This window comes from Salvia splendens, chromosome 6 (assembly GCF_004379255.2).
Source record: "Salvia splendens isolate huo1 chromosome 6, SspV2, whole genome shotgun sequence".
Lineage (NCBI taxonomy): Eukaryota > Viridiplantae > Streptophyta > Magnoliopsida > Lamiales > Lamiaceae > Salvia > Salvia splendens.
In genome coordinates, this window is record NC_056037.1 from 7297085 (window position 1) to 7401189 (window position 104105).

Below are 104105 nucleotides of genomic sequence, written 5' to 3' on the forward strand. Positions count from 1 at the left end.
GAGATCGGCGTACCCAGTCCCCGAACTCTAAATTTCTCCTCAGAAATGAATGATGACGGACTGAGAGCCGAACTAGATCTGGCCGAAGAAAGAAGAGAATTGGCCTGCATAAAAGCAGCCAAGTACAAGGAGCAAGTAGCCCGGTATTATAACCAAAGGGTGAAAAAGCTGCAATTTCAAGTGGGAGATCTCGTCTTGAGAAACAACGAAGTAAGCCGAGCAGAAAAGCTGGGCAAACTCGAACCCACATGGGAAGGTCCATATCGGGTGTCAGAAGTCCTCGGCAAAGGGTCTTACAAATTGACTCACATGTCAGGAGAACAAGTACCCCGAACATGGCACATTTCCAACCTCAAGAAGTTCCATTTGTAAGAGACAGTCCGGTCAGTCAGTCTTGTGTCTAGTTCGGTCCTAGAGGTATGTGCTTTCTTTGTGCTTGTTCGTCCTTTTTTGTCTATGTGCGTTTGGTTTGTCTATGTGCGTTTGGTTTGTCTATGTGCGTTTTGTCTGTCTATGTGCGTGTCGTCTCTTACAAATGTTACTGAGGTATCTTGTTCTTTAAAGGCTGATCCCCTTCTTAGAACATATATAAGCCAACGATTGTGAGTCCAAGCTTCTAAGGAGGATACAAGACCACAATTCAGCTTAAGAAACAAGCAGTTCGTCTGAAACGAACTGCAACAAAGGGAAAGTCCGATCCACGCGATAAAACTCGCCGAATTAGGACAAGGGAAAGTCCGATCCACGCGATAAAACTCGCCGAATTAGGACAAGGGAAAGTCCGATCCACGCGATAAAACTCGCCGAATTAGGACACAAGCTTAGTCCGGTCAAAGAAATTTACTTCATAAGACCAAAGACGAGTCCGGTCAAAGAAGTTTACTTCATAAGACCAAAGACGAGTCCGGTCAAAGAAGTTTATTTCATAAGACCGAGGACCAAGTCCGGTCAAAGAAGTTTACTTCATAAAACCAAAGACGAGTCCGGTCAAAGAAGCTTACTTCATAAGACCGAGGACGAGTCCGGTCAAAGAACTTTACTTCATAAGACCGAGGACGAGCACGATGAAATTTTTTCGCCGAGCTGTAAATACGCAGTGTTAGAAGCGAAATAAAAATTTCATTTATCAGAATGCCGAAGTGACTCGCTTCGCCGAAGTGATTCACTTCGCTTTTCGGGGGGGGTAGTGATGGGGTACGTACTAAACATTACCAAAGAGTTCGGCCCCAGCCTACAGCTATCAGTTCGGCATTACCAAAGAGTTCGGCCCCAGCCTACAGCTCGGTAAAAGCCGACCAATCAAGCTCTACTCTCAGATCGGCAAAAGCTGCTCGGCAATAGTTCAGCAGTTCGGTCTCAGTATTCGACCGAACTGGGAGATAGTCAACTCATGCAGGATAGTGGACCAAACAGAGAGATAGTGGACTCATGCAGGATCTCATGCAGGATAGTGGACCAGACAAAGAGATAGTGGACCCATGCAGGATCTCCATGACCTCCACGACATCCACAACCATCATTAGTGGTGATGCAAGCCACGATCTTAGTTCAATGTATAAATAGAACTTAGATCAGATAGACAGAGGTCAAGTTCTCTAGAGATCAAATATCAGATAGCAAGTCTGTATTGTAAGCTGTAAACCAGATCAAGCAATACAACTCTGCCCTCCTTTCTTCCCGTGGACGTAGATTTACCTCAGTAAATCGAACCACGTAAATCTCTGTGTCGTGATCTATATTTACCAGCATTCATCACCATCAAAAACTCGCCCGATCCATCATAAAGATTGTTAGGTGCAGATTGCACCATGTCGACCACAACATCCCACTTACCATATTCATTTGGCTGTCGTTCTTCCAAGTCTTGGCCTTCCTCCTCTCTCTCTCTCTCATCCTTTTTTTGTGTTCATAGAAACAACGTATGTATGTATCTGTATGTATATTTATTATACAACTTTGTACCGAATGAAGAGACTACACTTCAAGTTTTTAAGCTCTTTATATGTGTTTGAAAAAATATGCATTTGAATAATACTATATAAATTGTAAAAGGGATATTGGTCCCTAAAATTATAAATTTTGGTCAAATTTTGGTATTTCCCACGAACTTTGAAATTGGTCTTAAAAATCACAAACTTTACATTTTGTTTGCTATTTCCCATGGCAGCCCAAATAAGATATTTTTAGAAAAAATCTTATTATACGTGGCCAACCGTAAAATGTTTATGATATTTTATATTACTTTTTAAGTTTGTGACAAATAGGATAAAATGCTACGTAGAAAATCACGTTGATTTAGTAGTATCAAGTAGGATAAAATATGCATGAAAGTTGGTTGGTTATGGTGCTTGACATGCCATGAGAAATAACAAATAAAATGTAAAGTTTGTGAATTTTTTAGACCAATTTCAAAATTCGTGGGAAATACCAAAATTTGACCAAAGTTCATGGTTTAGAGACCAATATCCCATTGTAAAAAGAAGCTTCAATAAGTACAAATTCCCAATAAAGGTTTTCAATCTCAATTTATTTTTCGTAATTTTATATGCAATAATCAATATTCAAAAATAGCCCTAGTATGTTTCATCTCCGCCTTCAATTTTATTTCTCCAACACACATTTTCTCTACATAAATACGTTACAATTAAATTATACGAAAAGACTGAATATGCGGTCCCATTATAAATAGGAAGTTGTTTCATAAAAGGGAACTTTTCACACAAAAATCTAATCAATTTTATTTGTCTCCTACCACTTTACACACGATTCACAACCTTTTGAATTTACACACATATGACGTGATGAAAAAGTTACTACTATTACACTAAAATATTTTATTAGATGTTACATTTATAAAGCCTTCAATATACTTAGTCAAACGTCCCCTACAAAAAAAACTTATCTTTTAGAGACATAAAAATTGAGACGTAATTATTAACGTTAGGAAAATTTTTAAAATAACCATAATTTAAGATGCAAAATAAAGCGTCCCTAAGTGTATGGTAAATTATATTAATCTTTTGATTTTTTAGGACGCTTTTATTTGCGTCCCCTAATTTTCGTTGGACACTAACAATAAGGACACTTTAGGAAGCGTTGGTGGCATAATTGGACACACAAATTAGCATCCTTAATGGTATTAAAAAGCGTCTTTATCCGATTTTTTTTGTTGTATTGATCCTTTTAAAAAATAATTATGAGATACAATTGTTTTAAAATTAAAATTAAATTACTAAATCTTTAAAAAATATAAAAGCAAAACATTTAACCAAATTTTAATCAATCTGTGCATAATAAAAAAATTTACAACTAGATCCAACTGTAATAACGGCAATGGTATCTTGTCCATGTCTACGTGGGTGCCTACACCTATAAAGTAACTCCCACTCACTCTCTCATGTGATTGAGACGATGACTCCATGTGATATGCCCACACCCAATACGACAATCCCATTCCAACTGTTTATATACCAACACAATATATTTTCAACATTCTTCTCTAACTTTTTAATTGTTTATACTGAATAATTCGTTGAAATTAATAATTCACTGCAGTCTCAATGTTAGGCATGACCCCACACGCGATATTTTCCCAGCAATAATAATTTCTGCCATCAATTCGTAATAATAATTCTTTTTACAATGATATGGGTTGATGACTAGATTGGGGGACATTTAGTCGGCAATTCACGCAAAATTCACTTTTAACGTAACCATACCAATTAGGCTAATCCACTCATTATCATATCAATTGTATATAGTATGATGTAAATATACGATCTTGTATCCCTTAGTTTGTAGTAGTCTTGTAAATTTATCATTTCCATATACATTATATATATGGTGTTTATAACATCATTTGGGTGAAATAATTGAAGTGCAAAAAATAAATTAAAGATGAATAAGAGAAGCTGGCCTCTAAAAGCACCAAATACCATAAATCCCTAGTATTTTCATTTTGACATTAAAGTGGGATAAACACAAATTTAATTGATAGTATACTAATTAGTGTTTGTGTAAAACGTCGTGTGTCGAGTTGCATGTTACATTTGTGGACAAGAGTAATCAACCAATCATGGGTTGTGGGGCAACTCAATGATATGAAATAAATTAATTAGTTTTTGAAATCTTTGGTTGGAACCCTAGATAAATCAAAGCATAGGGGTCATATTAATTTTTATGGGGCCAAACCTTTTTTTGCTCTTATGTCGCTGTCGGAAGGTTGAAGAAAAATCACTTAGCAATTATCTTAATTAATAGTATAATGCGAGCATGTGAGGTATTTCTACAGAGGTAGCACTTTTAGTTATAAATGGGCAATGCAGCAATGTAACCGGCCGACATAACCGCTGTTTTCTTTCGTTTATATATTTGATAAATCACACAATTATGAAAAGCAATAAAAAAAATTAATTTCATAATAGTAGTATATATATTTTTACGGGATATTTCTTTATAGAATTTCTGATAAGATTATGGTGCATATATATCTTATCTGTTTGTAAATAATACTCCAGGAAATACAAGTAATAGTTAGAGGAAAGTACCTACCCCAGGTGAACATCGTTTTATAACTAGTCATTTTGACTTACTCGACCTCCTTTGATTCAAAATTCATGCCAACAATTTATCTTCGTGTATAATTGATTATCATATTTAGGTTATTGAAAAGGTAAATTGAATCTTTTCCAAAACTATTCATTTTTATCGCCTAGATCATTTTAGAAATTCAAAACACACTTCATTATAATATTAAAGTTATTTCACTATAAGAGCATCCGCATGCGGTGCTCTTGTCGACGGCAAGAGCACGTCCGTGCTCGCCGTTGCGCTCTTGCCGTTGGTACGGTGGTGCTCTTGCCCAAGAGCACCACCGTGCCGACGGCAAAAGCACGAGCAGTCGACGTGGCATGTTCTGATTGGCCGTGGTTTCTTTTTTTTATGTTTTAAATTTGAAAAAATCTGAAATTTTCAGATTTAATAAAAATAAATATATTTTCCCAGTTCCCAATAATATATATCCGTTTTTTCCACACTTATAATTTATTTTTTCATTATTTTTACCCAAAATTCACACTTTCATCTAAAAATACCCTCATTTCAACACAAAAAATCACACTACACCAAACAACTCTCTCAAACTCAAGTTTTAAGATTTTAATTATGTAATTTTTGTTTTTTTCAATTTTAATTTTGTAATTTTAATTTTTTAGTAACTTGTAATAGTGTTTCGGGTATTTTGAATTCATTTTAATATTGTGGAAATATTTTTAGTAATTGAAGTATTTAAATTGAATAATAGAATGATAGGACCCTTGAACATGCTTTTGCGGAAGAGCATGGTGCTTGACATGCCATGAGAAATAACAAATAAAATGTAAAGTTTGTGAATTTTTTAGACCAATTTCAAAATTCGTGGGAAATACCAAAATTTGACCAAAGTTCATGGTTTAGAGACCAATATCCCATTGTAAAAAGAAGCTTCAATAAGTACAAATTCCCAATAAAGGTTTTCAATCTCAATTTATTTTTCGTAATTTTATATGCAATAATCAATATTCAAAAATAGCCCTAGTATGTTTCATCTCCGCCTTCAATTTTATTTCTCCAACACACATTTTCTCTACATAAATACGTTACAATTAAATTATACGAAAAGACTGAATATGCGGTCCCATTATAAATAGGAAGTTGTTTCATAAAAGGGAACTTTTCACACAAAAATCTAATCAATTTTATTTGTCTCCTACCACTTTACACACGATTCACAACCTTTTGAATTTACACACATATGACGTGATGAAAAAGTTACTACTATTACACTAAAATATTTTATTAGATGTTACATTTATAAAGCCTTCAATATACTTAGTCAAACGTCCCCTACAAAAAAAACTTATCTTTTAGAGACATAAAAATTGAGACGTAATTATTAACGTTAGGAAAATTTTTAAAATAACCATAATTTAAGATGCAAAATAAAGCGTCCCTAAGTGTATGGTAAATTATATTAATCTTTTGATTTTTTAGGACGCTTTTATTTGCGTCCCCTAATTTTCGTTGGACACTAACAATAAGGACACTTTAGGAAGCGTTGGTGGCATAATTGGACACACAAATTAGCATCCTTAATGGTATTAAAAAGCGTCTTTATCCGATTTTTTTTGTTGTATTGATCCTTTTAAAAAATAATTATGAGATACAATTGTTTTAAAATTAAAATTAAATTACTAAATCTTTAAAAAATATAAAAGCAAAACATTTAACCAAATTTTAATCAATCTGTGCATAATAAAAAAATTTACAACTAGATCCAACTGTAATAACGGCAATGGTATCTTGTCCATGTCTACGTGGGTGCCTACACCTATAAAGTAACTCCCACTCACTCTCTCATGTGATTGAGACGATGACTCCATGTGATATGCCCACACCCAATACGACAATCCCATTCCAACTGTTTATATACCAACACAATATATTTTCAACATTCTTCTCTAACTTTTTAATTGTTTATACTGAATAATTCGTTGAAATTAATAATTCACTGCAGTCTCAATGTTAGGCATGACCCCACACGCGATATTTTCCCAGCAATAATAATTTCTGCCATCAATTCGTAATAATAATTCTTTTTACAATGATATGGGTTGATGACTAGATTGGGGGACATTTAGTCGGCAATTCACGCAAAATTCACTTTTAACGTAACCATACCAATTAGGCTAATCCACTCATTATCATATCAATTGTATATAGTATGATGTAAATATACGATCTTGTATCCCTTAGTTTGTAGTAGTCTTGTAAATTTATCATTTCCATATACATTATATATATGGTGTTTATAACATCATTTGGGTGAAATAATTGAAGTGCAAAAAATAAATTAAAGATGAATAAGAGAAGCTGGCCTCTAAAAGCACCAAATACCATAAATCCCTAGTATTTTCATTTTGACATTAAAGTGGGATAAACACAAATTTAATTGATAGTATACTAATTAGTGTTTGTGTAAAACGTCGTGTGTCGAGTTGCATGTTACATTTGTGGACAAGAGTAATCAACCAATCATGGGTTGTGGGGCAACTCAATGATATGAAATAAATTAATTAGTTTTTGAAATCTTTGGTTGGAACCCTAGATAAATCAAAGCATAGGGGTCATATTAATTTTTATGGGGCCAAACCTTTTTTTGCTCTTATGTCGCTGTCGGAAGGTTGAAGAAAAATCACTTAGCAATTATCTTAATTAATAGTATAATGCGAGCATGTGAGGTATTTCTACAGAGGTAGCACTTTTAGTTATAAATGGGCAATGCAGCAATGTAACCGGCCGACATAACCGCTGTTTTCTTTCGTTTATATATTTGATAAATCACACAATTATGAAAAGCAATAAAAAAAATTAATTTCATAATAGTAGTATATATATTTTTACGGGATATTTCTTTATAGAATTTCTGATAAGATTATGGTGCATATATATCTTATCTGTTTGTAAATAATACTCCAGGAAATACAAGTAATAGTTAGAGGAAAGTACCTACCCCAGGTGAACATCGTTTTATAACTAGTCATTTTGACTTACTCGACCTCCTTTGATTCAAAATTCATGCCAACAATTTATCTTCGTGTATAATTGATTATCATATTTAGGTTATTGAAAAGGTAAATTGAATCTTTTCCAAAACTATTCATTTTTATCGCCTAGATCATTTTAGAAATTCAAAATACACTTCATTATAATATTAAAGTTATTTCACTATAAGAGCATCCGCATGCGGTGCTCTTGTCGACGGCAAGAGCACGTCCGTGCTCGCCGTTGCTCTCTTGCCGTTGGTACGGTGGTGCTCTTGCCCAAGAGCACCACCGTGCCGACGGCAAAAGCACGAGCAGTCAACATGGCATGTTCTGATTGGCCGTGGTTTCTTTTTTTTATGTTTTAAATTTGAAAAAATCTGAAAATTTCAGATTTAATAAAAATAAATATATTTTCCCAGTTCCCAATAATATATATCCGTTTTTTCCACACTTATAATTTATTTTTTCATTATTTTTACCCAAAATTCACACTTTCATCTAAAAATACCCTCATTTCAACACAAAAAATCACACTACACCAAACAACTCTCTCAAACTCAAGTTTTAAGATTTTAATTATGTAATTTTTGTTTTTTTCAATTTTAATTTTGTAATTTTAATTTTTTAGTAACTTGTAATAGTGTTTCGGGTATTTTGAATTCATTTTAATATTGTGGAAATATTTTTAGTAATTGAAGTATTTAAATTGAATAATAGAATGATAGGACCCTTGAACATGCTTTTGCGGAAGAGCATGGATGTAGATGTTGTGCTCTTACGGAAGAATAGGAAATTAAAACTTAATAAAGGTGGGTCTGAGCCCACGTCTGTGCTCTTGAGCATGGATGTGGATGCTCCAATATTAAATTAAAGTTGTCATAATATTAAATGTACCTCATCATAATACAAGTATATTAATCTCGTGATAATTAAGGGAGGTTGTCATTAGTTTTACAATATTACAAATTTTGAGAACACACTTCATCATCATTGAATTTACTTCATCATAACATTAGATTTACGTCATTATAAATTTGAATTTACTTTATATGAAAATATGCATCTAAATCACATATATTGAATTTTAGAGGAATTTATCATTTTTTTAACATGCTTGTCTCACATTGTTGAATTTTCTTTTAAATGGGTGAGTAATGATTCCTCATTTACCACGTGACTCCAACCTCACAACATATTGAATTATTAACATTGAGTTGTAAAGATACTGAGTATTCAAAACCATATGTTTATCTTATTAGGTGTACTTTACTTGTTTACTCCCCGTCCCGCAATAAGAGTCTTATTTAATTATGCCACGGATTTTAAGAAATGCAAAGAAAAATAGATATAATTAGTTAGTAGAATATGAGTCTCATTTCTATACTACATCTGTTTTTTTAAAAATAAGGAGGTTTGAAACGGCCCGGATTTTAATGCACAATTTGGTAAAGTAAGAAAGAGGGGGAGAAAAATTGGTAAAGTAAGAGAGAGAAAAAAAAGTAATGGAATTAATGTTAGTGGATCACGAGGTCTACTTTAAGTTGTTAATTGTAGTGGTATAAGTGGTAAATAAATTGATGTATAGAGGTGTAAAGATTTCCTAAAATAGAAAGTTTGAATGTTGCTATTTTTAAAGAACATACTAAAATGAAAAGAGTTGCTATTTTTAAAAAATGGAGGGAGTATATTACTAATTCTATAATAAAATGTGAGTAAAATAAGTTGGTAGAATATGGAGTCTATTTACCATTTATGATAAAAATAAATAGGACTCTTATTGTAGGATTGACCAAAATGGCAAAATAGGACTCTGTGTGGGACGGAGGGGGTAATGATCATTTCCAGATTTGTAAAATCAACAATAAACACATGATTTCTGAATTAAATCGTGCTCAACTGCAACTAGTAATTTTCTCTTGTAAGACAAGAAGGCACAATTTATGAGCGGATCATGAAGCGAATTCATACGAATAAAATATTGTTTTAGGATCATTTAACACAAAAATACATTTTAGTAACAATTGATGGAGTCACACATCGAACAGCACGTAAAATCAGTAGTGATGTAAAAATTGATATACTAAAGATGATTTTATATAAATTGAATTGGTAATCCAAGATGGAGGCAGCAATGTTCAACAAGCAGCACATATTCTTCAAGTATTCCAGTCACCGCGATACTATCCAAATATAGTATCATCGACACATTCTCACAAGAAGCAGAAGATAACGACATATTGATGTGTTCGAGTGAAACCTGGCTACAGATACATCATACATTACTCTGCTTGTAGAGCTTGGTGTCGAGCACTTGTTTTCCACACATCGCACACACTCCTACAATGCCAAAAAAAAATCCAAAATTTGAATAAATTTAAACTCTTTGCAGGCAATTCTTTCATCAAATTAGCATGTCATTGAACAAATGGAAGAAACTGATATACCTTTACTGTACGCGCATGTATGGCAATACTTTCCATTCTGGTGAACTTGCTGCTTGCATATGGTACACTTTGATTGTCCATAAGGCGCCCATCTGCAAACAACCGATATCACGCAACTCAAGGGGAGTAGGAAAATAATACAACTAAGTCGATTGTAAATTATGCACAGCAATTATCACAACATATAAAATATAGAACATGTTTCTTCTTATTATCCCGAATTAATTAGTCATGAAACCATTTGTCTGAAAATAGAAACTTGATTTTGCAATTAGTATGTTTAGTGTCTCAAAACTGATGAGCAAATCCAACATCCAACAATGTCCACCATGCAAAGCGTATTCAATATCCAAAACAAATTGACTTCAAGACAATAACACCGAATGTAAGAGAATTACAAAAAAAAATGTGTCTGTTATTTAAGGATTAATGATATAGAAGATTAACTATTTTTATCTTCATTGTCAGAATTTATCTAATCCTACCCCTTTCAATGATGAATCAAATCGACTCAGCTCAAATTGTAGAAATTTATCAAGGGCCACTAGTGCATTACTCCTACTATTTTTATTAATCTATGCTAATCCCTAATAGAAAATGCCCCCTATGGTTTGTATACCATACCACTAGAACAGGTTGTTACTAGCAGCAAGAAATACCCAATTACGTACCTTACTGTAGCACCATGAACATTAATCAAGCACGGATTTTTGGGGAAGAAAAGTGATGACAATATAGCTATTCAATAATTCTCACAGGAGAATATGGAAACAGAGCTGAATTCAATAAACAAGCCCTACAAATAAAGTTGCAAACTGAACAAGCATTCCAATTCATTTTGAAAAACAAATTATTCACAATGCGTCTTACTAGAAATTCAGATCAAACTACGCCTACCAGAGAGAGCTACCCAGACTCATTCAGCTCAAAACATTGAAACAAAATTTTCCACCATCTCCAATAAAAATGAGCGTAATTTCGAATCTATAAATAAATGAAGGATATATAAATTCAAGCAAATTGACTTAATGAACTTAGGAATCTGCAAAAAGAAAAAAACTTCAAGAAAGGGAACCTATTTTTCTTGGAGAGGAGCTTGTTCTCGTTGATCTTACGGCCGCCGCCTTCGGTGGTGTTGTGGGCCCCGTCCTTCCACTTGTCGGGCACGATCACCTTCCCTAGCTTCTTCTCGCCTGCATATGGATAGATAGACAGATACATTCAAATGCATAGACGTAAAAACCCCCAATTCGGAGAAAACCCTAACAAAATTTCAAAATCGTCACATACGATGATTGTTATAAGATAAATTAGAAAAGGATAGAGAAGGAGCTCACACTTTTCGCAGACCATAGCGCGGTTGGATCGTTTTTCCTGTTGCCGGAAGCAATCAAATTTCAATTCGGGAGAGAATTTTGTTTTTTTTCCTTCAATTAGGGAAGTAAATTAAATTAATATGGAGTATGTTATGTCGATCTAAAATGGCAGAAGAGAAAAAGAAGAGATTTAATTCAATTGACTTATATACCCTTCAGTAAATGAGTGGCATCAACAACAGCCCGAATAGAAATTAATTATGCAAAATAGGTTAAAAAACGATACACATGGTCATCAACAAGCCCACTAAGACTTGTAAAATAAACTGTAAACCACACAAGATCTAGCTATTTACAAAAGGCCCAATGTATCTACACATGATGGAAGTTTCTATCAAATTCTGAGAATATACAAATGATAAATTAGAACAGAAGATTTAATAATTAATAACAACAATGACAGTTAAGGCGACAGATTTAGGCTCTGGTACCTTGGCCGTGGCAAATTTATTGAAAAAATATAGCAATATCATATAGAAATATAAAAAAAAATTAATAATGTGACATTGAAAAAAAAAGTTAAAACATTAGTGTACCAGAAATGACATTACAATTAGAGTATCCGCAATAGCGGTCGTCCGTCGCGGACGTCCGCTATTGCAGCGGAAGAGGCGGACGTGGACGTCCCTTGCGGACGAGAGGTCTTCCGCGGGTTTCAGCGGCCGTCCGTCGTGACGTCCGCTATTGCAGTGACACGACGGACGTCCCAAATTTGTTTTTTTTAAAAAAAACTTTATATATACTACTCGTTGCAAACTCTATATATACGATTTTTTATAAAACTCTAACGCATGACCCACATTCGGCTAGCGGCAAACTATACAGATTCAAGGCATAACATGTACTTTGTTTGAATCGTTTTTTGGTTTGTGATGGTTTTTTTTTGGTGAATTATGTATTTTTTAATTTAAATATGTAAGTTTTTTTTAAATAAAATGGTTGCATTTTTTCCATATCCGTGTCGAAATTTTAATTCTGTGAAATTGCATATTTGTGACTTTGTGAATTTTGATTATTGTGGATGTCCGCCGGGATGTCCTTAGGGATGTCCGCTATTGTGGAGTGGGATGTCCTTATGACGTGCCAGTGCTGTGAGATGTTCTTATGACGTTGCAGGAGGTGTTTTGGGATGTCCGCCGAGACATCCGTCCCTATTGTAGCGGACGTCCGCTATTGCATCAAATGAGGCGGACGCGGATGCCTCCGACGGACGAGAGGTCGTCCGTCGGTTTCAGCGGACGTCCCATTTTTCTGATTTTTTTAAAACTCTATATATACGGCTCGTTGCACTTCGTTTCATTCGCACCACTTGTATTGACGAGTTTCTATCTCTCTACTTTAATTTCTTTTGAAGATAAATGGAGCACGACAGTGATTCTTCCGCCATGAGCGAGTCACAAAAGCAGACGTTCCCCGTTGGAGGTGGGGGAAACGCCGGCGGAACTACAGGGATGCCCGGGATGATGCCTCAAATGTCGGTGATGATGGACGGGTACTATAATATGTACCCTTGGGCGGGTGGAACGGTGCCCTAAATGCCGAGGTTGAGTAGAGGAATGGTGCTCCAAATGCAGGGGGTGAGTGGAGGGATGGTGCACCAAATGGCGGGGATGGTTCCCCAAATACCGGGGATGATGCCGGGTATGGTGATGCTCGGGATGGTGCAGGCGGGTAGCAGAGTGGGGCTCTCTCAATCACCTGGGGACAACGTGTATCGCCCCTACATAGATTTATTATGTAGTGACAGTACTCAACCGGAGACTTAGTTCACCAGTAATGAGACTTTCTCTTTGGAGGAGCTGGGTTATCTCCGGTCAGGGATACCACCAGCGGCAGAGGGACGGGGCAAGGGCAAGGGCAAGGGCACTAGTCAGTCCTCGCGTGTCCTCATCAACGAGGGTGGGGCGGGGAACGAGGGAGAGGAGGAGGCCGACGAGGGAAAGAGGACCGTCTGGAGCGAGGCGGAGTGCGTCGCGCTGGCAAAGGCCTGGGCGAGTATAGTCGAGGATCCCTACATCGGGTTTAACTAGACTATCGACAGGATGGGGTGGCGCATTAGCCAGAGCTACATCAAATTCAACCCGCCAGGTGGGAAGCCTCACGGTGGAGAGTAATGCCGGAAACAGTGAGAGCGGCTGAGGAGACAACTCACCTAATTTACCGGTATCTACGAAAACAAAGTCCGTACGACAACCAACGGCATGTCCATGGAGGACGTGAAGAGTTTGTCCATGAACCAGTTCATCGAAAAGAAGAAGAAGTTCGGCGCCTTCAAATACTGGGATGTCTATCTTATGCTGCAAGATTTCGCCAAGTTTCGTGCGGGTGTTGAAGCTGGCTGGCCGAAGCGGACGAAGCTCAACTCCTCCGGCGAGAACAGCAGCAGTGCCGGTTCCCACGACCTCCCCGAAGCCGCCGCAGATGTTCCGACCCCTCCATCGTTTTCCCGCCGCCGTCGCCCGGTTGGGCAAAAGACCGCGATGCTGCGGGCGGCTAGGAGAAGCACCAGCGGGTCCCACGAGGTCTAATCGGCAGCTCCAGCTGCAGGTCCTACCGAGGACAGTGTCGAACTCACCCATCTCGCCCGCATGCAGCATAATCATGTTTTGCTAGAGACCATTGAAAAGAGGCATGCGTCAACTGACCCCTTATACAAGGAGATGTTGAAGGGGGTCATCGACAGTATGAGGCACGAATTGGGTCAACCACCCCTGCACGGGATTGACGGCGGTGACAGCGGGTCTGGCCAAGGGGACGACGAGCAGTGAGTCGGGGGTCGCGTGTGTTGAAGTTTGAAGATGTTTTTTTAACTATGTATTTTTTTAAAAGTGTAGTTTTTTTTAATTATGTATATTTTTTTAATAAAATTGTTGCATTTTCCCCATATTCGTGTAGAAATTTTAATTCCGTAAAATTGCATATTTGTAAATTTGTGAATTTTAATTATTGGGATATCCGTCGGGGTGTCCTTGGGGATGTCCGCTATTGTGGAATGAGATGTCCTTATGACGTGGCAGTGCTGTGGGATGTCCTTATGACGTAGCAGGATGTATTTTGGGATTTCCGTCGGGATATCCGTCCCTATTGTGGATGCTCTTAGAGCATCAACAATGGCGGAGGTCGGACCAGCCTGCCGGACGTCCGCCCATTAGGCGTGCGGGAAGCGGACGCAGACGTCGCTTGTGGACATCGCAGATCCGCGGCTTTCCGACGACGTCCGTCGTTGCGGTGCCACGACGGACGTCCCGATTTTAAAATTTTTTTAACTATGTATTTTTTTTAACGACGAGGAGTGAGACGGAGGCCGCATTTGTCGAAGCTTGGGGTTGTTTTTTTTAACTATGTATTTTTTTAAAAATAATTATGTATGTTTTTTTAAATAAAGTGGTTGCGTTTTCTCCATATTCGTGTCAAATTTTAATTCCGTAAATTGTTTATTTTGATGAATTTGTGAATTTTTATTATTGTGGATGTCCGTCGGAATGTCTTTGGGGATGTCCGTCAATGTGAAGTGGGATGTCCTTATGACGTGGCAGTGCAATGAGAGGTCTGAGAAGAGGTTTTTGAGAAGTCAACTAAAAACGATTATCTGATGTGGCCTGGGGCCATTGGTGCCACCACCTGTACCTGAATCCTAGTCAGCTTTCTGCCCAAAGTCCAACAACACTCAAAAGTCCTCGCAAGTGTCCGCTTGTTTCAAACCCCACTCTCCTCCGCCGCTCGCCGTCGCAATGGCGATCTCGCCGACCACATTCGCCGTCGCAGCTCTCCTCGTCATCACCCACCTATCCCTTCTCACAACCCCCGCCACATCCCTCTCCTCCGACTCCCTCCTTACAGAGCTATCCGACCTCCAATCGCAATCCCCCACCGGCGTCATCCGCCTCTCCGATTCCCTCCTCCGCCGCATCGTCTCCCTGCCCACCCCCCGCCCATTCCACTCCCTAATCTTTTTCGACGCGCACCATCTCCACTCTAAACCCGAGCTTTCGCTCCCAACACTCAAATCCGAATTCGGCCTCGTTTCCGCCTCTTTCCAATCGAATAACCCTAATTCCAAATCGAAACTCTTCTTCTTCGAAATCGAATTCCAGGAGTCTCAATCATCCTTCTCCCTTTTCGGCGTCAACTCTCTCCCTCACATCTGCCTCATCCCGCCCACCGCCTCCGATGTGAAGACGGAATCTATTCAAATGGACGCCGCCGATTACTCGAGATTGGGCGATTCGATGGCCGAATTCATCGAATCAAGAGCTAAATTCACCGTTGGGCCGCTCAATCGCCCTCCAGTTGTTTCGAAGAAACAGATCGCATTCATAATCGCTGTAATCCTGATCTGGACTCCGTTCTTCCTGAAGAAATTGATCGCTGGGAACACAATTTTCCACGATAAGAACATATGGATGGCGGGGGCGGTTTTCGTCTACTTCTTCAGCGTTTCGGGGGCGATGTTTAACATAATTAGGAAAATGCCGATGTTTATTGCGGATAGGCAGGATCCATCGAAGCTGGTGTTCTTCTACCAGGGGTCAGGGATGCAGCTGGGGGCCGAGGGATTCTCAATTGGCTTCCTGTACACGATCGTGGGGCTGCTGCTGGCTTTTGTGACTCATGTATTGGTGAGGGTGAAGAACAAGACTGTGCAGAGAGTTGTGATGCTTTTCGTGCTGTTCGTATCGTTCTGGGCCGTGAAGAAGGTGATTTTCTTGGATAATTGGAAGACTGGGTATGGCATTCACGGCTACATGCCCACGAGCTGGCAGTGATCTTCTCTGGCTTTTGGTAAGAAATTAATGCTGCCTGAATGTGTAGGATGTATTCATCGGTTGTTGCACTTTCAGCTTTTGATTGAATATGCAATGCTGAATATTTTTGTAAAAGTGACTCCCTTACTGATTGCTTTTCAATTAGTAATTACTTACTACAATTTGAACTTTCCACTCTTGGAATGCAATTATCTTCTTGTGTCTGTTTCTCTTTGGTGTGCATTTTGTGTTTGCACGTATGTTGTGAAATGAAGGAAATAAATGTAATGAATATGATTTGTTATGTTGGGTAAATAGATCATTTCTTTGCTAGGCTCTCACTTCATGCTAAAGAGGGATGGCAATTTGAATCTTCATGGTTTCTTGTTAAGCAATGTAATCACACATGTCTTATTGATTTCTTTGACCCTAGGAAACTGTAATATTTTTTCATTGGCTTAGTTAATCTGTCAATGATATACCAAAATGAATCAACTGTGGGCTTATACTTGTACCGTGAGTAAGGCTCATTCTTAAGTTGTAGGGTTATCGTAAGCAGATATCATCAGTAGGACTGGTAATCAAGTTTCTAGAAATACAATATTGTTGCCTTATTCATCTGTACTAGTCCAGGATTGGTATGTTATCCTTTGTTATTCTGCAGTGACATACACATATATCGATTCTTTCTGAGTTTTCTCAGTTCACTAAAACCAAGTGCCACCGTGATAGCAATACAAAGAGTTGATGACTACAAATACACCGAATTTGTTCAAGAAGACATACTACAATATGGTTCATAGTTGCTCTTGTATGCCTGTTTTATTTAGCTAAAACATTCTGTGTTCCTGAGGCTCTTTTACTGAGCAATGACACAAATATCATACTCGGATAAACAAAGAGTTCCTTTTTCTCAATATGAGGCTATGGGTCTAGTAGTAGTGACTCATATTTCTTCCCTCTATCTTTTTAGCTCAACGCACTGATCTGATCTATTGACACTTGAACTTTTATGTTTGTTATGCATGAAGCTGCATGATTGATTATATGCTTCATGTAGTGACGGAGCTATTTCATATTTCAATGTGCTCAAGAAGACATTCCACTTGAAAATAATTTATACTAACATCCACCACATTACACTCAGCTCATAAAAATGCATTTAAGCTTATTTAATTAGATTCGGAATGTTATGAACTTCGAATTCACACCTTTTGGCAACTTAATTCAAACATACAAAAAGAGAAATTTTCTAAGCAATCTGTTTTTTTCATAATCAAACAAACCAACCGACCAACCAAAGCAAACGTTGTCTGCAACCTGTGTGGAGGCTAACTTGACTAAATTTTGAAGTTATAACTATATCAATGTTTTTTTGTTAAGTGTTAGTACAAAATTGATTTTATTATGATATTTTTGTATATATTTAGTTTTGGCCATTGTTTTATTCCTTCAAATTCACCCCACCATTTTTTTGGGAGAATTTAGTGGTTTCCCACCATCTCTTGTCTCTTGTTCTCTTCCCTCAACCTCCAAAAATATTCCCACAGCCACCAAACACAATTCGCGTTGGATTACTTCTCCGACAACGCCACCGACCCCATTCCTATATTTCCTCAAAATCATCCCACCTTTTCATGATTTTCTTCTTTCGACGCCGAAGTTAATTCTTTCACTAATCACCTCACCATATCCTCGAATTATCTCGACTCATTGAAGAAAGAAGCCCCTTTTATTAAATTATTAATATTAATTATTTCGTTGCATGCATATACTAATACTCTTATTTACACCAACATTGTTTGAAGATATGGGACCTGCAGAATGATAGGAGAAGTTGCATCTCTCCTAATTCTCCTTCCCCCAGTCTCATTTAAGGTTAAATTCATTTTATTCCTTTCTATTATCTTCTTGATTAATTTATTAAAAATATTATGCATGCAATGTTCCATTACCTTAATCCATGTTGCGATATAAGAAGTAGTACCTCCTTAATTGATGCTTTCCTTGATCATAAAAGGAAACAAGAAAAATAAAATGTTACTATTTGATTGTGGTTGCTTTGGAATTAGGCAAAGGAGGAACCTAAACCCTTTTCACAAATTGGGTGGTGCTTCAATATCTTATAGTGCACGCCAATTTCTTTCTGATCCGTACGGCTTCTCAAATGGGAACAAAAATGAAGGGGATATATAAAGGATTCAAATACGGCCTCACTCAAATGTTTGGTAATTTAAATATTAGATCATCTTGATTTGATTTTTAGGAAGAAAATGAGTGGTTTTTTTGTTGCAGTGAAGGAGCCAGAATTGGAAATTGGGGGCCCCACTGATGTGAAGCATGTTGCACATATTGGGACGGATGGCTCCTCCGGAAATGCACCCTCTTGGGTAAATATACTATATTCATTGATGAGTATTGTTTTATTTAGATATGCATATGGAAATGTCACGGATTTGATCTTGATTTTATAGATGAATGAGTACAAGACGGGGAGTGATTTTGCAGCAACATCCCTTGGTAATTCTGCCTCCGGTTCGGGCTCAGCCGGCACGTCTCCCTGGTCATCTCGAGGTGCATCTTTATCCATTTCTTTCATCTATGGTTTGTCTTTTTTCCACGGACGGATGTCAAATTCATGGTTTGTTATAAACAGAACTTGGTGAATCCCAATCGGGTGAAACCTCGACGGAGGTTGCTGGCGCGAAGAAGAAGGAGAGGAGGAAGAAGCCGAGATCGAGTAACTCTTCTCAATCCAACAACGGCTCTTGTTCATCAAGGCCTTCAAGGCAAGGAAAGCCAAAAACCAAATTCATTGAAGACAATGCTACAAACATCCAAGTTGTATAATAAAATCATCTAATTAAACTTGTGAATTTCTTCCATTTTATCCACTTCTTGATGCCTTTTTCTATGTTGTAGAGTTAATTATGATTTGAGGGAGGGGCTATCTATCTATCTATCTATATTGTGTATTACTCTGCTGGAGAAACACCAAGGGGTTATAAAAAATCAAATTGATATACGAGAAAATAAATTTGTTGCTTCTTCTTTCAACTTGCTTCTATCTTCGGAATTGGGAGGAGGACGGCCTTTCTCATGATTTGTTAACCTTGTTATATTTGTTGATGAATAATTGTGCTGATTTGAAATTTTTTTTTATCTTAACAAGCAATATGCTATATTAGCATTTGCAATTTTGTACTTATAGTTCCAGCTTTACGGTATTTTAATTTGATTTAAATAAAAATTGATTTACTAAAAGTAAATGGATTAAACTTATAGTACTCCATTTTTAAATAGTAATGCAAGTTCAAATTCTGATAAACTGTGTCGTGTAGAAGCCCTAATAGAAAAATATGTACTCAAACAAGAATTTCGGTCATTTTTTCTTGTTTAGATTTTCCAAATGATATGTTTGTTAGTCTGAGGTGTGATCCGTTACTAACTTTTCTTAAATTACTAACTTGCTAACTCATCAATATAGTTTATTAAAAATGTTAACATAACCTTAAGTTATACATTATGTTCACATTAATATTTAAATGTAAACACAAAATATCAACATATATTTGTGTTGACATTTTTAATACACTACGTTGATGAGTTAGTAAGTTAGCAATTTAAGAAAAGTTAGCATTTTAACGCATCCCTTATCTTATAATGGATAAATAATTAATTATTACAGTATAATTACTTTTCAACAAACATTTATATTACTATGTTGTAGTATATAAAAATGAGATTAACTATAATTTTTTATTTCACATAATTAAACAATTTCTTTAAATTGATAGCAAATCAAAATGAAATTATAAATAACAATTATAGGGAGACTTTTTATGCTCTCGGGACAAAATTGTCAGTATTTTTACAATTCAAATTGTTAAACGTGAATTTTTTAAATTCGGATATGTAATTGGTGCAAATCTCATTTTAAGGACTAATTATAAAGTTCCTTCAAAATTAATCGAGGTCCAATATCCTAACAGAAGAGATTAAAGAGTTGGATAGAAATAGAATGCGAAAAGGAGTCTTTTGTTTACTCGAATTCTGGTTGATGGTGGAGTCAATGCCCGAACCAATAACCCTTGCAGATTAATGATAATAAATCATGCTAGTTCGACGTCTTCATTAATCGCCAAGGATCAATTTGAGGTGCGTTCTTGACTTCTTCCCTTCTACCTCTTTCATCATTTTGTAAACAAATATCCTTGCTTCCACAAGGCACCGATTGCTTCTGCTTCAGACCTAGAATAGCAGTTTGTGAGAAACTATTGGCATACAAGTGAAGGTATTCGATGAAATGCTTGGAAGAAAGATAATTGTTGATTAGGCGCAAGGTGTTCGATGAATTGCTTCACCAAAAATCCATTGCTGGTTAGGTAAAATGAGACAATATTACTATCATTACTACTGTATCTTAATCATGCATTGAATTTTGTAATGTGTGTGCGTATATTTATATATGTATCATCGAGAATTTACCAGCGACGTTTTTGGTCACGCAGCATCGTTTAGTACTGCGCCTTTGATCCTTTCAACCGTGCATTTGATAAGGCTGTTGACGGTTGCGACGGAGCCCAGAGAGAGCTTGGCGGTGGGGACGGAATCGACCAATATCTGGAAGGCGACGGTGAGCAGGGATCCGACCTCACTGATTCCCCTCGTTTGGTCGCTGTCTCCATCGGGTAGTATGGCAAATCCCGATGGCAAGAGGGCCACGTAGTCAGGATCTCCACCGCTCAAGACCACATTCATGGCCATGATGTCCACGGGAGCATAGATAACGTAGGAGCCAGTGGCATCGCTGCAGCTCTCCTGCAGTATCAGCATATTGCTCTGGCTCGAGTTGGGACTCTGCATTCACATTTTCGATGGTTAGAGGTTTGGTTTGGTAACGTGCAAACCACAAGAAACTTTGATAACTTACGTTAACACGGAGTAGAGACACGGAGTTTCCTTGATCACGGCCATTAGCTATGTGTGCCATTTCTTGAACAAGGCCACCATTTGAGAGAATGTCCCACTTTGACAGAAGGATAAGAGATATTTTTAGCTTATTGTTAAAAAAATTATCTTTAAATGTTGAAGAAATTATTATCTACCTCATTTCTTGAATTCTCATTGCGCAGGAAATCGAAGACTTGATTTGGGGGGACGGGGAGCCAGAATGAGGTTGCAGCGCTGAGCACGATCCCAGGAGGTCTCCCAGGATCATCCATGCTCTTCCTACTCATCACTCTCACATCATCGGCCCCACTCCCGGAAAGCATGGTCCATGTGTGTGCAGTTGAGGCACCCACACCGGTGCAAAAGCTCATCACCATCCTCTCAGCAAGCTTCAGCATGCTCTTTCTACCCTTGGGAGAAGATATGACTACACCACATAGGTAACACAGATAGTTTAACTATAAAACTCAACACATTTTATTAAGTATTGAAACTTGGAACGTGCAATAACCCTATTTCTCCTACAGTTCATAACTGTGAAGCTTCTTAGTCGTGAATTGAACCTATTTTACGCCTACCATTCACAACCAGAAGCTTCTTAGTCATGAATTTAAAGCAACATTGATATGTATACCTCCTACATCTCCAGATGAAATGTTAGTTGCCATTACGCTCGCCAGTCTCCCACATTGCCTGTCTAGTGTTGCCACCCATCGCCGGGCTCCAAATGCAAGGCCGGAATTCACTAATTGTTTGTAGATATTATGCACAGCTCTATCATCAACCTCTACATGTTCAACCCATGTCACCTTGAAAAGTGGTGGAAAACAAATCTTGTTAGGAAGCTCAAACTGAACCTCAAGAAATAAATCTGGTGTTGGAATGAATTCTCATACCTTGGAGTAGCCGTTGGGCATTTCTTGAATCAAACAACCAGATGGCCTTCGCCTGCATTTTGATATGGTCGCAGGTCTGAGGTTGTCCAAAGAGACATCAACCACTGCCAAAGTTCCATCGCCGTGTTGTTTGCAGTATCTCACAAAGTAAACCTCTCGAGTTGGGACCAATGGAGAAGGGACTTGGAACTCCGCAGTCATCTGAAATCATAAACAAGATAGGATTTCTAAAATTGTTTTTATGTAATTTTGGAAATAATTTGCCACAGATCTCAAATTATCTTACCACTTGCAGAGCTCCGTTGTAGTTCCCTGCAACGCCCGTGGACAACACCTCGAGAGTCGTTGCTCTGGAAACAATACTTGAAAACACACTGGACCACTGATTCTGTAAATAACAAATCAGATCTATTCATATCATTCACGATTTCAAAAGCATTATGCAATTATCAGTCTGCAAGGGCAAGATAATTGTCCTACTGTGTCCATGAGGATCTCGACGAGGTTGATGTGGTTCATGATCACCACACCCGACTCTCTTGAAGCTTCGGATCTCAATCCCAACGGCTTCGGGCCAATCCCTCGTGGGAAAGTCTTCATGTACTCATCTTCACTCAACACTTCACCCAAGCCATCACTGTTGGGAACCCAAAGTGGCTCCCCAGTTTGAGCCATTCTGATGAGTTCCTCCATGGCTGCAACTGCTAGCTCGATGATCATCGGCTTGTCAGCTTCAGACGGCCCGGGTATGGACCTGAGAAGATCAGAAGCTCCAAAAATTTCCCCAGATGCTCCAGATAAGAGCTGAGGGTATGATAGCATTGACTTTCCTACATACTTTGCAGCTATCCCAGAAATCCTATCAATCTGTGATGAGAAATCAAATTAATGCCGCAATCCACCAACTTCTAGTTACAATTTTGTTGATTGCATCTGCATTAAGCATCTCTACTTAGACATTATACCAGCCCTAACATTAATGCCTGCCCCCACATTCTCCAACACAAGCTTTTAATTCAACGTCCTTGTTTGAGCGAACACATTTCACCATGAAATTAAACCACAAACATTAATTCCTACCCTCCAACAGTGGATTTTAATTCAACATTAACTCCTTGAGCAAACACACAATTCAACCAGAAAACCACGAACGAGAATGGTAGCTCAATCGTATTCTTTAGCTTTTAATACAACATTAATTCCTTGAGCAAACGCATTTAAAAGAAAAACTCACCTCTTCCCTCAAGCGTGCATTCTCAATCCTCAGGTGCTGCTCGTCGAACGACATCTCCCCTACGGAGGCTGGGCCACCGCAGTTGGGGCAGGCGACGCTGCCAAGAGCCTCCTTATACCTAATATTCTCCGCCCGGAGCTTCTCATTCTCGTCTCTCAGCTGCGTGTTCTCATTTCTCTCGTGTTGAGACTGTGTTTAATTCATCCCATTCAGCCTCACTTATATGCATATACATGTAGAAGGAGAGAGAGAGAGAGAGAGAGAGAGAGAGAGAGAGAGAGAGAGAGAGAGAGAGAGAGAGATAATTAATTACCTTCATCTGGGTTCGCTTGTTTTGAAACCAAAACTTAACTTGCAAAGGCACTAACCCTAATCGACGTCCGAGTTCCTTCCTCTGTTTATCATCGGGATGAGGGCACTCCTTGAAAAACCTAGTAGCATATATTCATATAAAATGAAGCACTTAAAAATCAAACATATTGTGAATTTTTGAAGCCGTAAGAAATGCATACGATTCCATTTCTTGGATCTGATGCTGGGTGTGGCGGTGATACGGCTTCTTCTTGGGGCGGTCGTTGGGATCCTGATCGTCGCCTGATGGAGCCTCCATGTTGTCGGTGCCTGACTTGCTCTCGTAGTCCTCATTTTCATGGGGTTTACTCCCCATTTCCAGTAGATGGTGGTGGCTCTCGAACATATTGGGTTGGAACATCTTCGAAAATCCTATTTCATGAGTAAAACAAATGGTTGACCTCTTGAGAATTTATGAGAGTGAAGTGGTGAGTTGACAGGGAAAATTAAATGGTTTTTGTTTATAATTATGTATGTGTAAAATAAATAAATGCTCCGATTTAATTACCAACGTAATAAGGGAAAATTAATTACCAGCCTAAAAAGGAAAGATGTGTTTCAACTTTGAAGTGTGGATCTTCAACCTTGTTGTGCTTATCATCAGCAGCTGCGCATCTTCAACCTAAAAAAGAAAGCTTTGTTCTGATCTCTTTGCTCTCTATGGATATCTATATGGGCGAAGAAAGTCAATTGAGGTTGATTTGGCATCAAATTAGTAGGATTTTTCTGTCAGTTTCGAGATTGAAATAAAAACAAAGTGATGGTTGGTTGGTTGATTAGTAGGCGACAACTGAGTAAACATTGACTTTCGTTTTTGGGGTTTCTAACAAGATTCTCTAAACACTAAATTGAAATAAAATAAATCGATGGAAGGAAGAGAGTTCAGAAATGGGAAATTGAGTAGACTTACTTACTCTTTGTGCAAGGGTTGATTTCTGTTAGAAGCAAGAACTAGGTTAAGCGGTGGGAAGAAAAGAAAGCGAGAGAAAAAAGGTTATGCATATGAATTTGAAGGAGTAGGTATATGTTAAGGTTTTTTATTGATGGTGGTGCCTTTCTTGTGAATAGAATTTAAGAAGAATAGTTGGGATTGAAGAGGATGAGAGAGAAGGGATCGGACGATGGAGAAAAGATGAGAGAGAGGGAAACAGGTGGAGGAAGATATGGCAGTGAAGAAGTTATTGCAGAACGTATTGAGAAGGTGATGGCATTAATGGCGGGTAGAGAGAGATGTTTTTAATGCTGATGAGAGAGAGAAAGTCCTGAGGTTTGAATAATGAGTGAAACGACTTACTATACCATTTTAACATCTTACTTCATCACTCAGTAAAAATTTTCTTTTATTTCTTACGTAGTGTGAAGAGGAGATGCAATTTATATGTATGCTGATCTTTATATCTATTGATTTTTAAAAATGGAAAAGAATACTAACATTTTATTAAGTGAACCAGCTACGCACATAAGAATTCTATGATCTATTAATACCACTCATTATCAAATTGTGATAGCACATGTATATATATATATATATTCCTGATGTATTGAGACAATTCTTGATAATTGAGCGATCCTTAATTTCTTGAATTTTTGGCACTAGGGTTTCCTCAATAGTATACTATTATAGTATAGTATATTTGTTGTAGGCACCTTAAAAATTAAAAAATATACATATAACGTCTGCATTTACTCAATATCTCTAAAATTATCTTTACTTTCACCAAAATCTTCCCAACATCGGGAGATCAAATTTTGCTATATGGGAAAAATCGTATGCACCATGTGAGAATACGTAAAAAAAATTGTACCACGTGAAAGATTGTAGAAATGAATAGCATTATCAACTTTAAATATCTAAATATTCAAAGTTTATGAATTTAAATTCTCTGGATTCAATAAAAAGATTTGTAGTGCATACTTAATTTGTATTTGTGTAATAGGTTATTAATTAGAAGTGTGTGTGTCTATATATAAGTGTGTGACACAATAACAAGGTTGGAGAAACCCTAATTAATTGGTATGGCCCGCCATTATCGATAGCTTTCGGTTTGAAGGACTCATGCACTTATAGTTGATGGTGTTTTCATATGTGTACAAATACATGTCAGATTATTAATTTTTCTGTTTTCACTCTCTTGATGTAAGGTCAGTTTAGCAATTAAGAAAGAGCATAAAATGTGATGTATAAGCACACAGAGTTTAAAATTCTTATACTCCATCCATCCTATAAAAATAGACATGTTTTCCATTTTTGTTTGTCCCATAAAAATAATCTATTTCTATTTTTGGTAATTTTTCTCTCTAATGGAATGAGTCACATTCTCCGCTAATAATACTCCAAACACTTATTTTTTCTATCGCTCATGCTAACTCTAGAGTGTTATGTTTATGAGACAAAGGGAGTATTTAATTTACATGTTAATGGAGTATTAATTTAGTATTTTGAATATGTGCGGGTCAAACCCATCCAATTCAGTTTTTAAGTACGTCAGTCATTTTTTATCATGACAATAATCACTTTTGACATAGTAACTTTTATGTACAATAGCAATAACTTTGGCCTATATAGTATATACTATCATAAATCTTGTTTTAGAAAAGAAACCTGTCAGTGATGCAATGAACCACAGTAACTAACTAGGCATTTTGTTTTAAAGACATTGTGCCTACAAATGACACAGTATAGAAACTTGAAAGTTTTTCATAAATAGGTGAGTAGATAGTTTATCAAATCAAATATGATAGTACAATCTAACTAGAAATATTAAAAGACGTAAAATGCAATTCTTTTGAAAGGTCAATTTGGGAGCTGGATGATTGATTCCATACAATTAGTCTATATATATGACTAAAATATCATGTGAGTGCTACTTAGTTATCTTGTAAAATTAATTAAAAAAAATCGAATTCGAAACACATGGAGTATAATTCTCCAAAGCTAAGATTAATTGATTAATTTATAAGAGACAGTAAAAAAATCCAATTTTTACAATAAGAAAATAAGGAAATTTGAAAAAAAAAATGGTGAAGAAATTGTGCCTAATCGCGGTTGTTCTTCAAGAAGAAACATAGATATTCAACTATAGTTATTTATGTTTTGTTTGTGGTACCACTCTTTCTACAAACAATGATCCATCCATCCATCATCAGCACACATACAATTTATTAGATAAATAGTGCGTGTGAGACCATTAAAGCAAATTACGTATCAACAAAAAGGTTAATATTGGGCTTGTCTGTCCTGATTCAATAGCTGAGATAGGCTTCATCTTCGTGATGATATCTGCTTCTACAAAATGACGGCCATATATAATAAAAGGATATATAAACAAGTTTAGGAAAATTATCAATACTACAAAAATTGATCTCAATATAAAATCCAGACTAAATTTTAACCATGAGATTTAATAATCTACTTGTCAATAATTAAACCAAAATACAAAGGGTCATTATAAAACAGTTTCAGGTCATATTATAACATTCGGGCTTGATGTCATGTTAAGATCATTTTAGGTCATCCTTATTATAATGACCTACAAATGAACTAACAATGACCTAAAAATAACCTTTGTATACTTGATTCTGCATTTTTGTATTAAGAATAAGTTTTACATATATCAAAAACCAACAAGTTTATATTTTCGTAATAATCGATGTAGCATCTAAAAATGAAATATGGCTATTTATTCCTTTATCTAACTCCTGGATTATTCATATAATTTGGGCTTGAATTTTATTGGGCTGAAGTTTTTCACATTTTTTTAATGGAGTACTATTTTGAAGCAAATTTATCAAGCCAACAAACAAACTACCACGAAAAACAATATAGTAGTACTTCCTTAGTCCCAAAAAATGTAGGTTACTTTTGTCATTTGGTTAATCCCATAAAAATAGACATTTGTGAATCACAATTACCATTAAACCACTGACATCAAGTATATCATGCGTCCACACCTGATTTCCCTCATTTTATTACTCCCCCGTCCCACTTAAGATGATACGTTTTCCTTTTTATTTATCCCAACTAAGATGACACATTTCCTTTTTTGGAAACTTTCTCTCTCCAATTAATACACTCAACCACTTTTTCTCACTCCTATTAATATATTCATCTTTCTTTCTCTCTCTATTTTAATATCTACACCCACCTTTTCTCTCTTCAATTAAACACTTTAACAGAAGGAGTACATTTAAAAATGATTGCAAACTCAAAAAGAGTAGGCTAGATTAATGCAGATGAGAATAACAATCAAGAGTACTGATACGAGAAAGCAATTAATAAATCTACATGAAAGCTATAATTTTCATACTAGAAAGTTCATCTCGATGATGAGAGAACAAGTTTAATCTAATGTGTTACCTTTCCATGAAATGCAACTAAATCCTACTGAGATAAATCTGAGAGAAACAAATTTACTCGCTTATTTACATTCTCACCTCAAACCAACAATCATGTTCATGCTGCCACAAACTATTGGTAAGAAGACACAAGTTCAATATAATGTTCAGTTGTAAGAAGACACGAGTTGCTGTTGCTCTCTGATCAGCTCTCACATCTGCATTTTCCCCTAAATCAGTCAGCAGCGGTGCTCAATGTATCACTGGAATGCTCAGAAAATTATCATCTCTCTCTTGTGGCTCCTTAAGTAGCTTGACCTCCATTGACAAAGTAGTATAGATTGAATCTTGAATATAAACCGTATTGGAGAAGAGAATGGGACACGCGCAAATACAACCAAAAACCTACTTATTGCAACAAAACCATAATCCTCCTCAGTTTCTCAGATACAGAAAGTAACATACATTTTCACCATTAACAAGTCTACATCAGAAGAAAAAGCTAGAGATAATACAATGGTGTCATAGTTATGTATAGAGGAGAAATCAGAAAAGATCTTTGAAAGAAAATCCCCAAAATAATAATTATCCTGAGTGTTAAAGCTGAAAGTGTGAAATATATGTATTATCCATAATCCAGAATTTCTCAATACAGAAAGAGATATACATCTTCATCAGAGAGAAAGAAAGAAAGAAAGAAAGAAAGAAAGAAAGAGAAGATGACATTGTGGCAGTAATTATTTATGGAAGAACATCCTCAAAAACAATACTGAAAGTGTGCATTGATGAACAAATCTGTAAGCGCATCAAAAGGGGGGGGGGGGAAGGAAACAATTGGTAACCTAAAATCCGGATAGAAATTCGGTTGTGTATCCATTACCATGGAGTATTATAAACAGCAAATGCATTGAAGATGTGAACATACCATGGTTGCAGAACATCAAACATACCGCAATAATTTGAATATGAGATTAACAAGAGCGGCATATGTTATGAACAACTCAAAACTGAAAACTAAGTTGTACTACTTACTACATATTGGGAGAGATTAGAAAAAAGTGAAAAAAAGAGACTTACAGAGCTTTGAACAGTGGGAAGAGTGTTGCAGAGTTCGTGAAGACTGCGTGTGCTCATTTTTCATTTTTGTATTTTCAGGTGGTCTCTGACTTTATCTTTTCTTTTCTAATGCGAATTATTTTGATTACCACAGCATTACATGTGCTACAAGCTACCAATAAAGTCAACCCACTTCATATTTATGTCGGTGTCGATCAGTTTAAGCATCCTTAAGGCCATTCACAACGCTGTTCCTATACCGTTCCTAAACCGTTCCTTAAACTACTATTTACGGGCCCCACTATACTTTTTTACTCAATTTCTTAACTAAGGAACGGAACCTGCAACCCTCCGTTCCTTAACCCCTCCGTTCCTTAACTGTTCCTTAAATTACTATTCATTCAATTTCATTTTTTATTTTTATTTCCAACTCAATTCAATTAAAAAAACACACTTTAATAAAAAACACACAACATTAAAACAAAGTTACAACTTAAACTTAAAAAAAATAAAAAGCACACAATTAAAATCCTAAAAAAATAAAATTACACAATTTTAATAATTTCATCCACCAAAGTTTGCCCAAATGTGCTCAATTAGATCATGTTGGAGTTGGGTGTGAGCACCAGAGTCGCGTGTCCTTGCACGAATAGATAACCGTTCTTGTATAGACGGATGCGCTCCACTTCGAGGCGGACTACTTGCGGTTGAGCTTCCGGGGGATTCGGGGCCGAACCAATTTCCCGCCTCGGGTCCTTCGTCTTGGACAATCATGTTGTGCAAGATTATGCACGTATACATGATGTCGACCATGTTCTCCATGAACCACGTACGAGCCGGGGCTTTGATGATGTTGAAGCGCGCTTGGAGAACCCCGAACGCCCTCTCCACATCCTTGCGAGCAGCCTCCTGCTTCTGCGCAAAAAGAGCCTGCTTTGGGTTAGCAGACCCACTGCACGTCTTCACGAAGGTAGGCCACTTCGGGTAGATGCCATCGGCGAGATAGTACCCCATTTTATAAAGCCGGTTGTTAGCGACGAAGTTGATGGCCGGCGCTTTACCATCCAAAACTTCAGTCAAGAGGTCGGACTGGTGGAGCACGTTTACGTCGTTGTTCGACCCGGGGACCCCGAAGTACGCGTACCAGATCCAAAGGCGGTAGTCGGCAACGGCCTCGAGTATAACGGTTGGGTGGGTGCCTTTGTGGCCACTCGTGTAGGACCCCTTCCACGCCACCGAGCAATTCTTCCATTGTCAGTGCATGCAATCGGCGCTGCCGAGCATCCCGGGGAATCCGTGCACTGTTTCGTGAAGGTTGAGCAGGAACTGACAATCGGTCGTGCTTGGCCTCCAGAGAAATTCGTCAGTGAAGGCTGCCCGGACGCCTTTGCAAAATTTGAGCAAACACATTCGCCCAGTGCTGTCTCCGATGTGGAGGTATTCGTCGAACATGTCGGCCGTTTGTCCAGTCGCAAGCTGGCGGATTGCTGCAGTACATTTCTGCAGCGTCGTGTGGCTGGGACGGCCGACCGCATCGAGCCCTTCCTAGAAGAACTCTTCCCGGGCTGCCAAAGTATTCGCGATGTGGAGAAATAACGGTTTTCCCATGTTGAAACGGCGACGGAAGCACGTATCTCCCCAAACCGGGTTATCGCAGAAGTAGTCGTGTACTAACCTTGCGGCGGCTTCCTCCCGGTTACGATGGATGTACGTACGGGAGCGTCGTTGGGGCGGCGCGGCTTCTTCCGCCTCCCGTCGTCGATCTTCTTCAAGTGATTGTTCCAATATTAGACGCATTTGTTCAAAAGGATCCATTAATTTGATTAAATTTGGGAGAAGAAAAACAGAGTTGATTTGAGATGAAAATTGGGATGGAAATAGAGAGGATTTGAGAGGAATAGATGTGTGTTTGTGAGTGAAATGAATATGAAATAGGAGTATTTATAGAGTAAATAAATTATAAAAAAATAAAAAAAATTACAAAACGGCTAAAAAAAACGGTAACAATACCGTTGCAAAAAAAAAAAAAAAATTCGAATTTTTTTTTAAAAAATGAATTATTGCGTCACGTGACGAAACCCACTCGCGGAGCAGCGAGTGGGCGTCACGCGTCGAATGGGAGGCCGCCACATCGCCTCGGCCCGCGGCACAACCGGCGCGTGGCGGAACGTGTTGTGCCGCTGGCCGCGGCAACGACACCCGGCACGGCATGGGCACGGTTTGGCGACGACACGGCGGCTGCAACGCGTGCCGCCGCGGAACCGTTCCTCCGGAACGGCCTAGGCACCGCAACGACACAGCGTTGCGGGTGCTCTAATTAGCAATATCTATTAGATAATTTTACAGGAATATAACTCGTAGAAAAATTAGAATAGCGGGGGAGCTTTGCAATCAAATGAGCAAGTTGCGTTTTGAAATCTCAAAGTTACATGGTTGAAGTTGAGAGCAATGGCATATTTGGGTCGACCTTCTTTACTGTGCCCTACCTCTGAATCCATCATTTGTTGAGAGATATCAAGCAAGCAAGCAAGAACATGATAAGGATAAAGAACAAGGGGCCACGCCAGGAAAAACAGAATAACTATGGGAGTCTTGTAGAGGTGGATCAAATGAAAGATGGATTGGATCAAGATGATCATGCAAGGGAACTTCAAACATGCTATGGGCATGTGACCACAACCCCTAAACGTAGGGGTTGTTGATTGAGGATAGGTTTCGTGCAATACATGGAGTTTGTGATCCAATATCCTTATCCAATGAAGATTTGAAAGAGTAGGTTGCTTGTTACTTTTTTCTGTAATTTAATTACGTTAAGTCTATTAGATTTCTTTTTTCGAATCATACTACGTTAAGACTAAGAGAGTTAAACAACATATAAACAGCATAAGCCCATAGATAATTCTATTTAAGATCCGTGGTTGATTGATTTGAGGATTAGTAAGGGAAACACTCTGCCCGCTTTCCACCTTCAACCTGCCCTTTTGACAAGGAAGTGCCTTAATTGGAGCAATTTACACTTTTTGAGTAAACTCAAAGAAGCTTAAATAAAAGCTTTTGTTGAAATTCCGTAAATATTAATTAGTATCTATTTTTATAGCTGAACCAAGGAAAGTAAGAGATACATCCATAGCTAACTTGACCAATGATATGAGAAGGAACCTGTTCATGGATGTGGGTTGGTGTTGCCATCTGACCACGTGACATTCCATTGATGCTGAAGGCTACCATCGACGAGCACTGAACATTCTGCTGTGGCCATAATTTGTGTAGCAATAGGGCGGATCCGGACAAAGGATTGATCAACATCGGCGCTATCGTATGGAATGTCAATGGACTTAGCCTGCTCCTTCTAACTCAGTACTCAAGTTATACTGCAAGAATAGCCAGGTAAGGTAAACTAGAAGATAACTAAACTATGACTATTATAGAAACATTTGGATTTCATAACATTGTTTACCTCCACCATGGTGATCCAGCCTCGTAAGTATGCTCCCCGTCGTCCCACGAAATGTGGCATGCTTGAAGAGCAATGGCAACAGTAGGTTCCTTTCCGTGGTGTGCAATCCATTCTTCAACAGCTGTGGCTTTGGCATCGTCACTGGAGTACTCTTTCTTGTTCGGGCCAAAAGGGTTAAGCCCGCGGTATTCAGCTTCAGAAATCACAGCCGGCATGTACATTGTGTCACCCACTAGAGGGGCACCACAAGCAGCCAATTGTGCTCGAATCTGCAGTTATGATGCTTTCTGGTCAAGTAATTCAAACTATTATTGTTAAGATAAAGAGTTGATGTTGCTGATGTCAATCTGTGTACCCTTATCTAAATCATTAAGAAAAGGAAAAGTAAAACTCATGGACTTCGAAAAAGCCAAGTCAATTAGTGGCCATGATTTTCGTTGGGGGCGTGGGTTGCTTTGAGTGATACGAAGAATAGATAAAAATACTTCAAGCTAACCCACCGAATACTTTGATCAAGTAATCAATTTTGAACTTGTTTGACCATCTTGTCCTTCAAATACTCAATCATATTTTTATCAATCTAATATATTACGAAAAGTAAAACAGCGAGAGAAAATTCGTAAATCCTCTTGTTAACTCAAACTGACTATTGTGATGCCCCTTATTTCAGCTGCATTACTCAAACGGTAAAACACGATAAGCTACAGGAGGTCATATTCAGCAACTTATCCAAACAACAAGCAGAAATAATAATTACAAAAACTCATGGTGTTGTTACAAAATTATTAGGAAAAGGCAGCACATATCATTGCTCAAAACAAATCAAGTACCTGGTGCGTCCGACCTGTCAAGAGGTTGATTTTGCACTCATATGCAAAATCTCTATTTGGCCATCCACAAACTTCGATTTTGTTTTGTTCTTCAATTATATCATTTGGCCAAGGAACCTTCTTGCACTCTAAGACCTCAAGTTGACACAAAGGCCAATCGCTGATGAAATCTGCATGAACCAAAGTATAGTCTTTGTTTATACTTTATACAAATGAAAGACATGTTCTCTGTGCCAACTGCCAACGAAAATCATAGCGTTTATAATTCAATTATAGTGCTTCATAGTGGAATATAAGGGCTCTAACTCTAACAATGGACGTACAATGATCAATTTGGACAAAAATGATATTGAGTACCTTCAGATACAAGTCGCGGTGCAATATTGACTGGGCGCATATAGTGTGTAAGTATTCCAACTGGTACAGGAGCAGCAGCAAGTGCTAGATAGAGCTTCTTAACCTTTTTATCCTGAGAAGCATTTACACAGTTTTGGTTATTATGTATAGTTTCTAATTCCAAATATTGTATAGAACATTAGCAGCCACAAGCTAATGGAACCCCAAAACCAATGTAGAAACAAAGCCATGGCCCTACTCAGAGAACACCCTAGATCTATTTCTAATATTTTTGCTTGTAAATGGAAGGTATTAGTCAGATCAAGGATTTTTCAAGAAGGTATGCTAGTAATGATGATTTGGAGAAACAAAATTGAAAAGTATGCAAAACAATGGCATCTAAACAACAGACTTTTCTATTCTTAAATGTAACTTAATCTGTAGATTGCCATTTCAGAAAAAGAAAATATATCACTAACCCGAATTTTTCCATGAAAAACTGAGCAATATTCCTTTGTTCTTGCTAACACTATACTGTAATGTAGAAATAGACAGTCAGCGTGCTCCCTGAGCTATACATGAATATAATATACTACAATACAATATAATACTATATTCACTCACCAGCCCTCGGTGCAATTATCAATCTGGTGGGTAGTCTTCAACGTATCGTCCAGTCCTAAGGCACGAGTAGTAAATGTTGCACAAGTTTCTTCAATATTGTTTGAGGTTCCTCCAACCTGTGATAAAACAACACAGGATAAGCATCTTAAGCAAGATCAGACTATCTGAAACAATACCTTATCTCATCCTCAATGATACTTACATTCAAAATGAAAATAAAAATAAAGGCAGTAAAGATGACTATATGTTCTCATTAGATGGAGAAATTGTGGAAAAGGAAGAATTGAAGATGGGAACAAAAATCAACATGAGAGGTTGACAGGAAGAGATCACAGTGGAATAGTTATAAAGGCAAACATTCAGCAGGTGATTGATTTATTAAGAGAATAAGGCTTTTGCAATTGAAAGAATTATGAAACACAGTAAAAAAATGATGCAACAAATATTTATATGAGAAAAATCTAAATGATTGGGGAATCCTCAGTCATAAAAATTAATAAGAATTGGTCTTTATTTGCCAAAGTTTGAGATTTTCAAATGCATATAGATTCATGATTTATTGTGTAATAAACACTTATTAAAAGAAGGGGCTGAACAAGATCCCGCCTTGGTTGATCATCAGAGAGTAGAATATCAACTACATACTGATGTACCGGCTGGTTTATCCAAGACCACATAGCTTTCATTCACAGCAATAATTCGAGATCTCCAGTCAATCTCGTAGCATCTGATCACAAAGATATCAGGATTACCAGGTCATAGTGGATCAACTTAAGGAACAAACAATATATAACCAAATTAATACCTTGGAAAACGTCTTGGATGTACATAAACCCGTAAGTAAGTTCCAGATTCGACAAACTCATCCGTGCAAGTTATGCGAAAAGTTTTTTGCGCTTCTCGTATGGTCTTCCCTTTGATAGATGATCTATTTCTTAGAAGTGATGGATCTGTAAATTTCTTGAAAGCTTTTATTTGCTCATGTGTAGCAGTTCGAGGGGGGACCGGGCATACAAGAGCGTAAAATACAGCACCAAAGTGAATCAGGTCTGAAACAAATCTTGAAACATGGAACAGAAAACTCAACCTCATTTACACATTTAACTTTGAAGATCTCATACCACATGTTAAACCTTAAGGAAAAAATAATGAAGGAGCAACAGAACTTACAGGGGTGGAATATCCAGAGCTTTACTAATGTACTCAAGAACAGGGCTTCCTTCTAAAACAACCAAGTGTTCTACCCTTGGAGGTCCATTCTGTGACGGACAGGGAAGAAGGCGCTCGTAAGGAGGATAGCTGAGGGAAACTCATTAGGCACGCATTTTGAAAAAAAATAAGTAGATGAATTGGAGAGCCAGATAAAAGCAAGCATTATATTGCAGGAAAATAAGTGTCATATCCCTGTGGGATTGTAAAAAACTTCACCATACATTGCAATTTGATCCAGACCAATTTCAATGCGATCTCTAGCTTTCATCAAATTTGACGTTAATTCAATGTGATATCTATTTACAAGAAAATACATGGCAAGGCAAAGATTATTATAAATATTTTGTTGGTAAAATGACTTTTTGCCATATATCTATAGGAGCCACTTATAATTATGTTTCCACTAAACAGTCCTGTAGCATACATAAGAAACAGGACCGGTGCTCGAATGTCACCTGGAAACTTGGAAATCTTACAAGATTACATATTTTTTTATCCCAACTGAGATTAGGAATACCTACTTAGACTTTTAGTATTGAGAACTGAAAAGCACATAAGAATATAATTTTAAAAATCTCTTCAAAACAGGGTAAGAAGTTAGAATGTGGGAGTTAACAGCTACGGGCTATAAGTGAGGTTCTAGAAATGCAGTCTTAAAGTTGTTAACCGGGATGTCTCATATTATATGATAATCCATGCTAAGCAGACATGTAAACATGGGATAGAGGTCTTCAGTAAATGAAATCATTGCTAACTGCAGTTTCAGTTTCAGGTGTCAATATTGGTGCCAATCCAGGTGACTAACAATATCATATCTGCTGGTCTTGACTATTTAAAGGATGTAAAAGGAAGAGATGAATAAATATCCCCGCCATCACAACCAAAATGTATCTAATTCACTATAACATATGTAACCACCCAAGCAAACACTATTAATTGAACATTACAGTGATTACACTCACTACTCACCACACCGTCTACGCATACAATGTTACAAATCATTCCTTGTAGAATAAACTAAATCCAACTGAGAAGTTTTATTTTATGCAGATAAAATCTCCCTTGTCTCTAAAACTATTTAGATAATTTGAAAGCATTACTCCAATTTATCCCCTTAAATTCTCTACAAGTCCTGTCAACTTTATCGTGTTGGCAAACAAAACACATATGAAACAAACACGAATCGTGCAATCGGTGAAATTCTCAGCATATAGGAAAAGTAAGAAAGCAGAAAAGTGTTGAGTACCTATTATTGCAAGTAGGAAATGAAAATTTCGTACTAGTATCAGGAGGCGCGGTTGATCTGCAGCTCAAGTTCCTCTTGAATACATTGCAGCTGTAGTGTTTATGAATATGTATGAAAGAAGGGTGCGTCCGAGAGAGGCTGGTAGGAGAAAGGATGGTGCCGCCAAGGATTGATGAGAAGTACGCCATTGCGGCGACTGTCAGGGTGGCTTATTCGACGGATTAAACTGCGATTTAATGCGGCAGTTTTAAAAGTGAAGTAATCGAGCGGTGTTCGTAGGTGATGGCAGGATAAGCATTCTTTCTTTCCTATCATACATATTCCATTGTTTACTGTGATCGTTAAGCTCTCAGCTGAATTGCTAAATTGACAAAATATTTTTTAATAATAGTATCTTTATAAAAATAAATATAGTACTCCACTAGTACTATTTCTTTAAAACTAGTGAATCGATAATAGAAGATATTTTTTGTATATTTTTGTTTAAATTGAAGAAATGTGGAGTAATATCCTTTAAAACTGAAGGCATAATACATGCTCATGTTAGATTTAGAAAGAAAAGATAAATATGTATCCCTTATTTTGATTAATTATACATTAATTCTCGTTTTATTTCAAAAGTTGTCTATTTCTATAGGACAAAAGGAGTATTACATTTTGACTTTTTTTTGTCGTATTTTGTTCATGATATGTCCAAATTTCGGGTGAGCTTGTGCACGAGTATCTGTAGTTGTAGGCAAGGGTCTTGGTGGTCATGAAAAAGCGTCCCCCCCTCCCCAACAACCATGAACGCCACTATCAATAAAAAAAATTTTATGATTTAAACACCTCTGGCTCTGGCCTCTCCCTCCAAATAACAAATTTAAACATCCACATTTGGAGTTCATGTCGACAATTATTTCACATATCACAATAAATTCTAACCAAAACAAAACAAAAGGAAAAAATACCGAATCAATCACATCTATTAATTCGGTTAGAAAAATCAATTAAGCTCAATTCTGGTTACGCAGACTAACTTTTAGAATTTCAATTGCAGTTGAAATGAATTTTCTTCACATGTACTAATGGAATGCCAATGGACTTAGCCTGCTCCTCCTAACTCAATACTCATTTATACAAAGATTCTTGAATGCAAGAATAGTCAAGTGAGGTGAACTAGAAGATAACTAAACTCTGACTACTATAGCAACATTTGTATGTGTACTGTTGTTTACCTCCACCATGGTGATCCAGCCTCATAAGTATGCTCCCCGTCGTCCCACGAAATGTGGCATGCTTGTAGACCAATGGCGACAGTAGGTTCCTTTCCGTGGTGTGCAATCCATTCTTCAACAGCTGTGGCTTTGGCGTCATCATTAGAGTACTCTTTCTTGTTCGTGCCAAACGGATTCAGCCCGGGGTATTCAGCCTCAGAAATCACAGCTGGCATGTACATTGTGTCACCCACTAGAGGGGCACCACGGGCAGCCAATTGTGCTCGAATCTGCAGTTATGATGTTTTCGGGTCAAGTAATTCAAACTCTAATGTTGCTATTGTCAATCTGTGTACCCTTCTCCAACCCTTATCTAAAGCATTGCGAAAAAGAAAGTAAAACTCATGGACTTAAAAAAAGCTCAACCAATTAGCAGCAATGATTTACTTTTGGGTGGCGTTTGCTTTGAGTGATACAATAAATAGATGTAAATAATTCAAGCTAACCCACTGTTTACTATGATGAATTCATTAACTTTGAACTTGTTTGGCCAGCTTTTCTTCAAATCTATCTTATTATGAAAAGTAAACAGAAAGGGAAAATTTGTAAATCCTCTAGTTAACTCAAACTGACAAGTGTGATAACCCTAATTTAAGCAGCATTAAATGTAAAACACAATAAGCTACCGGAGGTCCTATTCAGCAACTTATCCAAACAACAAGCACAAATAATAATTAGAAAAACTCATGATGTTCTTACAAATTTTTCAGGAAAAGGCAGAACATTATAGCTCAAAACAAATCAGAGTGCAAATCAGTACCTGGTGCGTCCGACCGGTCAAGAGGTTGATTTTGCACTCATAAGCAAAATCTCTAGTCGGCCATCCACAAACATCGATTTTATTTTGTTCTTCAATTATATCATTTGGCCAAGGAACCTTCTTGCACTCTAAGACCTCAAGTTGGCACAAAGGCCAACGACTGATAAAATCTGCATGAATCACAGTGTAGTCTTTGTTTATACATATGAAAGACATTCTCGGTGCCAACAAAAATAATAGTATTGTTTACGATTCAATTATTGTGCTTCATAGTGGAATATAAGGGTTCTAACTCCACGTCTCCAACAACGGAAGCATAATAGATATAATTTTGCATAAAAACGACATTGAGTACCTTCAGATACAAGTCGGGGCGCAATATTGACTGGACGCATATAGTGTGTAAGTATTCCAACTGGTACAGGAGCAGCAGCAAGTGCAAGATAGAGCTTCTTAACCTTTTTATCCTGAGAAGCATACACAGTTCTAGTTATCATGTATAGCCTAGATTCATTTCTAATATTAATGCTGGTAAATGGGAGGTATTAGTCAGACCAAGGATTTTTCAAGAAGGTGTACAAGTAATGATGATTTGGAGAAACAAAATTGAAAAGTATGTAACACCAAAGACATCTAAACAACAGAATTTTCTATTATTAAAAGTAACTTAATCACCTGTTCAGAATGATAGTCCTCCTACTTTAGCAAGAAAAACACAATCTATCACTAACCCGTATTTTGCCATGAAAAACTGAGCAGTATTCCTTTATTCTTGCCAACACTACACTGTGAGGTAGAAATAGACAATCAGCAGTGTGCCCCTGGAGCTATACATCACAATCATATGCATGAATATATTCACTCACCAGCCTTCAGTGCAATTATCAATCTGGTGGGTAGTCTTCAACGGATCGTCCAGTCCTAAGGCACGAGTGGTAAATGTTGCACAAGTTTCTTCAATATTGTCTGTGGTTCCTCCAACCTGTGATAAAACAACACGGGCTAAGCATATTAAGCAAGATCAGACTAACTGAAACAATACGTTATCCTCAGTGATACTTACATTCAACATGAAAATAAAAAATAAAGGCGCAAAACATGACTATATGTTCTCATCAGATGGTGAAAATTTGTGAAAAGGAAAGAATAGCTTCACCACCTTATGGGCATTGATCGTTTATGATATCGAATTACGAAGCATCAAAATGTTATATAAAACATTTGCACCAAAATCTGGATAGTTTTGTTATTTTTAATTGTAATCCTAGCAGATGTTCTCATCAAATTAGGTTCTTCCACAATAATATCAGGGAACGGTCAGAGAACTATTGCAGATGAAAACATTGCAATGAGTAATCGACATTAAGAAAAATATAAGCTGGAATTATTATATTGGACTAGATTGCAGCATGTTCATCAGAAGAATAAGTCCCTCAAGTTTTAAAAGGGTGCTAGCATTGAAGACTAGAAAAATACATGAGAGATCGAACAGGAAGAAATCACACGGTGGCATAGTTATAAAGGAAAACATTGAGCAGGTGATTGGTTTAGAGTTTTGGAGAATAAGGAATTTCGCAATTGAAAAATGGTGTAACAAAAAAATGATGCAACAAATATTTATGTGAGCAAAAATCAAAATGATTAGGGAACCCTCAGTGATTGAGAGTTGATCTTTATTTGCAAAGGTTTGAACGTTATACTGAAATTGCAAAATCAAAATACATATAGCTTCAAGATTTATTTTGTAATAAACGCTTATAAATAAAGAAGGGGGAAGGGGCTGAACAAGCTCCCGCCCTGGTTGATCATCAGAGAGTAGAAGGTCAATTACATACTGATGTACCGGCTGGTTTGTCCAACACCACATAGCTTTCAGTCACAGCAATAATTCGAGATCTCCAGTCTATCTCGTAACATCTGATCAGAAAGATATCCGGATTACCAAGTTATAATGGATCAAGATCAACTTAAGGAACAAATAATATATAACCAAATGAATACCTTGGAAAGCGTTTTGGATGTACATGCACCCGTAAGTAAGTTCCAGACTCGACAAACTCATCTGTGCGAGTTATGCGAAAAGTTTTTTGTGCTTCTCGAATGGTCTTCCCTTTAATAGATGATCTATTTCTTAGAAGTGATGGATCTGTAAATTTCTTGAAATCTTTTATTTGCTCAGGTGTAGCAGTTCGAGGGGGGTCCGGGCATACAAGAGCATAAAATACAGCACCAAAGTGAATCAGGTCTGCAACAAATCTTGAAACATGGAACAAAAAACTCAACTTCATTTACACATTTAACTTTGAAGATCTCATACCAGTACCACATGTTAAACCTTAAAACATGATGAAGGGGCAACAGAACTTACAGGGGTGGAATATCTAGAGCTTTACTAATGTACTCAAGAACTGGGCCTCCTTCTAAAACAACCATGTGTTCTACCCTTGGAGGTCCATTCTGAGATGGACAGGGAAGGAGGCGCTCATAAGGAGGATAGCTGAGAAAAAAACTCATTAGCCACGCATTTGAAAAAAAAAGTAAATGAATTGGAGTGAGATAAAAGCAAGTATTGTATGGCACGAAAATAAGTGGGATCACAAATAACTGTTCCATCCATTGCCATTTGATCTAGATCAATTTTGCAATATCTCATTTTCAACAAATTAGAAGTTAATTTAATGTGATATCTATTCACAAGAAAATACAGGGTAAGGCAAAGATGATTATAAACATTTTGTTGATAAAATGACTATTTGCCACTATATCTACCGGAAGCCACTGCCACTTATAATTATGTTTCTATTAAACAGTCATGTAGAAGACAGAAGCAACAGGACCAGTGCTCGAATGTCACCTAGAAACTTGGAAATCTTACAAGATTAGATATTTTATTATCCCAACTGATATCAGGAATAGCTACTTATACATTATAATATAAAGACATCTCAGACTTTTAGTATTGAGAAGTGAAAAGAACACGAGAAAATAATTCTAAGAAGCTCTTCAAAAAAGGCTGAGAAGTTAGAATGTGGGAGTTAACAACTACGGCCTTGAGTGAGGTTAGAGAGATGCAGTCGGAAGATTTTTAACCGGGATGTCTCATATGATATGACAATCCATGCATGTAAACATGGGATAGACCGATAGAGGTCTTCAGACTTCAGTAAACGAAATCATATCGTTACTTACTGCGTCAAAATTGGTGTGAATGGAGACCAACAATATCACTACTTACTACACCGTCTAGGCGTCTTACGCATACAAATCATTCCGTGCAGAATAAACTAATTCAAACTGATAAGTTTTATTTATGCAGCCGAAATCTCCCTTATCGCTAAAATTATTTTGATAATGTAAGAGCAATACCCCAATCTATTCCTAGAAAATCTCTACATGTCCTATCAACTATATCGTTTTGGAAAACAAAACACATACTACGAAACAAACACGAATTTTGCAATCGGTAAACTTCTCAGCATTTGGCAAAAGTAAGAGAGCAGAAAACAGTTGAGTACCTATTATCGCAAGTAGGAATTGAAATTTTCGTACTAGTCTCAGCAGGCGCGGTTGATCTGCAGCTAAAGTTCCTCTTGAATACATTGCAGCTGTGGTGTTTGTGAATATGTTTGAAAGAGAGGTGCGAGGAGGTTAACGTCCGAGCGAGGCTGGTAGGAGAAAAGATGGTTCGGCTGAAACTAGAGGCGTATACAAGTGTGGCGACCGCGGAGCCGCCGATAATTGATGAGAAGGATACGGCGGCGCCGACCGCCATCGCGGCGACTGTCCGGATGGCTTAGTGGTAATATCTCGACGGATGAGGCTGCAATTTTATGCGGCAGTTTTTGAAGTGAATTAATCGAGCGGTGTAGTCATTTAATTAGCTAAATGATCATAATGTGGCCTGCCATAAAGAGTTAATTTAGTCTATTTACATGTATAAAAAAATTAGAATTACCGATATAAACTTATATGTGTGTGAATGGACTTGTGAGTTGATACTTATCTTTGAATTCCATTACGTAAAACACATTAATATAATTATATAACGAATTACTGTATACGTTGAGCAACAATCAAGAAATGACAGTAGTAATAAGTTGAGCAAAAACTACGAAAGAGCAACACTAACATGTTGAGCAACATATAATGAAGATGATATAAAAGTAAAATCAAGTAGTATTAAACCAAAAATTTGAAAAAAAATCAATTTTTTTGTTATTTAATTAATTTGTGGCTGGTCATAACGTGGCCGCATAGCTTTATTCTTTATAAAAATGGAGTACTAGTCATGAACACAAATTTTGCACAATGTATTCCATCTATAAAAGTAGTCATTTCTATTTTAAAAAGAAGTATGGTCTATAAGTTACTCCCTCCGTCCCGCTTTAGGAATCTCGGTTGGGATAAACTAATAAAAAATACCTACAAAGTAAGTAAAAAGTGTTTAAAGTAGGTCCCAACATCCACTACAACATTTATTTATTACACGCTCAATTAAAAGTGGGTCCCAACATCCACTACAACATTTATTTATTATACGCTCAAACACTTTTCTTAAACACATGTATCCGACTCAACCGAAACTCCTAAGGCGGGAAGGAGGGAGTATATCTCAATATACATTTAAAGTGAAATATTTATATTATTCATGTTGGGAGAGTTGGGAACAACTGAACAACTTACTAAGTTGAGCGACTACTTTGCAAATAAGGAAGAGAAAGGGGTTTAAGGTGTTGAAGAAGAATCAGCTCACTTGATCAGTTTGAGCTGAAACCGTAAGCCATGGAGAGTATATATACATCTCTGATTCAATTCCTTGAGTTAGTTAATCGGTTAGGGTTGATTTTACACTTTCTTTGTGAGATTATCATATTCTTCAAGATCATCCGAGAGCAAGAGAGATTGTGATAGTTTGAGTGTGAATTGATTGTATTCTTCCTCTATAAATCTCATCTTGAGAGTCAGTGAATAAAAGATGCTCATCTTCTCCGTGGATGTAGGCTTTACAGCCGAACCACATAATCCTTTGTGCGTTCTGTTTTCAGCTCTTAGATTTCGTTTATTCAATTTGTATTTGAATCGCCATTGCAATTACAATTCACGATATTATAGTAGTAATTATTTTATTTTTTGAAGAAACAACGTTGGATCGATTAAAAGTATCCAACGATACAATCCGGAATAAAAAGACCAAAACATAAAGGGAGGATACATAAATGAGTTACGGGCTAAAATATGTGCTAACATGTTGTTTGAACGACAAACCCAAGCAACTACCACATCAGGTCTCTGTAGTAGTAATTGTTGACATTCCGATATGACGGCTCCGTATTCGGACCAATCGGGTGATGTGTTCATAATGGAGAAGACTACCCCTTGTGCATCTGTGTATATAATACATGGCCCAAGACAGTGTTGAGAAACATACTGAAGTAGTAATTATTTTATTAAAATCCATACCTTAGAGTATAACCGGAGAGATTAAAACTAGCGTCATTCACAATGTGTCTTATTTTTGTGGACGGATGGAGTATTATATAATTGTTGGGGTGTGAAATATGATGGTTTACCTATTTTTGTTTATGAAAATCTTAAGAAGATTTAAATATTTGATTCACACACCATTTCAACTCCAATCTTAGTCTAAACATCATTTCTATCTCGATTCGCGACTTTAAGAAGGGAATACGCACATTAGTGAGTCGAAAAACATGATATAGGTGCATAAAACTTATATGTGGAAAATATGGATATTCAATTCACATTAATGTCAATTATTCCATAAGGGGGGTGTCTAATTGGATATCTGGTATCGTGTATTATCCGAATCTATACATATATAAAAGTTGAGTTTTGTGGGCATTTTGGGAATTTAAAATTTTGGTTTGGGATAATAATGTGCCATTATAAATATTTAAATGAAATTATAATGTGTACGGTTTTTATTGTTGTTATTTAGCTTTACTGACATTATCATTAGATTAGCCGGCAGTTTTTAAAAAAAACGCCATATTGATATTTAGCCATATCATTTAATTAGGAATATTTGAATTGTCGTTACTTTTTATAAATGATAAATATGGCTACTATTTGCAAATAAGTACTATAAATATAATTATCATCACTTTAAATCTTACATTAAATATTTGTTCATATAGCAGGCTACTTATATTCCCGATATTGAAATTTTATTCAAAGATATAAATAAATTACTTTTACGTTTAGATAAGTTAAAAAAATATCTTAATTATATATTATAAAGTAATTAATAGCCAAAATTTGAAAATGGAAACTTTCACGGATAAGGGCAGCCAAGGGTCCTTTATCCCACCACTCCATTTTCATACTACTTTTATTAGTCAATTATTTGAAAATTAAATAGTTGCGCATTGATCACCTTTTGTTATTGCTAATTGCATTGATCAACGTTACCTTTGCCAATTAATTTCTTCATACGTTCCCAGGCTTTCTACTTCCTACACAATCGAACCATTAATTTCTTTTATGGCTAGCAATTTTTTTCTCCATAAATTTTCTCACTTATTGAATCATCACGCATCATAAAACAATTTCCCTCTCATGACTACAAATGTAAAAAAAAATGGCTTTCTCCACCTCCAGAACTGTAACACCCACCATAATTTATAGTAAAAATATATTTTTGACCGCAATTCCTAAATAAGTATCATATTTATATTGAGATATATGTATATATAGATTAACACGTGCAAGAAGTTTCTACATCATTTACAACCATAGTAGAATTCACATATAACAGGCTTCCACCAAATATTCTGCAGTCCATATATATAAAAGTATAAGTAGCACAAAAGCACATTCATGAGTATCCCAAAAGCAAAAACAGCTACTCGACAGAATGCAGTGTTGATGAGGAAACAAAAGAAGTGTCAACAAAAGTCCTCGATCATCCTAACCTGTAACATATTCAATTATTTAGACCCAATTATAATATAAGAATTTAATTATAAAATAAAAATATAAATATAACAAATACAGTCATTAGTTCTTTTATTTTATATTTATTTAATCATCATTGATCTCATAAGTTACTTATTTAATTCGATTCAATTAGATGTATAATTTAGCAACCTATTTATCTCAGCCTCAACCATTCCCACATTTAATCTAGATCGATTTCGGTTTCAATTCAACACACAGATACCACTTTAATAATAACCTCATCCCACGTGCTTGGCGACATCCGGTTGCACAAACTATAATTTATCTTTCGTGATCATAACATGTACTATTTCCACCGCGTGTGGACCGATCGAAATCATTTATCGCCTGGCCTTATAACTCATGGGGCAGTTCATCATAACATGTCATGAATCGCCTGGCCGTATAGCCCCATGAGTAAACGTTGTGTTACAACACATATCATTGCCACCGCGCTTGGCCCGATCGAATAGCTTACAACGGGGTGCACTTATATAAACTATACCTCCTGGCCGTATAGCTCATGGGGCAGATCACCACAACATTTTCCGAACCGCCTGGCCTTATGGCCCCATGAGTAAAATAGTGCACAATTTATATCTTTGCCACCGCATGTTACCCGATCGAGTAATCAATTCGCAATTCCCGTTGTAGTTTGGCAACCCCATGTGACATCAACCAAGCACGGGTATCAACATATATATCATGCATATTTAACTTGATTCATTTCATGGTTAAACTATCTAATAATTTATTTTCTTATTCTACCACAATATCTCAACTGAAACTACTTCTGGATAAACACATGAAAGCATTTAATCGTAACATAATAGCACATAAAGAATTAAACTACAGTTAACTACTTAATTTATATAAACACATGAGAGCATTTTCATTTCATAGTAACATGTCAAGAATTTAGCTTTAAGTATAATACCTTGAGTGAGCTGACCAAACTTAAGTATCACTAAACTTTCTCCTCGTCGTTGTTCAACTGACTCGGATCAGCTGCTCCTTCACCGTTGAGAAGTTAAGGATCCCCCCCCCCTCCTGTAGTCTCCGGTCTCCCCCTAATTTCTACTGACAGTGAAAGTTGTAGAGGAATGGAGGTGCTTCTGGAAGGTACCGATATTTTCTTTTGAGGAGATAAATTGGGGTAAGATTTTATTAACTCCCATTTTACTTAAATACCTCACGTGAGGTGTTTCTAATTAGGATAGATTTCCTTGTTATTATTTTATTTTATTTATATTTCTACACTCTTTAGTTATCTAAATATTTTCTCAAATTTTCTATCATTTTATAATTAAATTATATTATACTAATTTACCACCTTGTTCTATTATTCCAAGGAAAATTAACTGTACTTAAAATGCCAATTATTCTATTTCTTATTTTAATATTAAAATTTTTCCACCCTTAGTTTTGATTATTTTTAATTTAGGAATATTTGGGGTGTTACAACTCTCCCCCCCTTAGAAAATTTCGTCCTCGAAATTTCTTACCTGGAACGAAAAGATACGGATATTGTCTTCGCATTGCATCCTCTAGTTCCCACGTTGCCTCCTCTATCTTATGACTTCTCCACAGTACTTTAACTAAGGAAATTTTCTTATTTCTGAGCTCCTTGACTTCTCGGGCTAAGATTTGTACAGGTTCCTCTTCATATGTCAAGTCTGGGTGTACATCTATTGATTCAATTTGTACCACGTGTGAGGGATCTGATCTATATTTTCTCAGCATAGACACGTGGAATACATTATGAATCTTTTCGAGTTCAGGTGGTAAGGCTAGTCTGTACGCCACTGGACCTATACGTTCAAGCACCTCATAGGGTCCGATATATCTTGGGCTGAGTTTGCCCTTCTTACCAAATCTGAGGACTTTCTTCCAAGGTGATACTTTCAAAAAAACTTTATCGCCAACCTCAAACTCAATATCTTTCCTCTTTAGGTCTGCATATGATTTTTGTCTATCTGAGGCAGCTCTCAATTTATCTCGTATTACCCGGACCTTTTCCTCGGTTTCTTGAATTAAGTCTGGCCCCACCATCTTTTTCTCGTTGAGCTCCGTCCAACACAAAGGTGTGCGACATTTTCGTCCATAAAGCGCTTCATATGGGGCCATCTGTATGCTCGATTGATAGCTATTATTATAAGTAAACTCAATTAGGGGTAAGTACTTTTCCCAACTACCCTCGAACTCGATAACACAACACCTCAACATATCTTCCAAAATCTGGATCACACGCTCTGATTGCCCATCCGTCTGAGGATGGAATGCAGTGCTGAATTTTAATTTGGTGCCCAAAGCCTTCTGTAATTTATTCCAAAATCTTGATGTAAACCTTGGGTCTCTATCTGAAATGATTGAATGTGGCACTCCATGAAGCCTCACAATTTCATTAACGTACAACTCCGCCAACTTTTCTAAGGAGAAATCTGTCCTCACTGGTAGGAAATGGGCTGATTTAGTTAATCTATCAACAATCACCCACACTGAGTCTTTCTTTTTCGGTGTTGAGGGCAGTCCAGTCACGAAATCCATCGTGACGTGATCCCATTTCCACTCTGGGATAGAAATTGGTTGGAGTAATCCTGAAGGTACTTGATGCTCGGCTTTCACCTGTTGACAAGTTAGACACCTGGCAACGAATTCCACAATGTCTCTTTTCATACCTGGCCACCAATAGTGATTCTTCAAGTCTTGATACATTTTGTTGCCCCCGGGATGAATTGAGTACGGACTCTGGTGCGCTTCCTGGAGTATCTTTTGCTTTAGTACCTCATCATTCGGTACGCATAATCTCTTTTTGAAGTATAAGCCACCTTCGGCATCAAGTTCAAAATTTTCCATTTTCCCATCTTTAATCAGTTCCTTCTTTATTTTCAATTTATCATCTATATTTTGGGCTTCTTTAACTTGCTGCAACAATGTAGGTTTCAGTCTCAATTCTGCTAGCAATCCTCCGTCATTTAAAGCTCTCAATTGGGCGTTCATCACTTTCAAAGATGCTAACGATTTTCTGCTCAGGGCATCAGCAACTACATTGGCTTTTCCCGGATGATAATCGATAATGCAGTCATAATCTTTTAGGAGTTCAATCCACCGTCTCTGCCGTAAGTTTAACTCCTTCTGGGTGAGTAGGTATTTTAAGCTCTTATGGTCTGTATAAATATAGCACCTCTCACCATAAAGGTAGTGCCGCCAAATCTTCAAGGCAAAAACAATCGCTGCCAGTTCAAGATCATGGGTAGGGTAGTTCCTCTCGTGCGGCTTCAACTGTCGCGAAGCATAAGCAATTACCTTACCTTCCTGCATCAAAACACATCCCAGTCCATCGTGTGAGGCATCGCTGAAGATCGTGTAATCTTTCCCTGCTTCAGGTTGAATTAACACCGGTGCCTCAGTCAAGAACTTCTTCAACAGATCAAAACTGATCTGACACTTCTCACTCCAACAAAAAGGCTGGTCTTTTTGCAGTAGAGCGGTTATAGGTTTGGCTATCATCGAAAATCCTTTCACAAATCTTCGGTAATAACCAGCTAGTCCCAAGAAACTGCGAACCTCGGACACATTCTTAGGCGATTTCCAGTTCATTATTGCTTCAATCTTCCTCGGATCAACTCTGATTCCTTCTGCAGACACTATATGTCCCAAGAAGTTAATCTTTGATAACCAGAATTCGCACTTGCTTATCTTGGCATATAGTTTCTTCTCCCTTAGAGTCTGCAGAATTATTCTCAAATGTTGTTCGTGATCATCCCTGGTCCTTGAGTATATCAAGATATCATCAATGAAAACAATCACGAACGTGTCAAGGTACGGTTGGAAGATTCTGTTCATCAGGTCCATAAATGCTGCCGGTGCATTGGTTAATCCAAATGGCATAACCAAGAACTCGTAATGGCCATACCTAGTCCTGAATGCTGTCTTCGGTACATCGGACTCTTTTACCCTCAGTTGGTAGTACCCAGATCTTAGATCGATTTTTGAGAAAATACTAGCGCCCTTGAGTTGATCAAAAAGATCATCAATCCGCGGTAGTGGGTACCTATTTTTAATGGTCACTTTATTCAACTGTCTATAGTCAATACACAATCTTAGTGTTCCGTCCTTCTTCTTAACGAATAGAACCGGCGCTCCCCACGGTGACACACTAGGCCTGATAAAACCTCTGTCAATTAACTCTAGTAACTGCGCCTTCAATTCTTTTAATTCTGTTGGGGCCATTCTGTATGGCGCTATGGAGACAGGAGTTGTCCCTGGTGGAACTTCAATAGCGAACTCCACCTCTCTTTCAGGGGGTAGCCCAGGTAACTCCTCAGGAAAGACATCGGCAAATTCACGTACTATAGGTATCTCTTCTAACTTTGATTCTGATTCGCGTGCATTCAAGATATAAGCTAAATAGGCCTCACATCCCTTGTTCAAGATTCTTCGAGCTGTGGCGGCTGAGATCACATTGCTAAGATAGTCGTTTCTTTCACCGACCACCAACACTTCCTGGTCATCTAGAGTACGTAATGTCATCCTTTTCTTGTTGCAATCAACTATAGCTTGATGTGCCGATAACCAGTCCATGCCCAGTATTAAATCAAACTCTTGACATGGCAGTTCCATTAAGTCCGCTGGAAACTTGTATCCCTGAATAATAATAGGACATTCTCTATATATACGATTAACTACTATTGTCTTCCCTAATGGACTTGACACATCTACCTTATAATTGGTCTCCTCTAGGGGCAAGTTGTTATCCTCTATTAACTTAGAACACATGTAGGAATGAGTAGAACCTGGATCGATTAAAGCAGTAACATGAATATTAAATATCAGAAATGTACCCAAAATAACGTCTGGGGCATCATGTTCCTCACGAGCTCGGATAGCATAAGTGCGAGCAAGGGCTCTTGGTTCTGCTCTAGAGGCGGCCTCTGAAGCCATAGTCCGTTCTCCTCCACGTCCAATTCCAATGCTGGGGTCCGGTCTCCTCCCTCTGGATGGGGTAAATCCTGATCTCTCCACCGGTTTTGCAGTAGAATTCCTACCCATTGGGCAGTTCCTCAGGTAATGGTCAGTTGCTCCACATCCATAGCATGCACCAGATAATTGCCTACATTCACCATAATGGCGTTTTCCACACTGTGCACATACAGGTTTTCGATCTGACCCGCCGGTGCTACCCACTGATACGGTCGGTGACGTCTGTTGGGATCTGGATCTAGACCACTGCCCTTGTCCAAATCCCAATCGTGCTGGAGCTGATGATCTACTGTCACGGATATTCCCAGTCCTCTTTCCAGGCCCTTGGAAAGTAGATTTAGAACTCTCTGCAGGTCTCTTTCCCAATGCTTTATTTTGTCTCTCAGTCTCAATGAAAGTGGTCATGCGTTCAGCTGCTTGGGCCTTACTCGAAAGTGTAGCCAAGTCCGTGGTCTCCACTCCCAAAAGGTCCTTTTGAATGGTCATCTTCAAACCCTGTCTAAATCGACGACACATATCTGCATCAGTAGTGACCATCTCTTTGGCATACTTTGCAAGTCTACGGAATTCAGTCTCGTATTGCTGGACCGTGCGCTCCCCCTGCAACAACTGTAAAAATTCCTGGCGCCGGTCCTCCATGAATTGTTCCCCTATATATCTCTTCTGAAATTCCTTCAAAAAGAATTCCCAGTTGACTCGTTCGTTAGGGGTAACTTGTAAAACGCTCACCCACCAGCGATAAGCCTCGTCTTTTAGTAGAGCCACAGCTGCCTTTAGCTTCTCATTTGCTGTAGGAATTAAGAAACCCATAATTCGTTCAAGCTGCTCTAACCAATACTCCGCTCTGGTCGGATCGTCTTCCTCACGGCCTCTGAATTCTTCAGCTCGATATTTATGTACTTCTTTAATAATCGAGGGTTGAGTCGGCTGAACTACTTGTGGTGGAGGAGGTTGCAGGTTCTGAGCCACTTGTTGAAACAAAGCTGTCATTGTCTGAATGAATTGCTCATTTGGAGCTGCATCAGGGATACGAGCTTCTTCATGAGGTTCCTCCCTTGGAGGCGTTTCTCTACTGTTCTGTGATTCGTCATCTGCCATCCTAAATCTTTTCAAGTCATACATTAAAAATAATGATAAGTTAGATAATTGACAGATGTAAGACTTGTCACCTTATATGGTATGCTTCTAATAAATCTTAACTCGATCAAAAGCCTAGGACCGCCTAAACCTAGGCTCTGATACCAAAACTTGTAACACCCACCATAATTTATAGTAAAAATATATTTTTGACCGCAATTCCTAAATAAGTATCATATTTATATTGAGATATATGTATATATAGATTAACACGTGCAAGAAGTTTCTACATCATTTACAACCATAGTAGAATTCACATATAACAGGCTTCCACCAAATATTCTGCAGTCCATATATATAAAAGTATAAGTAGCACAAAAGCACATTCATGAGTATCCCAAAAGCAAAAACAGCTACTCGACAGAATGCAGTGTTGATGAGGAAACAAAAGAAGTGTCAACAAAAGTCCTCGATCATCCTAACCTGTAACATATTCAATTATTTAGACCCAATTATAATATAAGAATTTAATTATAAAATAAAAATATAAATATAACAAATACAGTCATTAGTTCTTTTATTTTATATTTATTTAATCATCATTGATCTCATAAGTTACTTATTTAATTCGATTCAATTAGATGTATAATTTAGCAACCTATTTATCTCAGCCTCAACCATTCCCACATTTAATCTAGATCGATTTCGGTTTCAATTCAACACACAGATACCACTTTAATAATAACCTCATCCCACGTGCTTGGCGACATCCGGTTGCACAAACTATAATTTATCTTTCGTGATCATAACATGTACTATTTCCACCGCGTGTGGACCGATCGAAATCATTTATCGCCTGGCCTTATAACTCATGGGGCAGTTCATCATAACATGTCATGAATCGCCTGGCCGTATAGCCCCATGAGTAAACGTTGTGTTACAACACATATCATTGCCACCGCGCTTGGCCCGATCGAATAGCTTACAACGGGGTGCACTTATATAAACTATACCTCCTGGCCGTATAGCTCATGGGGCAGATCACCACAACATTTTCCGAACCGCCTGGCCTTATGGCCCCATGAGTAAAATAGTGCACAATTTATATCTTTGCCACCGCATGTTACCCGATCGAGTAATCAATTCGCAATTCCCGTTGTAGTTTGGCAACCCCATGTGACATCAACCAAGCACGGGTATCAACATATATATCATGCATATTTAACTTGATTCATTTCATGGTTAAACTATCTAATAATTTATTTTCTTATTCTACCACAATATCTCAACTGAAACTACTTCTGGATAAACACATGAAAGCATTTAATCGTAACATAATAGCACATAAAGAATTAAACTACAGTTAACTACTTAATTTATATAAACACATGAGAGCATTTTCATTTCATAGTAACATGTCAAGAATTTAGCTTTAAGTATAATACCTTGAGTGAGCTGACCAAACTTAAGTATCACTAAACTTTCTCCTCGTCGTTGTTCAACTGACTCGGATCAGCTGCTCCTTCACCGTTGAGAAGTTAAGGATCCCCCCCCCTCCTGTAGTCTCCGGTCTCCCCCTAATTTCTACTGACAGTGAAAGTTGTAGAGGAATGGAGGTGCTTCTGGAAGGTACCGATATTTTCTTTTGAGGAGATAAATTGGGGTAAGATTTTATTAACTCCCATTTTACTTAAATACCTCACGTGAGGTGTTTCTAATTAGGATAGATTTCCTTGTTATTATTTTATTTTATTTATATTTCTACACTCTTTAGTTATCTAAATATTTTCTCAAATTTTCTATCATTTTATAATTAAATTATATTATACTAATTTACCACCTTGTTCTATTATTCCAAGGAAAATTAACTGTACTTAAAATGCCAATTATTCTATTTCTTATTTTAATATTAAAATTTTTCCACCCTTAGTTTTGATTATTTTTAATTTAGGAATATTTGGGGTGTTACAAGAACCTCTATGAGATTCTGACTAAATGAAAATTAACACTCTTTTTCCTCCATTAGGTATTAGGAATTCTCCAACGTATCATCATACTGGGGTTTTGAATCATTATGCTAAGAGTCTCTTATATTATCTTGCAGGTATTAGGATCTATTACATTGACGATGTTTGGTGACTTTACAACTAAGGCTACAATTGTTCAAGCCGGGCATGCAGCAATATTGATAATCTATACATAATGATGAAGGTTAGCTCTAACTCTAATGCATAGTATTATGTAATTTTGATGTAGCTTTCCATTGCTTATTATCTACTATGTTGGTTGAGTTATCCTATGCAGTTCTCATGTTAAAACATGGTTTGGTTTGTAACTTTATATAATGGAAGGGAATGACTTGGTTGTGAATAATGAAATAACTCTACTCATATCCCTCACTAAAATCTTTTGAGCTTACCACACTAGATTGGTCGGAATCTAACAGTCTCTTTATAAACTTGGACATGATCCTATTTTCTTTGTGTTAATCTATTAATAATATTTATATTGCACCCTTAATTTGTTTTTTGTTTTTTTTTATCTATTTGTGATTGGAGACTTGTTTTTTCTCTCTTATTTATATTGCCCTTAATTTGTTTTCTATACATATATAAAGGGGGAGTTTTGGGGTATTTATGGAATTATCATTTAAGCTTAAATATATAATTTAAATACTACAATCTAGACATTTAAGAATAAAAACTTTCTCACATTTTTTATTTATTTGTGTAGTAATTAGAGAAATGAAAAGGTTCCCATGATCTCCTTCCACAACTCACGCCATTATTTATGTAGTAACTAGAGAAATGAAAAGGTTTTTATGCATTTGTGTAATAATTAGAAAAATGAAAAGGTTTTATTTATATAAAACAAGTTACGTACATGATACACTCTAAGAAAAATCAATCTATTTAGTAGTATTGTTGGAAAATGATGGTTTCAATTAATTTAATATTATGTGGTGTTTAATTTTCTTTTATGTATTTTCTTGAATATTGTTGTGTTCGATTTATGGTTGGAAATGTTTCGATACTATGATCCATTACTAACATTACATTATAATCATGCATATGTTTCCATACTAAATTATCTAATCTAACAAAGCGTGCGAAAAAATCAAGCGGTCAAATTTAAAAACAATGTGCTTTGTCTCTTCACTTCCACTTGAATAATTTGAAAGGTCACAAGATATAAAGGATATTTATTATTAATTTAATTTACAATAAATAATACTATACCATTGAGTTACTATCAAATCTTCTATAAATACCAATTCTATTAATAAAAAAAATACTATTTCAGTAAAGATGCTTCTGTCCGTCAAATCATGTGGAGTATTATCTTTCTCTCCCAACTATTTAATCTAATTTGTGTTTTTAATTATGTTATTTTACTTTTGATGTTTATCTTATTTTAGTTTCTTATCTTTCCTTTTTATTACTGTATTTTATTCTATTCATTATATTATTGCAACAATTAAAAAATATATGTGGGCAACTATTTTGTAAAATCTTCACTTATTTTTGCAGGTATACTTTTGCCTTGAGAAAGCTTCAAAAGTAACAATTCTGCACCAAGATATGAATCCACAACCTGTTGGTTTGAAAAAATAGATATTATCATATGGGAAGACATAGTTTAGTTGGAGATTTGCGGCTATTCAGTTTTACCTTACTTAACTCGTAGAATTATCGCATCACCGATTACTCAATATGTATGAAATTATAAACAATTCAAGATATTGACAGACTGGTTTACCTCTCTTGCTTTCATTCTTGCTTTCAAGAACTACATTACTGCTTTCATACTTGCTTTCAAGAGCAACATTATGAAGTTGCAATTTTTCTTATATGCAATTTTTCTTAGGCATATTAGAATTTCATTGGCTAGTGAAAAAAACTTGAATTTCATAAAACAATTAAATTGAAGCATGGAATTTGAAAACCTGCTAATAATGATGCATTGCTTTCCACGTCTATTGCTTGCGCAACATGAAGCATGGAGTTTGCGAGAAAATTAATAATATAATACAAATTTATTTAATTCAATCAGTTAATTTTCTTTCTCATTTTTAGCGTCTTTTCATATTTCATTACTTTGATTAATAATAAAATATAAAATACAATCCAGTAAAATTTAACCGTAGTTAATAACGTATTGATATAAAATTTAAAATTGCCAATTTGTGGGGTTTTAATATTGAGGAAATTAAAAAGTTTTATTTAATTCTAATCATTAGTGGACAAAATGAAAAGTTTTGGTTTTTACTGAATTTTGATTGAGGTTTCAACATCCCCATGATATTATATTTACGGAGATTTAATATTGCCATTGATTGGTATTTATAAGTATGAGGAATAACGACCTTTTGTTGTATGAGTATGCGGATTAACCGAAAGGTTGTAAAGTAAATTCTGAGATTATTGCTTCAATGGCCTTCCATTTCATTTTCCAAAATTTATTATACATTTATTCATTACTCATTTCATACAAATACAATGGCGGAAATTATTGTCATTCATTTTCCAAAATTTGATAACATTTACGTAACGCTTAGTTTTTAATTTTTGAGAAATTAAAAGGTTTTAAAATTTTTAATAATAGGTGAAGAAAGTGAAAAAGTTTTGAGGAGTTATCTTCTATTTTTTGGACTATAAATATATGACATTTGGTAATTTATCCACTTACATATTTTTTTTCATCACGTTTTTCACTCCCTCCATATTTTCCATTACTCTTCTTGTTTAACATGAAGTTATGATATTCTTTTTTATTTTTTTCTATTATTAAAGTTTGTTTTAAAGTGATTAACAAAGTAAAATTGAATTGGGACGGAGGGAGGATTTTATTTATATTTGGCTCATTTGTTGGTCATGATGAGTATATTTTAACGTTAAGGGTTTAGGATTTAGGTTTCAAGGTTTGAGTTTTTAGCGCATTAGGGTCACTATATTGCAATATAATGAAGCTCGACTATGATAAAGTATAGTGCTAATTTAAATGGATACAGAATACAAAAAAGATTACACACAATTTTGTGACAATATTATTCTGCGTCGGCGCTTTTATACTTCAAAATACAATTTTAAAACCGTTTTGAGGTTTGAAAAGCTATCGTCCAATTTTAAAACTTGCAATACTACCAATTTGTTTTCGGAATCAAAACTTGATCTTGTGTTAATCAATTAACAATTTAAAATCGTATGATAAAAAATATTTTGTCGTGCATCGCACGTGGGTTGAAACTAGTTGATCATAAAACTTGTGCCCAATACATTAGATAAACCATTGCTCATTGTTCTACTTAGCTAATCCTGCATCAGTCCCATCAGCATGATCATGCCTCGACAACTTCTACATTTTAGGAAATAAAAATGAGGATCTGAAAATCGGGGGATTTGAACCCGACGTGAATCGAACACGCAACCTTCTGATCTGGAGTCAGACGCGCTACCATTGCGCCACGGATCCTTGGTGATAAACAGCCAATCTAAATCAAATATATATACAAGTTTTAGAATTTTTTAAAACTTGAGAAACATGATGAAACATCGTCAAACTAGTATATGCAGACTCAGTAGATTTATATACTAGTATAATCTTTTTTTTCCTTTCAAACCAACTAAATTTACAATTTTTTTAGTTATACTCCAATATTCGATTTATAGATCCACTCATATTTGCATCTCATTTAACCACTTTTAACATACATTGTGACCTTGACCTTGTAACATAACCAGTACTAGTATATATTATGAAATTATTATATGGGTGGTATGAATTGGCTGCTTCGGATATCGACGTTTTTAACAACAAATATCAAATATAATTCGAAACTCACAATCAAAATCCCCACACCTCACAATTTCAATCTCGGATTGGGCTCCTTAGAGTATAACCGGAGAGATTAAAATGTTCATTGAAGTCTTGTAAACGTCTAGTGATAGCTATAAGATTGAGAGTTTAATATTTAATACTACTCCCTCCGTTCACGAAAAATAGAGCACATGTATCATTTTTTATTGTCAGAACACATTTAAAAAAAGGAAAATTTTCAACAACTTCTCTCTTACTAATAATATAGACCCCACATTCCGTTAAAGATTTGACCCTCTTGATTTTAGTCATATATTCAAACTAGAACTAAAACGAAAATGAGATTTCAACCATAATTAAGTGTTTATTTTTTCATACACGGCAAGCAATTAAACTCTCAATTTGGTGATTAAGCTGATACTACAACCTAACAATGTGAACCGCATACAAAACTTGTTTTTGAAGTCAGAAGTCAGAACTTAGTTTTATTAAACTGATAAATGATAATCACTTTAATTATTTTCGGTATGATTATTAGATAAGTAAAGTTGTAATGAATGTAAAGTGAATAAATAATGGAAAGAAATCAAATCAAGTGGGACTTGTATAGCTTTGTGGTAAAAATTAATGTAGATAAGATATTCCGGAGCCCAGTTGAATAACTACTTATTAATTTGCTTTAATAGTTTGGGATGAATAGCTTGGACCTTGCATTGTGCACTAATCCATCAAATGCAATTATTGATGAAATATTAAAGGCCTACTTATGTAGAGACTAGAGATGGATGACATAGGAATAAAATAAACAGATATTTTCGATGTAATCCTCATTTGTAAATAGGAAAATGTCTTTTCTTCCCTCTTACTTAGGCAAACATGATATACAGATATGATATTCTTACTTAATAGTCCATTTATTAACTTATACTACTATATTTATTGTATTTTTTGTATTTATAATATATATTTGAAGAATAGCTGAAATAGGTAGTTATAGTTATCTTACTTTTTTTTTAATATAAGTATATTATTCAAAGATTTAGAATAATCATCTACTCTTTGATGTGACTTGAGAAAGATTTAGAATAAATATCTACTCTTTGATGGAGTATTAGTAGTTCAATTAGGACCTGAAACTATAAATCATTTTACTTTACTTAACATTCCTACCATTAAGTTTGCGGTTCAATAAAAATTCAAATTGCTCATACAAAATTAAAGAAATTAATACTCACAACTTTTAATATTTTCGGTGCTCAAATTTATTTTGGATTTTGAAAATGTGGTGCACACGTGTAAGGATAATTCGTAATTTACTATTAATAATATATTAGATAGACTCTACGTTTTATAGTGTGATAGGGATGGCATTGCACTAAATTTCCCAAATCCCTACGTTAATATTAATGAATAGTTGACATTGAATCTACATGTCTACATGTACATTCATACATGAATGATTATATGTATTTATATGCTTTGAGTCCTGATATTAACTATTCAACTTTCTCTCTAGTTATAATAATATCGAAACAAGTCGCTTTAAAATAATAATTTTTGGCTTAAAGTAGTAGTACTACTATTTTGCTCTTGCATGTTTTAATCTAGGTTGTTGATGTCAATGCGTTGACCTTCTTGATTTTTGTGTGATTTTGGTTTCTTGCTATTGCTGCTATTTAGAGAGTTATTTAATTTATTATTTTATTGTTATGTTGACTTAAGTTTGCCATTTTTGGTTTAATCCTTTCTTTCTTAATAAAGAAAGTAAATAGATATTTTAATAATCCACTCGGAATATTATATAGCCCCACAGAAGCCCCCTCTAAATTTGAAACACAATTCTCTTAGAGCATCACATCTCTCGTCTTTCCACCATCTCCGCTGCAAAGGACACATTCCTAGCGACGTAAATGGCAACCGCGGAGGAGTTCCACCGTGCTCAGCTGGCTGAGGGTCTGGCCACCGTGTTGGCGATTGGCACTGCCGTGCCTTTAAATTGCATCGAGCAAAGCACGTTTCCAGATTACTACTTTCGCGTCACAAACAGTGAACATATGATCAATGTTAAACGAAAATTTAGGCACATGTGTAAGATTTTCTTATTTCTATACTTTTATTTATTGTATAACTAAATTTTTTCTTTCGTTTTGTTTTTCTATATTACTAATTTTCTTTAAGATCAAGAAATTTTGCAAAATTATCAATCTTTGTGACATCTACCATTGTTTTTCCCGAACTGTTCTTGAGCCTACTTTCCTATAAATTTGTATACTATGAATTTAATCTTCTTGAAATAAAAATAGGGAAATTAAAATTTCTGAATGATTTCATAGAAGTTTATCAGCTATTTAGCTTCCAAGAAAAATCCCAGAAAAGAAAAGATAAAGAATTTGTACGATGGCTGCGGTGGCAGCAGATTTTGGCTGCATGTTTGTTTTAAGTGCCAAATGTTTCTCATAGTTTTAACGTAAAAATTGTACGGTTATACCTATTTGACGAATTGATGTGGTGCACATCTTTAACTTGCTATGACATGGTAAGATTAGGAAATCCTTGCATTAAGTTCAGCTGAAATTCATGACTTTTATAGATCATCAAAGTAGGAATATGATAGTAGTACATGGAGCTGCAATAAATGTGCAGAAAGTTAGGACTTTTATTAGTTTTATTGCTCAACGCAATGCAGCATTATAAATCTCTGTTTATATATTAGTAATTAATAATTTACACTACTAATAATTATTCGTATTAAAGAGATTTGTTCACAACTAAGCTATCTTTTTAATTTTTTTTAATCGCACACTCTTTACTAGAATATACGTACTCCAATATAGTCGTAAATTCGTCTAGAACGTTAGAATTCCGTTTCTTGGGAAAAAAATTAAATGATCATAGAAATCAATAGATTCTATATTCTTTTATAACACTTGATGCACAATTTTATTTCAGGTGAGAATTCCACAATAAAGAAACGATACACACACCTAACCGAGGAGCTCGTGAATCAAAACCCTAACATGGGTGCGTACCTGGCGCCCTCGCTGAACACACGACAAGACATGGTGGCGGAGGAGGTGCCAAAGCTGGGCAAAGAGGCAGCGGAGGCAGCCATCAAGGAGTGGGGGCAGCCCAAATCGAAGATCACCCACCTCATCTTCTCTACCAACAGCAGCGTCCACATGCCTGGCGCCGACTTTCACCTCACCACCCTCCTCGGCCTCCGCCCCTCCGTCAAGCGCTCCATGATGTACCTCCAGGTAGTGAGTGCCACACAAAAAACAACTAGCACCCCATTGATTTCTTTTACACTATATTTTTTTCTATAATTATTTTATAGATTCAATTATGAATTTATATTAAATTTGACAATTATTTTAGTCCTAACCCTAATCTTTGGGGAAAAATTGTTTAATTATAACTCTACCAACAATAATGTCAAGTTTGCAACTAATTTTAACTACTTATAACTAGATTCTTTCATTTGATGCATTAACATTGTTGGTCATGTCAAGATGAAGATATTTACATGTTACTCGACAATTTTGGTTGAGTATATGGTACTCCGTATTTGTTCAAATTCGTCTTAATCACTTAATCATTAATCAAAATTATCAAGTAGTACGCCAAAATTTTAGTTGATTGTTTTTCTAGGTGAATGCCTCCATGGCTGCCACGCTGCTGCGGCTGCCCTCCGTGCGGCCAAGGACTTGGCCGAGAACAACGCTACTGCAAGGGTCCTGATCGTCAACTCCGAGACCACCACCCTTGGCTTCCGTGGCCCGAGCGGGGCCCACCCCGAGAACCTCTTGGGGCAAGCCCTGTTCGGGGACGCAGCTGCGGCCATGATTGTAGGTTCAGACCCGGTGGCCGGGTTGGAGCTGCCGCTCTTCCAGATCGTCTCCGCAGCGCAGACGATCATCCCTGGCAGCGCCGGGGCGATCGTGGGGCAGGTGAGGGAGGCCGGGCTGGTCGTCCATCTCCGGGCCGATGTCCCGGGCTTGATTGCGAGGAACATCGAGGCGTGTTTGGAAGAGGCTTTCCGGCCGTTTGGGATCAGGGATTGGGATTCGATATTCTGGATTGTGCATCCCGGTGGGCCCGCAATTCTGGACCAGATAGAGGCGAGCTTGGGGCTGAAGCCGGAGAAGTTGCGGGTGTCGCGGCGCGTGTTGAGGGAATACGGGAATGTGTCGAGCGCGAGTGTTGTATTTATTATGGATGAGATGAGGAGGTCCTCGGCCGAGGAGGGGCTAAGCACTACTGGTGAGGGGCTGGATTGGGGTGTGCTCTTTGGGTTCGGCCCGGGCCACACCGTCGAGACGGTCGTACTGCGCAGCATGCCATGATATCATATTCCCTGGTTATAAACTTCTGTTTATGTTCATTAATATATGTTCCATTTTAACTTATCACATAAATGAAAGTGGGTAATATAGATCATATTATTATCCATTAATTTAATACTATGATACATTTACTGACGAATAAAAAACTGTATAGATAGAAATTTTTTAATGACATGTCACCTGGACCCATAGTCTCGAGTATTAACCACTCACTGCAACGCGCCCACTATTATCATTTATCTAGATACATGATCATATTTCGTTATATCTTACCAACATTAATGTGTGAGTAAGTGTGGAATTTTGTTATATCTTACCGCTACAATCAACATTGAAAATTGCAATGTTACCACGACGATTTTGCATAACACTCTGGTATCATTTCATAAAACTACAGCTAGAACAAAAAAAATATATCTATTGGAAAATCGTCATGGTAACACTGCAATATGGTATCGTTTTATAAACTATATTAGGAACATGAAATTTCAATCTTGCTCCTTAGCGTCTTAAAATGATTAAACTTAATTAAAATTAGCTGTCATGTGACAACTTGAGAATCACATAATCTTCAGATCTAACTGTCTAAAATAGTTATATGATGTTATAATAAAGAGGATTGTCATGTTAATATATACTAGAGCAACAATGCAAGATCTCATTTTTAATATTTTAGGCCCATATCTCAAATCACCAAACCCAAAAGCAACATTCACATGAAAAGTGTGGAATAAATGGGTTGGAAAAAAAGACTAGAGTATAATGTAGTCGAATGATTTATATTCCTCATTAATGCATAGTAAGACCCACAGAGCCTAATAAAGCTTTACAACTTTATTTCACAACAGATAAGCGTGAGAGAGGGTGGTATTACTCTTTAGATTAATATAAAGATTCATAATTAGAATTTAGGTAGAGCTAACGGCAATCATTTGGGTTCATTTGTGTATAATTTGACACGTCATATTATTCCCTTTTTGTATTTTCTGACGCAGATTGAAGTCATTGAACATTCTTAAATGATCAAAATAAAACATTTTGATGCAAGTTTAACGATGATCCTAATTTGAGGATAAATATGTATCCTCAAGCTCTCAGTTTCTGTTATGTAAACATTTTATTCGATCACCTCATCACTTAATTTGGATGCAATTTCCCATTATGTAAACAAATCAAATACTAAAAGAAACACGAATATGAATTTAGGCATAGTTAATTAATTCAAAGAAGAAGCCAAAAAACATGGGAAATGAATAAGGTGTAAAACACTTCGGCAACAAGTCAACACAGAGTTTTTGTCTGTTAACTTTCTGATCTGCAAAACACTATTTCTCCAAACAAATTTGCGCCAACGATTCCTCCGCAGATTTCCATCCCTTTATCTCCAGCAGCTCGGAATATTCCCCACACACATACCACGGCTCCTCACAAATTCAACTCACAATAGCAAAACCCCCCCAAAAATGGGCGGTTGTTTCAGCAAGAAAAATCACTCTACCTCCGACGCCAATGGCTACACCTCCGCTGCAGGGGGCATCGCAGGTTACCAGCAAATCAACCACGATTACCAAAAACCGGCGGCGCACCACCACCCGCCGCCGCAGACGCACCACGCGCCTCCTCCTCCCGCTACGCAGAAGCCCCCCGCCGCCGCCGCAGCAGCTCAGAGATTGGAGCCGAACAACATTCTCGGAAAGCCATTCGAGGATGTGAAGTCGAAGTACTCGCTGGGGAAGGAATTGGGGAGGGGCCAATTTGGGGTAACTTACATGTGCACCGAGATCGCGACGGGGCAGAGCTACGCCTGCAAATCGATTCTGAAGAGGAAATTGGCGAGCAAGAGTGATAAGGAGGATATGAAGAGAGAGGTGGACATTATGCAGCATTTGAGCGGCCAGCACAACATTGTCGAGTTCAAGGGCGCCTTTGAGGATCGGCAATCGGTGCATCTGATCATGGAGGTGTGCCGCGGGGGAGAGCTCTTCGACAGCATTATCGCCCAGGGGCATTACTCCGAGAAGGCTGCCTCCGATCTCTGCAGGCAGATTGTGAATGTGGTGCAGAATTGCCATTTTATGGGGGTGATGCATAGGGATCTCAAGCCTGAGAATTTCTTGCTTTCGAGCAAGGATGAAAAGGCCACGCTCAAGGCTACTGATTTTGGACTCTCTGTCTTCATTGAGGAAGGTTAGCTTGTAGTGTTTTTGCTTTGGAATTGGATGATTAGTTGCTTGATGATATAAAAGTGTTTCTTTTAATATGAATCTTGGGGTTTGTGATGTCCCATATTGAATAAGTAATGAATATGTGTATATATATGCTTGATGGACAATTTAGCAATTTGGGTTAACTATTTTGGCAGTGCGAGTACGGATGCCAAATAGTTGATAGTGGTGGCGTTCTAGCATAGGATTGGGGCATTTGACAAGGTTATTATGTTCATATAGTTTCTTTTTTGTAGTATGAGGTATGTTGATGGTAGGACATTAATGGAAAGAGGGCTAATAAGTTGAGAAGTAATTATTCTCAACTTGATGGCTATTTTGGCAATGCGAGTACAGATGACAAATAGCTGATAGTGATTGTGTTCTAGCACGAGCTTGGGGCATTTTACAGGGTTATTATGTTTGTATAGTTTCTGGTTTGTAGTATGATCAGGGATGTTGATGGGAGGACATTAATGGAAAGGGGGCATATAAGCTGAGAAGTAATTATTGTCAACTTGATGGCAATTTCAGGCAAGGTGTATCACGACATCGTTGGTAGTGCATACTATGTTGCCCCAGAAGTTCTGCGGCGAAGTTATGGAAAGGAGATAGATGTATGGAGTGCTGGTGTCATTTTGTACATCCTCCTCAGTGGTGTGCCTCCATTTTGGGCTGGTAAGGCTAATTTACTATCTACATCAAGTACTCTTACCTGCCGGGTTTCTTAGTTTCGTGATCATCTTTGTAGAGACTGAAAAAGGTATATTTGATGCTATACTAAACGAAGAAGTTGATTTTGATAGCCAACCTTGGCCTTCAATCTCAAACAGCGCCAAAGATCTTGTTCGAAAAATGCTGAACAAGGATCCAAGAAGGAGAATAACTTCTGCACAAGTACTTGGTAATCTCCTCTATATTTAGCTATTGATGTATGCTTGTACATTTTTCTAAAATCTTTTATGTATTTCTGATATGGAGTAAAGGTAGCTTGGCAGAAAGAAAAGGACCAGAAACACAAGAGAAAGAAGAGAAAACACAGAAAACATGAAATAACTCAATAACTGGATAGTAAAATACACAAGATCAATCCTCTTTTGAGGCCGTAGGAACTACTGTCCAACTATTTCCCCAAGACACAGCCCTTCTAATGAAGAGCTATTTATAATACTATGGAAGAAGACTCCTAAACAAAGAGGCTCTTTTAAACAAAATGAACTCTAAGAGAGAAACTTATCTCTAACAAACTAATCACAAAACTCCTAAAAACAATATACAACTAAAAGATAATGCAGAGAATCAATTGAAAATGTCCTCTATCAGTTTCACAGTTTTGTGAACTTTTCTTTCATAATGGCTTTTCCTTTTGATCATACTATTTGCTACTTGCAAGCCAGAATTCCTACATTTTATTATTTTATTGCGAATCACAGAAACCGGCCCTTCATTTATAGTATAGTTAGCTTGAACATGGCTTTGGAATCAACTTGTTTTACCCTAGCAGTAAATAGAAAAAGGCCCCCATTTTAATCAACTTGTTTTGATGTTTTCTGTTATAAATAAGTTGTATAGTGATCACTTTATTTACTTTTTATTTCATAACTGAACACAATTTATCTTGTTTGTTTGTGTTAAAGAGCATCCTTGGATTAAGGGACAAGCATCTGACAAGCCAATAGATGGTGCGGTACTCTCTAGGATGAAGCAGTTTATGGCCATGAATAAGCTCAAGAAACTTGCACTAAAGGTAACTTCATCATGTCTTAATATTTGGTATGAATCATACATACAATTGCAGGACACTCAGAAAAATGTTTAAAAGTTGTAAGCAGTTCATTTTGGTCTGCATCTCAACGTCTGCTACCATAGTGCTCTCTGTTATTAACATTTTCCAGTTCTCTTGTATGAAATGATTTGATCTGCTATGGCATGCGTATCTAGATCTTAACTGCTGCATCAGGAGCAGGGTTCGAGAAATGGCATTTATGAACTATAATGCTCTTGCCATTTGGGCTTAGTTACAGCAAACTTCACTAGGCTTTATTTGCAACTATGGGATTTTTTATGAGATTTTCTACCAATTTAGTTGCATAAACTTTCTTTATGGGTATGTTCTTACCTCACTTATGGGATCTGAAACTGCCTGCAGGTCATTGCACAAAGTTTATCAGAAGAAGAAATTAAAGGTCTTAAAGCAATGTTCACGAATATGGACACAGATAATAGCGGCACAATCACCTTTGAAGAACTTAAAACTGGCTTGGCTCGTCTTGGATCTAAACTGTCCGAAACAGAAGTGCAACAACTTATGGAAGCTGTAAGTATAATCACTTTCATTTGGGAAATTTATATCTAACATTGGGTTTGTCTGCTTATTACATTTAACAATTGTTATTGCTAATGCCAGGCTGATGTGGATGGAAATGGAACTATCGACTACATCGAATTCATCACTGCTACAATGCACAGACACAAGCTCGAACGAGATGAGCATCTCTTTAAAGCGTTCCAGTTTTTTGATAAAGATAACAGTGGGTAAGACCTGATTAAACTTCTCCTTGCTCTTCTTTTTCTATGCCTTGAGATCAAATGCTCTAGTTGTTTTGATCTCAATAATTGAGTTCCATGTGGACCGCACATGCATTATCATTAACTTAATTGCCATTTTTTTAAAAACGCACCCCAGCTATATCACAATGGACGAACTGGAAACTGCTATGAAAGAGTATGGTCTGGGGGAGGGAGCTACCATTAAAGAAATCATTTCGGAGGTGGATACAGATAATGTAAGTTATCAAAGTATTTGGTATATTTCATTTCTTTTTTTTTCCTCTTCAAATTGTATATAGAGGTTCCACATCTTTGGTATTTACAGGATGGGAAAATAAACTACGAGGAATTCTGTGCTATGATGAGAAGTGGAACAACACAACCAGTAAAACTCTTTTAGAGGATCAAATCGGATGTCTGATAAAGGTTGCAGAGCAGCGTGTTCTTCTTCGGTGAATGGTGAGGTTTATGAAGCATTTTAGTTCTAAATTGAAACTTGCAACTTGTTTTTAATTTCAAAAGTGCGATAATTTATGTTGTTCAATGTTTATATGATGTTGATTTGTGTGAATAAGTATGCGTTCAATTAAGTTGAATCTCGGGATGGTATCATGCTCTCGTCTTCCTGGTGTGATCTTTTTTATTATTTGGTGCAAAAGCTATAAATAAATTTATTTTTGATTCCTTATGTTTGGTTGGAGCCTGGAGATATGGTGACTACCTTCATTCAACGCCATTTCCTTCGCTGCAGAGCCAGAGACCTTTGGTGCTTCAGCCTTTTGTCTTGTTTTCATAAAAGACATTTCGTGACTATATTGAATCGAAACATAATACTCCATATGATGGCCAGTATTAACACATAAATGACCACAAATTTTCTGATAATTTACTTCATGGTTTTTTCCGCTGATTTTCAAAGTTGTGGGATCGACCAAAATTTGACCAAATTTTACTCTGATTCGATTTTCTTGGACGTAGTGGTCTCTATTTTCTTAATCTTTTTAGAAGTTGAATCATTTCGGATCCATGTATACCCTCTCGGAATCTCAAAAGGATCTCTCTCCTCTACGCCACTACTCGATGCGAACGCGTTATCCCCACTACTCCTCTCGTCTTCTTGCCCAGGACTTGACGGTGGAGTGTGAAAATCATCCTCCATTGATTGTAGCTCTATAAATTTTGTGAACGTTATCACCACTCTCACCATTGGAACCACAGGTATCGATATCTGATTCAAGAAACCCAACCAAATTAATTCCAAGCAGTGGATGTATAGTAGCATGCGTCTAGATTTATTACCTTGACCGGAAAAGTCCTGGGTGGGAATGTTGTCTTCAACACCTCCCTCATCCGTTTAATGGCGGTAATCTTCTTCGACAGAATATCCAACAAGCGGTGGAGCTCCTCCGTCTCCAACGGGAACTTCTCCGTCAACCAAAGCATCGGCCTCAGATTCTTCTTAAATGCTGCCTCCTCCGCCTTCTTCGGCTGCTTTTTCTCTGCCTCACTCGATAACTCCGCTGCCTCTGCTGGCAGCTTGCACTCGCGAAACGTCAGCACCACGTTGTGCATCTCATAAACCCTCGACTTCCATTTGCCCACGTGCTCGGTCCTATCCTGGCGCCTCCAGTTCTTGCAGTTGACGAGCTCTGCTTTTGACACGTCCACGCTGGGCCGAGAAACGCTTGCGGGGTTGCAGTCCTTGGCGATCTGAGCCTCCGTCAGCGGCGTCCCTATCCTCTGGTATTCGGCCATATGGACTTGTTTCTTGTCGTGCTTGACGACGAGGAGAGATCCTTGGGGCACGTCCGGGCGGTCCACATCGTTGATGAAGAGGAAGCTCTGGTTGCGCCGCTTGAAGTTCATGCCATCGAACCCGGCCAGGGTGGTGTCGGCGCGGAGGTTCCCGGCGCGCTTCCAGATCTTGTATGTGTCGGAGGGGGCCACCCTATCAATATGGGTTACAATTCAGCTCGATTTTCACTTTGAAAGTATCAGCCATTAAATGTCTCAATTTTCCTTTTTGCTTTTGTTCGCCAATATATGTCTCATTATATTTTTACTATTTTTGGCAAGTGGACCTCGTATTGTACTAATTCATTCCATTCACATTTTATTATAAAATCAATATATAAAGTATGACGTATATTTCATTAATTTTTCTATTCACTTTCTGATATGAAGTTAAACAATTTTTAAAAACTCAAGCCGGTAAAAATGTGACATTTGTTGCCGAAAGAAAGGAGTATAATTGCATTTGATTTGGTTCGTTTTTTTATCTACCTGTCAATGAAGGGTATGATGGAGCTCTCAAAGTGGAAGGAGATCTCCATGTAGAAGTCCCGCATGCGGCGGAGGGCACCGACGAGGCGTGGGAGGCGCCGCCGCCACTTGGACCAGGTGTTGAGGTGGCCATGATGGACGAGGATGGGGGCGATCTCCTTGCAGCGGCGGAGGAGGGCCTCCTGGAGGGCATTCCACCCGACAGCATTCTGGAGGTAGATGTTGGCCCCCGCTGCAGCTAGGATGCTGGCGGCTTCGACGTCGTTGAGGCGGACGGCAATGTGGAGGGGGGTCTCCTTGAGCGGGTTATCGCGACCGTCAAGGGCGGCGGAGATTTTCTCGGCAAGGCGCTCCTCCGCAATGGATTCTGCCTCGGTGTCAATCGAGTTGGCGTCGGAAAGCTTCGGCAGGGTGGAGACGAAGTTTGTGAGGGCGGTGCAGTCACCTGTGGCCACAGCGTAGTGGGCGGGGCTGTTGGCGTAGTCTTGTGGCTCCACGGGAGCGGTGACGAATATTGGGGGCTTAGTTGATGGCTTAGACATTTTGATAGTAATTTTTTCCTATTGTGTGTAAAATTGATTATTCAACTTTCAATCATCGGGCAAAAGCGGTTTGTGTGGTATCTGCTACAGAAATGAGAGGAGATAGGAAATTGGAAAAAAAAATTGTCACTATTTTCATGGATCCAAAATACAAAAGCCATAGAAGTTGGGTTTTTAAGTACCGTAGCACATTAAAAGAAGGAAAACCGATGAAACATACACAAATTATTCCAACTTTTAACCGAATAACATAGAATAAAAAAAATAGGAGTAGTAGATTTATTTTTGTGTGCGTGTGTTAGCTAAATGGCGCGGTCTTTAAAAATTTATATTTACTTTGCTAATTAAAAAGAGATTAATTTATTTTTAGTAGTATATGTTTATTTGTCTATAAAAAAAGGATTAATGTACAAACTCAAGATTTAAATATTTTTATGTCATGATGCCGAAAATTCCACATATCCAGGAACTTCAGATTTTAAAACGTCAAACTTTTAACTACGACTTTTCTAGGGTTCGTATTAGTATATTAGTACTATATTAGTGAACTAATTATATTAGCAGACGTTACAAAATTACTCTTATCAATAATTTTTAAAATTATTTTAATTAGTAAATCAATGCTTCTTCATTTCTTTTGAAATATTGGGTTCTTTCCTTCTTTAGCATTGGAACCTTTTTTTTCCGGCAGGATATTATCATTGATAATATTTTATTGTTTAATTAACTAACTTATTAATTTTTTTGTCCTACAATTCTCTATTAGAAATTGAGAATAAGAATGTGAAAACAATAATGCATTCTATTTGTGATTTAACTATTGATATTTGATAGCCAAGAGCCCATGCGGCCATGCCATATCATTTTCTACCAATGAGAACACATAAAAAATTAGTTCTCATTGAGTCATTGTTTTATCAACACAAACACAAGAGCAACTCACAAAAATTGATGGTATTTTAATTTTAAAAATTGCAAAAGAACCTAGAAAATCCAAAGCTTCAGTAGTTTCATGATAGTATTTTATTTCCAAATACTAAAACCCTAAACCCAAATCTGGTGACGATTTAATTAGCAGTTTAGCACATTGCAAATTGTTAACTGACAAGTAATCGAGGTTTTCCCTCCATAAACCTGCACATAAAAAGAGAGAAAAATAAAATGATCGAAATTCAGTCTCCGATGTCACTGACAAGTCACACCCCATTAAAATCCACACGTTTTCGGAAAATCCAGAAATCGTCAACTCCACCTATATATCTAACCCTATGAAATTCACGCCATTTTCATCCTTGCTTCCTTTCCTCCCTTACTTTTCAACCATTTTGATTGCATGATTAAGCAGCAGAAACGGACATGGCTCTGAATGCAGCACTGCGCTAGCGCTAGCACAAGCTCTTCATATTCCCAATCGGCATTCCCCGTTCTTCCCGGCGGGCGACCTAATTTTCTGGATTCGAGGATTCAAAGGGAATTAAAGTGCTGGTGTCAGAGAGCAGTGGCACCAGTTGAAGATGAGAGCTCTTCAGCTCGCGATGTTGTTCGAAGAGACTTAAATTCTCTCCCAAGTGAGTCACCACGGGGGTAACGCAATTAGTTTCTCGATCATAGTTTTCAATTGCAGGTGAATTTGATCGGCTCTCGTAGAAGATGATTCCTCCTGCTTGAAAATTCCTGAATTACTGCGTATTTAAGAGTCCTTTTAGATTTTGTTTGAAGTCCCTGTCCTACAATTAAAGTATTAGTGAAATTTATTTTGGTTGTAATCGAAGAAATTGCTGCCTTGTACTGAATTGGAGTGGATCATAGTTAATGATGTGTGAGTAGTTGACAAAATATGGTCACTCTGCAGCCTATCCCACCACGGGGTTTCATGGTTGATAAGATATATGATCGAGTGTTTTATCCTTATTACTAGGATTTCTAAAATCCCACCCTTTCAATGGGATATAATTCAATCAAAATTAGCTCCAATGATAGAAATTATCAAGGGCTTTGGGATATCTTGCAGTTTCAATACGTCAGAGTAAACAATAGATTAGCCTATACTATGTTTATCTATCTAGTCCAATCCTCAAAAGTAAATGCTCCCGAACCAGATACAAAGCCTTTTATTTTAATGACTGCTTGATAATAATGATACAGTTTTGCTTATTGCGTGGTCTTCGTTTCTGATCCTGCAGAATTTTGGTTATGCTTGTATACATCAAGATTCTGTCAAATATAAGATAAACTGCAATTAGGATTGATGACATAGTGCCCTTAGAATGATTTACTTCACATACATGATACATTTATGTACCCATATTCAGGATACTTCAATTCTGTACATAGTTTTTCGCTGATTATATTTTAAAATGCAGAGCCATTGTCAGCAACACATTTTTCTTCTTCCTCTAGTGATGGTAAGATGGTCCGTGTTGCATATCAGGTTTATTATCTTGATTCTGCCTAGTAAGATATTAAGGTGGCTAGTTATTTTTTTTGCCTATTTCTCTTGGTACTTATTTGATTGTCTCATCTAGGGGGTTCCTGGAGCTTATAGTGAGGCTGCTGCTTTGAAAGCATATCCAAAATGTGAGACTGTCCCATGTGACCACTTTGAGGCTGCATTCAAGGTTATGACATTTCTTAAAGGGGGATTTATCTTTTGTCAATGATTTTATTTTGTAACCTTTAGGTTTTTGTTGATTTTCTTTTTTCACAGGCAGTTGAGTTGTGGTTGGCAGACAAAGCAGTACTTCCCATCGAGAATTCAGTTGGAGGGAGCATCCATCGTAACTACGACTTGCTTCTTCGCCATAGACTTCACATTGTTGGGGAAGTTCAGTTAGTTGTTAATCTTAATCACTGCCTTCTAGGATTGCCGGGGGTTAGGAAGAAAGAGTTAAAGCGTGTATTAAGCCATCCACAGGTAATCATTTGTCATGAATCTCTTCCACATATGAGCATCAGACTCACTACTACTTTATTCTCAGAGTTTGTTTACTAGGAGATGCAGTAGCGAGTGATGCTACAGTTGGCCTTATATTTCATCAAGTTATACCAATTTCTACATATTTAAACTTGCTCAAATATGCAATGCGATTCGCTATAGTAAGCTAGAAATATATGAAAGTCTAAAGGATGAGTGTAATATTTTGTGTGGATGTCATGTACATATATATTTATCAATTTCAAATTATTATATTTATAAGAACTGTAGATTACAGCTTTTATTACCACATTATGGAGATGTAGATGGTGTATGCCTGTATGGGAAGTGTAAGTCTAAAGGATTTATTGAAATCATGATTGCTTCTTGAATTCCTTAAGCTAGTGTGAGGGAAATGGAAAAGAGAGGTCGATGTGATAAAAAGCTAGCAAGAAGCAGAAATACCCAGAAAAATAATGTCAGCCATGAGCTCCTTAAGTTTCTTATAATGTAAAGAAGGAAAATCTGGTGCTTTTGCCATGCAGGGAACTCCCTGTTTCCGTATTTCGTGATTTAAAACATACTGTATCTTTCATTTGTTGTACTAAACGCCTGAAAAACAGTTCAATTTGCTGGTGTTTTCAGGCACTTGATCAGTGTGAGCTTTTCCTGAATGAACTGGGTGTAACCAGAGTAACTGCAGATGATCCTGCTCATGCCGCTCAGGTATCATTTTGGCCCTTTATATTCTTTTACATCTTTCTTTGTCTCACCTTGACACCAGGGCAGATTGTAGTCTGTGAAGGTGTGAGAGAGACGGGAGCAATTGCAAGCACTCGAGCTGCAGAAATATATGGACTTGATGTTCTGGCTGAAGGAATACAGGTGAGTTTTATCGCCCTATGACATTTACTTGGAAAAATTCGAATTTGTGGTGGGTTTGGAAAAAATGTTCCATAAAAGGGAATATTTATTTTAACATTCTTTAAATAGGAAAAATGCCCAGTCTCATTGGAGTGATCAAACACGCCAACTTCATTGGTGTTTATAAGCGCGCCACTGAGGTTGGTGTTTTTTTAAGTATCTATATAAATAGATGTCCTGCCTAACTAACAATGAGGTAGATTGCCTACTGGCATTCAAATGGTAATAACGCAATACAGGGGTTGGGTTAGGCCTAACCCCCAACAAAAGCACTTTGTCGCAAAATAGCTTCTTTCTTTGTGTTTTTCTTTCATTTTTATTTTTGATTTTTCATTATTGTTATACTTTTATCGCAAAACAGCTTCTTTTTTACTCTCGTTTCATTTTTTTTTAATTTCAAAATGTTAAATTTAAATTTGCGTTAGTATATAAACCTAATAATTGTATATAACTTTTTTAATATCTGCATTTTTAAATTATTTTTGCTTTTGCTAAATGTTTATTTTAATTTATATTAGTATATAAATAAAAATTGTTTATATAAAGTTTATTTTATAATATAACAGAGTTAAATGCAAAAAAAACACAATGACTAGAAAGATCCATCCATGAACCGAACACGAGATCAATGCAACCATCCAAGTCTTAGATGCGAACCACTTGCACTACATCAGTATTCATGTAAATGTAATTAATACTATTTTTATTTGAACATGCCATTCAAATTGGCGTTTTCGAAGACGCCAACTAGAATGTCATTTTTCGAATTTCAAACTTATTCAGAATATAAAATAAGGTTCCCTTCTAGGGAACAGTTTTCTCCATATTCACCCAAAAATCGAATTTTTCCCATTTACTTTTCCCGTCTTTCTGAATAGCCTTTGAAATGATGCAGGTAGGAATCTTATCTGTAGATTTTAGTACATGCCTGAATGGAAAGCTTAAGATTTGATGCAAATGATAAAATGATTAAGGTCACAATGGCTTCTAGCTGATCAGCTTACTTTTATTGCATCAAAGTGCATTCCTAAAGTGCAACGGAGACTTCACTTGTGAATCCCTATAGCTAACTGTGATATTGCAACTCTTCTATTACTTGTAGGATGTAAGTAGTTCTATTTTCGGACGTTATTCTTCATGTGTCCTACTTCGGCCTTTGTATTTCCTTAAAGTATAACTGGAAGAAGGTCTTACACCTCTAATTCCAAATATGTAATTACACTAACATGTTCTGAGTAGAAGATACTGAAAACCAACTTGATGAACTTTATGGTTCAGTTATGCTGTGAGATAAGAATGGACTCAAGCATAGCCTTAACTTATAAATAATTACGTAGGTTTACCACATGCACTTTCATTTCAGGATCTTTTCTCGGTCGGTTGCTTAGTTAAAAACAGCACTATAATTGTATTCCAAGTTTTTTAATCCCTTAATTAATTCAATTTCATCCGAACAGGATGATTCTGACAATGTTACCCGTTTTCTGATACTCGCAAGGGAACCTATAATCCCAGGAACAACTAGACCTCATAAGGTATTTCTCTTTTAGTAAGGCTCGATGATCTCTATATGTTACAATGATTCCATCATTTCTTTCTAGACTAGCATTGTCTTCAGTCTGGACGAGGGCCCTGGAATTCTGTTCAAGGCATTGGCAGTGTTTGCTCTGAGGGGCATTAATTTGTCTAAGGTAATTTTATTTTACTGATTGGGTGTATTGCTCATTTTTTTCATTATTATTAACATTTGGTGACTGTTTTTTTACTATGGAATCAAACTATAGATTGAGAGCCGACCACAAAGAAGACGGCCTTTGAGGGTTGTTGATGACTCAAACAGGGGAAGTGCCACGTGAGTGTCTTAATTTCTCCACTAGTATATACTCCTTCCGTCCCATAAAATATGTGCACTTTTCATTTCCGTCCGTCCCACAAAAATATGTGCATTCCATTTTTAGAAAGGTATATCAATTTGATAATGTATGTCTCACTATCCACTAACACTACTTTAACTACCATTCTCCTCCTCTCTCTTACTTTACCAATTTTGTCTTAATTCCCATGTCATACCTATTGCCCATATTTTTATGGGACGGAGGGAGTAGTAATTTTTATATGGAGCAAGATCCCTTATGCTTAAGCTATAGATTAGTAGTAATTTGCTACTAATCTAAATGCTCACTCTGTTTAGTACATAAAGTAACATATAACACCACCTGCAGATACTTCGATTACCTCTTTCACATAGATTTTGAAGCTTCTATGGCAGAGCCCCGTGCCCAGTATGCTCTGGGACATCTCCAAGTAAGCATTTTGGAAAACTCTTAGGACACGAATGCAACTTTTTTCCGGCCTATATTGTTTTTGCATGAATGTGCATGAGCTGAAGTCCTTGGCTATCTATATTTTGTAAGCAATGTTTGCAATGTAAATAAGCATTTTTGTTTTTATCGCCTCACAGGAGTTTGCAAGGTTCCTCCGAGTCCTTGGTTGTTATCCTATGGATACACTTCCATGAACAAATACGCATGTATCTCACCATTCTGAACGGCTTAACTTCTCATTTCTGATGAATGGAAGAGTCTCTGTCACAGTCCTTTTGCTACAGGGACCGGAAAAGACTCCCTCGATTGTGTGAATCTTCGTATGTTCTCAAGCTTAGTATCTCACGGGTATCTCGTTCTATTCTTAGATTCTTCACCCTTCCAACTAAGCTTTCAGGGCCAATTAGACTGAAAATAGGGCATTTTTTTCATTTTGAAAACATGAGAGATTTTGGGAAGAAAAGTCTGAAGCTGTGAGATTTTTGGTTCTATAGAATGTGTTGACCTTGTAAATGCTACACAATATAGAGTCTAGTATCGTTAATTATGTTAATTTGCACTTGTGTTTGTAAAATATATACCATTATATATGTCAAGTTTCATGAGGGTCCTTTTTGTTTAGGTATGGCATGATGTATTGCTTCATCTTTCACCTCTGGAAATAATAGTCAATATTATAAGTTCTTGATTTCACTTCTACTTTTACATTTCTCTTCCTGTAGTCGCCATTATAGAATTTGAGACATCCTCCCAAAATAAATTTCACTTCTACCTTTACATTTAGGCGCCATTATAGAATTTGAGACATCCTCCCAAAATAATTGGTGTGTTTTGTTGAATAACGTTTCTTCCACGATAAAAATAAAAGGAAAGTAAACATAGCAGTTAGGCCATGTTTCATTCCGTTTTTAGTTTTCCAACCATCACGTTTTCATCAAACATGAGAATGTTTTCTAGGGATCAAAACGTAATCGGTTCTACAAGAAAATCTAGAGTTATAAAATCCGTCCTACTGAAATTAATGGAATCCAATTGAATTTATTTATAACGCTTGCATCATGCATTTAAATGCGCACAGTTTTATTTTATTCTACTTTTTTTTTTTACTAAAGTTTCAAAAGAAATGTTAAATCATACACAACTAAAATCTAAATCGTTGGATTGGATCATTGTAAGTTGTAGTAACTACTTAGACCAATATATATGGTGCTGTTTGAAGTACTCTTCGTTCCATAAAAAATGGAGTATTTCATTTTTTTTGTTTTTATTTTTTTTTCTCTCTAATGAGGTGAGTTTTATTTATCCACCAACAATACTTCCATCATTTTTTGTCTCTTATATTAAAAATTGTATCATTCTAATTATATCCATTTTTATGAGACGATAGATATGCGGTTGGAATCCAATTCAATCCACTTGAATGCTAGTGACAGTGAGGCAACGTCATCCCCATTTATCTTTCTGTAGCCTTTATTTCTGTGTTTCACAAATTGAAGGGAATAAGTGAAGAAAACATTCCAATCACAATCACAATCACAATCACAATCATAATCACAAATCATAGTAACTATATAGCTGGAGTGTGGAGGTCACAATTTCTAATAGTGATAGATATGATTGGGAATATTTCTGTCCTACATGCTAATTATCCTTTCAAAATGTAAGGGCTCGTTTTATAGTGTGGATTGGATATAGTTTGATAGTTAGCTTGGAATTAAATTTTCGGACCGAAAGTAGGATATTGTATGGATAAGATATTTATGATGTTGTTTTATAGATTGGATAATTTTTCAAATTAAGGTATGAATAGGATGCAAAATGTCGAGGTTACCCTTAATACAAATACATTAATTTTTTGAACATTGTAACAACTAACAATCATATGATGGAGAGAAAGAATCAACGAGTTTTATTCTAACCCAAAATTCATATTCCAACAATTCATCAAGGATCATATAATGGGGGTAGGAGGGGAAACCCTATGGAAACAGTGCTCAATCCCTCAAATTTTGTGGGTTTAATTAACTAAGCCCAATAGTGAAAAATAGCACTGTTCATTCGGGCCTGGATGGGCCGCCGCCTTTTTTTCGGGCCTTGGGTTTCATTTATCCCAGCTATATAAAACAGATGATTAGTATAGATAAAAAGACTTTTCCCATCTATAAATGAATTATACCATATCAAATTACTAAAATTAAAGATTTTAGGACATCTCATTTTAATACGCAAGTATGAAAGCGTTCCAAGAAAAAAATGGAGCAATTTCACTTAAATTGAAGTAGAAAGTAGAAACGCAAAACGGCCGGCAAAAGAGAAGAATCAGCATCCACTCTCTACATTCCACAACCAATCAGATAGTGCCACCTCAGCATACTCCCCGATGCTTGAAATACGTCCAGGTTCAATGAACCTGGCGCTGCCGCCCCCCGCCTTTCATTTCCCTGCTGGTATATATTTTTCCATTTCTTCTTTCACCCAAACACACTCCACAAACCGATTTTGACAACAGTTTCCGAAACCCAGAAACCAAAATTCGGATTTACAGCGAGAATTCATTTCATCAATGGCGTTTTCCGTATCCTCTTCGCCTGCAGCCGTTCATAGCTCATCTCCATCTTCCTCTTTTGAGCAGCCCAGAGGTATGATCTCGTCCCAATTTTACATTTTCTAATTAATTCGATCGTCTTCTTAATCTCGTTTTCTCTGTTTCAGCTGCGCAATTCGGTTCATTTCAGCCACTTGATAGGTCTCACCTTCCAACATCGTCGCTGAAGCTTTCACGACGTCGTTGCGCCGCCGTGAAACCGTTGAACGCGGAGCCGAAGAGGAGTGATTCAATCGTTCCGTCGGCTGCAACCGTGGTCGCTCCTGGTACGTAGCAAACTACTATTCATTGGAGTGCGCATGTAGATTTATTAACTTTTTTTTAATACTAATATATCTTGCAATACTATTTGTTTATTTACACCTTTTTTCGCTTGGTCATTTTCTAATTTCGAAAATTCTGCAGAGGTGATAGAAAAAGCTGAGGTAGAAGAGGACTTCCAGAAATTGGCGGAGGAACTCCAAAATGCCTCTCCTCTTGAGATTATGGATAAGGCCCTAGAGAAATTCGGAAACGATATTGCTATCGCGTTTAGGTAATATTCTCTCACTGCCTCAATCGTTTTATTTGATGCTCTGTTTGTGATCCTAAAAATCATGATTATAGTACCAAACCAATTTCTTCTTTTCCTATTTGAAAATTTCGACTTCATGTGTGTTTTATTTTTTTATAATAAAGACTGTGTGGGGACCTTTTACGGTGGGAAAGGATACAAAAAAGTGGCTGAATATTTTATTTCACGAGTGACTTTTAGTGAATCGAAGCACATGCCTAGGAGTTCAATTGATTCTCAAATAACGTTTGACTCATTGTGCCAGCCTCAATATTGTCACATTTGAATCATTTAGCTAACTGGTGCTATGTTTATAACTGTACAGTGGGGCTGAAGATGTGGCTTTGATCGAATATGCTCATTTAACAGGAAGGCCGTACAGGGTTTTCAGCCTTGATACAGGGAGGTTGAATCCAGAGACGTATAGACTCTTTGATGAAGTTGAGAAGAAGTATGGGATTCGTATTCAATACATGTTTCCAGATGCTCTCGAAGTTCAAGCTTTGGTCAGGAGCAAGGGCCTTTTCTCCTTCTATGAAGATGGCCACCAAGAGTGCTGCCGTGTGAGGAAGGTGAGGCCGTTGAGGCAGGCCCTCAAGGGGCTCCGGGCATGGATAACTGGCCAACGCAAGGATCAGTCTCCTGGAACTCGATCAGAAGTCCCCATTGTCCAAGTCGATCCTGTTTTTGAAGGTTTGGATGGTGGAGTAGGGAGCTTGGTGAAGTGGAATCCGGTGGCTAATGTGAAGGGAAGCGATGTCTGGAACTTCCTCCGGGCAATGAATGTGCCTGTGAACTCGTTGCACGCTCAGGGATACATCTCTATTGGGTGTGAGCCGTGCACGAGGCCGGTCCTACCTGGGCAGCATGAGCGTGAGGGAAGGTGGTGGTGGGAGGATGCCAAGGCCAAGGAGTGTGGCCTGCACAAGGGCAACATCAAGGAGGAGAACTCAACCAGCAATGGTGTCAATGCCAGTGAGACTGCCCCGGTCGCTGATCTCTTTACCAGCGAGAACGTTGTAACCTTGAGCCGGCTGGGAGTTGACAACTTGCTGAAGCTGGAAAACAGGCAGGCGGCGTGGCTTGTAGTGCTATACGCCCCTTGGTGCCAATATTGTCAGGCGATGGAGGGGTCGTACGTGGAGCTAGCGGAGGCGCTGGCAGGTTCGGGAGTGAAGGTGGCAAAGTTCAGAGCAGACGGGGAGGAGAAGGCCTTCGCGCAGCAGCAGCTGCAGCTGGGAAGCTTCCCTACCATCGTCTTCTTCCCCAAGCATTCTCTGCGTTCGATTAAGTATCCATCGGAGAACAGAGACGTGGCATCGTTGATGGCATTTGTAAATGCTCTTCAATGATAGGCATTTTGCATGTGCAATGAAAAGTATATAGATGGGTGGTGGATGGTGGTGAGGCCTCTAAAGTAGCTATGCTTATAGTTTATCTCTGGTTTTGTGATATTGTTTCAGTGTCTCAATTTTGTAAGTTTTGATAGCGCCCATGTTAAATGATCGTTCGACGTGGATAAGATCTCTCGTGTTTGCTTAGAAGATGCAGTAGAGTTAAGAATTGAATCATATGGTGTTGATTACATTGCTCGAGTAATTGTAGTTGGAGTTTCATATCAAGTTGGTGGAGCTTCAAGCCTTAGGTAATCGTAAAGTATTCCACAAAGTGCATCACCAGCTCTTGCTTGGGTGAGAAACATGCTATTGTCGCCATGGATCAACAATGCTGATGATATATCAACGCTGAAAAGCTGGTATAGTCCATGGATTCCATGCCGACAAACTGCGTTATCGCCACCCAAATTTGTCACTTGGAACACTAGCTGCTCACCATTCATTTGATTAACATGAATCTGCATCATTCATCAATCACAAAAATATAATCAGAATGTTTACTTTATGAAAAGTGATGAATGTAGAAATGAAGACCTCCAAGTCGGAGCGGGTGGCTGAGGCAATAGCCAATCTCAACTTGTAAATTCCGGCAGCAACCGATTGTAGGTAGAATCTGATCTCCCAAGTCGTCGGAACATACTTATTGTTTCCATTCCTCCTGTGCATTTCCATTGAGTTTGTGATGAAGTTTATGAAGAAAATGAGTAAAAGATTAGATTAATGTGTTTTTGTACCTATCGACATGAGCAAAGAACCAGTCTTTCCTTGCATCACTCACCCCTATAGTGAAGATTTGATCATTCTTGGGATTTAGGTCTGTGTATCTATCCCATAGTCCATATTGTCTGTATCTGAATCACAACACACGCAATATCACATCATTCAATACTCTTTTTCATCCCACAAAATTTGTCTTCCTTCCTTCCAATGCATTTGATTTGCTTTGAAAAGTGATAAAGATGAGAATCATACTTTTCAGGGGTGTTGACGAACAATTTGTTAACATAGATGGGATTGACATCAGGCACATAATATGTAGCTGCAGTTCGATCTGGGTAACCAATCTCCCATACAGTTGGCCCATCTCTTATGGGCACATAGATTACATCACCTACCTCTGTTTCTAATCCTGATCAATAAACAACAAGTCACTAAATATTCATTTCCTATGTATGCTCTACTGATATTCAACCTATTTATTTTGAATAATAATGGATTTACCTTGAGAGATAGTAACAAGTTGATGGTAGAGGTAATCACCAATCACACCTGGAACCCAACCATGAACCCCATAAACTCCTGGCACAACATTTTTTATGCTAAAGTTTCCATCTAAATCTGTTTGCACCCAGAATTGGTAATCCTATAAAAACAGATAAAATAAGATCTCAAATTAGAGTAAATATGAAGAGGAGAGAAAGTAGTTAAAAAACCAAACCTTGCTTTCAGTTTGCCAAGAACCGGGCGTTGTTGCAACTGATAGCCCAACAAAGGCAGACTTTGCAGGAATAAGCGAATCAGAAATATATCTGCTTCATATGAACATACATGGAATAAGATATGCTACTTTTGTTGTTAGAAATTATGCATTAATGAATGTATCATATCTTCACCTATCTTGGACAAAGAGTCTTCCTGTAGCAGAGCCGCGCTCCTTGGATGTCAGATAGTATGGCGATGAGATGAAATCATACGGCCATAACGACTCCTCCATTACCGTCTTAGGATTACACAAGTACGTTTGCATATATAAAAATACTATAGCTGATCTATTGTTTATGAATAATACTAGTATTTATTATACCTGTTTCTTTGCATCTGTCCATAGATTGTAAGATTGGGAGACATCTTTAGTGGCGTTGAGGTAGACGAAGAAGGGTCCGAACACCTTTCTCCATACTTCACCTTGTTCAAAGTGAGCAACCATGTCGTTCCCTATGTAGTGACTTCCATGTAACATCTGTTGCACCATCAAATTAACACATTAATCTTGCATTCCATTTCTTTCCTAGTTTCATTGCATAAGAAAAGGCTTATTACAGCAAGGCAGGTAGGACCGGTGTGGCACGTGAGATTTTGCTTTGTGGGTCCACCATTGCGGAACTCATGGCTGGGGAAGATGATCCAGAATCCCACACTAGGGTTGGAGCTTATCCATCCATGGACTCCACCATCCTTGTTTTCCATCGAATATTGGTATTTGTCGTCAACCTCTCCTTTAAGGTCCGGATTGATAGGATTAACGAGCAAAACAGACTCGGGCACGATCAGCGTTTTGCCTCTGCCTGGCAGTAGATCCTCTGGCATTGGCATTACGCGTTGTTTCTCATCCGTGATCGCCATGTAATGAAACCTATCATTTCATATTCTCATTTTTCCTTGTATCATTATCAACATCATATCCATATAGTAAGACCACATGTAATTTCACCTGTCACGTTGCAGCTTAAACACCATGCGTGTTTGAACAAGGTCAAAGGCAGGGCATCCCTGAGGGCGCTCGTAGATGGCATAGCAGTAGAAACCCGAAATTCCACTCCTTACAATGTACCTGCCAGACAGATGTAATATGATAAACGCTTGCTTTATGAAAGCAAGTTGTTTGTGTGAGTAATGTATCCACCTTTGATCTATAGTTAGGGGAAGCCTTGTCCCACTAATTGAAGGGTCATAGCTAGACTTAAACGAGACCTCCAGATTATCGTTGCTCAAACTGATCACGCTATATTCGGATCCCCTTAGCCTGTGCATAAAGATCACAACACATTTCTTCAAAAATTCAAAATTTTAAACCCCATAAATCAAAGAAAAAACACAAATCCAATTCACAATATGTACAATTGGTATCTGTCTTGGCCTCCTGGCAAGTTCCAGTTGATGTCCCAGTAACTGCAAAATTTGATGATAAGTGATTAACATAAGATTCTTGAATTTTTTAAATTTTTTTTGTGATATCAAGAATTATTACTTCCAAAGTTCCACAAAGAACTGAAACTTACCCTCTGTTAAGTTGGTTAGATTTGGTGTCTAATAAGTTGTCTATTCCAGCATACTTTATGGCTGTGAGCAGTCCTTGTGGTTTCATTATTGTAAGCCGTACCAATACATTGTCAATTATAATCTGAGACAATAATGTATTCATGTATATGTAAATATAAATGAGAGAGAGAGAGAGAGAGAGAAAGAGGGGATAGATGAGCTTACATTGGAGCCACTGACAGATAGAGTTACATTGCTCTTCGACATGGCTAAAATGTGTGATATCTCTAATTTCAGATCAGAATACCTTAAAATTGGAGCAATGTAGTAGTAATAGTATATGGTTAAAATGCCCTTGATTTAATCGAAAGGCAATACATTTTATGCCTTTATCTGTCTTGGTTTTACCAACTCAAAATCTGTTGATTAATTTGCTCTCAATATAATTAGAGTTTTTTCTAAGCAAAGGCATCCTGAGTTCTAGATTTGTTTGGTAATGAAGAGATGATAACATAGTCGAAACATGATATCGACCTTATTCATACTTAAGTGTTAATTTTGATCATCTATATACGATAGAAGCATGAATGTTAAATATTTATTTATTACTATAACTTACAATTATGTATTGCGTTCAATATTGACTAAGATAAGAACACATTCTATAATAAAAACTACTGTAATTATCATTTTTCTCTAAGGCATAATGCTCCTGCTTTTCTGGTCAAATAAAATCAGAGATAACTCAGTCCATATAAGAAGGCAATAAGAATAAAGAAGAGTCATAAATCACAAGATAAAAGTTGAGAGTTTATTTTAAAATTGTCATACTTAAAAAATCACATCATACAACACTAATAGTCGTCGGAGAGACAACTTGCAGAATACATATATGTTGCTGTTACACAAGCTTAACTTTTCTTTATGGCCATGGACTTAGCTCTCAGATTCATGAATACAGCCCTGTGTTTAACACAAGATAGTTAGAAACCATAATCCGACGAAATACACATCACTCGTAACTCAAGCGCAAAAACTTGTATCACACCGTACCAGAAGAAGCCAACAGTACTTCCAAAAACAACACGAAGATGCAGCGGTATATACTGGTGGTTAACCCATCCGACAACTGGCCAGAACTGCATAAGATAGGCATCAAGATTAGTTGCATTTTTTAATGTGCTATGCCTTGTTTGTTTGAGACTGGAAGATCTGGACAGAACAAATAAAAGTAGTTTTACTGACCGTCCATGCTGTGTACTGCACCGCTGGAAATTCCTTCTTGATCTTGGACTTCACTTGAAGCCATGGCCTTGCTGTGGATGTAAAACGACTTATAAATCAACCAGATTCCCATCTGATCATTAAATTGGTTTAACATGCATCAGAGCCACAGATCTTATCAATGTTTTTTTCTGCTCTCAACTTGAAATTCCAAATTATTTTATAGAGTACGAGAAACCGCATTCCATGTCTCATTCTTGCAAGTAGATATTGATCACAAAGAAGCTTTAACAGACTCACCACCTCTTCCTTAAAAAAAGGAAAAACAATGAAAAACCCGACCAGACTTACCCTCGATGACTAATCCATAGTATAGCATGAAAACCAAGTTGTTCAACGGTGAAGACGTCAGTTGCTCCAACAAAACCTGAAATGATTTCAGTTTGTATAGTAAGTTCATCATAAAAAAAAGCTCTTCTCATTCGAAGATCAATGAGATGGAAATCTTCAGTTTGTAAACTAAGATAACAAAGAAGTAGCAAAAGCACGAGATTTACCTTCTTGCCAACAGTTTTATTATCCTTCTTCCCCTTGAAAATTTTATCCAACAGTGTGTAAAAGTAATGCCCGAAGGGTCCAAGATAAGCAGAGCCAAAAAGCTGCAATCAGATTAACCTTGGATTACTTGTTTTCTTTTTTTTTATGAACACGTTTCTTTCAGACTTGTAAGATCATTCAGCTTAGCATGAGTAAAAAGGTACATGGCACACATTGACTACACACCTCATACTACTAAATAACATGAAAACTGGGTTCACGAAAGATTCTTTAGGAGTACTAAACTCAGACAAAATTATCAGTTTTGTGGCTAGAATATATTGTACACGGAAGTAGCAACCATCATTCACATGAACTATATTAGTGAAAAGAAGCAATCACAGTGCACCAAGATAGACAGCATCAGTCTCTATTACTACCATTTAAATTCTATAGCCTTTCTCCATGTATAAGATGTCATTTAATCGAGTACAATTGATTTGAGATTTAACAGGCACTACCTGAGTACACTTATATTGATATAATGTGATTGATATGTTGATAATGATATTGTGTGTGATATACAGATATATATATATATATATATATATATATATATATATATATATATATATATATATATTTATATTGATATTTGTGTGTGATTCACATGTAACCCTTACCCTCTACATATTAGTATATAGTATTATAAAGAGAAGCTCTACCTACCCCTTCACACTATGAACACCCCTTTTGTTGACTTATTCACACCAAGCACACAAACAAAAAGCCAGAGACCCCATCTACCAATTTTTCGCTAAGCTGGAAAAACTAAGCGTAATTGTCAGTTAAGAAATAAACACACACACACACACACACACAAACAAAAAACATAAAAAAAAACCATAAATTTCGGTTGATATCATGGATTGAAAGAGCTAATCAAATGCCACAATTGAGACTCGAGAGGTTTTTAACTATCGACAAATTAACATATCCATCAACAAAAAGACAAAATACAAAATCTCACCACTTTGAGGAGAAGGCGTCTGATTTGAAGTTTCTTGATGCCAGTGAGCTTCTGCGCCGTTATATCGCTAATCGCCGAAATCACTCCTGCCGTTATCACCTATGAACCAAAAATCAATGAATACATTTAAAAACTTAAACAATGATAGAAGGCTAGCATCCAATTGATCAGTACATTTTAAAAAATCATGATAAAGTGGAAAAATGAAATCACAAAAGAAGAAAAGTAAGGGGAAGACGATACTTTGGTTCTCAAAGGATGTCGCTGGAGCTGCGTCAGATACAGTTGAAGGCCATTCTTTGCTACCGATCCCATCGCTGCTCTTCCTTGTTTTGACTTTGTGATCCCACAAACAGAGAGAAGAAAATCAAAATCTCTCTCACTGTAACAACCACGTTTATGATTTGACGTATCGTGGAGTACCTTTTTATAAAATTAATTCTGTTTTATTTATTGACCAAAAGTTGGACTTATTAGATACTAGTACTTAATCTGTCGCAATTAAATTCAATTAAAATTTTTAGACAGAAAAGTTTTGAAATTGTGTAAAAAGTAAAATAAAAATAGAAAATTTAAAAAGAGAATAAAGTAATGAAGATAAAGTAAGAATAATTAGATGTTTTATTTTTATATAAAAAAGACTCAATTTAATTGAAACATCTCAAAAAACTTAATTTAGTTAGAGTAGAAGGAGTATATTGGAGTACTTAATAATTATTCATCTTATATAATATACTCGTATTGTAGTTTACTACTCTATCAATTCCAAAATAGAGACTCTTTCTACATTAGGCTATCTCATTAAAATAGTTTACTTCTATATTTTAATGCTTCCTCCATTCCAGTTTAAGTGATTGATTTATTTTTTACCGTTGTTTTGCGAAAATGATAGTAATAAATAGTTAAGTGAAGAGAAAGTAAAGTAAGAGAGATAATAATATAGAAGAGAGTCGTATCTACATTATTCTCTTATTTACTTTATTTTCTCTGCACTTTAATTATTTATTGTAATTTTTTTCTATCAATATTCTACTATATCAATTATTCATTTAAATTCGTGTCTATCTAAGTTTTTTTTTAAATTTTTATGGTACGATGAGAATATTATTTTAACTAAGATTGAATGCAACACCTAAGAGTAAGGTTGTAATATTCTAAAACTGGCACTAATTAATTACTAAGCAAAAAAAGGTTGGCAGTTCTAAAATGAGAAAAGTGCCAATTTAGTCATGTATTACTCTTTATACTCTTAATCAGAGGCAAAATTGTCATTCAGACACACCTAGTGTAATTTTTTCCAATTCATGAAATTCACTATGGAAAAAATAAAAAGGAGCGAGAAGGGAGTACAACTATGAAAGAACGGAGGGAGTACAATTTTTAAATAATACTAGTATTATATCAAAATTCAAATACATGTGAAAGTATTTTATGAATATAGGGACAGCTATACAAGTATATCAGATATAGAGATTAAATTTCTATAGAGACGACAACTATATCAGATATAGAGATTAAAAATGCAATCCTCTCTTTTATTTTTTTTAAAATATGGGGATGACAACTATATAAGTATCAGATATAGAGATTAAATTTGCAATCCTATTTTTATTTTTATTTTTTTTACTAATATAGGGACGGCAACTATACAAGTATCAGATATGGAGATTAAAATTGCAATTATCTCTTTTAAATTTTTCACACATTCACCAGATATATACGAAATTAATAGGTTATTATCTACTTTTATCTTACTTGTGTTTTATAGTGAGTGTGATAATTATGCACCATGAGTCAAAGTATTTTTGTATAATACTAATAAAAAGAAATTGGTTTCTTCATTAAGTGTACAGTCATATTTTAATAGTGTTGTTCGGTGCTCGTACTCATTCACCATGCATTGTGTTGAGATCTAATTTAATGATTCTCTAACGTGTCAAATGGGTGTACGATATCATGCAATTGTATAAAATCTAGGGAAAATTCTTAGTTCAAATCTTAAACTTTTTCATTGTCTCTTTATTAATCTCACAACCTTTAAATGCTGCAATTATTTTAAACGAGTCTTGATAGGCAGCAATAGCATATGCTTTAATCGAGGTTTGAGAATTGTGGACATCAATTCGACTTCCACCGGTTTCTTCCAAAAAATTGTTTATGATAAGCAATATTATGGTCATTTAGCATCACTCTAGTTGTTAACCCTATTCGTGAATCCAAATTGCGGATGGCCTAAAAATGAATTGGTATTCCTATTCACGGATCGAGGGAGTAGTTAGTACACTTTTGTTGTACAAATAAAAAAGGTTGATATAATTATTTTTGTTCACTATAGGCCGCCAAATTAGGCCTTTGTATAATAGAATGCGAAGATTTGTATAAATCGTATAAAAATCAAAATTGAATGCTTTACGCCGCCAAATTAAATCGTTGACCTCAGATTTTAGTTCCAAGAATTTATATCGGAGTAAAATTAAATGTTGTTGCCTGCCAAGTTAAGTTGTTAGGTCTTAGGATTTATGTCAAGAGTTAGGCCTTTTAAAACATATAGGCCATATTAATTGGAGGTCCTACTGGGCTGAGATTATTATTCATATACTGAAGAGGAGACCATACAAATGAGGATTAATTATGTTAATTAAGATCAGACATATAAAATCTGTTATCCCTGTTGAAGATTAGAGGTAACCATGGATATGATGAAATGAAATAAGGATGAAATGGAATGGATGTATAAATAATAAATGTAGGATTATTTGAAAGACCATCCCCCTTCTATTGATAGACATATGTTAAGAAATGAAATTGTTATTATTTGATGGATTTTATTTTAGTAATTCTGAAATTTCATTCTATATTTTGAGCTATGATTTGGGCAATACAGTAGTACTGAATTATTTGAAAATCCAATCATAAAAAAATATTTTCTTTATGAGTCTCAAATTCTAATATCAAAATTGGGCTGATAAATTGTATTCCCCCGTTCCGGCTAAGATGACACATTCCTTGGCTGACACGGGATTTTAGGAGTTATGAGTTAATGTGTTTAATTGAAGAGAGAAAATGTGGGTGTAAGTATTTAAATAGAAAGAGAATGAAAGATGAATAATTTAATAGGAGTAAGAAAAAATGGTAGGGTATATTAATTGAAGAGAGAAAGTTTCCAAAAAAGGAGATATGTTATCTTAATTGGGACAAACTAAAAAGGAAAATGTGTCATTTTAAGTGGGATGAAGGGAATGCGAGTAAATTCATAAGGTCATTATTAATGATCCAACCCAAACCCAATTTATTAAGAAAACTTTCAACGTTAACACAAATTTGCTCTACTACCTTTAAACCTGAACATGACCTGCACACAGACTTGTTAATGGTACTGTACAATATAATTTGGGTTGACACGACACAATAGCAACGTAACACGATAATGACACAAACCTGATTTATAAATTTTATTTTATTTTATTTAAACCTGATTTACACAACTTAAACATTATTTGCACGAATATAGAAATATAAACCAAATATTATTTTAATGTTTGTACTAGTATTTTGATATATTTTTCCACTCTTATTCATGAAATCCCAAATTTCCGAGCATCTTACCAGCGATGTTGTAGCTCCATAGTAACAAGGCCAAATATGTCGCAATTTCATTTTTATTTCCTTTTAAGTTCTTATATTTTCTAAACCACTTAAAAACATTGACTTCCATTGTTTTGTAGTCAAGTTTAATTAATAAGTATTACTCCTATTATATTTATTTTCCAAAAACTAGAATATTTATGTTTTTTTTTATCAATTCCGTTATTTTTGTGATATGCTTCCATTTCACTTAGTACTAGTAAAATGACGAATGAGCGTAATTTTTGTTTAAATTTCTCTTACAATTCTTTTTAAATGGGCCAACTTAGGAGAATTCACAATCTGAGCATGTTTTTTTAAATTCGAACTCAGGTCTCGAGCAGCATAGTTTGACTATTGGAGGCAGCATAAAATTGTAAATTAATAAATGGGAATTTATTCCTTTGTTGGTACTTCTGCTCATGCTTTACACGAGTATGTGATTAATGAAAATAGGTGAAATGCAGCACAGAGTGGATCGATCTATATTTATGCTGGTTGCCTTTTTTACTTAAATGCAATGTATCATTACTTTTACTTTTTATTCTTCTTTTTTTTTTTGGAATTTCCTAGCTGGATGTGATCGAATTAAATAAGCTTAGAATTTCAAGTGTTGTGTTACTTTGTATTAGTAAATTACTACTCCCTGCTAATTTCAATAAGTCATGAAATCCCGACACAAATGCTAAGAAAATAAATAATGAAAAAATTATTATACAACATGAGAAGAAATGTTATTTTTGTTAGTAATATATTTGTCCGATAACATATCAGAAAAATAATGATATTGATTTATTTTTTTAAATGACTTATTGAAATGAGATATCCAAATAAAAATCGAATCAAATAGGACCAAGTGAGTAGTTGAGTAAGACTTTTTTGAAGATTACATGAACTCAAAACAACCAGTTTGGACCCATGCAATAACTTAAATTCTTAGGTCAACCTTAGTATAATATCTTAGACTATTGGTGTGATTGAAGTGATGATACTTTATTAAACTATTTTATGAATCATCATTTCATTTAAAATAAAATTATTGGTAAATATCAAACATATATATCATGATACTGATACATGTACGTATCGAAGGTAGCATAGAAGCACACTATATCGATCATAAATCTGCTACATACTGACAAATGGATTATTCATTTCCAATTTTTCTGAAAGAGAATTAATCTATCATACTTATAATTTATATATTAGAATTAAGAGCAGGGACGGACCTAGGCGTGGGCCAAGCCGCCGCCGGTCCTAGTACTCACACCATTGCCGTCTGTGTCTGCACTGCACCTTTTACATTTTATTACAGAAAGAAGGGGAAGGAGACGGAAGAGAGGAGGGAGAGAATTAGAAAGTAATTATGACAATTAAATTTACAGCTGTGTGGGGTCCTCTATTTATTTACATTTTAATTTCTATGGTTTTTATAAGACGTGATATACTCCTACTAATATAATTTCTAGTTTGTTTCGAGATTTGAGAATAGTTGATATAAATCTATAATGAATAATCAAATTTGCATTTTTTTTATTTGTGGAACAATACTACTCCATATGCTAATTTTCTTGCATTTATAGGATAATAGTATTTAGTTTATATGTATCAAATTATTTTACATATCTCCAAAATATCAAAAATTTATGTGTTTATGTGTTAATGTATAAAATGTTATTCAAAAGTTGAAAATAGAATATAAAATCAAGAAATTTCAATTTTTTTATTAGGCTATATATATTTCTTTTATTTTTGTTTTCTCATTTTAATAAAAGACTATCGTTTTAATCATTTTCAAAGACAATTTTTTTTGTAATTAATTGTGAAAAGTTGAAAGTTTATAATTTAATATTCTAATTCCAAACATAATGATATTGACCAAAACTTTCCTAAATTTATTAATTTGAATGAATATTACAGTATCTCATATAAAAAATATAAATTTTGTATTTGTAATTCAATAATGTAATTGTGTTTTCATCATTTTATAAATTTTTAAAGAAGGTAAGAATAATCAAATATTACTGTTATAGATATATATACTATTATTTTTTATAATTTTAGCACCGACTTATTCAAAGTTCTAGTTCCGTCTAGGGGTGGGAAATTATACCGAAATACCGAAATACCGGACTTACCGTACCGGAAAAATACCAAAAATACCGATTTTTCGGTATACCGCAGTTTCTGGTACGGTATGATACCGTACCGCAGTGTTTCGGTATGGTAACAGTATCAATTTTTCTATACCGCGGTTTACCGAATCTTCGGTATATATCAAAAATTCGGTATACCGATAGATTATTATATATATATATATATATATATATATATATTACATTTATATACATATTATATTAAAAATTTTTAAAAAATAGAATTCTCTAAATTTTAAAAAAATTTAAATGTAATATTTTGGATATATATTATATTAAATTTTAAAAAATGTATATTACATTTATATATATATATATATATATATATATATATTATATTATATTAAATAAAATTTTAAAAAATTTAAATGTAATATATATATTACATTTATATATATATATAGGGATGTATTAATTTCCTTTTTGTATCTTTTGTTCTATTGTTCTTTTTAATCTCAGCCCCACGATTTTGTCATCCGACGGTTAGATTGATGCCACGTGTCATTTAATAATGCTGATTTTTAGTTGAATAATGAACACCGACTAATAATGCACCATTATAGTGTAATAATGCAGATTTTCAGTTGAATAATGCACACCGACTAATAATGCAGATCATCACAACCATCCATATATATATATATATATATATATATATATATAGGATTGTATTCAAATCCTTTGCACCTATTAAATCCAATCACCTTCTCAATCTCGTCCATCCATTTTCATAATCATATGGACGAAAATAAAGCCTCATCAATTTAATTTTAATCATTAAAAATTTCGAAAAGGGCAGTTTCGGGAGCTCAAATTTGTATCGGTTAATTTAATTCCTAAATTCTCTCCTTCTAGTTTGGTAAATATATAATCTGATTTATTTTCCTTAATTAAGTTTTTTCTCTCTTCCTATTTTACGGTAAATGTATTGGGAAGACATTCTTCTGCAATTTTTCGAGACAATCATGAAGCTCTTTTTTTGAGAAGTTAGTTTAGTATTCCTTCATTAATTTCGAGACAATCATGAAGTTCTAGTCCAATGAAATTGTATAGGTATCTAAATTTTTGCACCAATTCTTATATAGAGTTCGTGTATTGATTGTTCATTGAGATGTAAGTATTATTTTATGTATTAACAGTTTTTCTATAGATTACACGCTACTATCTTTCTTCTCTCCCTCATCGTTTGTTTTCTCCATTGAAGACATTATCAAGAAATTGTTGTCGACTTTTTTCAATTGCAGACGTCAGTTTTTTTTAATTGATAAATTTGGGTAGAAAGTTATTATATTAGTCGTGTAATTGACATCTATGATTTTGTGTATTTGTTTTTAATTGATAAATTTGGGTAGAAAGTTATATCACCAACACATGAATTAAATTTCATTTTTTAATGCGTTTAAGATTTGGTATAGTAAATAATGTACCAAAAGTGTCTAATAATGTGCACGGATCAGTGAATAATGTACATATTGAAGAGAATAATGTTGAAAGAAAATTGAATTCATGCCCTTTGGGTTTAGCAATCCATGGGGCTAGGTTGTAGTACCCACTCACAAACGGAACCATCACAAAGGGCAAAGAGTTTGAATCATTTCCCTTGGGTTTAGCAACCCATGGGGCTAGGTTATAGCACCAACACATGAATTAAATTTCATTTTTAATGCGTTTAAGATTTGGTACAGTAAATAATGTACCAAAAGTGTCTAATAATGTGCACGGGTCAGTGAATAATGTACATATTGAAGAAAATAATGTTGAAAGGAAATTGAATTCATGGCCTTTGGGTTTAGCAATCCATGGGGCTAGGTTGTAGTACCCACTCACAAACGGAACCATCACAAAGGGCAAAGAGTTTGAATCATTTCCCTTGGGTTTAGCAACCCATGGGGCTAGGTTATAACACCAACACATGAATTAAATTTTATTTTTTTAATGCGTTTAAGATTTGGTACAGTAAATAATGTACCAAAAGTGTCTAATAATGTGCACGGATCAGTGAATAATGTACACATTGAAGAGAATAATGTTGAAAGGAAATTGAATTCATGCCCTTTGGGTTTAGCAATCCATGCGGCTAGGTTGCAGTACCCACTCACAAACGGAACCATCACAAAGGGCATAGAGTTTGAATCATTCCCCTTGGGTTTAGTAACCCATGGGGATAGGTTATAGCACCACCAAATGAATTAAATTTCATTTTTTAATGCGTTTCAGATTTGATACAGTAAATAATGTATCAATAGTATCTAATAATGTGCACAGATCAGTGAATAATGTACATATTGAATAGAATAATGTTGAAAGGAAATTGAATTCAAACCATCCCAAGTGCTTTACATCGTCATAAATCTAGAAAAAATACCCTACAAATCTATTTCAAATCAGTTGGACACATCTTGAAGTACAATGTTGTTGTCGTTCTTGTTTCAACTAGCTGCTGCAAAATCCTCCCTCCGGCCTTTGTTCGACGACAGTACAAATAGTCCTCCCTCCGGCCTTTGTTCTTCTTGTCTTCACAGTCATTTTGGGCAGAGCTGGTTGAAGCTTCCGTAATTCGTTCGCGGAATTTCTGGGCTATTCCAACCGGCAGTAGATCATCCACTGCATCTTCTATGTTGCTCCTCAACTGCTTTGTCCCTGTCGAGCAGCACCAACTTGCATCATAAATCGTGCAATACATAGAATAACAAACATAGGTATATAGTAGAAACAAAACTGCCAAACGAACATTAATTCATGTGTAAAATAAAATAATGCTTCAACATGTACACATACTGCACCGACTATATAGTGTAATTTACAAACACATATTCCAGTTAATGTTTGACAATTTAAAACAGGATCCACCATAATGCAATCACATTTTCAAATAATGCAATCACATCATCAAATAATGCAATCACATAGTGGAATAATGCAATCATAACACAAGCATGCTGCAGCATACAAGATATATATACATGTAACCACTTAACCATCCAAATAATGCAATCACAGAATAAATAATGAAGATATTATACCAAGTAATGAACAAACAGATTTACAACAGGATCCAACATAATGCAATCACATTTTCAAATAATGCTATCACATCAGCAAATAATGCAATCACATAGTGGAATAATGCAATCATAACACAAGCATGCTGCAGCATACATGATATATATATATATGTAACCACTTAACCATCCAAATAATGCAATCACATAATCAATTAATGAAGACATTATACCAAGTAATGAACAAACAGATTGACAATCTACTCTTTCCCAATCTAAAACCACACCTACAACATCCAAATTCTACCCATACAGGTAATTCAGGTATATAGGAAAATAATGCATATGTTATCTGACAATTTCAAACAGAAATGACCATAATGCATGCGCATATTAAAATAATGTAGTCACATTTGGACAATAATGAAGAGAATTTGACGAGTAATGGACTATATGATTACATGAAGGAAGATAACAAATAAAGCATTGACATATAATAAAATGCTCTGTTTATATGAATAAATGAATAGACAAATATCATATTTGTTATCTGCCAATTTACATCAGAAATGACCATAATGCATTCACATATTAAAATAATGTAGGCACAGTTTAAAAATAATGAAGAGATCCTGTCTTGCAATGAACAAACACATTTTCAATTTACTTAATCACAATCTAAAACCAAAGCAACAACATTAACAATGTACTCATATAGGAAACATAATGCATTGACATACCAAAATAATGCATAGACCATGTGATTAAATGAATATAAACAAAGTGCATTCGTTATCTGCCAATTGAAATCGCATATGCGCAAACTGCATTCACATATTAAAATAATGTAATCACTTTGACAAATAATGCAGATTTAATATCAAGTAATGTTGGAACAAGCCAACATTGACTGATTTTATGCACATAAATTCAAAAACAACACGAATAATGGATACAGTAAACAAATTAATTCACAAAAATTATTAAAATACTGTGCAAATTACGGTAAAGCATGTGGGATTACAATCCAAACATACAAAGCAATTACAGTTGAACGCGAAACACAAAAGCTCACCATCTTGCTGGGATGGCTGCGAATTGGTGGGCCGTCCTCTTTTCGCATTTTAAGATCTGCGCAGGAATTCAACCAAACAACAGGGAGTTAGATTGTAGTACCAAATCCGGTCGATTGGTGGTAATCGGGTTAATTGTGGTGTGGGTGTTGTGTTCCTATCGATTATTGGAGAAAGCGTTATTCAAACTCGAAAAGTGAAGCAGTTCAATAACATTCGGAAAAACCCTACCTCTGCTTAGAACGGGGTGGAGTAATGTTCGGAACCGACGACAAGCATGGAATTCGACTGAAAAACGGTTTAATCACCGATAACAATGTCCGCGGCGGCTAGGGATTTGCAAGTCGGATGGAATTTGAGAAGGATAGTGGAGAGATAAGGGGTGTAAATACGGTTTGTGAATAATGAGGCGGTCGATGAAAATCATTGGGTGTATCCCGCTAAATTCGCGCCTCCTCGTTTTCTCCAGATTTGATACTATAAAATTACTAATTTACCCTCATAATGCACGAAATAGTCGAAATAATGAACTACGGGGTGCTTAATTACTAATCAAATCCGGGTCGTTCATCTCGTAGATCCAATGATCCAAATCGAATTGGAACTTAAATCTAATGATAGAAAAGGACATTAACATGACCCTATATATATATATATATATATATATATTACATTTATAAATATTTTGCATACAATAGGTTTTTTTCGGTATACCGTTACTATACCGCATACCGTTGTTACGGTATGGTAACGGTATCAAAAATTATCATACCGAATTTTCGGTATACCGGAATTCCGGTATACCAGAAATTCGGTACGATATCGGTATGGAATTTTGACATACCGTAATTTCCTGTACGGTATGCGGTATGGCACGGTCGGTACGGCATACCGTACCGACCAACCCCTAGACTTCCGTCCCTGATTAAGAGTCTCCATTTTCTCTTTCCTATGTAACAGTTCTATAATTTCTGCACTCATTTTTTCTCCAGTCTCATTCATTCTTATCTTTTCCTCACAAATATAATCGCATCTTTTATCCTATATAGTATTGATTTATAATCAAACTTTAAAATGAGTAATTAAACCGATATAGATAATTGTGTAGCATCCCATCCCACCTATAATATACTAATCTTCAATTTTTTCCAAATAAGTAGACATAATATTATTGTAAATTTAATTATTGCCAAATAAATTAACATTCACGTCACGTTTTATATGGAACGATCTTAACAAGTGAACATATAATCCAACCATCATTGTTTATGAAATTTCAACACATAATATCTATATAAATTTTTGTTAAATTAAAATCTGTATAAATGATATTTTTTTTATTCATGAATTCATGACGTCAAATAATAATCCGTCGAATTTGAACGCTCACTGCCAAAATTTCCCTAAAGTGGAACGTCCCATTTAAAAAAAGTTCAATAAAAAACATTGTATCTAACTATAAGAGTATTTTTGAACTTATCCCGACCTTATGGTAATCCGTGAGAGAATTGAAACAAATTGACCAAATTGACCTCGACGCTTCAAGAAAACAAAATATTTATCGCCTATATAGAGACCTCATCTTGCGCTTCATGCTGTGATATTCTTAAGTAAACCAGCCATGGATTCTCCGCCTCGAAATCAGCCCTCAGGTTGGCCTCTATGGCAGCAGGGAGCGGGGAGTCTCTACTCTCCGCCTCCTGCCACTTCCAATGGAGGCATTAGACCTTACATTAGGTCTAAAATACCGCGGTTGAGATGGACGCAAGAGCTTCACCGATGCTTCATCCACGCCGTTGAAAGCCTGGGAGGCGGAGATAGTAAGATCACACACATGCTTGTTGCATACTATACCATTTTTTTGATTGAATTCTAGCTTTTGCGCACCAACTAATAATTCTACCTCAAGTTTCGATTATTTAGATTTTTTCCATACAATTGCTAAGTTGTTTGTTACCAAATTAATGTTGAGGTGGACGCTCGGAATGTTTACATTTACTTAAACAGCCTATATATGGATGTCTACGCGGCATTAATTTGTAATTTCAGCTAGCAATAAATGCATTAATTTATCGAAAAATGTCAACCGTGTGAAAAATTACAATAATTGAATGTGTCTTAGTTTCTTCTATTGTGCAGATTGAGACTAGTGCTCAGCGAAAGTTCATATAATTATACACTAATACCCTTTCACTAATCGTTAATCTATTAATTGCATGTCCATGGAGATAAAAAAAAAATGTACGTATTTTATTTATTTATTTATTTATTACTAGTATTTCTAAACTTTGATAAGACCGAATTCATTTAATTTAAATTGTAGTGGTGGAGTATTAATTTAGTAAATTAGTTACATTGAATTTTGGTGATAGGGGCAACTCCGAAAATGGTGCTGGAGTTGATGAATGTGAAAGGGCTGAATGTAACGCATGTCAAGAGCCATATTCAGGTTGAAGACAAAACCCTTCTTCTAGGGTGATATATTTTTTTGAGAAATGACGTATTCTTTAGAATGATATACATACATATATATACTGTATTTAACTTTTTTAAGGTATGTTTTGTTTAATGGTTTATCTCATTCTTTCTGTCATGGACAGATGTACAGGAGCGCCAAGCAAGATCAAATCATACAAGGTGGTGCGTAAGCAAATGCTAATACTTCCATATGTATTTAAGGCTCATCTACTTCCTAAATCATTCAATACTTTTCTAACCAAGAATTCTAACTTGTTTACTATTATTAGTCAAAAAACAGATTATTGCTGAACTAACACACTGCCAAAAAAACGCGAATTAGTGACAGCAGCTGAAAATTCAAGAATTAGTGACAGATAAGTGACTGAGAAAAGTCAGTCACTAATTGGTGACAGAATCGTCCGTCACTAATCCGAATTTACCATGGCGGCCGCCTTTGATTTCCGTCATTGCAACCTTAGCGACGGATAAATCCGTCACTAATAATTTTTACTAACAAGCTTTTTATTGACGGATCTGTCACTAATTTTATTGTGCCATAAAATTAAAATTATACTTTATTAAATCCCAATATATTTTATTTTATTAAATCCAGAGCACGACTAACGAGCCATGTAAATCTTTATATGATGAAAAAATAATTTGGAGATACGTTGTGTGCTTTATGATATATATAGTTCGAGTATTTAATTATATGTGTGTGTATAATTTAAGTTACCTTTATTAATTAAAAGGTAAAAAGTTTAGGTATTTGGTACGTACCTGTAAGTTGTAATAGTAGTTTGATGTTTGGATGTTATAATAATTAATTAGGATGTAGCTACGATATCTTGTGAAATTCAATTTTAGTTTTGTTAGTGGAGTAATTTAATCAGTTTTTTGTTTATACATATGATTTGGGCGATAAAGTAATGTAAATAAGTGCAGGTGCTACATCCGAAAGGAAAAAGAAGCTACAAGTACCATCACAACAAAACCATGAATCGCATTCCATTCACAGCTGCAACTGCGGAGTTCTAAGCAAAGACATACTCAATCAAGAATTATCCAGCCTCATTAATCCTGACACCCCTCCCAAATGGTATTGTAAAATTATTTTTTCTTAATCAAATGTTGCTAAAAAACCCATTGAGTTACTAAACTATTCTAGGTCTTGATCATCTGCAGGCAACAAGTGAAACTGAAACACATTGAAACCGACCACTCTTTCGTGCTCAAGGACTTCCTCGGCTGCAGCAAAGAACCTCCTCTAAATAATGTTAGTGATTTAGTTACTTTTTCGATTAATTGCATCTAACTAATACATCAACTTTGACCTTATATTAGTTTTCTGCCTCTAAATACACCAACTTTCAATTGTTGCAATTGCCCATAATTACATATATGCATTTTTCTAAGACAAATATGTATCCATGTTAATTACCAGATGTGCAAGGAGAAGTTGGGAGCTATTGGGGAATCTGCGGCCGGCGAAGATGCAAATGACATCTCTCTTGAACTAACCCTTGGTTAATAATTGAGTTGATTATTTTGTGATTTCAATCCAATAAGTTTCTGCAAATCTCTTTTATACATGTTGGATGCCAATTAGGGCTCTTCACAACATATATCTCTAAGATAAATTGTTCAATTGGTCAGTTGATTGTGTTGGCCAAAACTTGCACTTAAATGAGGGCAAAACTGGGGCTAGTTTTCTTGCTTTTTTTTCATTAAATCAGATTTGGACATAGAATGATATAATTTCATGTGTTGTAATTAGCTTTACATGAGTGGTATACAAACTATTTAGCATGATCAGAAAATCTTGCTTGCAAACTCATCAATCTTTCCCTTTGATGGAAGAATCCTTCATCTCCACCATTTCTCCGTTTCGATTCTCTCCAAATCATCCCCTCCTATGTTCAATTGTATCGATTCCTCAATCCGGCATTGCTTCTATACATCTGATCAAACACCATTCCCACTTGGCCTCCATGCTCCAATGAGTTTGCCACAGTCGCCAAGGCGTCATCCCAACCACCGATCCACTCGTTACTCTGATCTCCGATGTTTTTTTGCATTTCAACTCTGTCTGCAACGGCTTCCAAGATTGACTGCCACCATTGGATCAATTTCAATGAAGGCTTCCACACTAGGGCTGAGCTGCTTTTCCATTTGTTCAAAAGTAGAGTTGCTTTAGATATGTGGGAGAGCGATTTTGGAGACTCTACTTGGGAGATTCCAGTTGACTGAATGGACTGAAATTGTTTGAATGTCAAATTTCAACGATTGAAATTCGAATCGGTTTATGGAATGCGACTGTTTCAACATCTCATGCTTCAATTTCAATTTATGGTGTTATAAAGAGTGCATAACTGTGTTATCATTCAAAACAAATATTTAAGTACATAATTTTATATACCATCTATTAAAGAAAAAGGATGAATATAAAGAGTGCACAACTATATTATCACTCGAAACAAATAATTAAAGTACAAAAATGTCATCTTCATTTTAAATGATATCATATATCACTCTATTTATAGAGATAAAAAACATACACACCTTAAAATTTAAATATACAAAATGATTCTAACTAGTTCATATAGCCTTCTTCTCTAGTGCAAATTTGCTATATCAAATATAGTTGTAGCTAGGCTTGTAGCAATACCATAATAGCAGTAACAGCTCAGTAGAGTGGTGTAGAACAAATCATGCATTGGGATAAGTAGCATACAATGTAATACCGCACATGCCCTCTTTAACATCTACATTTCTTTGCACTTTGATATATCCACCATCTCCCCATCCTGTCCCCCACGAATTCTTAAGCAACCAAAACTTGATTCCGTCTTCACTTTCACCGTAGCCAACTAGTGTAACTGCATGAGTGAGATGAGTTCCACACTCCCCCGTCAAAACCCCACTATGATAAAATTGGAAGAGTCTTGGGTCAATAGCTACTGAGATAGGTTGGTTAGCTACTGCAGCTAACAAAGCAGCCTCATCACTGCTAGGAACAAAACTAAAGCCATTTATCTTTGAAAAAAGAGATGATGGTTTGTTATTGGTGCATGCTCCTTGAGTCGCAGTATAAGGATAGTCGGTATCAGTTGCAAGACCCCCGTTTTGCATCACGAAGCTGAAAGCATGCTCCATTCTTCCACCCATGCAACCTTCGTAGTAGTAGTTGCAGTCTATAATGTGTTGCTCGGATAATGGGATCAGCTTGCCTGATCGTATGGCTACTATGCCCTCAATTGCGGCAACAGCTGAGAATGCCCAACAACATCCTACATGTATGCGCATGGAAATTATGTATTCAATAATGAAAATAGTGGAAACTAATTATTGTGTACCTCTTTCAATCTAAGAGAATACACCCTAAGTATTTGAGTTAGTCTAACACAAACACATGCATATATTGGATGTGGTTCAAGTAAAAGATATATTGTGAAACATGTGACAACACCGCGCTGAACTTTGTGATAACTTTATATTGAATTCGTGATACTGGCTAAGTGTAAAGAGTTTAGTGTGGTAATTTGTAGGTTTAATCTATAATTCTCAAAATTACTTATCACAATAAATGTTTTGTTGAACCACATTTCATAGATATTTATATATATACCACCATGTTACCGTAGCCAATAGAGGTAGTGTGAGACTTACCACATGACCCTTGATTTTGTACAGGCGTGACAACATTGTAATCTCTCCAATCAAGACTAGGTGGTACATCTTTCACATTTTTGTATGTAAAAGATGATTGATGCGATAATGATATCTCGAATGATGGCATGAAATTTCCTGCATACTTAGCCAAGAACTCTTCATGCGTTAGATCTGCAAATTTATTTATCCCAAGCTTGTATGTGTGATTTCCTTCCAGATTAAACCTTTCAATATGTTGCACATTTTCCTTAAATATCTTAAACCTTCTCTCCTTCACTTCCTCATTCTTGTAGTTGAACCCATGTTGAGCCATCCATTTCTCATGTTCCATATACATGTTCTTGTCGTCATCCGATAATGATGCTACTTGATAACACGAAGTTGCAAATATGCACAACAAAAGAACTGTATAATAATATTCTTTATTGGCAGACATGGTGTATTAAATATTTTTTAGTGGATTTGATTGACCAATGTGAGATGTTTTGATAGACAACAGGTGTGTGTATATATAGACATGCATTGTTCCTATTTAGATATGTTAGTTATTACGTGAATTTAAATGCAGGATGACAATCGCTTTATGAGTGATCATGATCATGCATGGCATTAAAATTCAGATAATTCTATATTAATGAATTTTCATGTGTGGTATCTTGAATTAATTTTAAATAGTATGAACTATATATTCATGAACATTGAGCATGAACAAATCATTTTACAATATATTTGATTTATTAATTTGCATTTACTTTATGATTAACATATACTATGAATAGATTGTAATCGTTAAGTATATGATAATAAGTAATAACATCATGTAAAGTGTATTGTTTCTAAAATTAAAATTAAAAACATACTAATATTTTATTTTCAGGCAAGAAAATATTTTAAACGTGATATACCTAATAACTTATTAATGTTTGATACCAATAAATCTATTCGAGTTATAACTGAAATCAAATTTCAATTATTGGATACAAAGATGAGGGGATATGAATCATGATTTAAGGAAATTAAACTTCATTATAACATTAGCTAGTGGTGTATCTTGGTTTTTTCGGTTTTGGGGCGCAATAATAGTTATAGTGAATTATAGTTTCAAAATGGAAATTTTATTTTATATAAAAAATGTAGAACACCACTTTCTAGTGTTTTATCTTATTACCAGTGTTTGGTTGTTGGGTTCAAATTTTCTTAGGACCAGAGTTAATGAACATGTGTAGACTTTTTTCTTGTTTGTAATCTTGTTATCACCAATTATTTTTATTTTTCAAATTTATTTTGGAGATGATAATGATTTACTCGGTACAGATATATTTGGGTAATGCATACATTATTTGTTTGGGTAGAATTTGAGGGCAAGAATATGATTTCATTTTAAATCAAATTTTCTATCTATTTTATCGAACACGTAAATTTAATCTATATTTGAACTCTAATACCAAAAACCAATCAAAGATTGTTTTCTCTATCCAATTTTGAAGGTATATATATTATATTAGGGATTATTTATTTTTATTGAAAGTTTCATTTTTTCAAGAAAATTAGAAATATTAAAAAGTTAAATGCATTGGAAACAAATTTATATATTACGGATATTTTTCAATTTTTTTAAAATCCGTTGTTTTAAGAAAAAAGATAAGAAAAGAGTTAATGCATCAGAAAAAAAGAGGATTGTTTTGTAGTAAGAGAGTAGAAACAGAAAAGGTAAAAAGTTAAATGTATTAAAATATAACTAAAATTCTTTAGAATCCAGAATTGAAAAATTTGAGGATACGTGATGCTTGCAATCTAGAAAAGATTATTCTGTATCAAATTTATTTACATAAAGTATGTAAGTGATACAAGGCAGTTGAATTTGGGTCATTATTTTTTTAGATGGGTAAATGAATTTATAGTTAAAGGCCGCGTCATAGAGGACTCAAGCATGAGATATTTGGTCTCATGCATTAAAATTTTGCATTTATGAAAATAATCATTAAATGTAAAAATATAATATGACGAAAATAATCTATTTTATACCTTGAAAAATAAGCAAAGAGTTTTAATTATATACAAGCAATTAAAAAATATTTTACAATATACAAAACTCTAACATTACTCACATGACATCTTTTTGAAAATGGAGAAATATATTTCCCCTCTTAACTTTTAAACACACAACAAAGAAAG

The 104105-nt window shown here is 36.1% G+C and overlaps 14 protein-coding genes, 2 long non-coding RNA genes and 1 other non-coding gene across 29 annotated transcripts; 7 read left to right on the top strand and 10 right to left on the bottom strand.

Moving 5' to 3' along the window:
• Positions 1-9661: 9661 nt before the first annotated feature.
• Positions 9662-11504, bottom strand: LOC121806268 (cysteine-rich PDZ-binding protein-like). The gene is made up of 4 exons (XM_042206252.1): positions 11365-11504; positions 11103-11220; positions 10028-10119; positions 9662-9920 (listed from the first exon to the last, which is right to left on the bottom strand). Exons 1-4 carry the CDS (start codon positions 11378-11380, stop codon positions 9856-9858), a joined length of 291 nt encoding a protein of 96 aa, XP_042062186.1. The 5' UTR covers positions 11381-11504; the 3' UTR covers positions 9662-9855.
• A 3550-nt stretch (positions 11505-15054) lies between these two features.
• On the top strand, positions 15055-18352 carry LOC121807182 (probable dolichyl-diphosphooligosaccharide--protein glycosyltransferase subunit 3B). Of its 3 annotated transcripts, none has more exons than XM_042207390.1 (2): positions 15055-16185; positions 18221-18352. In XM_042207390.1, exon 1 carries the CDS (start codon positions 15135-15137, stop codon positions 16167-16169), a length of 1035 nt encoding a protein of 344 aa, XP_042063324.1. In that variant the 5' UTR covers positions 15055-15134; the 3' UTR covers positions 16170-16185; positions 18221-18352. The 3 variants fall into 3 exon arrangements, with proteins under 3 accessions (XP_042063324.1, XP_042063325.1, XP_042063326.1); XM_042207391.1 differs by lacking the exon at positions 18221-18352 and adding an exon at positions 17957-17977; XM_042207392.1 differs by lacking the exon at positions 18221-18352 and adding an exon at positions 16484-16507.
• Positions 18353-18386: 34 nt separating this feature from the next.
• On the top strand, positions 18387-19116 carry LOC121807183 (CRIB domain-containing protein RIC10-like). Its single transcript, XM_042207393.1, has 3 exons — positions 18387-18538; positions 18623-18722; positions 18805-19116. Exons 1-3 carry the CDS (start codon positions 18422-18424, stop codon positions 18996-18998), a joined length of 411 nt encoding a protein of 136 aa, XP_042063327.1. The 5' UTR covers positions 18387-18421; the 3' UTR covers positions 18999-19116.
• A 946-nt stretch (positions 19117-20062) lies between these two features.
• LOC121809497 (homeobox-leucine zipper protein MERISTEM L1-like) lies at positions 20063-24772 on the bottom strand. Of its 5 annotated transcripts, none has more exons than XM_042210156.1 (13): positions 24497-24772; positions 24117-24204; positions 23744-23954; positions 23545-23662; positions 23232-23420; positions 22478-22864; positions 22284-22385; positions 21998-22198; positions 21736-21910; positions 21257-21528; positions 21082-21177; positions 20637-21008; positions 20063-20399 (listed from the first exon to the last, which is right to left on the bottom strand). In XM_042210156.1, the coding sequence occupies exons 3-12, from the start codon at positions 23941-23943 to the stop codon at positions 20652-20654; spliced, it is 2097 nt and encodes a 698-aa protein (XP_042066090.1). In that variant the 5' UTR covers positions 23944-23954; positions 24117-24204; positions 24497-24772; the 3' UTR covers positions 20063-20399; positions 20637-20651. The 5 variants fall into 5 exon arrangements, with proteins under 5 accessions (XP_042066090.1, XP_042066088.1, XP_042066089.1 ...); XM_042210154.1 differs by having other exon boundaries at positions 24117-24250; XM_042210155.1 differs by having other exon boundaries at positions 24493-24772.
• LOC121809498 lies at positions 20165-20801 on the top strand. 2 transcript variants are annotated; one of them, XR_006052271.1, is made up of 3 exons: positions 20165-20306; positions 20376-20533; positions 20660-20801. It is a non-coding gene; the product is annotated as an uncharacterized LOC121809498 (long non-coding RNA). The 2 variants fall into 2 exon arrangements; XR_006052270.1 differs by having other exon boundaries at positions 20398-20533.
• Positions 24773-27867: 3095 nt separating the features above from the next.
• Positions 27868-37050, bottom strand: LOC121808268 (RNA pseudouridine synthase 6, chloroplastic-like). Of its 4 annotated transcripts, XR_006052166.1 has the most exons (11): positions 36679-37046; positions 35391-35519; positions 35026-35280; positions 34866-34947; positions 34221-34336; positions 34076-34130; positions 33618-33729; positions 33261-33430; positions 32431-32699; positions 32133-32344; positions 27868-28322 (listed from the first exon to the last, which is right to left on the bottom strand). XR_006052166.1 is itself a non-coding variant. In XM_042208664.1 (10 exons), the coding sequence occupies exons 1-10, from the start codon at positions 36864-36866 to the stop codon at positions 32335-32337; spliced, it is 1386 nt and encodes a 461-aa protein (XP_042064598.1). In that variant the 5' UTR covers positions 36867-37046; the 3' UTR covers positions 31933-32334. The 4 variants fall into 4 exon arrangements, 3 of the variants coding, with proteins under 3 accessions (XP_042064598.1, XP_042064599.1, XP_042064600.1); XM_042208664.1 differs by lacking the exon at positions 27868-28322 and having other exon boundaries at positions 31933-32344; XM_042208665.1 differs by lacking the exons at positions 27868-28322; positions 32133-32344 and having other exon boundaries at positions 32427-32699; positions 36679-37048.
• Positions 37051-37616: 566 nt separating this feature from the next.
• Positions 37617-42525, bottom strand: LOC121808267 (RNA pseudouridine synthase 6, chloroplastic-like). The gene is made up of 9 exons (XM_042208662.1): positions 42210-42525; positions 41063-41191; positions 40696-40950; positions 40530-40611; positions 39561-39676; positions 39426-39480; positions 39050-39161; positions 38695-38864; positions 37617-38164 (listed from the first exon to the last, which is right to left on the bottom strand). The coding sequence occupies exons 1-9, from the start codon at positions 42464-42466 to the stop codon at positions 37892-37894; spliced, it is 1449 nt and encodes a 482-aa protein (XP_042064596.1). The 5' UTR covers positions 42467-42525; the 3' UTR covers positions 37617-37891.
• A 2848-nt stretch (positions 42526-45373) lies between these two features.
• Positions 45374-46695, bottom strand: LOC121808269. The gene is made up of 2 exons (XR_006052167.1): positions 46592-46695; positions 45374-45629 (listed from the first exon to the last, which is right to left on the bottom strand). It is a non-coding gene; the product is annotated as an uncharacterized LOC121808269 (long non-coding RNA).
• Positions 46696-57114: 10419 nt separating this feature from the next.
• Positions 57115-57186, bottom strand: TRNAW-CCA. Its single transcript has one exon. It is a non-coding gene; the product is annotated as a tRNA-Trp (tRNA).
• A 2078-nt stretch (positions 57187-59264) lies between these two features.
• LOC121808642 (chalcone synthase-like) lies at positions 59265-62046 on the top strand. The gene is made up of 3 exons (XM_042209228.1): positions 59265-59619; positions 60481-60788; positions 61197-62046. Exons 1-3 carry the CDS (start codon positions 59442-59444, stop codon positions 61875-61877), a joined length of 1167 nt encoding a protein of 388 aa, XP_042065162.1. The 5' UTR covers positions 59265-59441; the 3' UTR covers positions 61878-62046.
• A 1078-nt stretch (positions 62047-63124) lies between these two features.
• LOC121808641 (calcium-dependent protein kinase 2-like) lies at positions 63125-67243 on the top strand. Its single transcript, XM_042209227.1, has 8 exons — positions 63125-64064; positions 64616-64759; positions 64833-64985; positions 65719-65828; positions 66231-66398; positions 66489-66616; positions 66768-66867; positions 66957-67243. The coding sequence occupies exons 1-8, from the start codon at positions 63341-63343 to the stop codon at positions 67029-67031; spliced, it is 1602 nt and encodes a 533-aa protein (XP_042065161.1). The 5' UTR covers positions 63125-63340; the 3' UTR covers positions 67032-67243.
• A 337-nt stretch (positions 67244-67580) lies between these two features.
• LOC121808708 (ankyrin repeat domain-containing protein 13B-like) lies at positions 67581-69567 on the bottom strand. The gene is made up of 3 exons (XM_042209302.1): positions 68915-69567; positions 67931-68579; positions 67581-67859 (listed from the first exon to the last, which is right to left on the bottom strand). The coding sequence occupies exons 1-3, from the start codon at positions 69454-69456 to the stop codon at positions 67581-67583; spliced, it is 1470 nt and encodes a 489-aa protein (XP_042065236.1). The 5' UTR covers positions 69457-69567.
• Positions 69568-70572: 1005 nt separating this feature from the next.
• On the top strand, positions 70573-76243 carry LOC121810022 (arogenate dehydratase/prephenate dehydratase 1, chloroplastic-like). Of its 2 annotated transcripts, XM_042210898.1 has the most exons (11): positions 70573-71024; positions 71820-71887; positions 71982-72074; positions 72164-72370; positions 73016-73096; positions 73160-73255; positions 74752-74829; positions 74896-74985; positions 75079-75146; positions 75517-75598; positions 75756-76243. In XM_042210898.1, the coding sequence occupies exons 1-11, from the start codon at positions 70823-70825 to the stop codon at positions 75810-75812; spliced, it is 1122 nt and encodes a 373-aa protein (XP_042066832.1). In that variant the 5' UTR covers positions 70573-70822; the 3' UTR covers positions 75813-76243. The 2 variants fall into 2 exon arrangements, with proteins under 2 accessions (XP_042066832.1, XP_042066833.1); XM_042210899.1 differs by having other exon boundaries at positions 70882-71861.
• Positions 76244-78076: 1833 nt separating this feature from the next.
• LOC121808601 (5'-adenylylsulfate reductase 1, chloroplastic-like) lies at positions 78077-80347 on the top strand. Its single transcript, XM_042209169.1, has 4 exons — positions 78077-78257; positions 78331-78489; positions 78629-78758; positions 79102-80347. The coding sequence occupies exons 1-4, from the start codon at positions 78182-78184 to the stop codon at positions 80126-80128; spliced, it is 1392 nt and encodes a 463-aa protein (XP_042065103.1). The 5' UTR covers positions 78077-78181; the 3' UTR covers positions 80129-80347.
• Positions 80348-80380: 33 nt separating this feature from the next.
• LOC121808599 (probable rhamnogalacturonate lyase B) lies at positions 80381-83789 on the bottom strand. Of its 2 annotated transcripts, none has more exons than XM_042209168.1 (14): positions 83378-83789; positions 83173-83294; positions 83012-83062; positions 82797-82916; positions 82605-82724; positions 82214-82526; positions 81978-82133; positions 81787-81893; positions 81612-81702; positions 81395-81536; positions 81146-81302; positions 80908-81024; positions 80708-80831; positions 80381-80631 (listed from the first exon to the last, which is right to left on the bottom strand). In XM_042209168.1, the coding sequence occupies exons 1-14, from the start codon at positions 83417-83419 to the stop codon at positions 80395-80397; spliced, it is 1899 nt and encodes a 632-aa protein (XP_042065102.1). In that variant the 5' UTR covers positions 83420-83789; the 3' UTR covers positions 80381-80394. The 2 variants fall into 2 exon arrangements, with proteins under 2 accessions (XP_042065102.1, XP_042065101.1); XM_042209167.1 differs by having other exon boundaries at positions 83003-83062.
• A 152-nt stretch (positions 83790-83941) lies between these two features.
• LOC121808602 (peroxisomal membrane protein PMP22-like) lies at positions 83942-86346 on the bottom strand. The gene is made up of 7 exons (XM_042209170.1): positions 86187-86346; positions 85944-86042; positions 84934-85035; positions 84728-84803; positions 84398-84468; positions 84206-84291; positions 83942-84115 (listed from the first exon to the last, which is right to left on the bottom strand). The coding sequence occupies exons 1-7, from the start codon at positions 86256-86258 to the stop codon at positions 84064-84066; spliced, it is 558 nt and encodes a 185-aa protein (XP_042065104.1). The 5' UTR covers positions 86259-86346; the 3' UTR covers positions 83942-84063.
• Positions 86347-100967: 14621 nt separating this feature from the next.
• LOC121808709 (senescence-specific cysteine protease SAG39-like) lies at positions 100968-102267 on the bottom strand. The gene is made up of 2 exons (XM_042209303.1): positions 101928-102267; positions 100968-101548 (listed from the first exon to the last, which is right to left on the bottom strand). The coding sequence occupies exons 1-2, from the start codon at positions 102265-102267 to the stop codon at positions 100968-100970; spliced, it is 921 nt and encodes a 306-aa protein (XP_042065237.1).
• Positions 102268-104105: the final 1838 nt, after the last annotated feature.

What these genes read in the sequence shown, in the direction of transcription:
- LOC121806268 (XM_042206252.1), bottom strand. An exon ending in CTCCTCTCCAAGAAAAATAG is followed by an intron (nt 10,120 to 11,102) that starts GTTCCCTTTCTT and finishes GGTTGTTTGCAG; the next exon opens with ATGGGCGCCTTATGGACAAT. An exon ending in TACATGCGCGTACAGTAAAG is followed by an intron (nt 9,921 to 10,027) that starts GTATATCAGTTT and finishes TTGGCATTGTAG; the next exon opens with GAGTGTGTGCGATGTGTGGA.
- LOC121807182 (XM_042207390.1), top strand. Translation starts at nt 15,135, where the DNA reads ATGGCGATCTCGCCGACCACATTCGCCGTCGCAGCTCTCCTCGTCATC.
- LOC121807183 (XM_042207393.1), top strand. Translation starts at nt 18,422, where the DNA reads ATGAGTGGTTTTTTTGTTGCAGTGAAGGAGCCAGAATTGGAAATTGGG. An exon ending in CCGGAAATGCACCCTCTTGG is followed by an intron (nt 18,539 to 18,622) that starts GTAAATATACTA and finishes TTGATTTTATAG; the next exon opens with ATGAATGAGTACAAGACGGG. An exon ending in GTCTCCCTGGTCATCTCGAG is followed by an intron (nt 18,723 to 18,804) that starts GTGCATCTTTAT and finishes TGTTATAAACAG; the next exon opens with AACTTGGTGAATCCCAATCG.
- LOC121809497 (XM_042210156.1), bottom strand. Translation starts at nt 23,943, where the DNA reads ATGTTCCAACCCAATATGTTCGAGAGCCACCACCATCTACTGGAAATG. An exon ending in ATGCACGCTTGAGGGAAGAG is followed by an intron (nt 22,865 to 23,231) that starts GTGAGTTTTTCT and finishes TTCTCATCACAG; the next exon opens with ATTGATAGGATTTCTGGGAT. An exon ending in TTCATCTGGAGATGTAGGAG is followed by an intron (nt 21,529 to 21,735) that starts GTATACATATCA and finishes TATGTGGTGTAG; the next exon opens with TCATATCTTCTCCCAAGGGT.
- LOC121808268 (XM_042208664.1), bottom strand. Translation starts at nt 36,866, where the DNA reads ATGGCGTACTTCTCATCAATCCTTGGCGGCACCATCCTTTCTCCTACC. An exon ending in CATCCAAGACGTTTTCCAAG is followed by an intron (nt 34,948 to 35,025) that starts GTATTAATTTGG and finishes CTTTGTGATCAG; the next exon opens with ATGCTACGAGATTGACTGGA. An exon ending in ACCGCGACTTGTATCTGAAG is followed by an intron (nt 33,431 to 33,617) that starts GTACTCAATATC and finishes TGGTTCATGCAG; the next exon opens with ATTTCATCAGCGATTGGCCT.
- LOC121808267 (XM_042208662.1), bottom strand. Translation starts at nt 42,466, where the DNA reads ATGGCGGTCGGCGCCGCCGTATCCTTCTCATCAATTATCGGCGGCTCC. An exon ending in ATTCCTACTTGCGATAATAG is followed by an intron (nt 41,192 to 42,209) that starts GTACTCAACTGT and finishes TTTTTTTCTCAG; the next exon opens with CTATCCTCCTTATGAGCGCC. An exon ending in GCCCCGACTTGTATCTGAAG is followed by an intron (nt 38,865 to 39,049) that starts GTACTCAATGTC and finishes TGATTCATGCAG; the next exon opens with ATTTTATCAGTCGTTGGCCT.
- LOC121808642 (XM_042209228.1), top strand. Translation starts at nt 59,442, where the DNA reads ATGGCAACCGCGGAGGAGTTCCACCGTGCTCAGCTGGCTGAGGGTCTG. An exon ending in ACGAAAATTTAGGCACATGT is followed by an intron (nt 59,620 to 60,480) that starts GTAAGATTTTCT and finishes ATTTTATTTCAG; the next exon opens with GTGAGAATTCCACAATAAAG. An exon ending in GCTCCATGATGTACCTCCAG is followed by an intron (nt 60,789 to 61,196) that starts GTAGTGAGTGCC and finishes GAATGCCTCCAT; the next exon opens with GGCTGCCACGCTGCTGCGGC.
- LOC121808641 (XM_042209227.1), top strand. Translation starts at nt 63,341, where the DNA reads ATGGGCGGTTGTTTCAGCAAGAAAAATCACTCTACCTCCGACGCCAAT. An exon ending in CTCTGTCTTCATTGAGGAAG is followed by an intron (nt 64,065 to 64,615) that starts GTTAGCTTGTAG and finishes TGGCAATTTCAG; the next exon opens with GCAAGGTGTATCACGACATC. An exon ending in TGCAACAACTTATGGAAGCT is followed by an intron (nt 66,399 to 66,488) that starts GTAAGTATAATC and finishes TGCTAATGCCAG; the next exon opens with GCTGATGTGGATGGAAATGG.
- LOC121808708 (XM_042209302.1), bottom strand. Translation starts at nt 69,456, where the DNA reads ATGTCTAAGCCATCAACTAAGCCCCCAATATTCGTCACCGCTCCCGTG. An exon ending in ATCATACCCTTCATTGACAG is followed by an intron (nt 68,580 to 68,914) that starts GTAGATAAAAAA and finishes CCATATTGATAG; the next exon opens with GGTGGCCCCCTCCGACACAT. An exon ending in CCAGGACTTTTCCGGTCAAG is followed by an intron (nt 67,860 to 67,930) that starts GTAATAAATCTA and finishes TTCTTGAATCAG; the next exon opens with ATATCGATACCTGTGGTTCC.
- LOC121810022 (XM_042210898.1), top strand. Translation starts at nt 70,823, where the DNA reads ATGCAGCACTGCGCTAGCGCTAGCACAAGCTCTTCATATTCCCAATCG. An exon ending in TGGTCCGTGTTGCATATCAG is followed by an intron (nt 71,888 to 71,981) that starts GTTTATTATCTT and finishes TGTCTCATCTAG; the next exon opens with GGGGTTCCTGGAGCTTATAG. An exon ending in TCAAACAGGGGAAGTGCCAC is followed by an intron (nt 75,147 to 75,516) that starts GTGAGTGTCTTA and finishes CACCACCTGCAG; the next exon opens with ATACTTCGATTACCTCTTTC.
- LOC121808601 (XM_042209169.1), top strand. Translation starts at nt 78,182, where the DNA reads ATGGCGTTTTCCGTATCCTCTTCGCCTGCAGCCGTTCATAGCTCATCT. An exon ending in CTCTTTTGAGCAGCCCAGAG is followed by an intron (nt 78,258 to 78,330) that starts GTATGATCTCGT and finishes TCTCTGTTTCAG; the next exon opens with CTGCGCAATTCGGTTCATTT. An exon ending in GATATTGCTATCGCGTTTAG is followed by an intron (nt 78,759 to 79,101) that starts GTAATATTCTCT and finishes ATAACTGTACAG; the next exon opens with TGGGGCTGAAGATGTGGCTT.
- LOC121808599 (XM_042209167.1), bottom strand. Translation starts at nt 83,419, where the DNA reads ATGTCGAAGAGCAATGTAACTCTATCTGTCAGTGGCTCCAAT. An exon ending in ACTTGTTACTATCTCTCAAG is followed by an intron (nt 81,303 to 81,394) that starts GTAAATCCATTA and finishes TTTATTGATCAG; the next exon opens with GATTAGAAACAGAGGTAGGT. An exon ending in TTCTTTGCTCATGTCGATAG is followed by an intron (nt 80,832 to 80,907) that starts GTACAAAAACAC and finishes GGAAATGCACAG; the next exon opens with GAGGAATGGAAACAATAAGT.
- LOC121808602 (XM_042209170.1), bottom strand. Translation starts at nt 86,258, where the DNA reads ATGGGATCGGTAGCAAAGAATGGCCTTCAACTGTATCTGACGCAGCTC. An exon ending in ATAAAACTGTTGGCAAGAAG is followed by an intron (nt 84,804 to 84,933) that starts GTAAATCTCGTG and finishes AAATCATTTCAG; the next exon opens with GTTTTGTTGGAGCAACTGAC. An exon ending in TGCAGTACACAGCATGGACG is followed by an intron (nt 84,292 to 84,397) that starts GTCAGTAAAACT and finishes TATCTTATGCAG; the next exon opens with TTCTGGCCAGTTGTCGGATG.
- LOC121808709 (XM_042209303.1), bottom strand. Translation starts at nt 102,267, where the DNA reads ATGTATATGGAACATGAGAAATGGATGGCTCAACATGGGTTCAACTAC. An exon ending in ACAAAATCAAGGGTCATGTG is followed by an intron (nt 101,549 to 101,927) that starts GTAAGTCTCACA and finishes GCATACATGTAG; the next exon opens with GATGTTGTTGGGCATTCTCA.